The sequence below is a fragment of the Bombyx mandarina genome, chromosome 07, assembly GCF_030267445.1.
Source record: "Bombyx mandarina strain Sakado chromosome 07, ASM3026744v2".
Lineage (NCBI taxonomy): Eukaryota > Metazoa > Arthropoda > Insecta > Lepidoptera > Bombycidae > Bombyx > Bombyx mandarina.
In genome coordinates, this window is record NC_143214.1 from 7,474,729 (window position 1) to 7,599,281 (window position 124,553).

At 37.6% G+C, this 124,553-nt stretch overlaps 2 protein-coding genes across 4 annotated transcripts; both read left to right on the forward strand.

The window, feature by feature from the left end:
- Positions 1-1,357: 1,357 nt before the first annotated feature.
- On the forward strand, positions 1,358-16,969 carry LOC114249534 (uncharacterized). 2 transcript variants are annotated; one of them, XM_028183153.2, is made up of 3 exons: positions 1,358-1,765; positions 7,719-7,914; positions 14,061-16,969. In XM_028183153.2, the coding sequence occupies exons 1-3, from the start codon at positions 1,579-1,581 to the stop codon at positions 14,197-14,199; spliced, it is 522 nt and encodes a 173-aa protein (XP_028038954.2). In that variant the 5' UTR covers positions 1,358-1,578; the 3' UTR covers positions 14,200-16,969. The 2 variants fall into 2 exon arrangements, with proteins under 2 accessions (XP_028038954.2, XP_028038952.2); XM_028183151.2 differs by lacking the exon at positions 1,358-1,765 and adding an exon at positions 3,612-4,188.
- A 12,214-nt stretch (positions 16,970-29,183) lies between these two features.
- On the forward strand, positions 29,184-89,930 carry LOC114249514 (uncharacterized). Of its 2 annotated transcripts, none has more exons than XM_028183118.2 (6): positions 29,184-29,338; positions 78,614-78,729; positions 86,555-86,610; positions 87,659-87,845; positions 88,233-88,490; positions 88,740-89,930. In XM_028183118.2, exons 1-6 carry the CDS (start codon positions 29,317-29,319, stop codon positions 89,865-89,867), a joined length of 1,767 nt encoding a protein of 588 aa, XP_028038919.2. In that variant the 5' UTR covers positions 29,184-29,316; the 3' UTR covers positions 89,868-89,930. The 2 variants fall into 2 exon arrangements, with proteins under 2 accessions (XP_028038919.2, XP_028038920.2); XM_028183119.2 differs by having other exon boundaries at positions 87,662-87,845.
- Positions 89,931-124,553: the final 34,623 nt, after the last annotated feature.

The following is a 124,553-nucleotide window of genomic DNA, read 5'->3' on the forward strand; positions in this document are numbered from 1 at the left end:
CTGAAAATAAATCGTAGCTAGATCGATTTATCGCCCCCGAAATTCCATGTATACTGGAAATAGTTCTTAGTCTGGCTGGTTAGATAAACGTGCACAGTCAATGTACCTGTTCATCTATTGCCTAATGACAGAAGTCATTACCACAGACACGCCTGGAGGGGAACGGCAAGGATTGTTCGCGTACACAGTGTATTTGACAAGTGCAGAAGTCTAACTGACGTTGCTTATTTCGAAATCGTTTTGCGGTCGTGATTTTATTATATTGTGTACTTACTTCCAATACGTGTTTTTGACGTTAGTTTAAATAACCACGAGATGCTTTTCCTAGTGAAAACCTTTAACAGTGAATACTTTATACTTTAACGGCCGTCTGGTGTAGTGGTAAGTGACACGGTCACTACACAAGGGGGTCGCGGGTTCGAATCCCGCCAAGGGAAGACATTTCTATGATAAATATAAATGTCTTTTCCAGGGTTACGGATGTATATTAAATATGTGTATGAGTATAATAAAAATCTTACATTTATTTCCGTTATCTGGTACCTGTAACACAAGTTCTTTACGAACTTATCACGGGACCAGTTAACGTGGCGTGACTGTTAGTAAATACATATTTATTTATTTATTTATTTCGATTTTTATAGAACTTACATTCAAATCCCAACTTTCGTTCGTACGGATCTGAATAAAACTGAATTAAATATAATTGTGTGAACGTGAGAATACCGTTTTCACAACATAAAACTTGTTTGTGTTCGCAACTAAACTTTCATTCTCAAGAGTTATATTTTATTTATATTATTACTCACATAATAAGTTTTTATTCACTAAATGAACAGTCGTAAAAATGTATCAGTGTAGGTTTTTAATAAAACTCAACTAACCAATGGTTAAATTATTGTGATAAAACTTTTTGTTCGTGCCTATTAGTTGTTTCATTTTATTGTTTCTTTAATTATACTAAAAAAAGCGGTGAACAAACTATTACGTTTTCCATTATGTGGTAGGGAGTTTTTAATTGTCGAAAAATATTACTCGGAATTCTTTGGAACAAGTATACATGCAAACGACAAACACATTCCAAGTAATTATTCTGTAATAGTTTAAATCTATTCGAATATTCTAGCGAAGTAGTAAATATTAATTGGTATAATTAAATAAATAAATATTAAATATTTCTTTTTTTGTGTAACATGTTGGTATTTGTGTTACAAAATAAATCACAGACGATCAGGTGGGTGCTCTGTCATAATTGCACCAAATGAAGCGTCGCTTCTGAATTAGTAATGTAATCAATTGATTACTTTATAATTACATTACGAAACACAAAACGGTCGGTAGCCTCCATTCGGACACGGTCAGTTTTACTTGCATATCCACCTAAGGTCGTAGTGTTATACAATCCGTCGAAACTAATGCGTGAATGATTTTTAATTAATTTCATTTTGTCCTAGTATCGATTCGAACGTGTGCAAAATCGATTTGAAAAAAATAAAACACATACAGCTTATTTTTAGTAGTGCTGTAATCATTTTTTCCGGGAATTGAATTTAAATTTAGGAGTTAATGTTCTAAGCAATGGAGTTAGCTAAAGTGTGTTATGTCTGGTGTCTATTGTCATTTCTGCTGTTCCAATGTCTAATGGAAGGAACGGGTCAGCAGACATCGTTCGAACTACCAGTACAGTTGATAGGTTTCCCTTTCATCATCATGGCGGTGCGACTCACCAACTTTGTTAAGAAACTATCCTATGCTTTGAGTCCAGGTAATTATTGATTACTTTATTTTGTAAACGCATGTTTTTGAGTGTAATAATTATTAATAATAGTGATGTCGTTAGAGGTCGATTATATAAATAGTAAATCGTATTTTGGTCCTCACGATACAGGCTATGCCTAGTGTGAGGATCATTGGTTAATATTATATTGTTGATGCCATCTGCGTAATCTCTCAATTTGTTAAATATGTAAATAGTATTCTAGGTCATGATTTAAGAGTTTATGTAGTAAATAAAATTATTATTACTAATACTTTATTTTTGCTTATTTATGAACGCTTTTCAGTAATCAAAAAGTACCGAATAATAATAAAAAAATAATGATTAAACTTTAAATATTACATTTGTTCTGTGTCTGACATTTAAGTAATTATATCAATTTAATATTCCTATGTTTTGTGTGTAATGTTTTATATTATATTTCATGTTTATTGGTGATTTTTGTAAATCGTTTTATTGTCACATCGGATTACCTGTTATTTTTTTTTGTGACTTTAGTAAAACTATTCTTTAGTGATGTTTCTTATTGTCATGTGCCAATTTCTCAATAGCAACACAGCTTACAAAAGCGACTAATGTACTACTTTTAAATAATAGTTTTGCGTGCCGCAAACGATTTTGCGACGTTGAAGGACGAGGCTTTAATTAAATCCGCACGCATTAACGTTGTTAAAGCGTTTTAGAGTTTTGTTGAAAATTACGATTTGCAAAGCATGCTGCAAGCGTTGCTTATTTATTTTAAGCAGAGATAATTTTAAATTGCTGTTTACTAATCAGGGCTTGGTCATGACATGTGTCACAGTCAATGTTAATGAGCAACGGAACCTTCTTATGATAAATTATATTATCTTTGCCATTTAAAGTCATTCTTGAAGTCGTCGTGGCCTAAAAGATAAGACGTCCGGTGCATTCGTGTTGAAGCGATGCACCGGTTTTTGAATCCCGCAGGCGGGTACCAATTTTTTTAATGAAATACGTACTCAACAAATGTTCACGATTGACTTCCACGGTGAAGAAATAACATCGTGTAATAAAAATCAAACCCGCAAAATTATAATTTGCGTAAATACTGGTGGTAGGAACTCTTGTGAGTCCGCGCGGGTAGGTACCACCACCTTGCCTATTTCTGCCGTGAAGCAGTAATGCGTTTCGGTTTAAAGGGTAGGGCAGCCGTTGTAACTATACTGAGACCTTAGAACTTATATTTCAAGGTGGGTGGCGCATTTACGTTGTAGATGTCTATGGGCTCCAGTAACCACTTAACACCAGGTGGGCTGTGAGATCGTCCACCCATCTAAGCAAAAAAAAAGCTCCGTTTTATTTGGTATTAGCATCAACAATTCGATGTTTTTAATTGACCTTCAATTAAGTTTACTACATTGAAATAGCTGAAGAAGGTTTTTTGTTATTATATTCTTTCCAAATTAAAAACTCTAAATGGCTCTCCTGTTAAGCTCTAAAAATGCCGGTTAAACCAAATAGTTTTTCACCCCTCGAATTATAATTAGCCCACTGAGTTTCTCGCCGAATCTTCTCAGTGGGTCGCGTTTCCGATTTAGGTTCTGCGAAGCACTGCTCTTGCTAGGGCCAGTGTTAGCAATGCCTCCTGGTTTGAGCCCCGAGAGCTCACCTACACGCTAGTGTAACACTGATATAGCCTTGAGCTATCAGTATAGGTAGGGAAGAAAAGAAGAATTATATTCTTTATATTAATTTTCGTTTATTTAAATTCGCGTTCCTCGTCTGACCGTCAGTGCTAGTTAGATCACTATCTGTATTCCAACGCAATGAATGACACAAGAATGTCGATTGACCTACAAATGTAAAGTAAGGTACACCGATATTGCAGAACCACGGTGAATGCGTTTCTCGACAACGTTTTTGCAGTGCAATCTCGACCGTCCGACGGGCTAGTGCGGCGTTATACAGTCTTGTAACACTCTTGAGCCGTGACGTAACCAAGCCATAATACGCGGCAATTTTTGAATTTCGAACGAAACAGTTTCGGCTATTTTGTCGAAAATAGTAAACAGTTTAAAAAAAAGGAACTGAATTTTTGCTGTTTATATTTTGGTGCCATACGACAATAACTTATTCGAAAAAAAAAAAAAACAAAGGAAAAATACAATGTGAACATTTCGCAATGGTCTTAGAAGACGCGTACAATAGAATTTTAAGCAGATTCCGTAACTAATTCGATGTTGGAGTTTTGAAAAAAATCACATCTCATTTTTGCACGACAATGGACAGAAGAACGTCTTATATTTTGTTCGTGGCACTTTTTTGTTGTACTGTTGGCGGTCAAGAGACGCCATTCGAATTACCGGTACAATTAGTTGGATTCCCTTTTATCGTGACCAGTGTTAAGTTGACGAATTTCTTGAAGAAGCTGTCATATTCTTTAAGTCCAGGTTAGTAAGCTTTTGTCTTCATGTTGTCAGTGAAAAAACGTAACTCTATTAATCATTAGCTCTATTAGTTATTTGTTCAAAATACATTTCTAGCTTTGACAGTGCTACATTCATTTAACATCATTCAATATATTCATTGGATAACAAATTAATAAATTTAAGTCTCGTGCATGTGTGTATTTTTAACAATTATAATAATTGCTATAACCAATTTTATTAAAACTTCTTTGATGTATTTGAAATTTCAGTTTGCTTAAATCTTTTTCTTTTTCATTAGCAGTATTTGGTTAAGTCTTGCCGCGAAGACTTCTGAACTATTGTAATTTTTGAAAACAAAATGTGTATAAAACTACTCTTCGTTTCAATATTCCGGCTCTAATAACAGTACTGTTTGCCTTTAGTTTATTTGAGTACAGCTTCCAGAATAGATTCGAACATGACAGATTTGTTCTCTTGTCCAAGCGTAGGTACCTATTCTCTACCAGAACATGGTTGAAGGCCACGGTATATCGCTTGCATATAATTGTCATTAAAAATAACAATTAATATTACAAAATGTTTACCGTATATCTTATGTATGTGGCCAAATTATCAAACATAGCATCACCTGTCATACAGACACGAGTCGATTCCTAGATTGGTAACATTAACCACAGCAAAGATTTTACCCCTGAAGCCGGAAAATTTGAAATTTGTTCTAAAAAAAAAATACAAATTATTAACACAATAACAAATGTTGCATTTATCAATTGTTACGATAGATAAAAACCATAACCATTACATTTAAATTTGGAATCTGTCATTCTAATATGAATATTTAGTGTGTTTTGTGATTTACGGTGCCAATCCTTGTTAAATAGAAGTGAGTAATATGAAGAAGTGAAATAGCAGTGGGTTGATATGGATACAATATATTATTTAAAACTTTCTATCAGCTTATTATTAGTCAAAGGTTTGTGTACCAAAAATAACGAAACTCCTTTGTTTGTGATAGAAAAAGATCCACTAAGTCTTTAAATATAATACTTTAACTAGTAGTCGTAATAAAAATTAGATAAAAGCAAAAGAATCCAAAGAAATGTTGTCCGACATCTTAATCATTTATTTATTTGGGAAACAAACAGCACAATACAAACATGGAAATCAGTACAATACATATATGGAAATCAATATAACACGTACATAGAAACATGTCCCCTTATTTTAAAAGATAACATAGAAATTACAGGTTAATAAGCGATGAACTGGTCATTCGTTAACAAAGAATAACCGAAAAATGGTTACAGTTTGACCAAATTTCTTGGTTTTTCTTAAATGCCCATAATTGGAGTTTATTGGAGTTTACTCCTTTAGAATCGATTTACATATATAGGCCCGGGGTATGAAAATTATGGGGACCAAAATCGTACTAGCATGTCACACGAAATGCGTTATGCGCCTGATTGGCTCCTGATTGCGTGATGCGTGCGCGCGCCAATCAAAATCGTACTAGCATGTCACACGAAATGCGTTATGCGCCTGATTGGCTCCTGATTGCGTGATGCGTGCGCGCGCCAATCAAAATCGTACTAGCATGTCACACGAAATGCGTTATGCGCCTGATTGGCTCCTGATTGCGTGATGCGTGCGCGCGCCAATCAGGAGCCAACGCGCGGCCGCGTTATCGCAGGTGACGCCGGGCTGCTGCGCCGGCAGTCCGCCACAAAGCCTCGTACTGATCGCGCGTTTCTCTCATTATTGTATTTTCATATATTTGTTAGTCGTTTGTTTTGTGTCTCGTTAATTTGTTAATAATCTGTAGTGTATCGTGTTGTCGTAATATAGAACTATTTCTCGTATTGTTTCGTTTAATTTTTTATATCCAGTAAACTCCAGTCGTGCGTCGGAGCGGACACACACACTTTTTTTTCTAAACTGCATGGGATAGATTTTTTTTCTGATTTTTCTCATGATGTTACAATCAATCTTGTCAACCCGTTTCGGTTTGACGTTGATTTCTGGGACACCCTATATAGGGCTGGTTTCCTAACCGCCTACCGTCTTGCGTATGAAGATTCAGTCTCAAATTATAGTGTAACGGCTATTCCACTTCAAACCGGGAAACATGACTGCTTCGCTATCGAAATTTTAATGAAAAAATACCATATTATTGGTCCAAGTGTATTTAATCAAGATAATATTCTTGAGAAAATGGTTAAAACTCTTTTCAACACAATGTTCTATAGCCAAGTATCCTCTTAGATCCTCTTAGCAAGGCTAAGCACTGGATTATAAAGCTAGATTAACACAACCGTCATTGGGTATGGACGTTTCTGATTACATTCGTACTGAAGACCTACCGAAGTCTGGTCGTGATCGTAATCCTCTTGTTTGTTACTTTATGGTCTTATTAACAGTCCAATTTATAATGCTCTAAAGATCTTGATTATCTGAGGTCCCTGAAGCATTCCATATGTTAAGGGCATTGCGTAGTGCCAAATATTGGTGAGAGTGTGTATGCTTCAGTCGATAACCTGAATAAGTCTGAATAGATTGTATTAAGAACATTACTGGCCTTATTTAGTAAGATTGCATAATAATATGACGTAGTCTGGAATGCAACACCAATGACGAGCAATTCTATTAGTCTTATGACTAATTAATTGAACACTTAAATACTGTAATTAGTTTACACTGCCAATGTAGGTTTGGGGGGTGAACTGTTATGGTACGATGAAGCATTCCATATGATTAGGGCATTCATCATCATCATCATCTTAGGTCTTGCAGGTGGGCCTTAGCCTGGTCCAGTATGTCTCTCCAGACTGCTCTGTTCAGGGCTTTCTCCTTCCAGTTCCTGACACCGATAACTTTGAGGTCGCGCTCCATGCCATCCAACCATCGGAGTTTGGGTCTGCCACGACTTCTGCGGCCCTCTGGTTTGCCATAGAGCAGTTGTCTTGGCATTCTGGTATTATAAGATTAGGGCATTGGGTAGTGCCAAATTTTGGTCAGAGCGTGTTTTTTTCAGTCCATAACCTGAATAAGTCTGAAAAGATTGTATTACGAACATTTTAAATTAGATTCAAAATTTTAAAATGCTATTTGCCAAGCTTGGATTTTATTCTTCCTTGTGGATGCCTGAAATATACATATCAGTTAAGAACAAGTAGACATCCAATACCAAATTTCGTAACAAGCTCGTACAGTATTCAGTATTTACTGGTAGTAGGACCTCTTATGAGTCCGCGCGGGTAGGTACCACCACCCTGCTTATTTCTGCCGTGAAGCAGTAATGCGTTTCGGTTTGAAGGGTGGGGCAGCCGTTGTAACTATACTGAGATCTTAGAACTTATATCTCAAGGTGAGTGGCGCATTGACGTTGTAGATGTCTATGGGCTCCCGTAACCACTTAACACCAGGTGGGCTGTGAGCTCGTCCACCCATCTAACCAATAAAAAAAAGTCAGAGCAGCGAAGTGATTTTTATATGTAGTTTTCGTTTGTTTTACCTTATTTATCTTCTTTAAGAGGGTATTTATCTTCTTTCAGCAACATACCGGTCTCGGAGTCGCCGTGAGTTGTTGCTAACGGACCCAGCCGAGCCCTTCGATGTCGTAGAAGTGGAAAAATACATAGTGGGCGAGTTCGGTGCCAAAGCTTGCGTGTTCGAACGTGTATGCGCGCACTATGCGACCAGGGCGCGAACGCAACCACGGCCTCAACTTGACTGGCCAGATGTTTTCAGGTAAATATTAAATTTACAACTGTATTTTCGCGTTTCCGATCGAGTGGTAGGGGTTTGTGGAGAGTATGAAGCGGTAGGCAGCCGCTTGGCTCTGCCCCTGGCATTGCTGAAGTCCATGGGCGATGGTAACCACTCACCATCAGGTGGGCCGTACGCTCGTCTGCCTACAAGGGCAATAAAAAAAATATATAGATTTTGCGAAGCACTGCTCTTGAACTAGGGCCAGTCTTAGCAGTTAGCAACACGTCGGGCTTTACCTCTAAGAGCTCACCTACACGCAAAGGTAAAGCTGAAATAGCTTCTTAAGGCTATCATATCAGCACATGTAGGAAACCAAAAAAAAAAAAAAACGGTTTCGTCAATCAAGATCTTCAATCTGGTGTTAATTTTTGTTCAATGTAATAGCGACTATGATATTTTTTTATGATAAATGTCAACAAGCGTTAATGTTTAAAGGGTAGGAAGCGGAATTCACATTATGATGTCAGTCTGCTATGGAGGCGACTTCACAGCAGATAGGATCATCTACTCATAGTAATGGTAATAAAAAAATGTATCATAGTGACTTACTGTGCTCGTGAACTACATCCACGATTTGGGAATAGAATTACGTAATCAAAAGTCTATTATTTTAACGTAATCCTTATTGTATGCCATATTTTAAGCCTGCTATGTTGGGGATGTTTGTCAACGTAATAAATTCTTTTGAAGACTGAATACGACTTCGATGAGCTCAAAGATATTATTATGATGAAGATATGAGATAAAAACACAAAGAATAAATATATGGACATTAGGCCCAAAAAAAATGACTAGGATTTTTGCATGAAATACTTTTCTGTCACAACATTTCAAATCGGATTGTTACATTCACTCAACATGTGGTAGGTTTTGGGCTCTATTTATTGTATTATTTTAAACAAATCATACATAAAACATTAATATCGTTACAATCAGAGGATTACAGCATGGTTTATTTCTAAAACCAATTTCCCTTTCACCAAAATTCGATTTGATATTTTGCCTTTATTTACTACGTGACCGGCGAACTAAAAGGAGGAATTTCCAAACAATGGTAACCTTGACACCGTAGTACATCTTATGCTTTCTATCAATTTCGCAACGGTTCCAAACTCGCGGTTTCAATGCCACGTCCAGTATTCCGCTGTATTCGTGTCAGCGGTCACACTGTAGTGTCGCGAAACTGGGACATCGATGTAATACTCACGCAACTGTAGTGTCCGTCCGTCCAGTCGGATTGGATAATCGTACGAGCTTAATATGTATGATTACGTGTTAAATTATACATAATATTAATGATTTTTTAAGTATATAAATAAATCTTGCGCCAGTTTATCTTTTTCGAGTTGTGCCTTTTTTTTAATTGGAACGATATTTTCGAGATATGACTCCTGTCAAATAGAAAGGAATTATAATCTATCATCGCTTCCGTAGAAGCAGCACTGTTGCCTATATGCTTACATATGTATAAACATGATATCTCTGAAATTATTCATCTGATAGATTTTATCTGACTGATCCTTTTTGAAGCAGTAATTCGGTTTGAAATGTGAGGCAGCAGTTGTATTGTAAACGGTGACTTCATGAGCCCATGAGCTTATGAGCTCCGGTAACCACTTAACACCAGGAGGGCCGTTAGCTCGTCCATACATTTAAGCAATAAAAAGCTTTAGATATGGCAAAGATACTCATTTTGCTTAGTATTTAGGTATTCACTAAAGTTTTACGTACTGAAAGTTGTCAAGACTGAATTTTTCATCTACTATCGTAATAGCAACGCATACGCATATAAAAAGACGCCGTGTTGCCATAGAACCAGTTGTTTATGGATCAGATCAACACAAGCAATTCTTTATCCAAGTTATTGCAAACAATTTTATTATTTCTGAATTTACACCTTTAATGCGATTGAAACTCCGAATGTAGTTACAATGAGCAGGTGCTGGTAGTATCTTTCACAACCATTCTGTCGTAAGCCATTGTTCGGTCCATTATAAAGCACATAATATAACTGTTGAAATGCAACATGAACTATCTATTGCCTTGTCTATACTAATATTATAAAGAGGAAAGATTTGTTTGTTTGTTTGTATTGAATATGCTCCGAAATTACTGAACCGATTTGAAAAAATCTTTCACCGTTTGGAAGCTACATTATTCCCGAGTGACATAATATCTTTTTTGAAAAAATTAGGAATCTTTACTAAAACTCCAATAATGTAATCCAAGGTGTAAAAAAATTACCTACAATATTCTTTACATCGCGTGCGCTGCGAAAACTATTCATGACGGAATAAAAGAATGTACTACGACTTTGTGGAACACATTATTATTTACAAAAAGTATCGCGACAGCATATTATTATGTCTAACTATTATAGTTATGCCGCAAATCGTTGAAATTTTTGTTAAAGACCCGAGCGGAGCCGGAGCGGGCCGCTATAGTTTATAAAGTGAGTGTTTGTTCTTCTTGGTCTATACTCATGTGCAAGCTTTGTACAATATAGGTTGTATAACATAGGTTTAGTTGATTCTTCATGGGAGGCTTTTGTCATAAAGCACGTGTACTAAGTAAATTAATGAGTGTTTTTCATACATTTAATTACAGTCACAACTGAGAGTAGCCGCGTTTTACTAATTACTGAATATAGAAATAAAACTGCTTTGAAAATAGATGAGTAACTCGTTTCGCAACTGGGACACGAATGCGATGTACATTGCGGCGTCGTGTGTACATTACTGGCCTTATTTAGTAAGATTGTATAATAATATGACGTTGACTGGAATGTAATACCAATGACGAGCAATCCTATTAGTCTTATGACTAATTAGTCGACCGAAGAAGACATGGATGGAGTGTGTGAATGACGATATGAGAGAGAGAGAAGATTGAGTATTGAGATGACGGCTGATAGAAGAGAATGGAAGAGAAAAATTAGCTGTGCCGACCCCACCTAATGGGATAAGGAGGAGAAAAAAAAATTTTTTTTTGAGAACGTAATTACTGTAATTAGTTTACAATGCCAATGTAGTTTTGGAGGTGAATTATTATGATACGATGAGACATTGTAGTAGCTTGTCATTATCCTTAATAAAAATACATAATTCATAGTCGAGTTTTTAAAATAAAAATACAGACTGAAGTTTCAAAATACACAATCAGATGGTTTTGAAATAGAATTTTATCACATTCTCATATTTATAGAGGATACATTTTTTTACTGGTGGTAGGATCTCTTGGGAGTCCGCACGGGTAGGTACCACCACCCCGCCTATTTCCGCCGTGAAGCAGTAATGCGTTTCGGTTCGAAGGGTGGGTTAGCCGTTGTAACTATTCTGAGACCTTAGACCTTATATCTCGAGATGGGTGGCGCATTTACGCTGTAGATGTCTATGGGCTCCAGTAACCACTTAACACCAGGTGGGCTGTGAGCTCGTCCATCCATCTAAGCAATAAAAAATAAATAAATAAAACGAATTAATATTTGAAACTAGAATTGAAGCAACATGAATTATTTGCGAACCAACAATTAATGTTGGCATACCGCGTTCTAGGTTACATACTAGTCTCGTACTCAAAGTAATAAATAACCCAACATTTGAACAAATGTTGGCGAATTGCAGCAATTTGGTGTTAAGTTTGTAAATAGAGTTTGCTCGAATAATAAAAATGCATCTTAATTAAATTCTTACGGATGGTAGACTAGACGCACGTTCATCGTACGAGGTGGCTGCGTTATGCAATTCGTGTAACACTTTCACTTCTCTAATGTCATTCAGGAATGCCATCCAACAAGAAGTCTTAAGTCCGAAGCGCAAAGCTTAAAGTCGCTACAACTTAACAATATCCACAAGTCTCAAAACAATTTTTATTGTATGTGTGTGTGTGTGTGTGTGTAAATGAACAAAGTTTGTTCTCTATTGTTGAAGGTGTGAAGTAAATTCGCGTGTATACGAGCTTTTGTCTGCGTCTTTCATATTTTATGACATATTATTACTGTTTACTTTTTGTTGGGAGTTGCCGAAACAAATCGAAATCGTTTCCCGTAACAAAACGTGATGACTTCTGTTATGCGACAGATTGACAATCAAAAGGAAAGATTACGTAAAGATACAAATGTGATGTCTCTCTCTGGCGTAAAATAATAAAACAAAATTACTTTTGGATAATACCCTCTAATTAAGTTTTGAAGTTATACTTCTTTAGGCGTGTTATGAAAAATTGATGAGAGTGAAATTTTACGATGCGCGCACACCGTGACGACACAAAATTAACAGAATGAAGTTGCCCACTAAATCGCTCATTACAATACGACCGACGTAACTTGGCGAGTCTGAATATAGCCGCAGGTGAACTTTCCGAATCTTACCGAGAATTACCGAATTTATACGATGTCAAGAAAAGGGATGTCCAATATGCGTGTTAGAGGATGTTGTTTATTCGATTTTTTTTCAAAATGATTAAAATTGAAAAAAAAAAAAGTATTACATTTTAACCCGCGTACACGCACCCTTTTTTGTATAGTATTTACTTTGATGACTAAACTAATAACGATGTGCGCATTTGAAAAATGTTAATGACTTAGAAGATATCTTTTTCTATTTTATTTTTTATTGCTCAGATTGGTGGATGAGCTCACGGTACACCTGGTGTTAAGTGGTTACTACCGGAGCCCATAGACATTTACAACGTAAATACCGCCACCCACCTTGAGACATGAGTTCAGCTTCACGACAGAAATAGGCAGGGTGATGGTATCTAACGTTCTACCACCGGTAATAACACAAATTATAATTTTTGGGGTTCGTTTTATATTACACAATGTTATTCCTTCATCGTGGAAATAAATCGTGAAAATGTATAAAGTACGTATTTCATTAAATTCGTACCTGTCTGCGGGATTCGAACACCGTTGCATCGCTCGATACGAATACACCGGGCGTCTTATCCTTTAGGCCACGACGACTTCAAACGGATTCACATCGACTAACAAATAACGTAAATAAATTGATCTCATACTAGCTGACCCGGCAGACTTCGTAGTGCCTCAATCGATAAATAAAAGACACATCAAGGGGACACATCAAGAGAAAAACAAAATTGTTTGTTTTTATAGTAGAATTCCGAGCTTTTTTATATTTTCTCACCTTTTAAACCTTCCCTGGACTTCCACGAATAATTCAAGACCAAAATTAGCCAAATCGGTCCAGCCGTTCTCGAGTTTTAACGAGACAAACGAACAGCAATTCATTTTTATATATAGAGATGATAAGATGACGATGCTTATGTTATAAAATCTACGGACTTTAGTATTATTATATTTTTAAAGAAATAATAGGTGCGAGCCAAGTTGCAAAAAAATATCACACATTGCTTCATGACACGTAAAAATATTTCCTTAAAGGCGATTTTTGAATTGTCATTTAAACGATCAAAATTCAATTGCCCGTAGCCAGGATTTTCTCCAATGCTAAACTACTTACTCAAATAACTCTACTACTCACACTACACTCAAATAAAATTATCTATCAACTGACTTCGACTGTGACCTCATGTAAAACGTAAGTGTGTTAAGCCCTAAACCAACCACCGATAAATGATAATAATCTTAAAAGTTTCGTGAAAATTAAAACACTAGCACTATTTATGTACATATCATGTGTAACTTCGAAATCAGCAGGATAGGAAGCGGCTTAGCTCTGCCCGTGGCATTGCTAAAGGCCATTAGCGACGGTAACCACTCACCATCAGGTGTGTCTTGTGCTCGTCTGCCTACAAGGGCAATAAAAAAAACCTACCCCGAAGTTTTGTTCTGTCATCTCAAGGTTTTTATTATAAGAACAAAATGAGAACAATTTACAGGTGGTAGGACCTCTTGTGAGTCCGCACGGGTAGGTACCATCACCCTGCCTATTTCTGCCGTGAAGCAGTAATGCGTTTCGCTTTGAAGGGTAGGCCGTTGTAACTATACTGAGATCTTAGAACTTATATTTCAAGGTGGGTGGCGCATTTACGTTGTAGATGTCTATGGGTTCCGGTATCCACTTAACACCAGGTGAGCTGTGAGCTCGTCCACCCATCTCACCAATAACAAAAAAAAGTTACTGGACATTATTTTTTTACAGTCAATACAAGCGCTCTCCGGATCAAGCCAAAGAATATTATTTGCTGAGCGTGTTCCTAGGAGACATCGTGGGCTCACCTACATTATGCCATCAGCTTGGTAAGCGAATGAACTGCGACACCCAACAGTTCGGATTATAAGCGTGCTCATGGTGTTTAGCATTAAGATAACGTTTCGATGTTAAGATATAAATAATTGTGTTCGCAAGATTCCATCCGCATTTTTCAATGGAGACTTCATAGAAATTGTTATTCGTCTTGTATTTACTTGAAGTGGTTTGAAAGAATTAGATTTGATGAGTTTATTTCGGTTAAAATATGATCAAAAGCATATAAAGTATCCATAGATACCGGTTAGGTTTCATTAAATAGTGTTTGCGTGATGCTAAACCGAAAAACGTTGTTATTATTTTAATCTGGAGCATAAAAATAGCTACATAGAAAGAACAAATATTGTTTTATTAATGTTTCGTGAATCTGCAATGTAACACTAAGACGACCGCCCCCGCGTCCTCACAAGACCATGTGATCCGTGCGTCAGCTGATTTCCATTAGTAATACATTGCGTACAGTGACAAAAGCGTAAATAAATACCGAATAAGTATTCGAACGTGTTCTTAAGTTTTATAGCATCAGAAATCGTCAACTTTATGATCGGTATTTAAGAATTATTTAATTGCATCACTCCAAAATTAAAAGCCTCTAACCTTTAATGAATTTTTGCGTGATTGAATAACAAACATAAAAAATATTGACATTTATTTTAGTAAGAATAATAAAAAATATCAAAATCAGTAACCCTTTTTTTCGTTAAAACATGGTATTAATAATTTCTGAATATTTTTAAAACTATTTTTATTATAGGATTTAAGAAAAAAAAAACGCAACCACATCAAATATAAGTGATTTCTTTATTTTAATAACGTTCGTATTGAACGCACTTGTTAGGGTTGCAACACTTTAATTTTAAGTTAATGTTTTGTCGAAGAAATACAAGCCTGAGATGTTGCGAATTGTTTTTTTTCATATGTAGCTTTAATTTTAATTAGTAATATTGTGTAATAAAGATCGCGCGCATTAAGTTACCTAATTTGTGATTTAGTTTCAACTTAGTAGTATATATACAGTTTGTTTAAGTAAATTTATGGGAATCTGATTGCGCTTTGAATTAATTAATTCTAAGATTCCTTAGATACCTATATATTCGGTAACGTTTTGTGGCAAAAAAAAACATTTATTTATATTAAGCAAACTCCAAGAAGCTCTCCTCTTGCGTAGATCTAATGAAAATCGTGAATTCTTCCATTTAAATGCCACAATACTAATCTGCAAAAAAATAACTAATAATAAATAAGTTTTAATTTACAACTAATTTTAAGAACCATCATTTTACTGTATAATAACCGGCAAACTTCTTGAGCATTTGTTGACGTAGTGGGGGTAAGTTTGCGCATGGTACGCTCACGTGCAAAAACATTACTTACTCTGCGTCATAATGCTATTAAATTATTAAAATCAACATATGTATTTATTTATATATTTATTAGAACATCAACAAAACATATAGGTTAATAATTGTAATAATTTAATCTTGGGGTAAAATAGATATTCCTTCTATTAAGTCAAAACTAGAGCTGTTGCCAGGTCTTGGTTCAGTTGAAGCGAAGCTGGTATTTGTAATTTTTTTTTCGTTATCATAATCTTGACCATCATCATCATCACTGTTTTCATCACCCGAGTCGCTATCATCGTGATGAGTCGACATAGGGCTCATCGGCGTAGTTTACAACTCGGTCGATTCGGTCTTCTTTTTTGTCTATAATTAATTATTTTTTGAAGATATTCGATTCGTAGTAATCGAATGTTACTTTTTTCATTTACCAGCTTCCGATTATTTTCTGTTATTTTTTTCCATCTGAAGCCTAGCTCTTTCATAATCCGTCGTAAGCTTCATTCCGAGCCATTAAAATTTATATCTTCTTTAAATTTTTCGAAGCCTTTCTACGGTACGGAGTTTCGCTGCTTGTTATGTAGTTATTATGATTACATCTTTTTATTACAGATTGAACGAAACTATCCATTCCGGTAACTTTCTTCTTCCCTGATCTTTTCTTACCCGGAGTCCGAAACACGGCGAGCAAGCCAGAGCCTTTAGCTTCGTTAATAATGCACCTAACAGTACTCACTGATGTTTTTGTTGCTTCCGAAGTCTGTTTTAATTTTTCCATATCATTCTTCCCCTGTTTTATAAAGAAGCAATATACGTCGTACACAAATTTTCTACCCTTTCTTTTAAGTACTACACCAGTTTGTCACGGCATAGTGTATGTTTTATAAAAAATCAACAAACACTCAACAAATAGCAATGGCAACAAAGTCCACAAGCAATTATAACAAATAACTTAACGATTAATAACGATAGACTTTCCACTGTACGCAAGCGTACTTTTGGGAGCAAGCGGAATGAGGGCGCAGTGCGGGACGCAGGGTTCGACTGATCTACCAATAACGCGCTCGATACGATTTCCCCTGCCGTCGCGCCTCACCCTCACCACCAAAGTGATCTAAAATTCGGTTCTGCGCAGTCAAGGTCATTTGCTCACGAAGTTTGCCGATTACTATACCATCTGTGTTGTACTTGTATAGAAATTCATCTGGATAAATTTTGATTCTTAACATAATTAAGAGCTAATGTTTCAACTATCTGATAAAAGTTACTAAATAGATGAAGCGTAGTAAAATGAAAAATGTTATTATTTGTTTGTATAAAAAAAATCTCGATGCAATTTTTAAGAGTTCAGTTTTCGTTTAGCTGATTAATAACTTTGGTCTGATTGTTGGAAGATAAAATAAGATTTGTATTTTTATATTGGGATGTAGCTAGTCGAAAATAAAATTTTTAGGGAAGAAAGTTTGTTTTATTAAATACATTGCTTTTGGAGGAGCTCAGGATCTCTCTGATATTTCACCGGAGCCCGTAAATATCAAAAATCGTCTCACCCATCTTGCGTGATGAGCTCTAAATCTCAATTTAACAGTAACATCTGTTCCATCCATCAAATCGAAACGCATTACTGCTGCCCAGCCAAAATACCCGTGCGGGTAGGTACCACCACCCTGCTTATTACCAGGTAAGCGCCACTGCTTACCGTAATCATGTAAGATCACAGTCTCAATTGTATTAATATTTTGGGCGGTTTAACGATAAAGCGAAGATCTTCTGTCGTGCTGGTGATATTGCTCGATAGACCGACGGTTTGCCAGTATGGAGGCTTATCTTGAAAATGTCGTAAGTGAGATTCAGGTATCTGGGAAATATCTTGTGTTAAATGGTAAATTTCGCCTCAATATACATGATTTTTAAGTCTTCGAAGCGAAAATGACATATACGTCAGACAATTCGCAGAGTTAAAACAGTAGTTCTAAAAAACAAGACTTAGAAGGAACCTCATTGATTCGCTCGTAGTCATTTGTATTAATGTAAACTAGAGGTCCCACAGCAGTCGAAATTCGACTATAATTAATTGGAATTGTAAGTTTATGATTGTATTTTATATTTCTATAATCACAAATTTCGCCAATAAAAAATATTAACAAAGACAAACAATATTTAATCTATTCTCAATTTGACAACAGACGTCAAGAACAAAAGTTTGACAATAACTGGTATGCATGCGTGTGTGCGTAAAATACATGGTATGTAGTGTGTGTAATATTTTCTTTATTGATTTAATGTATCTTTTATGCATTATTTAAAAAAAATATTAGCATTGTGCACTTCTTCTCTATATTCTCTATAAGTGTGGAAATTTCATACTCCTCCGTCCGCGCAATTTTCGTAAAAAGGGATACAAAGTTTTTGCTTCATGTATTAATATATAGATAAATCTTGTGTTTTTGTGTGTATCTGGATGGAATTAGGAGTTTCATTACAAAATATCCGTACTTGGCCTATTACAACGAAACCGCTGTCGTTGAAGGGCTCGTAAATGTCACGAACCGCATTACTGGATAGACTGCTTGACAAATGTCGCAGAAACATTCCCAACACAGAATTGTTCAAGGGAATGTTCACTGTGAAAATCGAATGAAGAAAACTTGTAGTAACTTGTTATTAGATAGGGGAATAAATCCTGTGTGAACGAATATATGGGAAACTATTATATAAATTTAATGGTGGTAGGACCTCTTGTACGCACGGGTATGTACCACCACCCCGCCTATTTCTGCCGTGAAGCAGTAATGCGTTTCAGTTTGAAGGGTGGGATAGCCGTTTTAACTATACTTGAGACCTTAGAACTTATATCTCAAGGTGGGTGGCGCATTTACGTTGTAGATGTCTATAGGTTCCAGTAACCACTAAGCAGCAGGTGGGCTGTGAGCTCGTCCAACCAACTAGGCAATAAATAAAAAAAAATTGCAAAAGAATATATCTAAGCGGTAGGCTTAGATTGGACGTGTTTTGATGTTACTAATGTTCATATGTGACAGTGACCCCTTTAATAGTTTTCTGTGCGTTGCGCGTATTGTAGCAATAAAGAATTAGTCTGCTGAAGGCTACAAGTGCAAGTGACGCATATGGCGAGCCACCAGCCTTCGTTCCAGGTTACATCTTCATGTACTTTCTTAAACTTGTATTACCTATTCTCTTTCAAACTTCTAGAACGCTTATAAGCATTTTTATTGAATTCTAAATTAATCAAATACAAATTTTTAACAAAAAAATAAAAATAACTTTAAGAAAATAAAATAGGGATCATCCATGTAGTCGGAAGTTACCTAAATACGCATTATTACAATTAAAACCAATTCTTGATAAGAAAATAATCATCAAAGTTTTTTCGCCTAGAAAAAGTTCCGAGTTTCTTTTTTTAAAGTCGGCTTAAACACAATTTTATTTTAATTAACAAATATCCATAAAAACAATCAAAGTAAAACAATCATGTAATTATAAACATCGTTCTCAAAAGATGGCATTCTTATTCAAAGATCCACCTAAAAAGAAAAAAAAAAACAAGGCAAAAGTAAGCCTATATATACATACATATACATAAGCCTCAGAACATCTTTCAATTACTCCGATAAGAGTCTATCACAAAGACCCAGGTATGTTTGTAAAGGAAAACATGAAACCCAATTAAACGAAGGGCCCACAGGCTATCGACAGGAAATCCGGCTTGCGTGTAAAATTCGCAAATGTACCGGAAAGATCCGTCTTCCCCTGATGGGCTTAAAGTGCTGGCACATCCGTTAAAACATGGCGGCTTTATTTGGCTGCATGGACTTTGGTAAAATTGTGGTAAAAAATTTGGTAAAAAATATACAAATCGTTTGTAAAAAAATATTTTAAATTTACAACAAGTATGTTTTGTTTTTGTTAAACAACTTGCGTTCGATCAGTTAGATTATATTATTATAGGTACATCACACAGGTATGTGTGTTTTAATAATATTTGAGTTGGAATAAATGACTACAAAATTACGTGTTATGTTATAGTAAGTTATAAGGAACTTAATTAAGTGAAGAGTGTATAAAGAATAGTGTAAAAATATTTAACTCATGTGTAGGTAGGTACCATGTAGTACATCAATTAACCCACTGAGTTTCTCGCCGGATCTTCTCAGTGGGTCGCGTTTCCGATCCGGTGGTAGATTCTGCGAAGCACGGCTATTGCTAGGGTTCGTGCTAGCAACATCGTCAGGTTGAGCCCCGTGAGCTCACCTACTAAAGTTAGGGTTACGCTGACATAGCCTCTCAAGGCTATCAGGTTAGGTAGGAAAAAAAAAAAAAAAACATCAATTATTCACTAACGACAGCTATATTCGACTATCAAAAACCAACTTTTATTCCGAGCGCCATCTCTGAGGCACAACCTTTAAAAGGAAAGAAAGTGCGGTATTGAAGCTAGTTTTCACCATATTTCTTGCAATCAGTACTAGATGTCGCTGAAATATAAATCCTCTTGACTGAATTTATTACTTGTATTATTTCAAAATAAAATAAACTCTAACAATGTCTGTAATTCGTTCGGGTTCAGTTTGGCAATACCGTCATAGCGTTTTTATAGATTACATTTAATAATGATTTTTCAAATAGCACCCATCTATTTTGTTATGACGTTTAAACCTAGGTATCTATTTGTTGTGTGCGACATCTGCTAATGACTTATCCTAACTTAATCTATCCTAAGAAGGAAGGAACCTGGAGATCAGTTTTGAACCTAGTACAGACTTCAGCTCTTTCAAAGGTTAAGAAAATAAATTATAAGGTTAATCTCTATTTGTCCAGTACAAGTACCCATAGATAAATAAATAAATAATAATTATTATTATATTATTACTAGCTGAACCCGTCCGCTTCGCTGGGCAATTAAAATGAACATTATTATTTATTTTCTCACCCCCACAAAGATTCTCACCATTAACGCCCCCGCAACTGGTGTAGGGAGTCCAACACTCATATAAATATTAGCCTCTCCATTAAGTACATGTATTTTCTACATGGATACCAAGTTTCAAGCCAATCGGATGCATGGTTCAGTAGTTATAACAGAACATCCGTAAAAACCACTGTAGATTTATATATTAGTATAGATTTAATTTTAGGTAAAGTGAGCAATCACACTCTTCGACTGACTATCGACTACTTTAGGCCACAAATATTATTTCTCCATAGTGGAAGTCTTTTTCTTTTCCTACCAATGCTGGTAGTCTTGAGAGTCTATTTCAGCTTCGCCCTAACATGTAGGTAAACTCACGAGGCTCAAACTGGAGTGTTACTAAGCTGGCCCTAGCAAGAGCAGTGCTTCGCAGAATTTACGTGTTTTGGGCGAGGTAGGCAGCGGCTTGGCTCTGCCCTTGGCGTTGCTGAAGTCTATGGGCGACGGTAACCACTCACCATCAGGCGTGTCGTGTGTTCGTGTGCTTACAAGGCCAATAAAAAAATCTACCCCCAAAGTTTTGTTCTGTTATCTCAAGATTTTTATTATAAGAACAATATGAGAAAAATTTACTGGTAGTAGGAGGACCTCTTGTGAGTCCGCACGGGTAGGTACCACCACCCGGCCTATTTCTGCCGTGAATCAGTAATGCGTTTCGGTTTGAAGGTTGGGGCAGCCGTTGTAACTACACTCAGACCTTAGAACTTATATCTCAAGGCAGGTGGCGAATTTACGTTGTAGATGTCTACGGGCTCCGGTAACCACTTAACACCGGATGGGCTGTGGGCTCGCCCACCAATTTAAGCAATAACAAAAAAAAAATTGTGGAAGTCGTTGTTGAACACATGCTAGCGTGTTTTCTTAGAAAATAGGTACCTGCCTGCGGGATTACACACCGACCTAATTGGATTCGCTCGATACGTGTGCACCGGGCGTATTATTTTTAAAGCCACGACGGCTTTTGTCTGCTAGCTCACATGCGCGTAACATAGCGTTTTATTTATTACTAGCGACCCGCCCTCGCTTCGCTTCGGAAACTATAACTTATTATTGATTTCTCCACTATTTAATGGATGTTATTATACATATAAACCGTCCTCTTCAATCACTCTATCAATTAAAAAAACCGCATCAAAATCCGTTGCGTAGTTTTAAAGATTTAAGCATACATAGGGACAGACAGATATAGGGACAGAGAAAGCGACTTTGTTTTATACTATACAACATAGTGTAGCTTAGCGAATGAATATATTTTCCAAGCTACCATTAGGTGCTCTTCTCCTTTTCGCGTCGTTTCCTCACTGCTGAAGGTCCTGACCATAATATGTCAACAGGATTTTACTCCTTGTAATGTTCCTCGGGCGTCCGATCATTGACCGCATGAAGGGCTCCAACAGATGCTCAAGGCTATAGAATCCTTCTTCAAACGAGGCTTCGTTTCTAAATGACTCTTGTCCATCTGACCGCGTATTGCAATTAGTGAAGGTATAATTTCTTTTATCCTTGTTTCATTTTAATTTTGGTGAGTACAATGAAAAAATATATACCTAGTCTTGCCATAAATACTGAGACAAAGGAAAAAAAAAATATTGCAAATAACATTTATTACTTTTACAGTGTGTTAGTTTAATACATAAATATAAAACAATTTAAAGTATAAAAAGCTTATTCGAAGTGGTCTCCATTGGCTGCAATACAGTCCTTTAAACGTTGAGGTCAGTTATCAATAGAAGCACGCACTCTTTCCATGGGAAAATTTTTCACAGCCAATCGTACGGATTGTTTTAGGGACTCCAAATTATCATGGCGTTTAGAGCAAGCCGTACTCTCTAAAACTGACCATAAATCATAATCCAGTGGATTAAGATCGGGACTAGACGACGGCCAGTCTTCAGCTCTGATGAAGTCCGAAACGTTCGTTTCCAACCAAGACTGCGTAGACCGAGCTTTATGACCTGGCGCCGAATCTTGCTGGAAGGACCATTCTTGATTATTGAACATGGCGTTGTTAAGGGGCTTCACTACCTTCTCAAGAATGGTTCTTGATACACTTGTGCCGATGTTTTGATACCTTTTTCACAAAAGTATGGCTCAGTCACTTTCTTCAAAGTCAAGTCAAGTTCTTCATAGCGAATACCCCACCAAACCATCACTGAAGTCGGATAGTGCCCATGTTGCACTCTGTCGACTAATTGGGAAGCTTCCTTAGAGCTTTGAGCATAAATATGGTCATTTTGTTTGTTAAAATATTCCTCAATTGTAAAAAATTTCTCATCCTTAAACATAATTTTTCTATGACCTCACCTTGCGTACCGCTTTAGTAGTTGTTTCGATTTTACCACCCTATTCTCTTTTAAAGTATCAGTTAAGAAATGACCAGTACGTCTCTTATAGGCTGCAAGTCCTAAGTCATCTTTTAAAATACGCGACATTGTTCTAGGTGCTATCTTCATCTCCCGAGATAAAATCTTTTGCTTTCGGACAGGATTTCTTCGAATTTCTTTCCCTTACTGCTTTGACCACCTTTTTCTTACGAATATTACGTGGACGGCCAGATCTTTTTCTGTCACAAACAGAGGAGGTCTCACTGCACCTATTAATAGCCCGGTACACAAACATTTTACTAATACCAAGCGTATGAAGAGTTTTAAAAATTGCATTCGGCTCCATACCTACTTTGTGTAATGCAATCACAGCGATTCGGTTCTCTTTATCACCCCACTCCATTTTAATATCGCAAAATATTGTACAATTTATTGGCGCCAAAATGAGAAAACTCTATGAGCAATCATATAAAAATGACAGATTCCAAATTCAAATGTAATATTTTGTTTATTTTTAATTGTAACAGTATTTATGGCCAGACTAAGTAATACGATTAAAATTAGTTTCTCAATCATATTTTTGATATAACTCATTTGTTGCTTAGATGGATGGATAAGGAGCTCGCGGCCCCTTTTTTGTGTTAAGTGATTTTCGGGCACATAGACATCAGCAATATAAATATCGCCACCTATCTTAAGACGTGAGTTCTAAGTCTCCTTTTTATAATATACACTGCCCCATCCTCAAACCGAAACTCATTAGCTACTGCTTCGCCGTGGAGATAGACAGAGTGTTGGTATTCGTATAGGCTCAAAGACATACAACCAACCACCAGTAATTATGAAAATTAATATTTTTGCGTGTTTGAATTTTACTACATGATATCGTTATTTCTTTATCGTGGATATTATTCTTGAACATTTATTAAGTGCGTACAAGCAAGAGGGGTCGTCGTACCCCCTGACAGGGGTACGGAACGGGCCTCGGGGCAAACCCCATTGCCCGGGCAGACGCTCCCTGCCACACAGGGCAGGGGTGATATGGGTGCAGGGAGAATTTGGGGGAGGTACGCTCTTCGCAGCGTGTACGGCTGCACTGCATCGACAAAATATATATACATAAATATAATAACGATGGACGGAGCGATGCCCGCGGCGGAGGCACCCCGTCGCCGGCTGCTGTCCTCTGTATCCTATTCTATATCTATAATTTTTTTTCCCTTAAGATTAACTAAAACTAACTACAACTAAACTAAAACTAACTAAACTACTATTTACAAACAGGGACAACAGTCAGCAATCGTGGGGCCCGCCACCGGCCCCATGCCGCTGCCCCACCTCTACAAACCAGAGGGGGAGCCGCGGCACTAGTAAGGCGCTCACCCGCTCCGGGCTCCCCAGAAGGGGAAGTCCGTCACGGGGAGGGGCCGACTTAAAACACTCCCCAAACGGGGGAGTGGTCCACCCTCGGGGGTGGAAAATGGGTCCCCATAGGGGGGCACCCCAACAATGTGGGGGAAGTGACGAGTGTGGACAGCCTCCAGTCCCATGGGGGCACTCATTATGAGCACTCCCATATCACTCCGGTTAAGCCGACTATCTTACCATAGAAGGGGGTTCCAGTAGCTCCCTTGGTAGTGCCCGACCATCAGGTGGTCTGGCGTGCAAGGGAGCTAAATTGTGGAGATGCTCCACCGTCAGCCCGCTCGTAAAGATTACGAGCTAGCCTTCGGATGTACTCCTCGAGCGACTCCACATCCAGATCCCGGGCGATTACGGCATTTCTGACGTAACGCCCCGCTCCTACTATCGTGCGAAGAGCCAGATTTTGCTGGACCTGTAACCTCTCCTGCATACCCTGCGGGATGAGGTGATACCAGGTCGCAGCTGCGTACGTGATATGGGAACGGACATACCTGGAGGCCAACACCGGCCGGAGGAGGAATCTCGCATAGCGAGCGGCCGCCAACGCCGACATGGCGTGGGCGGTCATCCTCAAACTCCGGTCGATATCGACCCCCAAGTACCGGAATTTAGTGCGTATTTCATACAAAAATTGTTAGCTGCCTGTAGGATTCGCACAGAGGCGCACTGGCATCGTTTGATAGAATGAATGCACCAATGCATGAATGCATGCGTATTATACTTCACTCTATTTTTTTTTCACAATTTCTGTAATACTACAGACGGTAAGAAGACGCAAGACGAAATCTACCTTTTGAAGTCTCTACTTTTTGAAGTCGACGTGGCCGAAATGATAAGACTCCGGTCCATTCGTGTTGAGCGATGCACCGGTGTTCGAATCCCAGGCGAGTACCAATTTTTCTAATGAAATACATACTCGACAAAATATGTTCACGATTGACTTCCACGGTGAAGGAATAAATAACATCGTGTAATAAAAATCAAACCAGCAAATTTATAATTTGCGTAATTACTGGTGGTAGGACCTCCTGTGAGTCCACGCGGGTAGGTACCACCATCCTGCCTATTTCTGCCGTAAAGCAGTGGTGCGTTTCGGTTTGAAGGGCGGGGCAGCCGTGGTAACTATACTTGAGACCTTAGAATTTATATCTCAAGGTGGGTGGCGCATTTACGTTGTAGATGTCTATGGGCTCCAGTAGCCGTTTAACACCAGGTGGGCTGTGAGTTCTACCCATTTAAACAATAAATAAATAAAAACTTAAGTATTGAAACTTCTAGAGATGTCTTTCAGCATACCTAATGAACTAGTAATATAGTGATCAAGCTAGACATCGATTGAGAAAGATAGGCAACCCACTGCATCGAAAAGGTATTTATGGAGGGAGAACGAAATGATTTTGGTTCACTATTTATGGATAACCGTATTAAGAGAGTACTAGAGGTCCTGCAGTAGTCGAAATTCGACTATAATTAATTGGAATTGTAGGTTTGTACACTATTATGATTGTATTTCGCCAAGGTTACACTATAAAAAAATATTAATAAAGACAAACAATATTCAATCTATTTTCAATTTGACCACAGACGTCAAGAACAAAAGTTTGACAATAAATAGTATGCATGCGTGTGTGCGTCAAATACATGGTATGTAGTGTGTGAAATGTTTTCTTTATTGATTTAATGTATCTTTTATGCATTATTTAAAAAAAAATATTAGCATTGTGCACTTCTTCTCTATATTCTCTATAAGTGTGGAAAATTTCATACTCCTCCGTTCGCGCAATTTTCGTAAAAAGGGATACAAAGTTTTTGCTTCACTTATTAATATATAGATTACAGTTTTGATTTTCACCGTAACTTTTGTCTTTACAAGCATTCGTTAATAACATTTATTATTAACTTAATATACTTTTTGCGTGTAATATTATAAGAAAAGTAATAAGTTGTGTTAAGTTTACATTTCTCAGCGTTTAGAGGCAATTTCACGTCCGCCCACACCATTAGTTTTTCTCTTTCAAAGTGACAGATTTCTTTGATGTCGCGGGACTATGGTGTGATTATTCGAAACAATTTATTTGGTATATTATTTAAATAAATGTGTAAAGAATCGTTTTATGTATAAAGTTTTTTTTTTTGCTTAGATGGGTGGATGAGCTCACAGCCCACCTGGTGTTAAGTGGTTACTGGAGCCCATAGACATACACAACATAAATGCGCCACCCATCTTGAGATATAAGTTCTAAGGTCTCAAGTATAGTTACAACGGCTACCCCACCCTTCAAACCGAAACGCATTACTGCTTCACGGCAGAAATAGGCAGGGTGGTGGTACCCACACGCGCGTACTCACAACAGGTCCTACCACCAGTAATTACGCAAATTATAATTTTGCGGGTTTAATTTTTATTACACGATGTTATCCCTTCACCGTGGAAGTCAATCGTGAACATTTGTTGAGTACGTATTTCATTAGAAAAATTGGTACCCGTCTGAGATTTGAACACTGGTGCATCGCTCAACACGAATGCACCGGACGTCTTATCCGTTATTAACGTCGTGTAAAGATCTCAATCACTTATTAAGTTTTCCTTTCAGTGGGTCGCGATTCCGATTCGGTAATAGATTCAGCGAAGTTCTGCTCTTACTAAGCAGATGCTAACAAAAAAAAACAACAAAAATGCCTCTAGCTAGGTTTTTTTTTTTTATTTTTTTTTTTTATTGCCTTTGTAGGCAGACGAGCATACGGCTCACCTGATGGTGAGTGGTTACCGTCGCCCATGGACTACAGCAATGCCAAGGGCAGAGCCAAGCCGCTGCCTACCGCTAATAGGAATAATCATTATAGATCATAGAGTTTAGGGGCCGCCAAAAAATTCTCCTTCGACCCTTGGGAGCATTTCTTTTAAGGAATAGCCGTACGCTTATAGTGTTATGGTATTTAATTTTATCCTCCTCGAAACATAAGGTTGAAGTTAAATTAGATGAAAGTCAGAGCTACTCAGACTTTATCATGCTTGTTTCTCCTGCGAAAGAGATATGGGTTCCTATTTGATTGGAGAGTACATTCAAAGGCGGATCCAGGGGGAGGGTCATGGGGGTCATGACCCCCCCCCTGAGCTGCTTCCAAGACTTAGGTGAACCACTAATTGAACATAATGATTTTATTTATATATTTTGTCACCATACAGATTTTATGTAACTGCATACCTTCAATATTTAATTAATTTAATATAATATAATAACTTTGTATGATGGCGGAATGAACGCATCGAAAATTTGACTATGTGACCCCCTCCTGGCGCCAAAACTGGATCCGCCCTTGAGTACATTTGAGATTTCCACTTATCGATACTTCAAATCGGTATGTCTAATTATTTTCCGCGCCACGATGAATTAGTAATAATATAAAAGTGTGCTTCTATTTATTACATCTATGTAGACGCCGTTGTTGACATTATTGCAACAGCGTCTAAGCAAACATAGGCAATGGTAGAATTTCGGAATTATTTGAGAAATAATGTTGCATTAACGTGGGATCAACTCGACGTAATGGATTCAGTAGAAGTGACTTGCGTTGTTTAGTTATTTATGTCAAATTGGCGGCCTCACAGGGCTGTCCAACATTTGCGAGCTCAGCTTTGGTATGTTAATCAGATTTGAGGATCTAATCGTCACCGATTACGCAGAGCATTTCCAAGAATATATGTAAAGATATACATCCTTTAATATGTTTATATTTATTAAAATATTACTATTAATACTAATTAATATCATTAATATTATCTAATGTCACACATACCTACATAATTATTTTTTTATCAATAAACAAGCACATGTCCAATCAGGTGCTTAGATCAGAATCAGTGTGCTCAGTGCGAGTTTTTTAACGTTCTAATTTTGACAAATTTATTCACCGACCCGGCGTCGAATCTGCTCCTCGGGGTACAGTAGTCTCGGTCGCTAAGCTCTAGGTCAGCGCTGCGCTTAATTTACAAGTGTTGATTATGCGAGAGCATTAATATAGAAACTAGTGTTAAGTGATAATATGAGTCAGTCCGATTCACCATAAATCACTGCGCTCATTTCACTGGGTTTCTCGAAAAACAGGAATTCGAAGTTCACTTTCGACTGTGACGGTAATCTGTGGTATGAGCAAAAACTTTTGATAGCGTATACTAAACATTAAGTGAGTGAGATGTGTCGTCAGCATTTCAATGCTGAGTTTTTTAATGTTCTAAAATCTTTTTTTTTTGTTATTGCCTAGATGTGTGGACGAGCTCACAGCCCACCTGGTGTTAAGTGGTTACTGGAACCCATAGACATCTACAACGTAAATGCGCCACCCACCATGAGACATAAGTTCTAAGGTCACAAGTATAGTTACAACGGCTACCCCACCCTTCATACCGAAACGCATTACTGCTTCACGGCAGAAATGGGCACGATGGTGGTACCTACCCGTGCGGACTCACAAGAGGTCCTGCCACCAGTAATTACGCAAATTATAATTTTGTGGGTTTGATTTTTATCACACGATGTTATTCCTTCACCGTGGAAGTCAATCGTGAACATTTGTTGAGTACGTATTTCATTAGAAAAATCGGTACCCGCCTGGGATTCGAACACCGGTGCATCGCTCAACACGAATGCACCGGACGTCTTATCCTTTAGACCACGAAGACTTCAATTCAATTTATCTCGTACGATTACCGTTTCACAAAATCAGTGTAGTGAGAGATTTAAATGCACACTTAAAAAAAATGTGACCAAGGAATCTAACGACGCGGAACACATTAATCGGACATTCGATTAATAATTATATCGAATAATTATTCGTAGCGGTACGTAACACAGTAGTGTCAAGAAACCCTTGGCTTCCCCACGGCACCCCACCACGTAGAAAGTGAACGTGAATAGTGCGGGTTGATGGCGTCGTGTACGCAAGCGCCACACGCGGACCGGCGGCGAAGCGCAACGAACGCCGCCAAAATTCAAATTTCGAACGATTCTTAAAAAAAAAAAACCTGAATTCTTCTATTCTTGTGCCAGTGTTTTTAGTAAGAAGCAACGATGAAGGTCCTTATTATTCTAGGTAAGTATTCCTTTTTATTGTATTGGCTCTTAAATTGGAAACTTGCTTTAGAAAAATATCACTAATATTTTCTATACAACATAGTAAAATGTAAAAACTGAAACAAAGTTTCGAAGGCAAAGAAAAGTAAGGGTGGGTTGCCTAACTTAGGGAACAATAGTTATCTTCTGGAAGGGATCGCGAAGTCCTTGAAAATTTAGGAACTACTTACTTGTTACCTGCTTCAAAGCTGAACGCTCCGTTGAAGCATAACTTTGATGATAATAATTCCGATAGTATTATCGAAATTTATGTGCTCTCTTCTTAGTTAATATTTATATACTGAAAAATTGTAAATATACATTGTCTTGAAAAATTCAGGCAAATAAATTTGAGCTCAGTGAATGATTTGAGATGTGTTATTATTATTTTATTTTATAAAATTTCCTTTTTATTTTTATTATTCAAGTTACAATATTATAAAGTGTACGCATCACATAGGTATATCAAATACAATATAATGGAATGCTATCGTTTCCAAATACATGTTATTAAAAAATATTTGATTTTTAAAGTAATACATATATCGTTTGAAAGTGAATCAAACAAATTAATAAACGAAAATCAATTGAATATGTAAAATTTTTAATTAACAACAATTAACAAACGATAGTATGACGTTTTTTTCGTACCTTTTTATGGCGAAGAGTGTAAATTTTCAGGCCGGTGGAACCGACTGAATTGTTTAATTATTATCAAGGGGCGCGTTCTGAAAGCTAATTCGCGATTACAAACAGCTCACTTCTGTCTGCCGATTTAAATAAGACAAATCCCCCGGCTTCGTTTGTTCACAAATTGGTTCAGCTATTGTCCAGATTAGCGTGGACAAGCCCACCGAGCTACATCCGGATCTCAGTTTGTTGATTGTATTGTATTATTTGTCAAAAAAGCTACGTTTATTTTGAAACTTTCATTATTAAAAACGAACTTAACAGCTAAATACATTAAGTTAACAACGGAACCGCATCGGAGGCTTAAATATCCTTTCAAATTTCATATAACAGGACCATTTGTGAAATTTGTGAATACCCAAAAATATATACAGTTGAATATTGTACTATTGTACTTTTTCGTATATATAATGTACTATATTTATTTTGGTGTACAATAAGGCATATTTTTCTTTCTTTTTCTCTTTCTCTTTCTCACTAGTACTAATTTTTAAGATTTAAAATTAAACTATATGATTTTAGAACGCCCCGTATTGAGAATTATTGAAAAAAAAATATTTAAAATTATTAGTAGTTAAGATTAAATTATAAAATCTACTCTATATAATCTCGCATCCACTATTTTTGGCATTTAAATTACGACATTTGAATATTTTTCGAGGCGATGAATAATTTATATATTTATATGTTATAATAACTTAGTCTTCCGTGACCACGAAAACTGTAAAGCAGTGATTCTCAACCACTGTTCCGCGGCACTTTTGTGTGCCGTCAAATTTTGCGAATATATAATAATGTTAATATTATTAAATTATATCATTTTAAATGAAAAATATTTTAAGCATGAATATATATTTAAATCCACAAAAAAAAATTATAGTATATTTTAGTTTATTTCGTATGTTAAAATAAACTATTTATGCAGTGTGTTGTAGTAAGTAAATATTTTTTATCTTTTTTTTTGTGTGCCGCCAAATTTTGAAATCGTTCAATATGTGCCGCAACAAAAAAAGGTTGAGAATCACTGCTGTAAAGTATTCGACACGTGGGAAATAGTTAAATAACAATTAAAAACGAAAAATTAACTAAACCGTAAAAGTAGTTTTAATGTTTTCATTTTATGTCTGGGACTCACGAAAACTGAAGAAAATGTCATAATTGGTGCTTTACTGCTTTTGCGTAGTTAAGCTACGGGCCCACCTTACTAGTGATAGGGTATCATGTGAGCACGCCCAGGTAAGTATTGCCATCCTACCTAATACTGCCACGAAAGAGTAGTATATTCCATTTTGAACCGTGGTGCAGCCGTTATACCATAGAACTGAGACTCACAACTCATGTCTCAAGGTGAGTTGCGTAGGACGTTTTTGATGCCTATGGACTCCACTAACTAATTTACATAAGGCTGGCTGAGACCTAGTTAATCCGTCAAAGCATAAAAAACCTTATTGAAGGGTCATCATCACCCATGAACATCAGCTGTCAAACCACAGCTAACAAAATATATTTTGTTTAGAGCTGGCAATTAAGTACACTGAATTGTGAAGTCCTTGGTTTTGATTGCTTTGATGGGTGAACCAGGTCACTGCCCGCCTAGTGTTAAGTGGTTATCGGTGCCCATGGACATCTACAAAGTAAATGCCGTCACATAACTCGAGACATGAGTTCTAAGGTTCAGTCTATTAGCTAACTCACCCTTCAAACCGTTACGCATTCCTGATTCACTGCAGAAATAGGCAGAGCGGTGGTAAAACAAAAATCTACCCGTGCAGACTCACAAAACGACCACCGGTAAATAATTGTGAAAGTTCATTAGTTATCTAAAAATTTAACATATTTATGAATAAATATGTTACAATAATGAACATATTTATATATATATATATATATATAATGAACATATATATAATAATCATGAACATATTTATGAATAAATATGTTACAATAATAGTAGTATACGACACGACCTAATTTATAATACAATAATATATTGGGTCGTGTATCATATGATATGACGATGGAATTATAGGTTTGCCCAAACATATGAAGTTTCATCTAAGTCCTAGGATTACCATAAATCTCTTCGATATTAGAGTTCTCAGTTTCCTTGGTAAATAACCGTCATTACAATATTGTTCACCCATACTAAGCTACAAAAGCAATTAAAGCCTACCACCTAATATACTGACTCATTTTGAAAAATAAGAAAATAGGTTATTCATCGTACACTTCTTTAGACGTGAAGATGAATTGGAAAAATATTAACGATTGTGTGATATTAACATCAATATAAATAAATAAAAAACTTTTATATTACTTGCAATACCAACAATAGCAATTCTTATAATACATATGTGGATAACATATGCGTATACTTTTTTTTTCCTTTAACTTATTTGCAAGAACCTCTCTTCAAGTGAAGGCCTCCAACGAAAACCAATGTTCCCTATTCTGGGGCCACCTGTGTCCAGTTTGGGCCCGCTGTCCTTGTGATGTCATCTTGCTATCTTGTGTGATGTCTACCTCTGTAATGTGTAGTTCTTTTGGTCTATCTTTCATCTTTAAAATTCGCTACGTGGCCCACCCATTTGCATGTATAGTTATTATTAAAAGAAATTGGGGGTTCCATTATTAATTTATACATCTCAATGAAAGAAATCTGATTTGAGCCATAGAAAGCGTCTTTAAGTTTACTAAACAATACCAATATTTGAAAAAAAAAAAAGTAATATTTAAATAACAAAAGGTACGCATATTACAGAAGGTTCGAAATTTCGAAACAACAACGTCCTACTGACGATATTGAGAAATATTTGTATCGAAAACATCTCTTAATATCGAAAAATATTGCATTGTAACAGCCGAATCTCAAGAGAATGTAACACAAAAGAATTTCTGCGATGATACCGTAATTATCTTAAAAATATTTCGACATTGCGACATTTCGACAGACGTAATACGCTTTCGGATACATAATCCGAAACGGCTATCCCATTAAAAAAAAACACGAACAAAACACTCAAAGAACACTGTGTTTATTATTGCCGTATTACTAGTTTCACAGATCGTTGCAACTTTATAATGAGTACTTACTTACATTAATGAGAGGTCACTTGACGAAATGTCAATTGGTGTTCCAATATGATGACATTCCTTTAGTGAATTTGTAGTGAACCTCGAATGGTACTTGGTCATACAAAACAGTCTCTTCAACTCTACGATTTAGTGCATGGTTGACGCCAGTATCGAAAAAAATGTTGAGTTGTGACAATTACTTGACATGCAACAGAATATAATGTGTGATTCTCGTTCAACAAAAATAAAACTAAATCTAAAATAAATAAAAATAAAAAATGTAATCGACGAATGGAATGAGATGGGCAGAGGAGCTGATAAAAATAGCTGGTACCCGCTGGCCGCAGATAGCTTAAGATAAAGATACATAATATTCTTTAGAGGAGGCCTTCACCTTCATTTGAGGAGGGTTCATGTAAACAAACTTTTATATTTACACACTATAAACTTTTTTTTTAAAAGCAGTAACTACATTTATAATTTTTTAAAAGAGGGGAGGGAGGGAAGAGGGATGGGGGAGGAAGGAGATAGGGGTAAATAAGTGTTAACAGCATCACTATTATTTTTTCTTCTTCCCTTTTTTCTTTTCTTCTTTATAATTTCTTCTTCATACTTGAAACGTGTAAGTAACCTATTATTTGCATGATATAAAAGGCTAATTATTATTATTATTATTATTATTAATCGACGAATAGTCGTAAGCGAACAAAGTAAAGCGAAATCAACAAACAACTCGATTAATTTCGCATCGGATGTATTTTTATTGATTTTAGTTCGAATCGATTTTTTACGCACGATTCGTAATCGATAGTTTCGAATCGCGATTTCGCGTTCCATCCAACACGATGTTGGTCAGTGATCAGCGTTGCTCTCGCATGGCTGAATACAAACAAGCCACGGTAATAAATCCATTATGATCATTAACACGCGCCGTTTCCCCGAATCCCCGTGACCAAGGAAACGAGACACGCAAATATACGTATAATAATTAATTCTATTAAATACTTTCCTCGCTAACTGGATCTTAAAAAAAAACTTGTGTCGTGATTGCATTTTCTGTTTGTCGGAATGCACTAGTTAATTGGATAAGCATCTTAAGAGATTTACATCGCGCAGACCTTGCTCTGATTAATCGACGTTCGCGGCATTTCGAAATAGCGGCTTTGAATGTGGGATCTTTTTTTCTTTTGAGCTGCGAACGAATTGTTTGTTGAAAACGAAAACATTAGACGCGAACAAAGAACAAATAAAGTTTTACAGGTGATTAAAATAAAGGTCAGATAGCGTTACGATGTTATCACGCCAAATATGCGTCTAATGTTAATTTATGATTTAGAAATAATTATTTTATAGTATAATAGCTGACCCGGCAGATTTCGTAGTGCCTCAATCGATAAATAAAAGACACATCAAGGGGACACATCAAAGGAAAAACAAAATTGTTTGTTTTTATATAATTCCGAGCCTTTTCATATTTATCAACCTTTTAAACCTTCTCTGGACTTCCACAAATAATTCAAGACCAAAATTGGCTAAACCGGTTCAGCCGTTCTCGAGTTTTAGCGAGACTAACGAACAGCAATTCATTTTTATATGTAGAGATTATTGGTTAGCAGAGCTTAACATTAAAAAAAGAATGCAGAGCATTTGTGATAATTGCTCTACAGATGTATACAGAATCGAACCATTCGTGTACTTTTTGTCTTCATACAGACATATTTCCCAGAACAGACGGAACAATAGATCGAGTAAATTATTTTTCATTACTGTTGTCAATACTCGGCACCTATTATTTTTACTGACTATTTTCTAATATGTTTATAATGATAATAATACTGTAATTACTTTTGTAAGTATCTCTACGATGAATTTCCATGAGCTCAGTAATATTCTCGTCATTTAAATAGAAAATAATAGTATAATTTTAGCTTTCTGTTTTGCGTGTTCAATTTTTATTTTTAATTTATTTCGAGTGCAACCTAATTATATTTTCTTCCATATTCCGTGTCCGAGTCAACTGAATTGAAATATTAAAATTTGCAGCATAAGAAATGTAATGTTGAACGATTTTGAATATTATAATATTGACGTCATTATTGGAAGATACATTACATTACGAGTATAACCGATCAATTAAAGTGGTCGAGTTCTCAGTTAAATCTTATGTGTGGAATAAGGGATGTACCTATGTTATTATTACACAATATTAGATGTGCCCCGGTATCATTCGAATCGAATTAGTAATTGAGTAAGAATGTTATATTTTTCCGGGTTATAGAGTTATCTCCGTTATTCTCTAGTAAATAAGCTACCAGACGATTTGTGGTTCCGTTGGTATGTTAAATCAGCGAACGTATTCGTATTTATTACAGCTGATATACTCGACGTTGCCCGGGTCATTCCATTTACAATGATACAATCTATCCTGTATGTTAATCCAGGTTATAAAATATTTTTGGCGATTTTTTTTGTTCCAAATCAGTACAGGCACTTTTGCACGATCCAATGAGCAAGGGTCCAAACATACGAACTTTCAAATTTATAATATTTATTAGATTATTTTAATTAGAAAAAAAAACATATTTCGTACTGCGAAATCTCGGTTTGGTATTTTATCAAGAAAGCAAAGCTCATTTATCACTAAATCTAATTTACTATCTACTAATTTATTCAATACAGCTCACTGAAATAAATAAAGGTTGAAATAAATATAGGTTTCATTTTCGAACAATTCAGTAAGATTCAGAAGACATTAAATTACCGAAGTGTAAGTCTACCCTGCTACTAGTAAATTCCTTTTGGCTATTGCAGTACGTTATATAAATGCGTTACGGTAATGCGTTTCGGTTTGAAGGGTGAAGCAGCCGTTATAACTATAGTGAAACCTTAGAACTTATATCTCAAGGTGGGTGGCGCATTTACGTTGTAGATGTCTATGGGCTCCAGGAACCACTTAACACCAGCTGGGCTGTGAACTTGTCCAACCATCTAAGCAATAAATAACAAAAAAAAACCATTTTGGGCCTTGAATGAGATTTATTTGAAAAAGTCTAGGTATTACGCATTGTATGCTGAACAACTATTAATGTCCATTGACCTCAACAGTGCTAAAGTCCAAAAGCCCAACTGAGCACCTAATGACTCTGAACGTATTGCATCTTGCATCATCTCCAAACTTGAACTCACACTGCGAAAGAATCGTTGCGAAAATAATTCTTAGAATAAAACTATATAATGGCGAATAAAAAAATTCGCACACGGTAATTACATTGGTGTTTTTATGATTTTATATAAACTAAAACAATAGACACTTATAGTTCGTGACATTGAACTGTTGCGTCAATCGTCGAACTTGGCTTTAGTGTTGTTAGCATTTATGTTTGTATTAATAGAGTTTCTGGCGTGCAAGGCACTTTGATTCGATTATGTGAATCGATATATGATGACTTTTATGGTTGTTGTATTGTAAGCCTATATTTTTTTTGTTTAGATGGATGGATGAACTCAATCCCACCTGGTGTTAAGTGGTTACTGGAGCCCATAGACATCTACAACGTAAATGCGCCACCCACCTTGAGATATAAGTTATCTCAATATAGTTACAACGGCTGGCTCACCCTTCAAACCGAAACGCATTACTGCTTCACTGCAGAAATAGGCGGGGTGGTGGTACATACCCGCGCGGACTCACAAGAGGACCGACCACCAGTAAAAAGTGGACGAAAGTGGAAGTAAAAAGTAAAGTAGATGGACTTTTCTCAATCATTGTAGAGAGGTCTATAAAATTTGTTCGTAATGGTCAACGATTGCAATTGCAATGTTTGTTTGTTGTTATTTTTTTTTGTTACTACATCCTTATTAACATATTTTTAAGAAATCACTGCTACTAACATTAATATGGATTACTCGTAATGTTATCTGAAATAAATGAATTTAATAATAATAGTCGTACTTGTTCACAATTTATTTCAATTTAATTCGATAACACTGGTATTGAATTAAACACTAAAATATCCTACAGTTCAGGTCAAAGTGTCATAGGAGTCCATAAACCTAATGAAATTACACGAAAAATCAATACGGATCATTTATTTTTATGTCGCAGTAACGAGAATTGTTATTATCTTCGATAAAGCCGTTCGCTTTGGCATTAAGCCCTGCAGAGCTTAGAGGTTACTTGCAGGCTTTACGAGTATTTTACATTTTGCAACGGTACCTGATAGCGATTGTCTTGTGACAAGTTAGAACCTAACATTCGCCGCGTTCGCGAATTCTCATACATTATTTTTGATGCTAGTGTTTTATGTGACAAATAATGTGTTTGAGCAGATATTTCGAGATTTTTTTCTGTCATTAACCATCGAACTTCTGTCAGCTTTGATATTACGAGTATATTTTACTGTTGTGTCGTAATATTCAATGTGGATTTTATTATTTGGCGGATCTTTTTAAATATTGCTGGTCATATACTTTGATGAGTTCACCATAAGTTTGCCAACTGCCACCAAGAGAGATTTAAAACAGCCACCGATGAACAAAGACAACTACCAACATGTGTGTATGTCACAACTAACTTTCACCTATATATATAGGCAGGACTATGGCAGAAATCCGTGGAGGCTCACAACACAAAAGCAGTGACTTCAGTCATTATAACAACAAGCCTGTCCGATTATATTAGGTTCACCAGTATTGTGCACTTTCAAATATCTTTGTTTCGTTGTACATAAACAAAAGCATTTTAGGTCTACTAATATTTAAAACATAGATGCAATGGAGTATTATCGCAAAAAGAGGCTACAATAATAAAAAGGAGCCTGGAGATCAGTAATACAGGTCTTTGAATCTAGTACAGACTTCAGTTCTTTAAAAGGTTAGCAAAATAAATTATAAGATTAATCTCTATTTGTATTTGTACTATAGGTACCTTTAAGAGAGAAATCTGGTGCAGTGGTAAGTGACATGGTCACTACACAAGGGGGTCGCGAGTGCGAATCCCACAAAAGGATGTAGAAGATATTTGTATGATAAATATAAAAATGTCTTTTCCAGGGCTATGCATGTATATTAAATATATGTATGTGTATAATAAAAATCTTACATTTATTTCCGTTATCTGGTACCTGTAACACAAGTTCTTTACGAACTTAGCACGGGATCAGTTAACGTGGCGTGATTGTTAGTAAATATTTATTATTATTATTAGAAATAAAATAATTTATTAAAAAAAAAGAGATTAAATTATTATTATAATGTTTCCAGTTTTAATTGAATGAAAGTTTAATCTCGGTAATATTAGACAATGTATTGGTACTAGTCAATCCACCGAAGGTGAAACTGTGAGACAACTCAAAGGTCAGCCGCGGGTCAAATAGGGCACGTTTACTCTATAAATATAAAATCATAGAATTTTCACACTTCCAGCTAAGAAAATAAGATCGGTAATGTTATGGAGATGTAAACGCGATTCGGCGAACCAAATTTATGGTTTGCTACGACAACTGTGATAGTGCATCAGGGCTGACAAGTTTACGTTATTAATGTAATTTTAGAAACGGGTTTTTAGTTGTTCTAAGTAAAACGTTTGATGATTTAAAGTTTAATACGAGTGACTTTTCATTGATATCAATCGATTAATGAATTATAAGTAACCATTTTATTTTTAGCAACAACATACTAACAAACGTTGTGTTATAAATCGAGAGTGAGATTTGGATTAAATGGCTTTATTATTATTAGATAACGACTCTCGCAGTTTTACTTTTTATTTTAAGTTATTTAATTTAGCGTTTATTCAACATACCAAAGGGTACCTCAATCTGCTTTAAGAGTTTAGTATCATCTATACTAATATTATAAAGAGGAAAGATTTGTTTGTTTGTTTGTATTGAATAGGCTCCGAAACTACTGAGCCGATTTGAAAAATTCTTTCGCTGTTTGGAAGCTACACTATTCCCGAGTGACATAGGCTATAATTTTTTTTAAAAAAATAAGGGATCCTTACTAAAACTGCAATAATATAACCCAAGGTGTAAAAAAATTACCTAAAATATTCTTTAAATCGCGTGCCCTGCGAAAATTATTGATGATAGAATAAAATAATATACTAAGACTTTGTAGAACACATTATTATTTACAAAAAGTGTCGCGAAAGCATGTGTCTACCTATTATAGTTATGCCGCAATAACTTTTCTTTTATTTAAAAAAATAAAACAACGTCAAAATATATCGTTGAAGTTTTTGTTAAAGACCCGAGCGGAGCCGGAGCGGGCCGCTATGTTTAATATTTTTACTTTATAACTTCAACTGCGTTTCTTAATGTCCAATGACCCATAAAATGGAAACAAGTATTTAAGGTACGTTCACATTACGTAATGTTTAATCAGAAAATTATCATAATATACACTCGCGTCTGACTACCCGAATATAGCCTCTTGTATAATTCTAGACCTAAAGCTGGTTCATTAAGACGCAATATCCTGCCGGCTGTGGCTGGTTAAGTGTCAGGATGTTCCCAGTAGAACGGTAAATTGCAAGTCACAGTGTTCGAGATTGTTTCTCATCGGAGGGTGAGTGTTTTCAAACATTTTAGCCTCGAACTTGATAGTGGGTCACTCGTCGATAGTCCTTAGTGTACGAAAGCAGTAAATTTAAATTTCAATTCATTTATTATCGGAAAACAATAATCCATTAATCCCTCGCACATTTAAATCGAGAAAAAAAAGTTGTAAGTAGCCAGGTGGGCTGTGAGTTCGTCCACCTATCTAAGCAATAAAAAATAAATAAATAAAGTATATTTGGAATTTTGAAAATCAAAAAAACTTTTATAAACAATGCTTTAATGCGTTATTGCTTTAAGCAGAAGACTAGTGTTATAGGTGTTATTAGCGTATATAATCGGATGCGCCCATTTTGTTTTAAAGTCAACAATGAAATATTTGGTTGAAAATCTCAATCCTACTAGAATAACTATAGAAATACGCATAATTGCTTCACTGCAGATATAAATAGGACATCCAACTATTTCGAGAATGTCAATTCTGCCACATACAATGTCCAATGTCGAAGATTTACTCACATGAATTTACAATTTCCATTCAAGAATTTCTAGAGACGCAAAACAAAGTACAACATTGAAATACAGTTTAGACTTTTAATTAGACAAATACAACGTGTATGTAATGTATGTTTAAATAGCTTAGTACACATCATTGGAGATTCGGATTTTCAACAGAACCATGCATTTATTTTACTTTAGAATATTTGTCTAGACAATTCTACACGCAAGTTTTATCAGGCAAAATAAGATTCAGTACATGTTTGAAATTAATTAATTAATTATATGCTGCTTTGTATTTTTTTTTATTGCTTTGATGGGCGGACGAGCTCACAGCCCACTTGGTGTTAAGTGGTTACTGGAGCCCATAGACATCTACAACGTAAATGCGCCACCCACCTTGTTGATATAAGTTCTAAGATCTCAGTATAGTTACAACGGCCGCCCTACCCTTCAAACCGAAACGCATTATTGCTTCACGGCAGAAATAGGCAGGGTGGTGGTACCTACCCGCGCGGACTCACAAGAGGTCCTACCCCCAGTAAAAAGTATTTTATTTGTTTCCATTAATTTCAGTATTATTTTTCGAGAATACATTATATTTCATATTTATATTGCTTATTATGTGTGTGTATCATTAAAATATGCATGTATTATACACGTATAAGAAGTTTCATGTACATATGTACACGTAATCTGTAGTGGGAATATTCTCGAATAAGTATTTTTGTTTAGTCTATATATATAAAAATGAATTGCTGTTCGTTAGCCTCGCTAAAACTCGAGAACGGCTGGACCGATTTGGCTAATTTTGGTCTTGAATTATTCGTGGAAGTCCAGAGAAGGTTTAAAAGGAATAAATATGAAAATGATCGGAATTAAATAAAAAATAACAATTTTGTTTTTCCTTTGATGTATCCCTCGTCGGACGAATTCCTTTTGTTTGTTTTAAGTTTATTTTATATAAAAGTTTTTATTTATCGATTGAGGCACTACGAAGTCTGCCGGGTCAGCTTAGTAACTTATATTTATTTAGATTGAAATTACAAATTGTATACAATTACACACTCAATTTATATTTATATAGCGACCCGCCCTCGCTTCGCTTCGGAAACATTAAAACACACATGAAACAAAAAAAAAAAAAAAAAAAAAAAAAAAAAAAGTAGCCTATGTTCATCAGGGACAATGTCGGCTTCTAATGGAAAAAGAATTTTTCAAATCGGTCCAGTAGTTTCGGAGCCTATTCGAAACAAACAAACAAACAAATCTTTCCTCTTTATAATTATATATAATATATAATAAATAATGTATAATATAATAATATTAGTACAGATTTTCTCTATCTAACGGTTGTCTAGAAGAAATCGCTTAACAGCCGTAAGATTGTTCATTATACTTTTATTTGTTACTAGAGGTCCCGCAGTAGTCGAAATTCGACTATAATTAATTGGAATTGTAAGCTTGTACACTATTATGATTGTATTTTATACTTCCATTATCACAAATTTCGCCAAGGCTACACTATAAAAAAATATTAATAAAGACAAACAATATTTAATCTATTCTCAATTTGACAACAGACGTCAAGAACAAAAGTTTGACAATAAATAGTATGCATGCGTGTGTGCGTCAAATACATGGTATGTAGTGTGTGTAATGTTTTCTTTATTGATTTAATGTACCTTTTATGCATTATTTTAAAAAAATATTAGCATTGTGCACTTCTTCTCTGTATTCTCTATAAGTGTGGAAAATTTCATACTCCTCCGTCTGCGCATTTTGCGTAAAAAGGGATACAAAGTTTTTGCTTCACGTATTAATATATAGATTGCATAAATTGTTTTATGAATCATTATGGTGTACAACAAAGCAAACTCTATCTATTTCTATATATATTAACTGTTGAGTTACACAATTGTGTATTACTATATGCATGGGAGTGTACAGATATGGATAAATATTTAATTGGAATTTACTGTGCAATAATAATATTACAACCGGATAATTTAGCCGCTAGCCTTGTATTTATACCGCTAATTAATTAGGCAAAGTTAATTTAGGCAAAGTTATTCATAAATTGATAATCGTCTGTGATTTCCATCAAAATTGGTCGGATTAGTACCCGCTTCTAGATTTTTATTATTAGGGCAAAGGATTTCCTTGACTAGAATACCCTCTTTGGTAGTATCAGCCTCTAACTGCTTATACTATCAAATACTAGATGCTTAAAAATCCTAATGAAAAAGGTTTTAATCTATACTTATGAATATTGTAAAGCTGAAGAGTTTGTTTGTTTGAACGCGTTAATCTCAGGAACTACTGGTCCGATTTGAAAAATTCTTTCAGTGTTAGATAACCCATTTATCGAGGAAGGCTATAGGCTATATAACATCACTAAGACCAATACAAGCGGAGCACCAATAAATAATGTTTCAAATTCGGGTTTTTCAATTTTGAGAGCTTCCGCTGCGTGCGCTGCAGAAACGGTTAAAGGTTCGTTAAAGTAATGTATGACAGAATTGTTCCCCTTTAAAAGATCTAAAAAAAGTCCGTGATAGCATATGTTAAGGTTGGCTCACTATAACGTTTTTTATGCTAACCAAATTTGTTCTAAAATAAAGCTTTATTGGTGAACTATTCCACGCGGACGAAGTCGGCGGCAAAAGCTAGTATCCAATAAGCAGCTGGAGCGTTCTATCAAATGCTACTAAAATTTTGGGCAAAGGCAAACAGCAAACGGAATAATATATTACGATGAACAATAGCTATACAATTATATTTAATAAACCTAATTACATCGTGACTGTAAATCTATACTAATATTATAAAGAGGAAAGATTTGTTTGTTTGTTTGTTTCGAATAGGCTCCGAAACTACTGGACCGATTTGAAAAATTCTTTTTCCATTAGAAGCCGACATTGTCCCTGATGAACACAGGCTACTTTTTTAAAAAAAAAAAATATTTTATTTTTTTGGTTTCATGTGTGTTTTAATGTTTCCGAAGCGAAGCGAGGGCGGGTCGCTAGTTTACTAATACATCTGTAGAGTATCCTAAATACATTTATCACTGTCTTAAAACGGTTATCGATTTGAAACCGAGAATCGATAAATCATGATTGCGTTACAAAACCAACAATTCTAAACGCCTCTTACAAATAAACATCGATAAAAGATCGATTATAGAACTTCGATAGAAATAGTCTGAATGTCAATACAGATGTTGTAACTCGATTCGTAACGAACTACTGCTACTGGTATCGATTTTAATAAATCGAAATATAATGCTCGAACAAAGAAGCCATTTAAAAACCAATTGAAATTTATCATACTATTATAAGCGGTTGTTATCTTCAGTATCGATTCCATTAATCGATACAATTGAATCTAAGCTTAAACTATCAGCTCGTCGTTTATCGATCAGAAACATTCGTAGTAGAATTATCAGTGAAACAAATAAATGTCAGTCATGTCTGTTCGGACCTTGGTGTCCTAGTAGCAGTTGCATTTAAAGTCATTCATTCCCACGGCCTTGGTTCAACTGCTAACGAGTGTGAGATAGTTAAATTCGTATTGTTTTGAACTTGCGGCCTCAATGTTTACATTGTTGTTGGAAGCGGCGGTTGAGATTCGATTTTTTTAATTCGCAACTGTCACACAGTCAATAATGCATTCTTTTTGATTATACGAAGATGAAACATATTAAAATGTATTAACGCTGTTTGAATATTTTTTAGACATAACTTTTGGTCGTTTATTAATGTAATTTGTGCCTTTTTATTGCTTAGATGGGTGGACGAGCTCACAGGCCATCTGGTGTTAAGTGGTTACTAGAGCCCATAGACATCTACGACGTAAATGCACCACTCACCTTGAGATATCAGTTCTAAGGTCACAGTATAGTCACAATGGCTGCTCCACCCTTCAAACCGAAAGGCATTACTGCTTGACGGCAGAAATAGGCAGGGTGGTGGTACCTACCCGCCCGGACTCACAAGAGGTCCTAACACCAGTAATTACGCAAATTATAATTTTGCGGGTTTGATTTTTATTACACGATGTTATTCCTTCACCGTGGAAGTCAATCGTGAACATTTGTTGAGGACGTATTTCATTAGAAAAATTGGTACCCGCCTGGGATTCGAACACCCGTGCATCGCTCAACACGAATGCACCAGACGTCTTATCCGTTAGGCCACGACGACTCTAAATGGAAATGGATTTATTTGGAACATCGGTATCCTTGCGTCGATAATCCTCAATGCTGAGGGTTGTGGCCTCCTTTATTAAATTTCTTCTGGATTATCCTGCGCCAGCCTTGCCTATCCTCGGCTGTGTGGATAGCATCGTGAACTGAAGTGTTGAGAGTAGAGCGTATCTAGTCCGACCAGCGCATTGGACTTCTGCCTTTGGGCCTTTTTTCGCTATATTCTGGAACATATCCAAAAAATAATTCTTCATCGTAATCTCTAATGGTTAGTACTTATCTTGAGACCCATTTGTCATATTTTAAGTGACTTTTTCTTAATATTATAAAATTTTGTCGATAAATTTGTGGAAAATGTTATAGTAACAAAAGAAGAGTTTGATGTTTTAATAATTCCTGATATCGCAGATGCAAAGCAGGCATTTCAAACAGTTGTGCCAACTGAGAGACAAAGAAATAATGATTGACATTGAATTTCATCGTCTAACTGTAACTAATAAATTAATTTAAGTCTACGGTGAATATACTGTATATTAAATACATCGCCACACATAGCAGGGAACTATATGAATTTTAAGAAATATATATATATATATATATATATATATATATAGTTTATTTCATTAGTTGATTATAACAAAAACATTTTAGTTTCAAGCAAAGGACCTTTACAAAATTCGCCGTCAAAATAGTCTTTTTGGCAATGAAAATGCATTAACGCTCATTGTAAATTGGCACATTATTCGTCGTCCCCTACCACGAGAATGTATTCGTAACCTAAGAATTATAATGGCAATAAAAAATAGCCGAGATTAAAAATAGTATTAAGCATGTAACCATCTTCATAATAAAGTTTATCATGCTGCTATACATTTCCAAACATAGATAATTAACAAACAAAAGTGAACGTAGGTATATAGAACGAATGAAGATCTTTGTTGTATAACATCGGTACGCTTGTAAGCGTCCGAAGCGATGACAATTAGCAGATATTACATTCTGTACTTTTAATCGAGTGATTCAAGTTTTATGATCTTGAACCTTACGTACATGCTCGTTCGGTCTATTTGTCTTCCCGGTAATTTAGGTCATCAGAGTAATTTGAATAAGCGTTGTTGCAATCGTAAAGATGGAAGAGTTTTGTAAAAAATATATCTTGCGAGAATCTGTTATGCGTTGTTGCTTTTGAGAAATGAACATTGAAAGTTTAATTTACACGAGAGATTAGCGATTAATAGTAATAGTATTTATTTTTTATTATCGTTTTCAAATGCGAAGATTAAGATATTTTGACAACAAAAGTACAATGTCGAGCTCAAAACTTGTGAGGTCTCTACTAACAAACCATATGTCGAGTGTCGCAAATAAAAATAGGAAAGAAATATTGTACATTGGTATGTAATTGATAAAGGAATTTAATATTATATGTACCTATATTGTACCTATGTTGTATACTTTTCAATCAAGAGTATCCCATATTTCCTTGTAGAGGATACGCCTATCCTTTTAAATGATCTCCGGTAGCAAACAACTCCGTGAACTGGCGTAATATATCGTAGCATTAAACAAGCGGTGTGTGCTATATAATTAATAAATATATTAATTTATTGTGTACATATCGATAACAATGTTTCGAAGTGTAATTTTATAGTTTTTTTTGACGTGACAACGTCTTATAATTCGATGGAGCCGGCTGCACGCACGAAAAAACATGACTCATTGAGGCGTTCCATTTAAGGCTTGAAGTGCAGGCGAGAGCGCGCAACGAGCGACAAAGAGGCACAATCGGCCTCCGCATTATATGCTGCTGCTATACAATAATACATTTACATGTTTTCGTCAAGTCTGAAGTTCAGTGAAAAGTGAATGTGGTGTCAATTGTCCATACAAAATATCTATCAAACAAAAAAAATTAAAATTTTCTTTTGAAAAATGTAACCATTCCATCAGTATTTTTTTATGACGTCACGTTCAACTATCGTCAGTAAACCGAATTTACAGACAATCGATTTTTTTAAATTTATTACTGAAATACCTAAACGTTTTTGTTTTGTATTCTAAATTTTTAATTATGGAATACCATTAAGAATAGTAAATAAGGATAGTTCTCTATAGACAATAATGTTTTATTTTTTTTGTTTTTTTAAATAATTCTTTTATTTGAGGGATTTACTTTTTCTAAAAGCGAAGTCAATCACGTATCTCCTAATCACGAAATACCCATTTGTTTCGTACGTTCATTCAATGGCGACTAATCAATTAGAGGTGCCCTTATTAGGAGGATTCGGGGCTCGGGCAAATTTGAATAAATCTGTTGGCCCAGTTGTCGGAATGGTTTTACGAAAAATAATTACGGTTTGTTCTCCTCTATTGTTAATCGAAAGTAAAACACCTTACGTTCTGATCTTATGTGAATTTGTTATTACAGACCGCTTTATATAAAAGGCTTCAATTTTTTTAAATATCTTCAAAATTATAATATGTAAACAAATGCCCCATTTCCAACACAAAATTTTAGAACGAATGTTTTATATTCCTTAAAATAAAAATTTGCTTCGTCATAGCGATATTTTCACAATATAATAATGTGCTAATAAACGAGTCTAAATTTAGGAAGTGCGCTTTTTCCGTTAGTATGGCGTCATTAGTATGACATTTTGTAAGCCCATACCATCATCCTGTCAGATTCAGGTCAGGCTCAGGGCGGGGCAGACGTTACATAACGTAACTCAGACCTCATGCCTCAAGGTAGCAGCATTCTTGTTGCGATGTGATCCGGTAACCACTTACCACTATTGAATGATATCGAATATCAGCAATAAATACTGACTACAATCGAATGAAAATCGATTCAAAAATAAGTTTGTTCTGGCAGTGATCGAGATTGAATTAAGTAAAAAAGAAAAATCTGAACGGTTGTCATAACAATATACTTCAACAGCTATGAATAAAGAACTTCTTAAATTAATACCAGTAAATCTAAGTTCATAAAAACACAAATTGAGAATTGTGATTCTATAAAACTATTTAGTCTACAGTCGCTTCCAACCACAAAGTTTCCTTCGAAGTAAATCTTCATAGTCTGTTGTTTATCCACGCGTACTTTATCTTTTCTAAGGCGCAGCACGTGTAAATTGAAGTGGCGATAAATAATGAGCTTTCACCGAGAAATGTTTTGTGGTAAGATAAACGTGTGCGGCGGAATTTTACGTACAATTCAAAATGCCGGTTAGCGTTGACTAAGCCGCTGCGGTGAGATTCAAGCAGTTGATTTTCTTATTATAATTTTTTATTTGATACTAGCTGACCCGGCAGACTTCGTAGTGCCTCAATCGAGAAATAAAAGACAAAAGGAATCCATCCTACGGGGGTCACATCAAAGGAAAAACAAAATTGTTTGTTTTTATAATATAATTCCGAGCATTTTCATATTTTTTCACCTTTTAAACCTTCTCTGAACTTTCACGAATAATTCAAGACCAAAATTAGCCAAATCGGTCCAGCCGTTCTCGAATTTTAGCGAGACTAACGAACAGCAATTCATTTTTATATATATAGATATAGATTTAATTTTATGTGTGGCCAGTGTTTTTGATTGTGCTTTACGACACCTTTAGCGACGGTTAAACAGGAGCATGGCTGTTGCTCTGACATTACTGAAGTCCGTGAGCAACAGCAACCATTGACCATCGAATGAGCCGTAAACTTGTCTGCCTCCAACCCCCATAAATAAATGAAACAATAAGATCACCATTTTTTTATTCGAAAATTTTGAAACTATTCCTTTCGTAGAACAAATAAACGGATGATAAGTTGAATCCCGTTAATGACATTTTCAAGAAAATCTTACTCAAACACGAGTTTTAAACAACAACACTTAGACCGGCAGTCAACCAAACGACATTATCCGCTAACTAGACGATCTTCTTTTGTTTATTTCTTATATTCTTATTAATTATAAAAAAATGCCTTCCAATTTAGGTACCGGTGCCAATTTGCCGATCAAAGTTTTTTTTTTTTTTATCGAAGCTATTGGAGTCTATAGACACAAAATACATTAAATATTGTACAAGATTATCCTAAGTGGTTTTTTATTGTTATTATTGCCAGGAAAGCATAGGGGCTACAAAATTTTCAGTTATTATTACTTAGCCGGTGGATATCGAAATCCTTTAGAAACCTCCCTTGGAGAACGCGAATTAAAAAATCCCTACCAGCAGTAGTACAAGGCTTCGATTATATTTCAGCGACGTTTTTCACTCTGCTTAGTAACCGCTGAAGGCAACAGAAGCCGCGTAGATATTTTCGCACGGTTGCAACGCGATTGCGTCTGTGTATAATTGGCTATACGAGATACGTACGTACTTTGTTGCAGAGTCAGGAAATTGTGTTTTTTTCTTCATTGTGTTTCTTCGATAGTCAAAGAGTGTGGTTCTGAAGAAGAAAACATTTTTCTTTAAGAGGCATAATTTTTTCATTAGGCGTTATGTTTTTTTTTCTTTTCTTAGATGGATGGACGAGCTCACAACCCACCTGATTTTAAGTGGTTACTGGAGCCCATAGACATCCACAACGTAAATGCGCCCCCCACCCTGAGATATAAGTGCTAAGGTCTCAAGTATAGTTACAACGGCTGCCCCGCCCTTCAAACCGAAACGCATTACTGCTTCACGGCAGAAATAGGCAGGGTGGTGGTACCCACCCGCGCGGACTCACAAGAGGCCCTACCACCAGTACCACCAGTATGATATGAAATTATTTAGTTTAATTACCATTGAAGGTTTGAGATACAGGATGTATATAAAATAAGTGTGTTCCGATAACATTAGGCTACGTCAGTCTAATTAACGGTTAATTGTGTTTCTGTTCTGTATATTATTTATGTGTGTGTGATAGTGGGATAGGTTTATAACAATCATTCTAAGGATTAAATAAAAACTTTCAACAGAAATTGTTCACCCTGTTTTTTCCAACTCCTAAAACCGTCACTAGAGAGCGCTGTAATACGCAAATCCGTTGTCATGATACCCTTGTCATAAGTGACACGGTATCCGAAGATTATTGATTTTATTGAATATACGAGTTTTCTAATCCAAGTTTATTTTCATAATCATCCCTCGGAAAGCCGAACATGGTCCAATAATTATAAGTGTAAAAGAACGTTACAAACCGTAATTAACACAAAACTATTTCGTTGCTAAGTACTAGTGAATGTGAAGAATGGGCCCGGAAAGTTATATTAAATTACAAACCGATGTTCAAAATAAGATATTTAAGGCACAGGTTAATTTCAAAAAGTCACCTGCGTCTAGAATAACAAGGGAATATATCGAAACGAGATTGCAATTATTGGAACAACACTGGTTAAAGTTTGAAGAAAATCACCAGAATGTTATATTGGGATGCGAAAATAACGATTATAGCTACTTTAAAGACGATGTTTACACCATGGTTGAGGATAAATACATTGAGCATAAGATAGAATTGAAACAAGCATTATCGCAATTTTTCCCGGTCGCTCAGTTAAATGCGAACACCTCAATGAATAACGGAAATAATAACGGATTATCTGAATCCATGAGTGTTAAACTTCCGAAAATTGTACTACCATTATTTTCGGGTAAATATATGGAGTGGCCAACATTTCACGACTTATTTGAATCGCTCATCCACAATAATAGTGCGCTCGCTAATGTGCAGAAATTATACTATCTGAAAAGTCATTTACAAGGAGAGGCTGAGCAGCTATTGCGGCATATTGCTATTACAGATTCAAACTACGAACAATGTTGGCTACAATTAAACAAAAGGTACAATAACAAACGTTATATCGCGAACTGCATTCTGGCCAGGCTGGTGGGCCAAAGGGCTTTACCTTCAGAGTCATCCAACGGTGTCAAACAAATACTCGATACGACAAATGATTCCTTGCACGCTTTATCTAATCTTGGTATACCTGTATCGACATGGGACATCCTGATTATATATCTCATCACAATAAAATTGGATAATGAATCCCGGAAACAATGGGAACAAAAACTAAGCGAACAGGCTGATCGATTACCTACACTAAGCGAGTTCCAATCATTCCTGGAATCAAGATATCGAGCACTCGAGTTTTTAGAACCAAACCAAAGAATAGAGTCTAGAGGCAAAGATGTAGTGTATAAACCCAAGGTGTTCAGCGTGACGACGTCTGTATTCTGCCCATTCTGTTCGGAAGATCACTTGCTTTATCAATGCGAGAAATTTGTACAAGAAGCCATCGAGAATCGCCGGGAGTTCATCCAGAAGAGAAAACTGTGTTTCAATTGCTTCGGAGCTAACCATTCGGTAACACAGTGCAAACGACGCATGGCTTGTCGGTGCTGTGGCCGACGTCATCACTCGCTGCTGCACCAGGAAGGCGACACTTACAATCCGGCCTTAGCGGGCCCTAGTCAGCCCACTAATCAACAGCGGGAACCAGCACAAGAACCGCAGGCGGCGGATCACGTGGAGCGTGTTGTCAGCCATTTTTCTAACAGTGAAATGAGATCAAGTAGTCAAGTAATGTTAGCTACCGCATTAGTTAATGTATCAAGCAAGGGTATGTATCAAACACTTAGGGCATTGTTGGATCAGGGCTCTCAAGCCTCGTTTATTACTGAACACGCAGTTCAACTTTTGCAGCTTCGAAGGTTGCCAGTTCGAAGTACCGTATCTGGTTTAGGAGGAGACAAATCTAGTATTCAAGTAAAACATATGGTTCAATTTAAAGTACAGTCCACATATAACTCTTTTAGCTATCCCGTTCAAGCCTATGTTTTAAACTGCCTAACATCCACTCTTCCTTCACAGCAAATTCAATTTCAGGATTGGCCGGAATTGTTGCAATTGCAGATGGCTGATCCAGGATATGGTACACCAAGCAATATAGATCTTCTACTGGGCGCTGATGTGTATGGTCAGGTTTTGTCAGAAGGTATATTGAGAAATCCACCTGGAACCTTGACAGCTCAAAATACACAGCTGGGATGGATCCTGTCGGGACGAGTTCAGGTTAGTGGGGATACTCCTTGCATTATTAGCGCACATACCCATGATAACTCAATCAATGATTTGCTGCGTCAGTTCTGGGAGATTGAAACTGACCAGCCTCATCCACTTTTATCCAAGGAAGAAGAATCCTGTGAAAGATACTTTGAATCCACTACAACTAGGGACAGTTCGGGTCGTTATGTTGTAGGTCTTCCTTTTCGTGACAACAATCCAACTTGTCAATATGGTGGCTCGCGAACAATTGCATTGAAACGATTCCATTTGCTCGAGAAGAAACTTGAAAAGAATCCAGTCTTGAAGCAAGAATACTCCAAGGTAATAAATGAATACCTGGCTATGAATCATATGGAAGTAATTAATGACAAACAAGAAGCTGCTAAGCCAGGATGCGTTTATCTACCTCATCATGCAGTTGTTCGCGAGGACAAAAGTACAACGAAGGTCCGCGTTGTTTTCGACGCTTCGTGTAAGGGTACCAGCGGCAAGTCACTGAACGATGATTTGTTGGTAGGTCCAAGGCTTCAACCAGAGTTACGACACATAATTATGAAATGGCGTAATTATCCTATATGTTTCGCAGCGGACATAGTTAAGATGTACCGAATGGTCAAGGTCGTACCAGAGCATACTGACTTCCAGCGACTACTGTGGAGAGAGAATCCTAGTGAAGAAGTCAAGGACTGTAGGCTGTTAAGAGTTACTTTTGGTGTTTCGTCGGCCCCATATCTAGCAGTTAAGAGTTTGCAACAAGTGGCAAAGGACGAACGCAGCACCGGTGAGTATCCATTGGCTGTAGACAGGGTGATGAACTCTTTCTATGTTGATGATTTTTTGTCAGGGTGTGAAACAGAAGACGAAGCAGTTGCCATATACCACCAAATGGTTAGTCTACTAGGTAAAGGAGGGTTCCAGCTGCAGAAATGGGCGAGCAACAGTCTGAAGTTATTGGAAGAGATAAAGCCGCAGGGTCCTGACGCTCAGAAAGATATTAAAATTGATGATACTGTTAAGATTTTAGGACTCAACTGGAATATTCAATCTGATTCTTTCAAATATACTGTGAACTTACCTCCCCAGAAGCTGCCAATCACCAAACGGGTAATTTTGTCCGATATATCACGCTTATTTGATCCTTTAGGGTGGATTGCACCTGTTATAATACAGGCAAAAATATACATGCAGAAACTATGGCTGTCAGGTCTTTCTTGGGATCAGGAAGTTACGTCGAACCTGCTGGATGAGTGGATTTCGTTTCGCGACAACTTACCTGCTCTCAACCAAGTCACGGTGCCCAGGTGGGTCAATAAGAGTAAGGATACAAGTTACCTTGAGCTGCACGGGTTTTCCGACGCATCCAATGACGCATACTCAGCGGTAGTCTACCTTCGGGCGACTGATCATTATGGCAACGTTAGGGTAAGTCTAATTGCGGCTCGTACTAAGGTATCTCCTATCAAGCAAATATCCATTCCTCGCCTGGAGCTTTGCGGAGCAGTGTTGGTTGCAAGGCTCTTGTCTGAGGTCTCGGGCATTCTGCCTATTCCTGCATCGCAGATACACGCTTGGACTGACTCCACCATCGTTCTGGCTTGGCTGAAGGGACAGCCAAATCGATGGAAGACCTTCGTCGCAAATCGAGTGACTGAAATCCTGACAGTTTTAAACAACGACCAATGGTCGCATGTGGAGTCATGCCAGAATCCAGCCGACTGTGCATCCCGAGGGCTGGCTCCACAAGAATTTATCCACTGTGAACTCTGGTTCCATGGCCCTGCGTTTTTAAGAGAATCCACGTATGTATCGCCAACGGTAAACATATCGACTGATTTAGAAGCCAAGCCGTTGAAGTCTCATCACCTAACCATTTCCGAAGTAGCTGGGTCAGATCTTCAAACATGGACGAAGTATTCATCTTTATCAAAAACGGTTAGAGTGGTCGCGTTTTGCATTCGATTTATTAATAAATTAAGGTCAAAGCGATATCCTTCTTACTTGACGGCTTCCGAATTAGATCATGCATTAAAGATAGGAATTAAGGTTTGTCAGACTCAGGCCTTTTCTAAAGATATTGAGCAAATAAATAAAACTAATTCAGTCAAACGCAAGAGCAATTTATGCTCTTTAAGCCCATTCCTGGATAAAGATGGAATTTTAAGAGTTCGGGGTCGCATCCAACAAAGCCAAGCTAACTATAATGTTAAACATCCAATTATTTTACCGCGAGATCATCATTTATCCAAATTGGTAGTTCAGGATGCCCACGAAAAAACTTTACATGGTGGTCATCAGTTAGTTCTAACGTACCTAAAATCGAAGTATTTTATCATAAATGCTAAGAGCCTAGTAAGACAACATATTAATAAATGCGTTAGATGTTTGCGTTATAAGACCGAAAATTCACATCCCTTCATGGGAGAGCTGCCAAGCTCCAGAGTTACTATTGCTCGACCATTCTATCGAAGCGGTGTCGACTACGCCGGTCCTATTAACATCAGGTTGTCTAAGGGCAGAGGTTGTCGTTCCTACAAAGGTTATATCGCGTTATTTGTTTGTATGGTCACGCGTTGCATTCACCTCGAAGCTGTGAGCTCTCTTAGTACAGACGCATTTTTGGCAGCGTTTCGTCGGTTCACTTCACGTCGTGGCCACTGTAGTGAAGTGTGGAGCGACAACGGCACAAATTTTGTTGGGGCCTCTAAAGAGTTGCGCGTTCTATTCCAGGAACAGAAATCAGGAATCATGAGTGAAATAGCAGAAACACTTGCTCTCACTAACACCGAGTGGCACTTCATACCCCCCCACGCCCCAAACTTCGGCGGGCTGTGGGAGGCGGGGGTAAAATCGACCAAATACCATCTAAAACGGGTTTTAGACGGCACAATGTTAACATTCGAGGAGCTAACAACGGTTTTAACACAGGTCGAAGCATGTTTAAATTCCAGGCCTTTATATAGGTTGCCATCATGCCATGAGGACGCGGCTCCTCTCACGCCTGGCCATTTCCTTATAGGTGAAGCGTTGGTGACAGCCCCTGATCAGCATTACGAAGATGCCAAGGTAAGTCCATTGCATCGGTGGCAGTTAATACAAAAAATGACTCAACAGTTCTGGCGTAAGTGGTCTGCCGAGTATCTCACGACTCTAAATCAGAGATATAAGTGGACTAAAACTACACCAGAACCCCAAATAGGTGACGTTGTTCTTGTTAAGGAAGATGGTCTCCCTCCTTCAAAATGGTTATTCGGTTTGATAGAGGAGAAGCACACTGGTCCAGACAATGTCACAAGGGTGGTTACTATCAAATGTAAGAAATCTAAAATTGTAAGACCAGTCTCCAAACTTTGCATTTTGCCTATCGCTTCTTAACATTACTTACCTGAATAACTGTGGATATTTCATGCAATGTATGTAACTTAAATCCAATCCAAATCCAAAGATAGGATGCATCAGCTATTAAGTATTTTGTTATTGTTTAGTTGTAAGTACGAACTGTTTAAAAGCAACCCTTGACTGAACTTTGTCGTTATTATGGTTTCTTTAATGTGATAGTTTATATTTAGTTCATGTTGAGCAGTTCTTTATTGATTACTATTAGGTTAAGATGTTACGGTTTCATGGAAATGTTAATTGTACATGTAAAATTTGATGGCCTCATTGTTGGCTATGAACTTTTGTAGTTCATGGTGGGCGGAATGTTCACCCTGTTTTTTCCAACTCCTAAAACCGTCACTAGAGAGCGCTGTAATACGCAAATCCGTTGTCATGATACCCTTGTCATAAGTGACACGGTATCCGAAGATTATTGATTTTATTGAATATACGAGTTTTCTAATCCAAGTTTATTTTCATAATCATCCCTCGGAAAGCCGATCAAAGTAATAATAATCAACTTTTAGATTACGTTAGAAACGTTTAAAAAAATCGCGAAAATTTAAAGTATTTTTGGAAACTAGTTTTGTTCGCGATTTTTTATGAACATCACATTCGCGGTGAAATTTCGTGCAAACGTTACGTAAAGGCAAATGCCAATGGTGTAATGCAAACCATAATGGATTAAAAGACACTTTCGCTGGTCGTAAAAAAAAAATTTGCCTTTCTATATTTTTAAATCGCCATCTAAGAAGAAGGAGGTTATAACTCCGAACTTTTTTCCAGATGAGCCGATTGTGATGATTCTTTTCTTCCTTTGAAAGCTAGTACTTTTCATGTGATCCCTATATGAACTACATTGTGGATACCTCGTCCTGTTTTTTTTTGAAATCATTTAAAAAAATCTTTATATCCAAGTTTGTATTCTCTTTCATCTTTTATCCGTTTTTTTCGGCTCTAGATCCGCAAGTGAGGCCATGCTTCACCTGGTTGTTATGTAGTTGGTACCAGGGTCCGCAGAAAAACTTCTGATAGTTTTGATGTGACCATGATAAAAAGGTAACCGTTTGATGCCTTAGAGCTTTAGAGCTTAGAGCATTATTTTTCCCAATTTCCATTGCATTCTTCTTCAACTCAGTCGTTCGCATTCTTGGCAGAGTGGTCGTGGCCGCCAGTCCAGATAGTGGTGTGCTTCACAAGATATTGCCATTCCGCAGCCCTTCTTGAGCAATCATTCCATCACATTAGCTATGAAAAGTAGTTTGAAAAGGGTCTTAGGTCTGTAGAAGGGGCCGATTGTGTTCAAAATGTGACATTGACCATTTACCCACATTTATGTATATCACACGAATGTTTATATTTCATTCATACAGTAAGATACTCTGCCATCGAAAAAAATCCACCTAGTCTTCACAACTCACTCCATTAATTTAATTTTGAAGTCGTCGTGGTCTAAAGGGTAAGACGTCCGGTGCATTTGTATCGAGCGATGCACCGGTGTTCGAATCCCGCAGGCGGGTACCAATTTTTCTAATGAAATACGTACTTAACAAATGTTCACGATAATAACGAAATTCACGAGTAATTAAAATCAAACCCGCAAAATTATAATTTGCATAATTACTGGTGGTAGGACCTCTTGTGAGTCCGCACGGGTACTCACAAGGAAAATCACGGGAAATGCATTACTGCTTCACGGCAGAAATAGGCGCGGTGATGGTACCTACCCGTGCGGACTCACAAGAGGACCTACGAAACGTAAAAAAATTCCATAACAGTTACAAATATTGTATTCCGAATTGTTACAGCAACGTTGCTTGTCCGCGCAAAAGTATTCTGTTTAAATAAAAAACTGCCTGCGTGCGTGCGTGTTGACGCTCTTTTAGTAATTTTGTTTCCTAGAAGGAAAAGGTGATTTGATTTTAAGGAAATAAAATAGCACTAAGTATTCTATCCACTAGTTTTATATTGTCCACGGAATCTTTTGTTTGCATCCTATTTTACAGTGAGTAAGTTTTATTATGTTGTGCAATGTGAAAATTAAATCATTATAATTTATGAGACTCCAACGATATTATCAGCAATCATAATATCTATTTGTAATAAATTTTCCTGTCTGCTGAATATTATTATGATGGCAATGTAAATAATTCGATAAAACATTTTTATGCTCCAATTACAGTCAACATAAATGTTTATTTATTCGCAATTTTTTTTTTGGAGCCGAGTACCAAACCTCATGTGAGGGTCCCGCGCTTAGGGGACGTGCACGGTATGTGAGTCTTTACGGTCTGCAGATATTGAGAATTGACCGCGGGCTCACGGATGTTTTTAGATACCTACCCAGCAAATGATTCCTATTGCACATTCTCACCCGACGTTCAGTCTCTCCCGGGGTCAGAACCCGGATAGAATAGGGTGGTACCCGCGGTTAACAATACAACCAGACGCGCGGCGCTACCCTACCCTCGATCGACGGATCATCGAGGTCGATGGTCGATGGTCGACGTCCAACGACGCCGGTCACTGCCGCTGGTGTTCCGGGCTACTCCGTTGAGTCAAAACGAGCCAGCCGAGTCAGGACGCAGTATACCGCCGGCCGGAATGCTTTTCCAAACACGTCCGACGACGACGGCAACGCGGACCTAGTGGCAGCGCGCTAGTGTGACGTTAGCGTACGGCGCAGCCTCAACCTCCTCAGGTTTCCTCGAGGTTGCCCCGTGACCATCACTGATGAGCCCTCCCTTTCTCCACCTCCGCCTCCTCCTTTTGCGAGATGACAGATAATAGACCCTGATGTCTATAAAAATAATTGATGTCTATAAACTCCAGTATCAACTTGAGGTAACCCATGATCTCATTGAAACATATAAAGCAATAGAAAACTAGCCGTTTCACACAATAAACTACGAATCCATGATGAATTTTATTGAACTAATATGAAATATAATCGACGAACACGCAACAAAATTCCTTCATATCTTTTCAATAATAATTAATCATCGTAATTATCGGTAAACGATTCATCAGATGGCCGATATGATCCGATGCGAAAACTAGTTCAGGAATTGAATGTATGAATTGGATATATTCTTCTTTCTTTCGGGGTCGTCGTACTCCCTTACGGGGGCACGGAGCGGGCCTCGGGGTAAACCCCACGCTCCCTGCCACATAGGGCAGGGGTGAAATGGATGCAAGACTGGATTGGGGGGGGGCTGTTCGCAGCGTGCTTCGGCACACTACCTCGACAAAAATACATACATATATATAATACGACGGGCTTGATGATGCAGGAGGAGTGATGCCCGTGGACGACGCTCCCCGGCGCCGGCTGCTGTCCTCTGCTTCCTAATGCAATTTTTTTTTTTTTTTTTTTTTTTTTTTTTTTTTTTTTTTTTTTTTTTTTTTTTTTTTTCCTTACTATCTAACTACAACTAACTACAACTAAACTAAAGCTAACTAAACTACTATATAACTATATAACTAATAACAGGGACAACAGTCAGCAACCGTGGGGCCCGCCACCGGCCCCATGCCGCGGCCCCACCTCTACAAACCAGAGGAGGAGCCGCGGCACTAGTTTGGCGCTCACCCGTTCTGGGTTCTGGGCAAGGAGAAGACCATCGCGGGGAGGGACCGATATGAAACACTCCCCAGACGGGGGAGTGGTCCACCCAACGGGGGTGGAAAATGGGTCCCCATAGGGGGGCACCCCAACGATGTGGGGGGAAGTGAAGAGTGTGGACAGCTCAGTCCCATGGGGGCACTCATTATGAGCACTCCCATATCACTCCGGTTAAGCCGACTATCTTACCATAGCCGGGGGTTCCAGTAGCTCCCTTGGTAGCGCCCGACCATCAGGTGGTCTGGCGTGCAAGGGAGCTATATTGTGGAGGTGCTCGTGGGGTCCACCGTCAGCCCGCTCGTAAAGATTACGAGCTAGCCTCCGGATGAACTCCTCGAGCGACTCCACATCCAGATCCCGGACGATTACGTCATTTCTGACGTAACGCCCTGCTCCGACTATCGTGCGAAGAGCCAGATTTTGCTGGACCTGTAACCTCGCCCGCATACCCTGCGGGATGAGGTGATACCAGGCCTCAGCTGCGTACGTGATACGGGAACGGACATACGTCTTATAAATGCCGAGCTTAGTCCTGACCGGCAACCTGGAGGCCAACACCGGCCGGAGGAGGAATCTCGCACAGCGAGCGGCCGCCAACGCCTTATTGGCGTGGGCGGTCATCCTCAAACTCCGGTCGATATCGACCCCCAAGTACCGGACGCTGGACCTAAACTCGACATTAGCGCCACGGAGACTGAGCTGTCCCGGGACGACTGTTGTGCGGACCGGACCGAAGAGGATAGCCGCAGTCTTCCCCACGTTGACCGCGACCCTCCATCGATCCAGCCACTGGGGCAGTAAGTCCAAGAGCCTCTGCATCCTCAAAATGGCCGCAGAGGGGACGTTGGATGACGAGAAGTAGGCGCTGTCGTCGGCAAACAGCGCCAACTTCACGTCTACTTCCCACGCTTGGAGGTTACCCTCGAGCGTGGGAATGTCGTTTGTGTAGAGAGCGTAGAGGAGTGGAGCCAGGACGCTTCCCTGCGGAACTCCGGCCGTGACTGGGCGCACCGACGACTTGGCGCCCTCGACCGCGACAAAGAAGGATCTTCCCTCCAGGTACGACCCCAGCAGTCGCACGTAGGCGTGCTGGAGGTCCGTGTTCTGCACCAGCTTGTGGATCAGTCCCGCATGCCAGACACGGTCGAAGGCCTTCTCGATATCGAGAAAGACTGCGGCCGTGTACTGGCGCGCGTTGGACCGATCCGCCAAGTGATGCATGACGCGGACCAATTGCAGCGTTGTCGAGTGACCGCTGCGAAACCCGAACTGCTCGGGTCTGGGAAGGATGTGCGGCGACACCCTTCTCAGCAGCAGCCTCTCGAACAACTTGCCCACATGCGACAGCAAGGTGATCGGACGGTAACTGGAGGGATTTCTCCTATCCTTGCCGGGTTTGGGCAAGGCGATAACCTTGCCCAATTTCCAAATTCCCGGGAAGTGTCCTGTGGACAGAATGGAATTGAACAGCCGTGTCATGTATGACACGACTGTTTCAGGGAAGTGGAAGAATGCGAGGGAGGGAATACCGTCCTCTCCCGGCGCCTTGCGCCTCTTCATCCGCTTGATGGAGAGGCGCAATTCACTGGGAGTGATGAAAACATCATCTCCCAACGGTGGCACCGGGGAGGAGAGTAGGTTCGCTACGCTCTCTTCCACCGATTGGTGGAATGCGGCCTCTGAGGGTGCAGAGTCATTCGGAACGAACTGCCGCTCCAGCATTGCGGCCAGGACATCGGCGCGGGCCTGAGTCGAGAAGCATCGGTTGCCCCTCTCGTCCACGAGTGGACAAGTCGGGGCAGGCCGATTTGAGAGCTGGCGGCAAAGTCGGTGGAGAGACACGGAAGAGGGGTCCTCACGGGCCTCCTCAATCCGTTCCTCCCACGCATAGCCCCGAAAGGAGCTAATCTTCACCGCCAACTCCGCTTCCAACTCATTAAGCTCGCGCTTGATCCTGGGATTGGATATATTTTTTTTATTGCTTAGATGTGTAGATGAGCTCACAGCCCCACCTGGTGCTTAAGTGGTTACTGGAGCCCATAGATATCTAGAACGTAAATGCGCCACACAACTTGAAATATACTTTTAAGTTCTCAGTATAGTCACAACGGCTGCCGCACGTGTTTGAAGGGTGGGGTGGCCGTTTTTACTATACTAAGACCTTAGTACTGATATCTCAAGGTGGGTGGCGCATTTACGTTTTAGATGTCTATGGACTCCAGTAACCACTTAACACCAGGTGGGCTGTGAGCTCGTCTACCCATCTAAGCAATAAAAAAAAGGAATAAACAAATTGAAACAAAACTAACTATATTTTCTTCGTTTTTCGCGAGTTATTGACATAATTAAAAGTACTTTCACTGTTTAATATCTAGTCGCGTGACCAAGAAAACTAAAGTATTCGGAACAACAGTTATAATATAATAACGATAAAAAACACGAGATTAAATCTTAAAAGCGGTTTTAATAATAAACAATACTTTAAAACTTAATTTATAATCATATAAATGTATAATATTATTGTTGACCTCTACACAGAAATAACAATAGTAAAATCATAATATTTAAATTTTTAAGGCAGGTTGGTATTTTAGTTCCGCTAGCTATCAAAGTTTTGCTTATTTTTAGGGGCAAAGCACTCATTCGTTATTATTTGACGAGTAGGAAACCCGTTATAAAAAATAATTGAGACTAGAACGTAGTAGGTACATCGGTAGGTCGCGGCGTTCTCGTTGGGATATCTATGTGCTTCGGTAATTACTTAACATCAGGTGGGCGGTGAGCTCGTCAAACCAAGTACTTTAATAATAAACCTAAATTACATAATGTGGAGAGATTTGTGATTTTGGTTTTCCTTTTGACTTTTGGGTTTATGAGATACTATTTTTTTCCTATTTGTTTTTTATATAAATCAGCCCAATATTAATAAAGATTACTGCCTTATTTATTCCAAACAATCAAATCAGATTATCAGGCTATACGTTTAATTACGATTCATGCTTTATCATCTTACTATCTTGTATAAATTTAGAGATATTTTTCATTAAATTGTTTTACTGTTATTAACAAAAAGTATCATTAAAATAAATAACCTCGTATTCTATTATTGGTTTTCTATTCAGAGCAATTTTCTCAGTAATAGCTAAAATGATATATGGGAACAAAGTAATTACTGATGCTTTCAACTTTCGACTTCACTTGTATATGACAGGAGATAGATTATTAGTTAAAGACTTAAACGCCACTGACTATTACTTATTTAGCCTAACTTTAAATTGAAATTGTCTTTTAATATCTATAGTTACAATAGTGCACGCAGGTAATCCTAGGTTCGCATATTGTAAAAATGTAATTAGAATGGGCTATGAGAAATGAAACTTCAACAACTTCTTGATTTTTTTTTATTGCTTAGATGGGTGGACTAGCTCACAGCCCACCTGGTGTTAAGTGGTTACTGAAGCCCATTGACATCTACAACGTAAATGCGCCACCCACCTTGAGATACAAGTTCTAAGATCTCAGTATAGTTACAACGGCTGCCCTAGCCTTCAAACCGAAACGCATTACTGCTTCACGGCAGAAAATAGGCAGGGTGGTGGTACCTACCCGCGCGGACTTACAGACGTCCTACCACCAGTAAATATTAGTAGGACTCATGTTACGATGTCTACGGGAAACTATTTAGTTTCATTGTCTCTTAGTATTATTAATGCAATTAAATTGAATCTATTTTACCATGTTAAAATCAACATTGTCCAGGTCAAAGGTGAACGACCGCTCTCAATCCTCCGATCTAGCTATCGTCACTGCTAGGACAGTGATTTATGGGATGAGGTTATGTTCCACATAATGTGCGAAGTTCAATTGAGCTCGTTTCGATCCGGAGATTAGTCCAAGCTAAAACGAATCGGATTAGATAAATGGTGAAATAAAAACAAGTTCTACTAATATGTAAGTTATAGTAGTATTTATTTGTCGAAATAGAAATTATTATTTTTTATTATTCTTGTTACCTGTAGCTAGTAGCTGGCATATGTTGTTTTAGCCGACGTTCATAATAAGCTAAGTATTGCATCAGAAATGCTAAGAAGAACTAACTAACTATCCTAAGCTAAGCTCAATCGATATATGATCTGCAAATACAGAAATCATGATTTAACGAAAATACATACGTTAGTAATAAAAAGCCCGTTTTTGCCGAGCTATCGTTGAAGTTGTTCATATTTAAAAGGATGTCTTTGGATTCAGAGTTTTTTTTCTAGCAAATACCTCTAATAATTTCTGTAGCCAGAAGGGCTACAGGAGAGAATACCAGTTAGATCCTTAATATTAATTGACCTACCTATCTTTTACTCTCTTGTGTCCATCTTGTTTCGGCATTTCTAAAATATCGGCCAAGATCTTGGTCCAACTTCTCTGAGCATTTAACAACATGTAAAAATCATTCAATCAACAAATAATCCATCTCCATTTCAGCTAACCCCGAAGAGTTTATATATTCCCACAGTGTTGACTCTTGTATATGTATTGGCTTAGTTTTCATGATGCTTTTTGATTCCTATAATGGTTCTTTCTATGGCTATTTCCCTATGATATTTATTGAATGAATATGCTCCGTAAAGGAATGAGCCGGCAGTTTATTTTACTCTGCAAAATCATTACTACAGGCACAGATTAAAATAAACTCAAATGAGGAAGATTGCTTAGTTAGAATCTAGATTAGTATTGTTGAAGTTTGTAAACCGAATCATAACGACGATTAAATTATATTTTATTCGTTAGATATTTCTTTATAAATAATTAAATTTAACAAATTATATTGCATTAAAATTTTTCTTAAATGCTCCGTATTGATAAGTTACACATTCACACTTAATTTCCATACTTCATATTACAAATGCGAAATCGAGTTTGTTTGTTTGTTACGCTTTCACGTATTAACTACTCAACCGATATCATCATGAAAATTTGCATACACATTGTCAGTACAGACACGAAAGTTTCATAAAGAAAAAAAAAACAATTAAGTCAAGATCGTTTTATTTCTTTCTGTATTTACACAAGTAAATAAATGCTAATTGATATTAAAAGTAAAAATTGGTAAATAAAGTGTAAAGTAACAATTCGCGAAACCGAAACTTCAATTATTACTTTAAATAAGAGCCGATCCGTCTCACACGAGATCGTTGACCCCGCGCTTCAGTTGATTGAAATTATGTTAGGTACATTGCGCGTGCAAAACCATTGCTGGCATACAAGATGAACATATTATGGCGTAATAGATAAGATTCCCAGTGTATTCGTATAGCCGCGTTGAAATCCTGCTGACAAGTACAAATTTACCTAAGCAAATACGTGCCGAATGCCGTGCGTGTTCGTCACATATCATTATGTCGCGAACAACGCCTACAGTGAAAGATTAGATTTGGGTATTAAATGAAAACTGATGGTAGGGCGTTGTGTGAGCTCCTATCTATCGTAAAGAAATCGTGTGTCTGCTTCAAAGTGGAACAGCCGTTATACAATACGATTGAGACTTAGATTAGTGATGTAGGCTCCGTTAGCCTCTGAACTCTAGCGAAGTCGTAAATTTAATACATTTCCTGATAGCCACAAAAACGAATAGTGTTATATTTTGAAATTATCTTCAAGACTTAGGTGATATAATATTAGCCAATGACTAAAAGAAAACATTACTACGACAGCGTTTATGCTCATAATCGTATGAAGAAAGTACCTACATGAACTCTTTTTCAAAACACAGATAGCTTGATTGTTTTGTAGTATGTTGTGGTTTATATAATTTATTTTATTTGATATTTATTTCTTATCTATGTATCTTTGTATGTATGTATCTATGTATTTGCTTTGGCAATGTAATTTATAACCTAGTGTTCATTTTACTCATGTCTACTGTCATTCTTTAAATTATCGCCATGTATTAACTTCATCGCAGCTATGCACTTCTTGAATCTTTCACTTCATCAACGAGGGTTAACTGGAAGAGAATGCCTGCATTGCGTTAAGTTGGCCTTTGTACACTATTTTGTGCAATAAAGAATTTTCATTCATTCATTCATTCATATGTTAACATAAAGAAATTCTCTTATGACTCGCGCGTCGTAGATAAAAGCTGCTTTGAACTCGTTTCGGTCCGCGCGGTGAAATTAAACAAAAACCTGACCTTCCGAAACACTGACACAGTGCTTCGTTTATATCGCCTTATGAATCGCGTGACCGGAATATTATCCACTAACTAGTTCATTTTTGCGGCTCTACTTTCCTTTATGAATACTTTTTTCAAATTCTCCTAACAATAGGAAATATTTTTGGCATGACAAAGATAAATAAATGTAGTTCAGTTTATATAATGCAGATGTATATGTTGGTGATGAAGGCTTTAGTAAGAAAAACCAGCCCACTGAGCTTCTCGCCGGATCTTCTCAGTGGGTCGCGTTTCCGATCCGGTGGTTGATTCTGCGAAGCACTGCTCTTGCTAAGGCCAGTGTTAGCAACGTCGTCAGGTTTGAGTCCCGTGAGCTCACCCACTGGTTAGGTTACGCTCAAGGCTATCTATCAGCTTAGGTAGGAAAAAAACCACAACTATAACAACAAAAAGAAAAACCAAATTGGCAGATTAAAGGAGAAACTGTAGGCAATTAGAGCAGAACTATATACAAGAGTCTTAGATGAAACTACTACATGCCTGCAAAATGAACTTTATAATTGCCTAGAGTTGCGAGAAAACTTTAGGGTTGCTTTAGGGACGGCCACTTTCAGTTGATTAAGATTAAAATCTACGACAGGTCAGTAAGTCTAAAAAGTCTGTATAGTATAGTAGTCAGTAACCCTATTATTATTATTGTACGAAAAACGCCTCGCTATATTGTACTATACTGATAATGAAATACCAGCTTCATTTTAAGATTACGTAGCCACTTTTGGTTGAAGGCTTCGTATAGACAATATATGTTCCATTGTATCCCTTATCATAGCTTCATAAATGTCACGTTACTATGTCCTTACTAACATATTTTTAAGAAATCACTGTTATTTATATTAATATTTTAACTGAAATAAATGAATTTAATAATAATCTATACTAATATATAAATCTACTGTGGTTTTTACGGATGTTCCGTTATAACTACTAAGCCATGCATCCGATTGACTTGAAACTTGGTATCCATGTAGAAAATACATGTACTTAATGGATATAATATTTATATGAGTGTTGGACTCCCTAATAATAATGACAATAAATAATAATGTTAATTTTAATTGCCCAGCGAAGCGGGCGAGTACGACTTGTGAATAATAAAAAACTGAAAATACGCTAAAGATAATCGCATATAGGTACATGCGTATTTGAATTACATTCTTTGCTGTCTAAACACAGTTCATAAATCTTCTATTTATACTCTTTTGCCCGTGCAGAGGGGTTCGTCCCTAGGCCGGTCCCGTACCTTCATCAGGAGGTACGACCATCGAATGATTTATTCGCATTGACGTAAAATTAAAATTGAGAACAAGAAATTATTCATAGTGCGTTTTCAGGTGGCTTTTCTGTCGCCATTTGTGTTTGGAATGAAATTTCTTAAAACGAGGTTCGCGGAGAGTACTCAACAGGAGGCAGTGGCCAGGATTTGGCCGTGGCATTGATGACGTCACAGATGACGTCCACGAGGGACACCATGCGCGTCTGCATACAGGAACAATAAAAAAATACGTCAAACTATTCGCTGATTTACAAACGGACAATTTATCGTTTCTAACATGTACTATGAGACTGATTTATTGACTCGGAGGTACATTAATTAGCGGCCTTGACTGTTCGAGCAAGCGTTCTTCTGATGAACAACTTTTTTTGCTCTTTATCTGGATGTTAACTATCTATATATTTAAACGTATACAAGTATGTATGTCAGGCATTCATAAAACAGGGAATCCTAATTTGGGGCGGGACGACCGTGCTTGATTTGTTCCCAGTTATTATTTACTAGCTTTTGCCCGCAACTTCGTCCGCGTGGGATAGTTCACAAATAATGCTTTATTTTAGAAAAAAATTGGTCAGCTTAAAAAACGTTATAGTGAGCCAACCTTAACATATAGACATATGCTGTCACGGACTTTTTTTTAGATCTTTTAAAGGGGAACAATTCTGTCGTACATTATTTTAGCGAAACTTTAATCGTTTCTGTAGCGCACGCTGCGGAAGCTCTCAAAAGGGAAAAAAACTCCGATTTTGAAACATTCTTTATCGGTGCTCCGCTTGTGTTGGTCTTAGCGTTATGTTATATAGTCTATAGCCTTCCTCGATAAATGGGCTATCTAACACTGAAATAATTTTTCAAATCGGACCAGTTGTTCCTGAGATTAACGCGTTCAAACAAACAAACTCTTCAGCTTTATAATATTAGTATAGATTGTTAGTTATTACTATCGCGTATATCACACTACAATACGATAGTATTATTAAGGATTGTTTAGGAAGTTTACTTTTACTGGTTGGCGGTTTCGTTCCGAGTGTTTGCACGCACGCGATCACTTTCGACTTTCAGGTTCGCGTTTCGACCGCCGTGCGTTTCATTTAACTAATGCATTGTTTTTATATACGCTTTTATTAGTTTCAGACGTATGTATGTTTGTAACGGAATGTTTGAACATAATTTTGACCCCCCTTCAAAACGTCGGATTAACTCGAAATTTGGTATATTTATTAAAGACCGATGACAATTCAATATTTAAAAATAAAAAATAAATAAAAATATATTGAAAAAATTGAAATTCATCTAAGAAATGAAAAATAAAAAATATTTTAAAAAAACTAACAAAATACGCTTTTATAGAAATTCCAACTATAAAATAGAAAATAAATTTAAATAAATTTGAATTAAAAATAGTGTAAGAAAAAATGATTTTATTGTAAAAAAAGCGTGGAGTGCATCGTATCAGTAGTTATAAATATTTTATGAACATATTATATGAGTAGAAGAGTTATTTGGATAATGTCCTGAAAAGCACCCAACGCTTTTATACAATAAAATCATTATTTCTTACACTATTTTTAATTCAAATTCATTTAAATTTATTTTCTATTTTTTAGTTAGATTTTCTATAAAAGCGTATTTTGTTAGTTTTTTTAAACTATTATTTATTATTCTAAAAATTAGCATCTCGGATGTATGCCCTTATGTATTTTCTTAGAATTAATTACCTAGTTACCTAGATAAGATTTTGGTTTTCGGCTAACCATTAGACATTGTAATTACGAAAGTTTAAAAATTTTTGCATAATTTTTTCTGTATTGAAAATTAAAATTTGATAATTGAATTTTATTTATTATATTTAAAATGAAACGAAATGCCATACTATTTACAATACTATAACATTCCATAAGACGACGGTAGGAATTTTTATTTATTTTTTAATTCTGTATAAATGTACCCATCATTTCATATTAAATGATGTTCGAAACAGATAGAAATTACAATCTAAAAGATGCCATCCATCATCATTAGTCTTCATCTTAGAAGTAAATTACTGATAATGTAAGACTAAACAAAACAATGTTAATGTTTGTTATTGTTATAATTCATTTGCATATTATTTTCAGAAATACCACATAACTAAAAGATTCACCAAAAATTTAACTTGTTATATTTGTTTGCTTACAATGCGCATTAATCAAGCAATTTGCTTCAGGAAAGTATTTCAACTATGCAGAAAGAAAAAGCGAGGTTAATCGCACTAGTATAATTTTATTTTAGGAAAATAAAACAAAATACACACACAAACTTTTTTCTCTAGATTTTTCTATGCGATCATCGTCCGTCGCGGGGAAATGCATGAACCGTTTAAAATAAGTCAGCTAAAATTAAAAAAAAGTTTTCAAATACATAACACCATAATAAAACTGCAATTTATTCAAAGTTGCAATGTTACTTCATGCGAGCTCTGTTGGGCATTTAACAAGTAACAATCCTTTATAATATCCAGTAAAACAGATCCACAAATACCATATTTAAATAATAAAAACAGTAATATAGATATACAAGCTAATCTTTTGTTTAACGATCACACAATCAACAATGTGTAACAATCAATGTAATCCTCTTTTAAAAGTACACAAAAAAAGTAAATTGTACACTTAATCCCACTTTAAAAGTACACCTAAGCCCACTTTTAAACGTACTAATAGTTTGGTGAAACAAGTTTGACATAGTCCATTTTAAATTAGTTTTTCATTAAACTTATTACCTTAACAGAACTGCACAAGTTCGTTGAAATTCTGTTATTTCCGCACCTAAGTCGACGATATATAATAATATAAATTTTTTAATTGCTAAGATGAGTAGATGAGCTCACGGCTCATGACGTGTTTAACTATAACTAGAGCCCATATACATCAACAACGAATATGCGACCACCCACCTTGAATTTATTCTGTACTAGCTGACCCGGCAGACTTTGTAGTACCTCAATCGATAAATAAAAGACGTAAAGTTTTGTATAAAATAAACTTAAAGCAAACAAAAGGATTCCGTCCGATGGGGGACACATCAAAGGAAAAACAAAATTGTTATTTTTATTTAATTCCGAGCATTTTCATATTTACCTACCTTTTAAACCTTCTCTGGACTTCCACAAATAATTCAAGACCAAAATTACCCAAATGGGTCTAGCCGTTGTCGAGTTTTAGCGAGACTAACGAACAGCAATTCGTTTTTATATATATAGATAGATATTCTACTCATGAACTCTATTACTTATTAGTATTAATAATAATAATCTTTAAGTTTCTGTTATGACAATACTGGTTAATAATGACTGTAATTCCACTTCTCGAATTTTGATTTGTTTATTCACGTAACGCTCTACAAAACACAACATCTGTGTAATGTTTGTGCGAGAGTAATAATGATTTAAGTATTTTCCTCTGAACACTTTTGTTTTTGCCGGCATGTTTTAGAAGCGAAGCGCTCTTTAAACTCGTCAAATTCCCACTTGTCCTTGTTGAATTTAAAATTATACCTCTGCGTGTAACTCGAAATAGGAGATTCAATTCAATTTATAATAAGTGTGCTTAAACCGAATGGTATTCAATTAATTTAAATTATTATATGTATTTATTTAGTGTACATTATAACCATACCCGAGAAATAATGGTTTGTTAGTCGTAAGATAAGATAAGGTAAGATAGCAGCATAAGATTTGCGGTAGGCAGCGGCTCTGCCCCTGGCATTGCTGAAGTCCATGAGTGACGGTAACCACTCCCCATCAGGTGGGCCGTATGCTCGTTGGGGGGCAATAACAAATAATATATACCTAATAATTCGAAAAATCGTATTTGCCTTAAAATCAGTCGCGGTTTTAAGGAAACGCAAAGTGCGTCTCGGAGCTGCCATTTCATCGAAATTATAAGTCATGGCAGCTTCCAGACGCAATAATACAAAAAAAACAAAATGGCCGTGAGCTCGTCTAAGCAATGCAAAGCAATCTAAGCAATAAATAAATAAAGTATTCACAATTTATCAGGTATTTTAAATTGTTTTTTTTTTTTATTATTTAGTATAGGTTGAAATAGTCTAAGGCAAAACTCCTTTTAGTCCCATCCCTTTTGTAACGTCACAAACGTTCTCACATCGTGAAACATCGATACACTGAGGTGTCGGCAAACAAACAACGTAACGGGACTGTGATGGAGCACCGTCATTCCGTCGACTGGTATAGTCGTGTAGTGCCGTACTCAATTGAATCAGATAATGCAAATAGGGCTGTCCCGTCGGAGAGTTTGTCGTCGCTACTCTTGATATTTTACTTAAACAGCAAAGGCAGGGATTCTGTAGATTATGCCACATAATTTTAAATATTAAGTTTAGTTATTATTAGATTTAATTTTATAGATTAATATTACCGGTAGCGGCAGAATAACAGCGATAGTTTCAGCTATCATAAAGCTGACCGCTGCCTTTTTATCTCCACTGTGTTAGTATAATTATATTGTAATATTGTTTAGAATTAGAATTTTCATGTCATATTAATTAATTTTTTTTTGTATTTGTATTGTGGAGTAAATAAATGCAATTATTATTATTATTATATGAAAATAGCTCCGGCCGGGCAACTACATACATACGGGCCATTATTCTATCTCGCGTACTCAATTTTTCAAAGCGCAAGTACACAGCGTTTCTATACTTGTCGAGGATACCAGGGTATTCGATATACCAATTTGTTGGTAGGCATACCGATTTTCAGTTCTTGTCCACGTACCTAGTACAAAATATGTTGGTATGCAATTATACTAACTTTCAATATCGATTATGTGATAAAATGTTATAGTATTTTATCAATTCTAAAAAGCTTGTTAGAAAGTCAACCAAAACTGGTATCCTGCTGTCGAATAACAAAACGGCGGGCCATTGATCACACCACCCCTCTAGAGAGACGGCGCGTCATCTGGTCAGGCCCTCTGACGTTGGGCAGAAACCAGCTTAACGCGCCGGCCACCCCCGACAAACGAGGGACCAGGTTTGAAAGTGAGCACGGAAGGTCCAACGACTGTTCAGAATGAGGCGGAGGTACTTCAACTGCACCCCGACTTCAATACGGAGTTCTCCAACCACGATATGGGCATCGACAGGTGGCATTCTCCAGGGTCTGAAGCCTCATGGCCTCGGATTTACTGCTTAAATTGGAATCAAACGAATTCGACTAACATATTAACTTTCTTAAATAATTAATTTTTAATAAATTTTATGATACAGTTTTTCTATTCCATGCATTACCGACTTTCGTAACGCTGTTTGTATAAATTCCTGCTCTGATTACGATCTTTTAAAGTAGACATTAATTACAGTTTCACGAGAGGCAAATTCATTGAAGAAACATGCAATTATATGCCTTGTTTAATGTTTTTACAAATTTTCCTCATCTAATTAATTTTACGTAACATCTTATTCCGCTGTTTATTTGTGGCACAGAAAATAAATTTACAAGATCATCTGAGAGATTGTTTTCTTATTACAAATTATATATTTGGGGTTTTTGTACTGTACATCAAACATATTTTAGCAGGTAGCTGTAATTTGGTTTTAAATATTTAATTTCAGGGTTGACTTTTTTTAATCGCCCTATTTTTGTTAAGCGCTATTAGACATAAAATATAAAAAAGAAAAGAAGTCTTCTCATCTCCTTTTTACTACATCACAATCACTGTGCTTGAAGTGGTTGTTTTGGACATGTACTATTTAGCCCCCAAATGAGCTACCCACCCACGGGTTCCAATTCCATGACAGATACTTCTCCAAGGCTTAAGAATCTTGGTTTTCCCCTGACATTCCTTATTGATCATGAGCAACGTTAACCACTTAGTACTAAGTAGGCTAAATCATCGGACATTAATTTAAAAGCATATCACGCGTTTAGATATACCTGATAACTTTAAACTATATTAGCTAACAAATAGTCATGCTAGGGTTTCCTTACCCATATTTTAGGCCCACGATTCGATGATACCATATGCTTCTATTGTACAATTACAATGTATGGTTTTGTGTGTGTATGCAATATACACACACAAAACCAAGTTCAAGCCTTATATAGTGAAACAGAGTTTCTGAGCTCCTGCCCAAAGGTAGTCGACAATTTTTTAACATGATATCATGAAAACCGATTGAATTTTTAATTACGATATAAGCCAATTAAAATTGCATTCAGGATACAGTTGCATCATTATTTGCTTCAATTCCAAGTTGCAATCAGCCAATTTTACGTGAAAGTGTTTACGATCAGTCGTGGTATCAATCAGAAGAAACGATCTTACTTTCTTAATAGGTTCCGCGTCAGTTCGCATTAACGACTTTTTCATGTGCTAGACAAACTATTCTTGACAGTAGGTGCAAAAAAAAATGGCAAATCAACAATGGCCTTTTGTTTGTCCTTAGATTCGTACTTGATCCTAGTTTGGTACCAAATGATCGTGTGTGATTTGTTTCTGATTATAAAAAAATTTTTGTATGTACTCGTTTTATGGAGACTTAGCTTTAGTTTCCGAGATACTCTTAGAAATTTTACGTCACTACCACGTTGCAAATAGACAACAAGAAATAACAAATTATTACTTTTTACAAATAGGTCAAACGTGCTCTGAGTTTCAGTGTTGAGTCACATGACAAATTACGATCATCGTTCCACGAGTGCACAAGATGTTGCGAAACCTTCTGAAGGGTTAAAATATTTTCTTTAGTTGTTGTATGTAACGGAACTTTGAACATGTATTTTTTTTATTGCTTAGATGAGTGGACGAACTCACAGCCCACCTGGTGTTAAGTGGTTACTGGAGCCCATAGACATTTACAACGCAAATGCGCCACCCACCTTGAGATATCAGTTCTAAGGTCTCAGTATAGTTACAACGGCTGCCCCACCCTTCAAGCCGAAACGCATTACTTCTTCACGGCAGAAATAGGGAGGTTCGTAGTACCTTCCCGTGCGAACTCCTCATGTGAGTTGTCCTACCACCAGTATTACGCAAATTAAAATTTTGCGGGTTTGATTTTTATTACACGATGTTATTCCTTCACCGTGGAAGCCAATCGTGAACATTTGTTAAGTACATATTTCATTAGAAAAATTGGTAACCGCCTGCGGGATTCGAACACCGGTGCGTTGCTAGATACGAATACGGACGTCTTATCATTTAGGCCATGACGACTTCAAAACGACATACAACCTTTAGGTCAACTCTTATTTTTCATAGCACATTCATAGACGTCATATTACGCCTATGAGCACATTCCATTAAATTGTTTTAATTGTATTCTTTATGCTTTTGTAGATGTGCTTGTAAGTAAGTTCTTCTTGTAAGGACCGATGACAATTCAATAATTTATACAGTTTGATCCGTTATCCTTACTAGGATAATGAGGATTAGCGATTTTTTGTTTTCCTAAGACCCGGAGTGTCTGCGTTTTTTACAATAAAATCTTTTTTAATTCAAACTAAAAATACTATTTTTAATTCAAATTTATTAAAATTTATTTCCTATTTATTGGTTGGATTTTCTATAAAAGCGTTTTTTTTTTTTTTTAACTAAATTATTTATTTTTCCTTTTTTAGTTGAATTTTAATTTTTTTTATATTGTTTTGTTTTCGTAACAATAGAACAAGTAACATTAAGATTGTGTATACAAGATTCAAAATTAGAACCGAAGTGTCAGATTGTTTAAATCCCAATTTTAGGTTGAGTTTTTTTAATATCAGTTTAAATATTCTTTCGTATAGCTGTTCACTGTTAAACATGTCTTTGTTTATTTACTTTACGACGTCACGAATATTATATGATGTTTTATTGTCGACGAAGAGTGTAATATTAAAAAACATATTTTTTTATGTATGTTTTTATGTTTGATTTGTTTTTATGTTTTTATGTTTATGTTTGATAATTTATCGCACACCAAAACGTAATTAGCATTGAAAATTATTCAAGACACCAAGTATAATTTGTAGTATAGACGATCATTATTGTCAGTGATCCCTATAGATACAGCTCACTGAGTTTCTCGCCGCATCTTCTCAGTGGTTTGCGTCTCCAATCGGGTGGTACATTCTGCGAAGCAATGCTCTTGCTAGGGCCAGTGTTAGCAACACTTCCGGTTTGAGCCCCGAGAGCTCACCTACATGCTAGAGTGAAGCCGAAATATTCTCTCAAGGCTATCAGCTTAAGTAGGAAAAAAATACAGCGATCTCTTCCACGCTACCATCTTCATCTGAAGAAGTTTTGAAAAACACACGGCGTGGACGTTGAGGTTTAGGTACTCGTTAAAATAAATTGTGACGTAATGCAAAACGTTAAGGTTGAAATTAAAAAAGTAAACAATAAACACGCTTGATAAACGGTGCCCGTTAAGAAAAAATAATGATCACGAATGCGATAATTTTATTATCAGCTATTCAAAGATATCATTCAAAAGTAAAATAATAATGTAAATCAAATTGGAGGTTATGTAACTACATGAGCGTACTAAGCTCACCAGAAACCATGAGAAGTGGCTATTGCTAGTAAAGCGCATAACAATTGCCCACAGGAATGATACTGACTAATAACCACGACCGCTCTGACAAGAGTGATGCGACCATGGAGTTAATAAGTACCTATAGTAACTCTATGGATGCGACAAAGTAATTCAAGGATGTCATTACCCATCTTCTGGGTTCAGATTCGAACGATTATACTTATTTATACTATTGTCACCCAGGCTAAAAGTATTTAAAGATGTACAAATCACTATTTTGTCTACATAGTTTTATAGTTATACTAGCGGCCCGCTCCGGCTCCGCTCGGGTCTTTAACAAAAATTTCAACGATATTTTACGTTGTTTTAATTTTTTTAAATAAAACAACACTTATTGCTGCATTTTTGTAAATAATAATGTGTTCAACAAAGTCGTAGTACATTATTTTATTCTATCATCAATAGTCTTCGCAGGGCACGCGATGTAAAGAATATTTTAGGTAATTTTTTTACACCTTGCGTTACGTTATTGGAGTTTTAGTAAAGATCCCTAATTTTTTTCAAAAAAGATTATAGCCTATGTCACTCGGGAATAGTGTAGCTTCCAAACAGTGAAATAATTTTTCAAATCGGTTCAGTAGTTTCGGAGCCTATTCAATACAAACAAACAAACAAATCTTACCTCTTTATAATACTACTAGTATAGACTAGTACAGATAAATCTAATAAAACTAGAGGTCCCGCAGTAGTCGAAATTCGACTATAATTAATTGGAATTGTAAGTTTGTACACTATTATGATTGTATTTTATACTTCTATAATCTAAAATTTCGCCAAGACTACACTATAAAAAATATTAACAAAGACAAACAATATTTAATCTATTCTCAATTTGACAACAAACGTCAAGAGCAAAAGTTTGATTATAAATAGTATGCATGCGTGTGTGCGTCAAATACATGGTATGTAGTGTGTGTAATCTTTTCTTTATTAATTTTATGTATCTTTTATGCATTATTTTAAAAAGATATTAGAATTGTGCGCTTCTTCTCTATATTCTCTATAAGTGTGGAAAATTTCATACTCCTCCGTTCGCACAATTTTCGTAAAAAGGGATACAAAGTTTTTGCTTCACGTATTAATATACAGAAGATGGTAATAGAAACAGTTTTCGAAGTCTGGCAAGCGTTCAATTCAGCTGATCATTGACATTTTGGTAATTCAAAATGTCAATGAACTTTTAAAGTGGACACACTTGAGCACACTTCAATGAAACCAAATCCAAGCACATTATCAGATAGGAATATCGAAAGCAGCAAAACATTGGAACTAAAGAACCAACCACGTTTACAAAGATAGCGTCACTTAAACTGAATTTCAATGCGAATAGTCAGCACATTTTCATTTCCAATACAAAAATACAAATGTATTTCTATTGCATCTTAATATGTGAATTTCGTCACGACATCGTTAAGAGTTGGTCACAGTATCTATATATTAATACGTGAAGCAAAAACTTTGTATCCCTTTTTACAAAAATTGCGCGGACGGAGGAGTATGAAATTTTCCACACTTATAGAGAATATAGAGAAGAAGTGCACAATGCTAATATTTTTTTATAATAATGCATAAAAGATACATAAAATCAATAAAGAAAACATTACACACACTACATACCATGTATTTGACGCACACAAGCATGCATCCTATTTATTGTCAAACTTTTGTTCTTGGCGTCTGTTCTCAAATTGAGAATAGATTAAATATTGTTTGTCTTTATTAATATTTTTTTATAGTGTAGCCTTGGTGAAATTTGTGATTATAGAAGTATAAAACACAAGCATAATAGTGTACAAACTTACAATTGCAATTAATTATAGTCGAATTTCGACTACTTCCCGCAGTAGTCGAGTATAGTTAAATCTTAGAAAACGCATTCGCATCTATGCGTAGTATAATTATTTATTATATTTTTTTAATGTTTGCTGTTTCGATCTTTTAAATACTAAGTAAAATAACATACAAAACAAAGTTAAAGAAAAGTTACGCAATATCAACGCAGTGGGCTGCAAATAAGTGAAGGGATATCTTGCAATTTCCGTCTGAGGACATCCTGTATAAGCGAAAGGTTCGAGAATTAACTTTGCAAACAGTCCATAAATACATCACAGATATAATTTGTTACTATCATGGAATAATAGCTTTATGGTCATAAGCTATAGAGCACAAATTTGTTTGATATACAATTTTTCTTTACACGGGCGATGAACCGCTTCGGTTAATTCAATGTAACAAACGGAGTTACTCGTTATTTCCGCAAATCAAAGAGAAGCGAAGAGGAATGTGATCCACTCGAGTAGATAATGGCCGGAAAATTGGGAGACACTTCCCGAAATTAGAATGGTTAAATTGCCTTTATCACTTTTACATTTTGTAGGCATAACTGGCATTGAATTTTCATACTATTTTCATGTTAATCTTAAGTGGAAGTTGTAGAAATACATAATATACTATAATCTTCTATATATATAAAAATGAATTGCTGTTCGTTAGTCTCGCTATAACTCGAGAACGGCTTTTCCGATTTGGCTAATTTTGGTCTTGAATTATTTGTGGAAGTCCATAGAAGGTTTAAAAGGTAATTATATAAAGATAAATACGAAAAGGCTGGGAATTAAATAAAAATAACAATTTTGTTTTTCCTTTGATGTGTCCTCCGTCGGACGGATTCCTTTTGTTTGTTTTAAGATTATTTTATACAAAAGTTTAAGTCTTTTATTTATCGATTGAGGCACTACGAAGTCTGTCGGGTCAGCTAGTATGTACTAAAACCAATATCATAATAAAGTCACGAAAGCTTAATCACGAAAAAAATTGCTGAACTGATTTGGTTGCAATTTCGTACAGACAGTTTATGACCTTGGTATAATACATGTGATATTTTTATCATAGTAAATAACACGAACGGGGTGTGTCGGTCATAATGAATACGACCGTCTGGTTCGTGATTTTATATATCAATGGATCAACGAATGAACTGGTAGCTTATGGACCAGAGTGTGCAATACATGCAACTAATTATTCCGAAAAAATATAACAAGTTTTATTCTTTCTGAATTACTGGTGGTAGGACCTCTTGTGACTGGTGGTAGGACCCCTTGTGAGTCCGCGCGGGTAGGTACCACCACTCTGCCTATTTCTGCCGTGAAGCGTGAATGCGTTTCGGTTTGAAGGGTAGGGCAGCCGTTGTAACTATACTTGAGACCTTAGAGTTTATATCTCAAGGTGGGTGGCGCATTTACGTTGTAGATGTCTATGTGCTCCAATAACCATGTAACACTAAGTGTGCTATGAGCTTGTCCATCCATATAAGCAATAAATAAAGAAAAAATGCTAATTTAATGCGGTTGATAGGGCAAGGCACGTTCGGTACTCAACAATCGTGAAAAACTTTTTTTCCCTACCTACTAAGTGGTAGCCTAGGGGTTATTTATTCCAGTTCTACAAGGACGTGTGTGAAAAATGTCAATTGAACATGCTATCAAAAAATAAGCGTAGGTTTTTAATATATATATGTATATTTTTAAGAAAGTAGTACGTCTATTGAGCAATTAAATTATGTATGAATTCGGTGGTGCTCGACGGAAATTCATTATACGTTAAATAGCTTGAAGTTGTAACGTCCGCTCTAAGTAAATTCATACATGCTTGAAGTTGCACGTTTACCTAGTTTTACCATTTTTGATAGCTAGCGATGTAACTCGTTTTTCTTTCCGTTGCCAATTCGCTGTTTATTCAATGTTCAACCGTAAAACATTTATCCACATACTGCGTTGTTGGAACTCTAACAAAAACAATTTTCTTCAAAAACAAGATTTATGTTACGATTTCTCGAGAAGTTTCATAAAACCGAAATCCAAAAAAGCAATTTTGTAAAATAGCGCCTTATAAGTTTAATTTGCTTTTCGAGTTTTAATAATAAACGCTTTAATAATAAGCATTAACATGCTATAAGCATAAGCATGCTATAAGTATAAGCTTGCTATAAGCATAAATTTGCTATAAGCATAAGCAGGCATAAGTTAATTTGTATTGTAATATTAATAACACTGAAGTCGTAAGAGTGATAATATTAATCAGTGGTTACTAATGAAATTTCGTTTTGTTACAGCTATCGCTCTATGCGCCGTTAACGCTGCTGATATGGAAGATAAAGACAAAGAAAAGAGGCAGACTAATGATGAACGCGTACCTACACATTTCATTTATAGGAATCCCAGAAAACAGGTAAATTGCTTTATATAGTTTAAAAACGAAAAACAAACTACGCTCTTTAACAGCCACCTGAACTAACAATTGTTATCATCTTTCCTGGGTGATTTTAGGTACCACAAGCACCGGTCACCGTCCTCGTCAAACTCGTCGCTTGCGACGAAGGGCTCGACGAGCGAATTAACCCATAGACACAGCCCGCTCAGTTTCTCGCCGGATCTTCTCAGTGGGTCGCGTTTCCGATCCGGTGGTAGATTCTACGAAGCACTGTTCTTGCTAGGGCCAGTGTTAGCAACACTCCGATTTGAGTGAGCTCACCTACACTTTAGGGCGACGCTGAAATAGCCTCTCAAGGCTATCAGCATAGGTAGGAAAAAAAAACTTTCCTCTGATGATATTAAAGCGAAGCTATGCAAATTTTTTAATAATTCAGACGTCTCGAAATCGATGCAAATGACGCTAAAAGGTTCATTCATTACATGCAAACAAGCATCTTTAAATCTCGAACTTATGAAAGCGTGTTCAAATAGCACACAAGGGAAAATTAACCACAGTGCCGGAACTCATATAACATGTTATATTTCCAAAGATCATTTCCTTCTTGATAGTTCCTTTGCGAAATCTAATTATAAGTAGAAAAGAATAAGCCTAAACGCATATTATAAGCATGCGGCGTTTAAGACCGCACCTTTTTATGATGCGTAAGCCGGGACGCACTAGAGGTGGGAAAAAGAAGGCATCTTTTTACGGGCGAAAATTTAAAACGGACAAAAAAATATAATGTATATAATTATTAACTAATATAATAACTTAGAATTGTTTATGCCGTTACACAATGAAACTCCTATTGTTTCAACTGTGATGTTAATTACATAAAGCACGATTTTACGGTGAAATAAAGAAGGGACTCTATATAGATTCCCTCAAGCATATACGGATGGGTCCACAGTCCACAGGTCCCGCTTATTTTGCCGCTATACATTATGAATTGAAGTATGGGACCACTATTATACAAAGTAGCTAAGACTTCGATCTCAGGTCTGCGAGAGGCGTTCACGTTTTGACGACCCTAAACTTGAAATCCCGTGATTCACGTATTCTAAGTATAATAAAAGCAATATATGTAAATAAATACATTTTATCAGAGACTTTGAAGATTTTCTTCCGCTTCACTGGCTTCGGGCTTCACTGGACTGATAGGCAAGTTATTTTTCCAATCTCAGAAACGCGGATATGACTTAAATATTTACAATCAATAGTTAAATAATATCAATAGTTTTATCGCTGTAGTAAAATGTTCAGAATAAAAATAATTATTTTTAATACGCTTTTATTAGTTTCAAACGTATGTATGTTAGTATGTAACGGAATCTTTGAACATGATTTTGACCCCCTTCAAAACATCGGATTTACTCGAAATTTGGCATACTTATTAAGGACCGATGACAATTAAATATTAAAAAAATATATTGAAAACATGGAAATTTTACTGAAAAATTAAAAATAAATAATAGTTTAAAAAAAGGAAAAAAAATACGCTTTTATAGAAAATCTAATTAAAAAATAGAAAATAAATTTTAATAAATTTGAATTAGAAATAGTGTAAGAAAAAATTATTTTATTGTAAAAAAAGTGTGGGGTGCTTGGTATCAGTAGTTATAAATATTTTATGAACAGATATGAGTAGAATGGTTATTTTGATAGTATCTTGAAAAGCACCCCATATTATTTTTTAGGTTGACTTGGAGCGTGCTTGGAACTAAGACGTGTTTTATTTTTTAAATTTGTTATCCTTTATTTATTATAGGATTAACTTGGGTCTCGAATAAATTAGAACCGTTATAGATTCTATTTATGCGGTGTGGTTTGGCACACATACCCGTTTAGAGCGCTGGCATGCCAAGTTCCCTTAGCTCAACTAGCCGAATTCCCGGAAATGTTTTAAATTGATGAAATGGTTGCACAAATTGATTGGTTTCGCGTGTTTTTATTGAAGAGACAAGCGGCCCGCTCCGGCTCCGCTCGGCTCTTTAACAAAAATTTCAACGATATTTGACGTTGTTTTATTTTTTTAAATAAAAGAACACTTATTGCGGCATAACTATAATAGTTAGACATATGTTGTCTGTTATCACGTGTTGTTACGCGATGTAAAGAATATTTTAGGTAATTTTGTTACACCTTGGGTTACATTATTGCAGTTTTAGTAAGGATCCCTAATTTTTATAGCCTATGTCACTCGGGAATAGTGTAGCTTCAAAACAGTGAAAGAATTTTTCAAATCGGTTCAGTAGTTTCGGAGCCTATTCAATACAAACAAACAAATCTTTCCTTTTTATAATATTAGTATAGATATCGATTTCGTGCTACCGCGTCGGTAGTTACGGTTCCATGTTTAAATAAATGTAAAACATTGTTGTTGTGTTTAATCGTGTATAATAACTATGAATTACAATTTGTCTATTCATTCACATTTAAAATCACGAATGAATGGTAAACTTGAATGAATGCGGGTATAAAACTTAGAAAATTAATGCATTTGTTTAAAAGTGACTTCAATGACAACAAAAAATGATTAAATACAGTAAATTGAGCAAAACTGTTTCTAAATATAGTCACACTCTAGGAACTTTACCGTAAAAATACTAAATCAAACCTAAATGTCTGGAATGTAACCTAATGAAATTGTCCTAAGCCCTAGATCACCCTTTCACTTGTATGCGGTAGATTTTGTAATAATTTGTCCGGTTCTGAGCGATCACCATTCTAAACTGCCTGTTCTGAATTAAAATGGAATGAATATTTTGAAATTCAAAGGCCGTTTTACTTGTTGAATATTATACATAAGTTCGATAATCGGTATATGATAGGTTGTAATTCGCCAATATGACGTCAGTGGCTTGTTACATATCAATTACTATGTCATAATTTCCCAAAAATAAATCACGTATTTTATTTTGAAACTAAGACTGCTAATTAAAATGGATTTCTTACAACATTGTCACGGTATTTTACTCGTAAATGCGTATATAATAGCTATGTTATTTCTTAACTGCTGAGTCCAAACAAGCGGTTCGGAAATTGCCCACAAAGGCATTACAGTGCAACTGTAATAACATGGTATACAGCTATGAATTCTTGTGTATTGTGAAACAGTGAATATGTCATAGTTACAATAAGTAACTCGAAGAGGCTTCGCAAAAGTTTGGAAATTATAATTAGATTTCGAATCTAAGTTATTTGAGAAATAAAGCATATTCATTTATTTTGTCGACAGTTTCTATAAGTAGTATGGTGAAAATGTTTCCGTAACATCTTAAATTCGACTGATAATACTAAAATAAGTAAGCTATAATTTTTTTTTAAATTCAATTTTTTTTTATTACTGGCAAACAATGATGACATTTTTTCTGATATGTTTGAGTCTTGAGACATTTCAAGCTTAGACCTCATGTCTTAAGGTCGGTTATGGCATTCAAGATGTCTATGAGGTCCGGTTACTATATTACAGCAGCTGGGCCGGGAACTGTTTCACTCGTCTTGCAATAAAAATACCGAATTGATTTTATGATACCCAATATTTTGTTTGTTGATAATTTAAGATAATAGTTACCTTTTTACAAACAAAACGAATTTTTTCTTCATAGTGTTTTTTTCTCTTTTTATTGCCCGTGTAGGCAGACGAGCATACGGCCCACCTGATGGTAAGTGGTTACCGTCGCCCATGGACGTCAGCAATGCCAGGGGCAGAGCCAAACCGCGACCTACCGCTGCCGCTGTTTCCAATATACGAACTGAACTTTTGCAATATAAATTTGATTGGAATTAATAGATCCATTAAGGTTTGGCTGTACCTCTACATTGCTAACGTTATTACAAGTCGTCATTACGTAATTACATCCATGGTTTTCATTTCACGTAATCCATCGGATAAAACGTAGGAAACCAACTCAGAATGCTGTTTGTATAAGTAATTGAAGCAATCTTTTTAGTAACAAAATAACAAACTATGTTAGTAAGGATATGCATTTTTAAATCAAAATCTTGGCATCTTTAAATTGTGAGATGAAGGAAGCAATCTGATTATGAAGGTAACATATTTTTTCCCTGCCTATTCACAGGTAGCCTAGGGTACTATTTCATATATTGAAGGTGACATATTTATCTTATCTACCTATACTTAAAAATCTTTCTCAATTGAAAAGGCCTAAAACATTGTACCTACAATTATTGTTTTGTGAACTGCGACATACAATTCTAATAGAAACATTCAATTATAATTACCAGAAGCCAGTGAAATAGTCAACATTCTAGAGATAATTTTATTCGTTGAATGGACTCTTGTGTGACGTACAAAATATTTGCAGTAAAATTGTACAAAACTTGAACTTAATCTTTTTATTTTTAATTGCTTAGATGGGTGGACGAGCTCACCACCCTCCTGGTATTAAGTGGTTACTGGAGCCCATAGACATCTACAACGTAGACGCGCCACCCATCTTGAGATACAAGTTCTAAAGTCTCAGTATAGTTACAACGGTTGCCCCACCCTTCAAACCGAAACGCATTACTGCTTCACGACAGAAATAGGCAGGGCGGTGGTACCTAACCGCGCGGACTCACAAGAGATCCTACCACCAGTAATCACGCAAATTATAATTTTGCGGGTTTGATTTTTATTACACGATGTTATTCCTTCACCGTGGAATCGAATTTACGACGCGCGAAAGCTTAGCACACGAACAATAATAAATGTTCATTCATTTTCTTAAAGATCAAGATGCTGCAAATCATTTCACAGTCCCAATTCGATCGACAATACATTGCAACATACATAATTGGTCTTTTGTAAATTTATAGAATGAGATGGATTTAAAATGAAAAAGTAATGGATGTGCTTTCACTTACATTATATTCGTAAATAACTTATCTTAGCGCGTTATCTATCTATAAAATGTTTGTATATATGTTTGTTCTCAATGCGTTCCTTAACAATTCATCTCATTGTGATAAAACTTAGCACTGTTGTTTCTGACTTTTGACTCTGCAGGAATACTTATACTTATATGTTACTATTAATGTGGCATGGATGACTGATTTAATTCAATTAACGAAATAGTACCTTATCTGGTTCTCGCGAATCATATAAATAACTAAAACTATTGTCACGGCTTAGTTACGGTTTACTGGTGGTAGGACCTCTTGTGGGTCCGCGCGGGTAGGTACTACCACCCTGCCTTTTTCTGCCATGAAGCAGTAATGCGTTTCGGTTTGAAGGGCGGGGCAGCCGTTGTAACTATACTTGAGACCTTAGAACTTATATCTCAAGATGGGTGGCGCATTTACGTTGTGGATGTCTATGGGCCCCAGTAACCACTTAACACCAGGTGGGCTGTGAGCTCGTCCACCCATTTAAGCAATAAAAAAAAATAAAAAAAATCGCGTTTTTTATTACAATAATAGTAAGTATTTCTGAAGTTTCTGAAGTTTCGAATCATTCACAATTTCGTGGTCACGACCAAATGACTAAGGTGGTATCCATTGAAATCTGAATATTCTCCTTAAATATGTACATAGGATATAATTTTACAGTAACAAATGCAAGATTAAACAGTAAAAGCGGTTTCAAGTTGCGACAGTCATTGCGGGGCAGGTTTAATATAATTGGTACTGGTCAAGTTTAGCTTATGCTCAGAGAGTTGAAACAGTTCGGTATGAAGGAATGTAGAGACATTCCTTCATACCGAACTGTTTCAACTCTACCTACGAACCTACGTTCGCCTGATCACGAGGCGTGCTAAGCCACGAGTTTTGAGCAATTTACGAGTTACTAGAGTGTGAAACCGGTTCATCTGCTGTAATTTGCAATTTGAAAAACTTCGGTAATCGTGAAAATTATTATTCGTTCGAAATACAATCTTCCATCATTAATCTAGTGTTTGGTGACCCTGAGTACGGATTCTAGGTTAGATTCCCCGTCGGAATTCGTATCTTTGTTTTTTTCGAGTCGTATACATAATTAATATTATTTTTATTAGAAACTAGCTGACCCAGCAGACTTCGTAGTGCCTCAATCGATAAATAAAAGACCTAAATTTTTGTATAAAATAAATATAAAACAAACAAAAGGAATCTGTGCGACGGGGGACACATCAAAGGAAAAATAAAATTTTCATCTTTATCTACCTTTTAAACCTTCTCTGGACTTCCACAAATAATTCAAGACCAAAATTAGCCAAATCGGTTCAGCCGTTCTCCAGTTTTAGTAAGACTAACGAACAGCGATTCATTTTTATTTATATATATTTATTTTTACTAGATGAATATCTACCTAAATAACCTACGACTGGAACATTATGAACAATAAGGCCAATCTTACGTGTTGAAAACCTAATTGTTCGCCATTGTTTTTATAATTATAGCTCATGTAATCAAAAATAATTTTGATTTTTTTCCATCGACCGATTGTTAATGTGTGTGTGTTAATGTGTACTTTTGTATGTAGTTTCCTTATAATCTGCATATAAATATGTGCGTTTCGATTTTTTTTTATAATAACACCACTTTCACAACAATCTACCTCTAATTATATTACAATTAGTCTTCAATCATATTACGAAATGTTCTCCAACTACTAGTTTAAAACGGTAAGGTTTGTTTTGCGAAAGTGTTATAGTGAAATTATAGGCTATTCTGTTGTATTTGTATTACTTTTCATTGTTAGTTTGGTTTTTTTTTTTGTATTTTGTTCAAATACAAATTCAAATTCAAATTAAAAATCATTTATTTCAACTTAGATGTCAGTATGACACACTTTTTGAATGTCAAAATATAAATAACAATGTTAACTCTACCACCGGTTCCAAAAAAAGCCACAGTCCTGAGAAGAACCGGCGAAACAAACTCAGCGTGCTTTTTTTGTTTGTTTTTTCTCAATTTTTTTTTTAAAATAAATAAAATTATTTACAATAAAAAAAAACTAATAATAATAATGAAAATGAAAAGGCTAGGAGCGAACGCCTCATTTCCACGTGGTACCATCTATTCATTTTGAAATGTACCTATAGCCACTTCAGCTTATTAAGTTTTGAGACAAAGTGCTTAAGTTACAAAAAGGCAATTCTATTCCATGTCAGCGAATATTAAGATCAGTCGATATTTTGAGGTATAAAGTATTTGATTCACTTCTTTGATTAGTAATTAATTCGATGATATAATGCTTTTAATCTTGTATCTTACGGCTACTGTATAAATTAGCTAATTAATGTATTTACCCATAATATGTAACACTGCACAATCATAGCTGTGTTAGATTAGATGTAGGATTTTCCAAGGTCTGGAAAATAAAATTTAACAAAACATACTCGCTCATGATCTATTTATTTATTTTTTACTACATTACATTACAAATATTTGATGCATATTTACTGGTGGTAGGACCTCTTGTGAGTCCGCACGGGTACGTACCACCACCCCGCCTGTTTCTGTCGTGAAGCAGTAATGCGTTTCGGGTTGAAGGATGGGGCAGCCGTTGTAACTATACTGAGACCTTAGAACTTATATCTCAAGGTGGGTGGCGCATTTACGTTGTAGATTTCTATGAGCTCAGTAACCACTCAACACCAGGTGGGCTGTGAGCTCGTCCATCCATCAAAGCACAAATAAAAAAATTAAAAATATATCGAGCAGTCGAAATTGCAATTATTTATTATTAAATTTATGTAAATTTCATGAGATTTTTTATGAAATAAATAAATTTACAGTTTTGGCAAAAAAAATCCACATAATTTATACAATATTTTTGTAAATACATTTTTCAAAAGCTTCGTGTTTTTTTCAGGAACAAGTCGCCCCAGTTGAAGAGCCCCAACAAGACGAAGACAAAGCGCCCATTAGGTAATTAAAAATCCACAAAGTACTCATTACTTAGTGGGACTTATACAGCTAGTAACACAATTCAATTCAATGAAGTTAAGATAATTAAATGACAGGCGCGTGTAGTGTAGGACGCCCTCCTGCTAGATGGAGCGACGACCTGCGCAGGGCAGCTGGCAGTAACTGGATGCGTAGAACCGAAGATCGGGTTCAGTGGCGAGCTTTGTCCTATGTCCAGCAGTGGACTGCCGCAGGCTGATGATGATGATGATGCGTGCGTGACCCATCACATTTTCACTTGGCTTGACATCACTTTGCATAATATGACTATGTATATGATATATGATCGGAGTAACAATTTACTGGTGGTAGGACCTCTTGTGAGTTCGCATGGGTACCACTACCCTGCCTATTTCTGCCGTGAAGCAGTAATGCGTTTCGGTTTGAAGGGTGGAGCAGCCGTTGTAACTATACCGAGATCTTAGTACTCATATCTCAGGGTGGGTGCCAGTATTTACGTTGTAGATGTCTATGGGCTCCTGTAACCACTTAACATCGGGTGTTCTGTGAGCTCGTATGAAATTTTAATACCAATCGTTATCACTCTTCATTCTGTCCACTGTGGTGGTGATCACGTAAACGACACTATGTTTTTTCATTACGCGAGTAATTTTAAATCAAATTCGTACTTACTTAAAAAGATAACTTTATTCTAAGAATCCAGTCATTATGACCACACTTTTTTTTTAATTTTTTTTAGTCCTTAGATGAGTAGACGAAATTACAGTCCACCTGGTGTTAAGTGGTTACTGGAGCCCACAGACATCCACAACGTAAATGCGGCACCCATCTTGAGATATAAGTTTTAAGGTCTCAAGTATAGTTACAACGGCTGCCCCACCCTTCAAGCCGAAACGCATTACGGCTTCACGGCAGAAATAAGCAGGGGGGTGGTACCCACTCGTGCGGACTCACAAGAGGTCCTACCACCTGTAAAAAACACAATAGCGATACGTAGTGTTTTGCTTCATTTTTACCGCATCCATTCATTTCATTCATATTTATCCAGCAGAGCGGACGAGTATCGACCCGGGCAAGTGTTTTCACTTAACGCTCAGGAACTTCTAGACCTCCAGCCAGAAAGGAAAGCACCTCTTCCAAGTAATCAATTACTTCAGCAACTGTACTCGAATCCGCAACAAGATGACAAACAAAATTTGCAACAGCTCTATTACCTGGAACCTCAAGCGAGACAAGTTAGTATTTAGAATTGTAATTTTTGCCTTATTTCTATTTTGGATGCCTTATATACCTTAGTGCGTTTTTTTGTATTTACTTCAGAAAAAAATAATCTGAATATGTAGTTTTGAATTTACTTTTCAAATTCAAATGAGAGCATTTGAATTTGATGCAAAGTATGACCACAAAAAACTAAGCACTTACCAAACAAAGCCTTAAATAAGTCAATGGTTCTTGTGGAAGGTTATGTTTGTTAACATCAACATTGGTTTAACCGATTTCTATTTTATTTCATTTCCGTAATATATGTAAATCTTCCAAATCTCGGGCCAAAAATTTCATTTGCTTCACTTCTGGTTAATGTATTTAAGAAAGGTCGGAATTAAGAATTTAATCATTTTCAGGTTCCCCAACTCCAGCCGTCGCATGCAGTGATCGCGCGTCCAAGCTACTCTTCGAATGGTGGTGAGGCCTCAGTAGGAGCCGCACTTGCAGTCAGTGATAACGGTGCTAACTCAGCGAATACGTTTAACCATGAACTACTAGCCTTATTGGGCCAAGCGCCCATCAGACCCGAAGAATCACATCAGCAAACTTATTCCCAACAAGTCCAATCGCAACAATCATCCACTCTCGAAAGTATCGCACCTCAATATCAACAGGTCAGTATTTAATGTAAATAGATTGTAAATCGAGTCCTCTTACATCCAGAATCAGGAAGAAAGAGGTATTTTTAATGCACATTGAACACAATACTAAAAACCATAAAAGCCAACATAGAAACTAAAATCTAAGTTATCTTCGTCAGTAATGGAACATTTTTATTTAAATAAAGATAAATAAAACAGAAAATTCTATATCCGTTTTATAAAAGTATTTTATTAAATTTTGTTTTTTTTTCTTAAACTTAGGTCGACAGATATATCCTTAAATCAAACAAAAAATCAACGAAACCCCGTTCGAAAGTTGCAATCGCGCCTCCTCAAGCGTCTGCTGCTCCTCAACAATATTTGATCGAAACTACTAACGTTCAACAGCAGCAACAACAGCATCAGCACCTCCAACAACAACAACCTCAGTACCGTCCTGCACTTCCCCAGCAACGGATAGCACAAGTCTTACGTTATGTGTCTACGCCACAGCCACCCACACAATTAGTTCATCAAGGACAACCACAATCATTCCAACAGACCCTGTACGAACGGCCTGAGTCTCAGGGTCTCAAGGTGGTCGCTCCACCTAAGCTGCAGTCCCTACAGCAATCAAGACCCCAGTATAACTACAGAATTATTCCACAGTATCAACAAGAAGCTACGCCCAAACAATACAGAATTGTCGAAGCGCCAAGAACACAGCAATTAAGACCAGAACAAAGACTGCAATCTCTAAGCATCGAAAGACCCGTTTCTTATTTGAAACGCTACCCTGAACCCGAAAAGTTTCGTTCTGTCAAGATTTACGACCCAGTCGGTGAAGGTTTGCCCCAGCCCACCCAAGTCTATAGTGAACAATATTTGCTTCGCCCGGTGTATACACAAAATGAACAGCGTCCCAGGTATGAACAGCCGTCTCAAATATCCCCTAAATCGGAACAAGCACGTGTAGCTGAACAATCAAAACCACTTTCCACTATTTTTGTAAGTAAAAATTTGGCGCCGCGAAAATTAGCCAGACCACAACCAATGCATAGTGAACAAAACGTTCAAATTGAATCGGAACAGCCATTGAGACTTGAGCAGTTTGCAAGCAATGAGCGTATTAACATTGAACAGCACGGGCGAGGCTTGGACGAACGGCGGTCTCAGCTGCCTCCCCCTAAAAACAACAAGGCGTACACTCCTGAAGAATTTGCTGCGTTAGTTGCCGCTGGATATGCAGTAACTCCGATTCCGGTAAGCTCTTTCAATCTTGACGTGGCTCAGTCGAGGTCGCTGGTGGAAGCTATAACGCCACAGCCAACGATAGCGATGCAACAGAAACGACGGCCTGCCAGCAGACGTCACCAATACCTGCCTTTAAGAGGAGACGATGCGCCTTGAATGATCAACTGCCCTGTAGTTAGATTAAGACTTTAGTTCAATAAATTACCAGTGATACTTAAAGCGTTCTTTCTTTTAATAACCAAAATATATCGAAAGCTATAAAATGAAATTGCTAACTCTGATTCCTCTTTTTTATTCTACCTAAGCTGATGGTCTAGAGAGACCATATCAGTGTAACCTTAACTGGTAGGTGAACTTATGGGGCTCAAACCTGACGACGTTGCTAACACCAACCCTAGCAAGAGCCGTGCTTCGCAGAATTTACCACCGGATCGGAAACGCGACCCACTGAGAAGATCCGGCTAGAAACTCAGTGGACTGTGTCTGTGGGTTAATTTACTCGCCGAGCCTTTCATCGCAAGCGACGGGTTCGACGAGACCGATGACCGGGGATTCCTCATTAATTCCCCTCCTCTATACGACGCAACTTCACATTTTTAAACACACGTCTATACAGAATACAAACACACGACTGATATTCATTTAATATATCTTAAAATATCAATTCGAAATAACACAAAAGGTTCATAGAATGTGATCATCTTAAACGCTTTGATAATTTTTAATCCGGGGTCCCTCGGGGCGTTCATTCAAAAGCGTCGTCATAATGGATCTTTTTATGTCCTCGTTTCGTGTATTGGTTCTCTCTTATATATTTTTCTTTGGCATTTTTTTTTCAATAGAGCTATTCGTTTAGGCGATGAATCTCATTTTTACTTGGCAGTCTTTGTTGGTTTCAATCACATTTTTTGTTAATTTTCTTCTAAAAACTTTCGTAATAATATTGTATAAATAAAACAAATAAATTCAGATGGCGTTAATGCAATGCTGTGTTTAAAACGCAAATAAATACACACGTTAAAATCCACCCACACATTTTTTCAATTAAGCTAAGAACAAAATAGAAATAAAACCGAAGACATGAAACGAATTGAAACGGGTACCAGTTCGAGAATCCATTCCCTTGATGAAAAATGTGTCTTTCGATGTGCCTTTCACATACATACATGATTATGTCGGTTTAATAATATCATTTCAATTTCACAGTACGTGAGTATCTTATTTGGCTTCGGGAGAATTAAACACGATAACGTTATTTGATGTGGAATAGAAATGTCAACTCAAATTTGGCTGTAATATTATCTCAATATTTTTTCATGCTTAAACAGGTAAACGTATATTTAATCCACCTTTACATTACGTAAAGGATTTACTAATGATCACGGACTATGTAAACATGTAAGTATATTGTTTAGCTTCATTTGAACAAAAACACGTGCTTCAGTTTCTTCAGCAAACAAAATGCCTCTGAACGAATATTAAGCTGGAAGTAAATGAAAGTTGTTGTGATATTTTTTCGATCGACATCAAGCAACGCGTTGTTGTTCTTTATTACAAAATCAAACATTTCACATTCACAGAAACATCAAACAGAACATTTATTCTATCAACAGATTATTTTTATGGGCTAGTTAAGTTATTGCATAGCTTTTATCGCGGGCTTTGAGCGCGGCGACCGAATCAAGAAATTCCGTAACGAAAATAAAACCTATCACCCCCCACCTTGCCTACCATGTAGTTCGCGTTCAACACATTCACACGTTGTGCTTGTGTAGTGTTTGTGAATAAGGGCGCAGCGTGACGTCGCACTGGATGCGCATCATGAAAAGTTTGCCCATCTCGCTCTCGCGCGGTCTAGCTTATGTGTGTGAAGGGGACAATCAATGTTTTGCTTGTGTTAATGTTTATAAATATAGCGTGGTCTTATTTTATTATTGTTTTAATATTAAATTATTGTTGTCTAATTATAATTGCATAAGTTGATAAAAAATGCTATGCAATAGCTTTACCGCGGCAGTCTCCGAGTGCCATTTGTGTTTTTTTTACTGTTATTCTTTCATTCTTTAACTTGATGATAAGTTAAGTTAAATTAAATAACGTTACTGTTTAGTTTTGATTACTACTTACATATCTAATGTATTTTTTACTTCACTATACGGGTCAACCGGCTCACGGTCTAGGCGATTTTAAAAGTTCGCCCTTAGACGAAGGAGAATATCGCTGCCTTCAGAAATGAGGCCGAAGTTTGATTTAACTTGTATTTCAGCTGCGCAACATTTCAAAAATAAACGCAAGACTGGTTCGCTACAGAAACACACAGGATCGCGATATATGACTATTTATTATTCTATCTAAAGGAAACAAGTACCGACAATGAGACTATTTGAAACTAATTACATAATAGTAATTTGATTTCGATTGAGAGTTCAATCACTAGCTTTTTTAAAATACTTAAGAAATCATGTGCTCTGAACCCAATATAATAACAGTTTTTTTTTTTTGCAACAGTTTGCTTAATTATATACATAATCTAAAAATGTGCTTTGATTAAATTGGACGATCATGTTTTCTCTTCTCAATGATACTGTAAACTAGTAAGTACAGTAAGAGATGAGCTTCCATTTCAGTAAGCGGTCTAAGACTTACAATTCTATTTCCATTAAAGTGTATCAATTTTGGCTATTACAATGACTTCATCTGCTGAGCCTAATAACTTCTCCCTGTCAACCGTCTTTCGCTCTGTCGCTATTTTTTGTTTCACGGATTTTTTCTTCTCTGGTTCATATAATGAACGTTTTTGATATTTAAATTTTTATTTCTGTTCTGTCTGTTTTATCGATCGGTCTTAAACCTTTTAAAAAATGTGTCTTAATAAAATTACCATACGTCTTATGAAGCTACAAGCATATTTTCATGAAGATTAGCAATTAAAGAGTACTTCGCTTTGTTATTCATTTAATGTTTGTAATTTAACAATAAATGAAAAGGCATTTTTATGTGCACCATGTGACTTATATTTCCAAAAGTTAAAATTGAAAATAAAGTGTTTTGCGGCGTTCACGTTGTTTTGTCTATTGGCTCCGTTAACCATTTAATATCAAGTGGGCCGTAAGCAAGTTCACTCATCTGCACAGTAAATAGATAAAAATATGTTTCCACAAGATCTTTCTCGATGAGAATTTTGACGAATGATCTTCTAAAAACTAAAATAAACATAATATTCTACGTAACTGTGTGTACGAGCACTTTCGCAAATAAAATGAGTTCGATAATATTATAATTAAAGCTATGAGGTGTTAGTCAAATTAAACCACCCGCACAGTTTTTAAAAACACTTTCAGTTTATTGTCTTATATTATATTAAAGCACATAGAAGGGGAAGAGGAAACAAATAAACAAACTTCAACTATAAGCTAAACTTAAAGTTAAGCAAGACTATGCGCAAGCACTGCGAAGCGGGTTAGCGGGTAAAATCATGCGAGTATCCGACGGCAAGACAGTTTACGGACTGCTGATGAAGTGCGCGCGCGCGCGGTAATTGGTAATCAGAATGTGCTTATAATATTCAGACGACGCAACCGCTCGAACTCTGACGAATATGTCTATTTTATGACACCCGTAGGATGAGTAGGGTACTTATTATTCTAGCATAGCATAACATAACATACATACACGGCCATTTCGAGAAAAATCCTTGTAAATTTAATCAAATTAGAGAGAGAGAGAGAGGGAGTATTCTTTATTGTACACCAACAAAAGAAACAATGCGAAATTAGAATAGCATTTGATAAATAATTAGGTATATTAAAATACAAAAATAGAGGCATGGAACAGGGGTGTTGTGATTTTGTTTTTCAAAAAAGGCGACAAAACCTGATTGAAGAACTACAGGCCCATAACACTGCTGAGCCATGTCTATAAGCTGTTCTCGAGAATCATCACGAACCGTCTCGAACGCAGGCTTGATGACTTTCAGCCTACCGAACAAGCCGGTTTCCGAAAAGGCTTTAGCACCATAGACGACATACATACGCTGCGGCAGATTATACAAAAGACCGAAGAGTATAATCGGCCACTATGCTTGGCGTTTGTGGACTATGAAAAGGCCTTTGATTCCATCGAAACTTGAGTGGTCCTTAGATCTCTACAGCGGTGCCATATTGACTATCGGTATGTCGAGGTGTTGAAGTACTTGTTTAACAACGCCACCATGTCAGTCCTAGTACAGGAGCATTGCACGAAGGAAATCACGTTAAAGAGAGAAGTAAGACAGGGAGATGTTATATCTCCTAAACTGTTTACCGCTGCCTTAGAGGATTCCTTCAAGCTCCTGGAACGGCAAGGACTTGGCATCAATATAAACGGCGAATACATCACACACCTTCGATTTGCTGACAATATAGTTGTCATGGCTGAGTCGCTGGAAGATTTGGGTCAGATACTCGGTGACCTCAATAGAGTTTCCCAACGAGTGGGCTTTAAAATGAATATGGATAAAACAAAAATCATGTTCAATGTCCATGTTAAGCCCACCCCAGTAACTGTTGGGAACTCTACTCTTGAAGTTGTAGACGAATATATATACCTGGGACAGGCAGTCCGATTAGGTAAGTCCAACTTCGAGAGAGAGGTCAGTAGGCGGATCCAACTCAGCTGGGCAGCGTTCGGTAATTAAAAAGAGTGTTCTCGTCCAAAATCCCTCAGTGCCTTAAGACAAAGGTATACAACCAATGTGTGCTACCAGTGATGACTTACGGTTCCGAGACGTGGTGCTTCACAAGGGATCTTTTTAGGAAGCTCAGTGTCGCGCAGCGAGCTATGGAGAGGGCTATGGTTGGTATTTCTCTACGGGACCGAATCAGAAATGAGGAGATCCGTAGAAGAACGAAAGTTACTGACATAGCCCGTAGGATTAGCACGCTGAAGTGGCAGTGGGCAGGCCACATAGCGCGAAGATCGGACGGCCGATAGGGCGGAAAGATCCTCGAGTGGTGACCACGTACTGGCAAGCGCAGTGTGGGACGGCCACCTACGAGATGGACCGACGACCTGGTAAGAACCGCTGGGTCACGTTGGATGCAGGTGGCAACGGACCGGCCGCACGGGAGATCACTTGGAGAGGCCTATGTTCAGCAGTGGACAATGAACAGGCTGAGATGATGATGATGATGATGAAAATACTCACAAAACAATCTAATTTACCTAATACGTGAAACACAAAAAAATACCGAACGCACGATTTAGCGTGAAAGTTTCTGGATTATTTATCTTGGCTTATTGATTATATTGCGAAAGTCTACGATTCTCAAGAGTAAGCAGAGTTCGCGTGACCGTTTAAAATAAATTACGTATATTTCTGGATTTTTTTTTCAATAGAAGGGATCCGCAATTCACAATGGTCATAAGCTTGTCTCGATCTTTCGGAGTCTTGAGGTCGGCATTATTTGAATCATGAATATTGTATTACGAGTATATATGTTTATATTTTATTGATACAATGAATTAAAAATATAGAAAGGCAGTAACTAAAGAAGTGTTACATACCTAGTCAGGTCATAAATTCTGTCACATGTTTAATGTAAAATAATTGAAACAAGTTTATTCATTATGTAACCATTCATATATCAAAATGAATTTAACAAAACATAGATTCTTATGACACTAAAGTTTATTCAAAATGACCTCCGCGATTTTGAATACAGGCCTTCAATCTGCGCGGCCAGTCGTCTATCGCAGCACGAACGAGGTCCATGTCAATATCGGCGGCTGCCTTAATCAAGGATGTCTTGAGTGACTCCAAATTGGGATGAGGCTTTCTTTGAGCACGCCTTTTCCTCCAAGTGTTGCCATATCTTGTAATCTCACGGGTTCAAATCTGGACTGGAGGAGGGCCAGTCTTCGTGCCGGATGACGTCGATTTCACGCGCCGCCAGCCAGTCTTGTGTGCTCTTCGCTCTATGAGCTGGCGCCGAATCTTGTTGGAATACCCAGTGCCTGTTATTGAACATGGTATGAGAAACAGGTTCCACAAGGTTCGTCAGGACTGTATTTTGATACACAACTGCATTCGTTTTTACACCTTTATCACAAAAATGTACCTCTGTTAAGCCCCAATAAGAAACTCCCAACCATACCATGAGCGAGGATGGAAAATGACCTCGTTGGACACGCGGAATACGGTTGCTCGCTTCTTCACTACTGTGTGCGTACACCTTATCATTTTGTTTGTTGTAGCTCTCTTCTACGGTAAAAATTTTTTCATCCGAAAAAAGAATTTCCCGATATTTTTTTCCCGCGTACCGCTTCAACAAAGCGCGCCATCTCTTCAGTCTCAGGTCCATTAGACGAGCATTCAAACGATGTCCTGTTTTTCTCCGATATGCCCGAAGCCCTAAGTCTTCATTTAACACTCTTTTCACCGTGGTTCTGCCTAACCCCATCTGAAGGGCCAACAGTTTCTGCTTACGTTTGGGATTTCTTTGAATTCGCGCCTTCACAGCTTTTATCACTGCTGGAGTCCTAACAGACCGAGGGCGACCACTTCTTGACCTGTCATCTACACTAGAGTCTTCATTGTATCGTTTGATGGTACGATAAACGAATCTTTTGGTTATATTCAAATTTTTCAGTATGTTAAAAATTTGAATTGGCGCGTAACCGCAACGATGCAACGCAATAACTGCAACACGGTCTTCTTTAAGCGTCCACTCCATATTTAAAAATGAGTAAAATTCTAAAAGTATACATTTTTATTTTCATGAACAGTTCGAAATTCGAATTCAATAAACTTTTTTGTGGCCAGCATTCTAAAAGAAAAGTTTTTACTGTGTGACAATACTTATGACCTGACTAGTTATATCGACGATTGTTAGAATGATTTTCTGTATTGCGGTTTTTTGCCGTTACTAAAGACTTTTCTTGAAATTTTCACAGTAGACAGAGATGAATTTAGAGTTAAATATAGCCTGTATTTCATTATGATTGGAGGCTGCAAAGAAGTTATCGCCATTTAAATATTTTTTAAATTCACTTTTGTCCTGTCTTAAACCAGAAATTACGTAGCAAATAAAGTAGCAAATAACTGGTGGTAGGACCTCTTGTGAGTCCACCAGGTAGGTACCACCACCCTGTCTATTTCCGCCATGAGGCAGTAATGCGTTTCGGTTTGAAGGGTGGGACAGCCATTGTAACTATACCGAGACCTTAGTATTCATATCTCAAGGTGGGTGGCAGCATTTACCTTGTAGATGTCTATGGGCTCCTCTAACCACTTAACACCAGGTGGGCTGTAAGCTTTCCCACCTATCCAAGCAATAAAAAAAATATCGGCCTATTCTGCGACATATATAAGATCCTCTGATCACATTCGATAGTGATTCGATAGTAATATAAACTTCTTCTTTGGACTACCATCTACGACTTCTTTAGGTTTCTTTTAATATTTTTACCAAAGCAATTCGGAGAAGCGGTCTTATACAATTTTCATCAAATAATAATCTTTAACAAAATACGTTCGAGGCTGAACGAAATTAAGCACGAAGGCCTTTTTATTTCAATTATTTCTTTACATTAACGAAGCCACACGTTTTCAATGGTCTATTTAACGAGAAAAGTTAAGAAAACTCCCCAGATGAAAAGTTTACAAACTCCGCCCCCTAAAGGCACTCCGTATAATTCTTATTAATATTCTTTCAAAGATAAAAAAGAAGCTCCGTTTTTGCTAAAGTATATGATATTACTATTCAATGCGACTAGCTTGACACATAAATTCGAATTTTAATTTGTAATCACTACATAGTATAAAACAAAGTCGCTTTCTCTGTCCCTATATCCTATGTATCCTATATGTATGCTTAAATCTTTAAAACTACGCAACAGATTTTGATGCGGTTTTTTTTAATAGATAGAGTGATTGAAGAGGAAGGTTTATATGTATAATAAAATCCATTAAATAGTGGAGAAATCAATAATAAATTACAGTTTCCGAAGCGAAGCGAGGGCGGGTCGCTAGTTTTAGATATATGTATGATGTTGTCGCAAGCGGTAGTTGTTCGCGAAAACCAGAGTCGCTATGCACAAAATAAAACATGTGTGCAAACGGGAACATGTGTAGAACGGGAAATAAAGTAAAACATAACTATGTATATGATGATTTTACCAAACGATATTTTCATTCAAATAACTCTAAATTGGACCAATTGATGATATTTAATAGTAAATGTGAAGTTTAGTACGTTTGATACTTGAGTACCAAACATCCATAATTGTGTTTTTCCAAACATAAACTTACTCGTATGAAGAGATATTAATATGCCGGCGATCAAATCCCGCAGGCATATGTAAATTTTTGTAATGTAACGTACTTAACAGATGTTCACGAATCACTTCGACGGTGAAGAAATAGCATCGTGTAATAAAAATCGAAGCATGAGAGCTTTATGTTCATTAATTAAAAACATAATGCATAATTTGAGCTGGGCGATGACCATTCTGTCATGTTTATCGATATCAACATATTATTATCGTCTTCTCGCATTAAAACTGTATAATCTCAAAACTAACTAATTTTACAGGAGAACGTTTTTAAGGTCAAACCTTGTGATGTGATATTTTTAATATTAATCATCTTTGAAACATTATTTTTTTATTTTTTACCAGTTGCATTATCAGTCTTTTAAAGTCAAATAAAATTATGTATTAATTTTGTTAATAGTAGTCAAAACATAGGTAAACTAAAAAAAAAAAACTAAGCTACGCTCAGTATTTATAAAAAAAAAAACTGGTGATACCAAGTGATTCCGCATATTAACTCAATTTCTAATATTTCTAGAAATTGTACACTTTTAATGCGAAAAGACGATAAGTTCACTCAATCTAGCCTGTAGCCCCGACTAAGGTTCATTTACTAACTAATGCATCCATTAGTACTGATACTTATGATAATTAGATCCTCCTGAAAAGGTCAAGTCGATCTAACTTTGCTACCGATCCAAGTTTGCTTACCGTCTGCATGTACTTAGTACTCTTAACTTCTATGAAAGTTTCAAGCTGTTAAGTTTTAAGTACGATCTTCGGATGTATTCTCTAGGGTCTTTTATAGGTATTATAGGTTTATACTCTTTAAGATATTGATAGAATTGTTTAATTTTCGGAGTTCATTTGGGCGCTTTAATTTTGCTATAAGGCGTGTCATAAGGCGCTAAATACCTACCATAATTGTACATTTTATTTATTTAGAAAAAGGGGTCAAAAGGGTAGGTTTTTTGACTAAGAGTAGTCTAGAAAGACTCCATTGACTCAATTGAAACTTGGTGGTGCAAGGGAAAGTCGAGGGCAAAAGATCTCGCGGACGATCTCCAACACGATGGACCGACCTCATAAAATCTGTGACTCACTCCAACATAAATGATTGCTCTCACTCTGCGAAACACCGTGCCACATGGCGTCGCATCGCGAGAGCATCGGTATCGCAGGATCCGACTGATGCATGACCACGACCACTCTGTCAAGAGTGTATGAATAGGAAAGGAAGTCAAGAAAGACCATTGGTCTACTTCCAATTAATAATTTATTATTAAGTAATATTAAATATACTTAATGTTCTGAATTCATAATTGTCTAAAGAATTAGACGCCCAGCTTAATCGTATCATGCGATGCGTCTGTGCCAGGGTTCGAAAACCGCAGGAATATCAATTATCCTAATGAAATACGTACTTAATTCATGTCACGAATTGTCATTGAATGTCACCATGAAGGAATAACATCATGTTATAAAAACCAAACTCGCAAGAAAATTTAAATTTGCGTAATTACTATACATTTGAAACATAGATCACAATTCTGGTGGTGGGAAGCGGCATTCACATGATATAGTCTATGGGCTTCTCATATATATTGTTCTCACAAAAATTAAAATGAAACAAGGATAAAAGATATTATACCTTCACTAATTGCAATACGCGGTCTTAATGTCAGCCTTGAGCTTGTCTGCTCATAGATTACAAGAAAGGACTCTTGTTTAATGAATTACATGTTTCTTATTAAGGCTCCAATAGATATTAGGATGTTATTTTTCTTTGATTCGCAGAAATCAGACTTGTAATTGAAGAGTTGAAGGAGCCAGTAATCGTGTAATTTATGACCAAACAAAATTACTCCTTGGAACAGAACAGTGAAGTACGGTCAGAGGATTTTTTCCCTAATTAGAAAAGACGCCTTCGCGGCAGCCATAAATTACAAGTGTGCTGTTCTGATGGGATCAGATTTGAAATATACGAATCTTTACAGAGGGCGTTTGGGGTGCGTAGCGGTGGGTATTTTCATTCATTATTTTTTTATTGCCTTTGTAGTCAGAAATCAAGAATCAAAAATAGAAAATACTCAATCCACAACGTGCCTACAAAAAATATTGCGGTATTTTGGTCATGTTGCACTCAGGGATGCCAGCAATTTGGAACGCCTTGTGGTGACCGATGAAATTGAGTTAAAAAGGCCTAGAGGTAGAGATCCCAAACGATGGTCGTCCAAATAGCGGAGGAACTGAAAATACCGTCAGTGTCAGCGACGCACTCCACCAAGCTACAGAACGGGATCGACGGAGACAGCTAGTTGACGGAATCGGACGGAGTCACGATCCTCAGCAATGAGGACCGATTGAAGAGAGAGTAGTCAGACGAGTATACAGCCCAACTAATGGTGAGTGGCTACCGTCGCCCATGGAAGTCAGCAATGACAGGGGCAGAGCTAAACCGCTGCCTACCGTTAACTACTCTTCACAAGCCTTGTTTGAAGAAGGACATGTATACCTGTCGCAAATATATGGTGCTTTCCACTTTAAAGACAGAAATACAATTGAAGCTTCACGATGACTATATTCGACTATATTCGGGTAGCCCATTCATATTAGGTAAGTGGGTCGTAATTACATCTTCAAATCTGCATGTAATAAGTAAAAGTTACTTAACCTAAGCTTTGATCTTTAGAAGTCTGTCAGTTTGTTTTCAATAGTACGGTTCATGTTTAAACGGAAAATAATCGGTTGTGTTATTTTTATAATATAGTTATGTTTTAAGTATATAATGTATGTATGTATTTATTTTATTCACATCAAAATAAAGCTTAGCCCAGTAAAACTATAGCACAAACTGAGCTGTTCTATAAAGAGAAACAACATTTAAAGCTATTGCTTTACCAGTTTTATGTTTTTTATATTTCAATACTCAAAAATTTTTTAGTGTTTCTAATGTTTCTTCTTCTAATATTTCAATATTCAAAATACCATTTATGTCACCTTCACCTGTATATCATGTTGTAACCTCTTTTAAGATTAATGTCATAAATCGTATAGAGGTCACATGTATAGTTGTAGTAACGTTATATTTAAAAGAAATCCTTTGTCACGATTTGAATTATCAAAAAAATGTATATGTATCTAAAAATGTCTGACACGCGGGAATCGGGAAACTAGAAATATACAGTAACGCTTAGTTAGAGAACAGTTTTTGCGCGGTCATTTCGCAAAATTGGTCACGATTTCTTACGAAATGGGAAAAAATATGAATAGTTACTTGTCTTTGTCTCTTATTTAGCCTTGACCTTCAAACGAAAATGGGGTAAGCGGAGATGAAAGGAAAAAATATTCATATATTGTATTTTTGTTTGATATTTTATATTGCTAAAGGGTTTGAGTTTGTATTGTTTCATGGAATTCAGAATACAACCATCAGTAATTGTCTGTGGGTGATTACAGTAAGCTCGTCTAATATAACCACCAATATAACCAGAGACTCACTTTTTCCTGCAAATCTTTTGTGTTAAGTGGACATTGATGATACCTCAGGGAAGAGATGGGCTAGAACTATGATGAATAGAACGATGAAACATATTTGAGAGAGCACGATAAATATACAAAAGATACAAACTTTTCCGAAAAATTACGAAGGAAAATCTTTTCCCACTATATCTGTAATAATGATAGACATGCATAGACGTCACAAAATCATTTAGTCAAAGAGTTTTTTACTAGTGGTCCGCACGGGTAGGTACCACCACCCTGCCTATTTCTACCGTGAAGCAGTAATGCGTTTCGGTGTGAAGGGTGGGGCAGCCGTTGTAACCATACTAAGACCTTACCTTAGAACTTATATCTCAAGATGGGTGGCGCATTTACGTTGTAGATGTCTATGGGCTCCAGTAACCACTTAACACCAGGTGGACTGTGAGCATTTATAAAAACGTTATTATATTGAATTATTATACAACACTGTGTAATACTGCCATAACGGTGGCGAATGTAACAACATCTGACATGTTCAAACCCGCTAAAAGGCTTAGGCGCCAAATAATTTGACAGAGATAGGTAAGCTCCAAAAACATACATCCCTTTTTGGCAGTCGGCTAACAAGATGGCCGCCACCCTAAAGCTCTACGTTCTAAAAAATAAGTATAAGTAAAAAATAATAATCTCGTCCACGCATTTAGGCAATAAAAAAAAACTTGAATTTTTAAACAATAACATAGAAATTTTGTATTGTACATTTACCTAAACATTTGTTATTTCACGTTTTTCAAACTTAAATTTAGAAGGTGGATGTTTCAGAGTGACATCAAATTGCGCATAATTCAAATCAACAAAGTCAAATCTTTAATATATGATCACATTAAAAAAAACCACTAAAGTGCGTATGTACATATTAAAAATAACTACATCAAACACAGACTAAGTCTTGGAACTTCGTAAAGGTCAAGAAGTTCTTTCATTTGCTCCGACGGTACAAGGGTCCACTCTTGACTTTTATAATCTATATATATAAAAATGAATTGCTGTTCGTTAGTCTCGCTAAAACTCGAGAGCGGCTGGACCGATTTGACTAATTTTGGTCTTGAATTATTTGTGGAAGTGTAGAGAAGGCCTAAAAGGTAGATAAATTTGAAAATGCTTGAAATTAAATAAAAATAACAATTTTCCGGACGGATACCTTTTGTTTGTTTTAAGTTTATTTTATACAAAAGCTTAGGTCTTACATTTATCGATTGAGGCACTACGAAGTCTGTCGGGTCAGCTAGTATTCTATATAATACGCACACACACCTATATAAAATTAAGTGAAGATGGAGATGTGAGATATGGTTCAAACTACGGACCTCCTCGCGTCGTTTTCCTCATTACGTGACTCCCTCGCTGCTTCAGTTTCTCCCGTACGATTTCCCTCCATCTGCGATCCCTAGCTTCATGAAAGGCATTGTGGAAGCTGATATTTAAAGAAGATCGTATTTGGTCCGACCATCTCGTGGGACTGCGTCCTCTGGGACGTTTGCCATCTACCTTTCCTGTCACCATCAGCTGTTCTAGATTGTGACCCTTTTTACCAGCAATATGTCCGAAGAATTCCAGCACCCTACGAAGGCATATAGCTTATAAACTACGGTGAATAGCAATAAATACCAGATTATCCTTTTTAGACGAACTCGCGACTAACCTAGCGCTAAGTGATTACAGGAGTCTATAGATGTAAAGGAAAATAGCCACATAAAATGAAGCCTCAATTATGTTACGTAGATACCGGAGCGTATAGACATCTATAAAGCAAATTCCACCACCCACCTTCAGACATGGGGACTAAAGTCTCAGTTTTATAGTAAAACGGTTGCCCTGTCATTCAAATCGAAACGCATTTCTGTTTCACGGCAGAAACAGGCAGGATAATGGTGTCAGAAGATGTCGTAATTACGCAAATTATAATTTTTGTGGGTTTGTGTTTTATTGTACAATGATATTTCCTTTATCGTGTATATTATAACAATGTATTATGATTACTTCATCCCTTAAACTGGAAAGCAGGATTCACGGTAAAAATACATAGTAAGTGTAGATTGAAATTAAAAAATAATCTTTGACAACAAAACGAACTAACAATTAATTTCATATTTTTTATCCTGTTGATAGGTTGATACCGTCAGATTGTAAGAGCGAAGCAATACATACAATTTTTGTATTGTCATCGGCAAATTCAAAGATTCAGTTATTTTTATACAGAAAGGACTGGTGGCTCGGAGGCCTTTCCAGTTTCACCAGGACAGGTAGGCGAGCATGGGCTCAGCTAGGCAGCTAGGAGGGATGGGATTTGTAAAGATTCCGTTACACACAGATAAATAAAATATAGCCGTAAGCTTTACAGTACCCAAAACAATTCTACGAAAGCTACACGCTAATAAAGAACAAATTAAGTCATAAAACTACACTAAAAGTCAATGGCCATTTTATCCATCCACTTTATTTTCGTCCTCAGTGAAGACAGGATGGATTTCAAAATGTCTACTCGATCAATTTTGTCACGACACAATCTGCGCGAATGTCTGCAATATTTTATGATAAAATAAATCCTGCGTTCACTTTATATCTTGTTGCATCGTTTGACATAGTTGCATGCGGGAACAGCTAAGATTATCTCCTACACACAATCAAAGGAAAGTATACTTTAACTCCAAACAATAAGGGCGAATCGGCGTGAGCTGAACAGTAGTTGGTATTGTAAAGCATATACATAAATATTCCCGGAGCTTTGCTAAGGCTAGATAAACAACGTTGTTCTAAGTTGCATTCATGTGTGTATATGCGAAAAGAAAATTTATTCGGTATTTAAGTTAAACATTTAAAATTTAATTTTAGATTTAGATATTAGAAAATGTAGGTCAAAGAATCGATGTTTGAAGTTCAAATCAAGAAATATCAAAAGATATAATAGAAAAAATATGAAAATATTATATATTACATAATGTAATGGGAGATACGCGATTCGGACTGTTGAAAAAATGTTTTGTTTGTGATGGATGAAATTATATTTTATTCAATTTCATCTGCAAGTTTACCTAAAAAATGGTAAAGCGTATAAAACATTTATTTTATACAAAAAAATACACACTTTCTTGTTTTCTTCAACAACACGTTTAAAACAATTATTATTATAGTACACATACACATGTCAAAGCGTTTCCAGTCTACTGGCTACTGTCAAGTGAAAATGTTATGAATAATGTAAATGTTTACCCGGTATAAACGCGTGGTAACACGTGTGTTTGGTATTGTTCAGCAAGTCGACAAAATTCACACAAGTCAACAAAATTCACTATCATTATTGAAAATTACAGAGTGTGTATGAAATCCGTCAAGTTTTTATAAAGTTTTGGTAAGTTACAGCGTTATTCTGGCATACCAGGGGTGGCGCTTGGGCGCTTTGAAGGACCGCGCGTATCATTTTCTTTTTTTATTGCCCTTGTAAGCAGACGAGAACACGGACCACCTGATGGTGAGTGGTTACCGTCGCCCATGGACTTCAGCAATGCCAGGGATAGAGCCAAGCCGCTGCCTACCGTGTCCCACTATTCAGATATTATCAAAAATATGCGATGCCTAGTTTGTTTATACTGTTTTTTTAAAACTACGTGCAAATACTTCAGGTCAATTTAAATGCATAGAATGTACCAAATTCGATCGAAACCAGCATAAAATTCTGCAAGCTGTAAAAATACGAATATATTTGCACTTTCAACGACTGTAATATCTATTTTTATAAAATGGTGATAAAACTGCCGCCATAATTTCAATATCGATTCGACCATTGAATTTTCCTTTAATTTTAGAAAAAAAAACCCTTTTTCTATTGAGAATTATGTTATGCGCACGGTACGGCAAGGCGTTGAGAGAGAACAATAGTTCTCCCTTTCTCATTCCACCACCTCCTTCCGCGAGTGGTGAACTCGCAGAAGTAGGTCATCGCCTTCCAGTATTCATCGCTACCGAGTTACGACGGTTGGCAGCGACAGGTCCGGTCCTACCTTCGTTTTTTTTTTTATTGCCTTTGTAGGCAGACGATCGTACGGCCCACCTGATGGTAAGTGGTTACCATCCCCCATGGACTTCAGCAATGCCAGGAGCAGAGCCAAGCCGCTGCCTACTGCTTAATACTCTCCACAAGCCTCGTTTGAAGAAGGACTTAAAAGCAGGGCAGTACGCGAGCCTGTGCAGCACCGTATCCTCGTCGTAGTAACTACAGTGGTGGCACTCCTTAATCGGCTCCCTTTGGGCGACGAGGTGCAGGTAACGGTCGACACAGCCGTATCCCGTGAGCACTTATGTAGCTTGGAGGGTGAGACATCCTCGGTCGCGATTCGCTCAGTCCGGGAGGACCGGACGGATCGCTTCGATGTTCCTTTTCCCAAAAGCGAGATGCACCAAGCAGCCAGACTACACCTCGACCACAGCCCCCCGAGATCAAAGCCTTCGCGCTGAATTTTCGCCGCGCCGGGACGCGGTTGGTGGTGGTGGTGGTCGCGTCGCCAATCGTAATCCGCGACAAGCGTCGATGACACAACAAATTAATAAATTTAAAAAATTCAAGCAATGTAAGACAAATAAAATCCTCATCTTCTATTTATGCCATGTTTTAATTTTACCACCACATTGTATTTGTTTGATTATTTTCTATCCGGTATAATCCGTATAAATAAAGCAAATTTCTAAGACCCAGACCCAGAATAACTTGTCTATCGATTAGACTTTTTGTCAAAATGAGCAACTAAAATGGCCACCGAACCCCTAAGATACCCACATTTGTGTACCTCACAGCTTAATTTCCACTATAAACTATTCAGCAACCAACATATCCATCCATAAGTCATCATAATAGATGGTAATTAACGCTAACTTTAAGTGGGTGTTTGGTTGTGGCCCTTACGTTGCTGACGTCACTCGACGGCTACCACTCACGATCAAATTTATATGAAGTAGGAACGCTTGCCTACGTTTGCCGCCAGGGGCGCTGTTTCAACTGTATACTTGAGTTAACTTTAACGCTATCGAGAACGTTAAAAAACTCGCACTGAGCATACAGTACGAGTTGTATGCAACTCTAACTTCGACGAGAATAAAATATCCGATTTTTGTTAACGTATGTGTTACGTTAAATAAATTTTCGATAAAGTAAACGGCGACGCAGATCGGTGATTTAATCTCAGCGAAAAACCTCGAATTTTCTTCACGTAAATCTCATCGAACATTCATTTATCCGGAAATCTGAAGGCTCTCAGCATTTTTCAATATGGTGTATTCGCACGTGTACATTTCAATATTTATATAACCATTACATAAAAGTTGTACGGAAATTGCATTATGTGAAAATTATATTATTTAAATTTTAACTTTATAATCTCTCGTGTATAGTTGACATTTGATATTATTACTACACATCAGACGCTATTCTTTTAATTCTTAAACTTTTTAAGTGATCGTCGTATAAATGATATGACGCCTGGTGCATACAATATATCAACCAATGCAACTGCGCTGGTGTTCAACCGCAGGCAGGTTATACCAATTTTCCTAAGGAAATGCGTAATTCTATTAAAAAAAATCACGATTGACTTCCACGGTGAAGGAATAACGTCGTATAATACAAATCAAACCCGCAGTAATTATAATCTGCGTAATTACTGTGGGTAAGACCTCTTGTGAAGCCATTGTACTGTAAAACTGGGAACTTAGAACTCACATCTCAAGATTGGTGGCGGCATTTATGTTGTTAATGTCTATGGGTTCGGTGTGCTTACTACGAGTTTTTTAACGTTCTCGATAGCGTAAAAGTTAGCTCATATTTGTATGGAGTGGAATCGTTTGCGTACGTTTGCCGCTAGGGGCGCTGTTCCAACTGCACACAAAATTGGGTTAACTTTTACGCTAACGAGAACGTTAAGAAACTCGCGCTGAGCACGGGTAACCACTTAAAACCAGGTAGACAGTGAGTTCGTAAACCTATCTAAGCAAGAAATACATATTGATTGACTAGGACGGATATTTTTTAATACTATTACGATTAAATTGCGCCTAGAAGCTAATCATTACTATGACGGTAAGTTGCGCAATTGAGAATAGAGGATTTGAATACGAAGTATCGAATGATTAATGCAATAGCTACACAGCTTTAGGAGATACTTCTCCGCAGTGTTCTCTGTCAGCCAAGTGACAGAAACATAGCTAATGAACCAAATCAGTTTTTCAATTTTAGCAATGCAAGAATGGTTCGTATAAATGGAAATCCCAAAGGTCTTACTACCGCTTAGCTCGTACTCTCAAATCGGATACGGTAGTAACTATGCCCCCCCTCGTAGGCCCCTCAGGCCGACTCGCGGCCTTTGATGATGACGAAAAAGCAGAGCTGCTGGCCGATACATTGCAAACCCAGTGCACGTCCAGCACTCAATCCGTGGACCCTGTTCATGTAGAATTAGTAGACAGTGAGGTAGAACGCAGAGCCTCCTTGCCACCCTCGGATGCGTTACCACCCGTCACCCCGATGGAAGTTAAAGACTTGATCAAAGACCTACGTCCTCGCAAGGCTCCCGGTTCCGACGGTATATCTAACCGCGTTATTAAACTTCTACCCGTCCAACTCATCGTGATGTTGGCATCTATTTTCAATGCCGCTATGGCGAACTGTATCTTTCCCGCGGTGTGGAAAGAAGCGGACGTTATCGGCATACATAAACCCGGTAAACCAAAAAATCATCCGACGAGCTACCGCCCGATTAGCCTCCTCATGTCTCTAGGCAAGCTGTATGAGCGTCTGCTCTACAAGCGCCTCAGAGATTTCGTCTCATCCAAGGGCATTCTCATCGATGAACAATTCGGATTCCGTACAAATCACTCATGCATTCAACAGGTGCACCGCCTCACGGAGCACATTCTTGTGGGGCTTAATCGACCAAAACCGTTATACACGGGAGCTCTCTTCTTCGACGTCGCAAAAGCGTTCGACAAAGTCTGGCACAATGGTTTGATTTTCAAACTATTCAACATGGGCGTGCCGGATAGTCTCGTGCTCATCATACGGGACTTCTTGTCGAATCGCTCTTTTCGATATCGAGTCGAGGGAACCCGCTCCTCCCCACGACCTCTCACAGCTGGAGTCCCGCAAGGCTCTGTCCTCTCACCCCTCCTATTTAGCTTATTCGTCAACGATATTCCCCGGTCGCCGCCGACCCATTTAGCTTTATTCGCCGACGACACGACTGTTTACTATTCTAGTAGAAATAAGTCCCTAATCGCGAAGAAGCTTCAGAGCGCAGCCCTAGCCCTAGGACAGTGGTTCCGAAAATGGCGCATAGACATCAACCCAGCGAATACTGCGGTGCTATTTCAGAGGGGAAGCTCCACACGGATTTCCTCCCGGATTAGGAGGAGGAATCTCACACCCCCGATTACTCTCTTTAGACAACCCATACCCTGGGCCAGGAAGGTCAAGTACCTGGGCGTTACCCTGGATGCATCGATGACATTCCGCCCGCATATAAAATCAGTCCGTGACCGTGCCGGTTTATTCTCGGTAGACTCTACCCCATGATCTGTAAGCGGAGTAAAATGTCCCTTCGGAACAAGGTGACACTTTACAAAACTTTCATAAGGCCCGTCATGACTTACGCGAGTGTGGTGTTCGCTCACGCGGCCCGCACACACATAGACACCCTCCAATCCCTACAATCCCGCTTTTGCAGGTTAGCTGTCGGGGCTCCGTGGTTCGTGAGGAACGTTGACCTACACGACGACCTGGGCCTCGAATCAATTCGGAAATACATGAAGTCAGCGTCGGAACGATACTTCGATAAGGCTATGCGTCATGATAATCGCCTTATCGTTGCCGCCGCTGACTACTCCCCGAATCCTGATCATGCAGGAGCCAGTCACCGTCGACGCCCTAGACACGTCTTTACGGATCCATCAGATCCAATAACCTTTGCATTAGATGCCTTCAGCTCTAATACTAGGGGCAGGCTTAGGGACCCCGGTAACCGTACTCGTCGAACTCGACAAAGAGGTCGACGTGCAACCTAACCCATGCATCAGCCCGCTGAGTTTCTCGCCGGATCTTCTCAGCGGGTCGCGATTCCGATCCGGTAGTAGATTCATTCGCGAAACAATTGTTCTTGAGTTGTTAGGTCTCCTTCGGAGGCGCTCGGGCAGTTGTTAGCAAATCCCACCCCTCTTGGCTGAACCTTTGCTCGCCCACCTGTCCTGGTGAAACTGGAAAGGCCTTCGGGCCACCAGTAAACATTCAATCATAAAAAAAAAAAAAAAAAAAAAAATTTATGGAAATGACGTTCTACTTGCAATTATTATTTTTATTCAATACGTCACAAATAAATGATCTACAATGATACTCGTAATACTTATTTGATTTGTGTTACAGAAACATTACCAATATTATCATCATCGTTACATATTCAGAGATCTAGTGCGTAATGTCACTTAGAGGCGAAGCTTCTCGGGTCAAACCACCCGACCGGTGCCGAGGGGGAATTGAAAATTATTTTGATGGGTATTTTATGCTTTTTAATTATTACGATGAACAAAAATAATTGTTTTCCTTTATGTTTTCCGGCTGGCACTGATTCGTGTTTGTTTAATCTCATTTAAGAAATAAAGATCAAAAGTTCACAAATTCAGAAATTCAAAGTTACTGTTGGCAGGACCTCTTGTTATTCAGCACGGGTAGGTACCACCACCCTGCCTATTTCTGCCGTGAAGCAGTAATGTGTTTCGGTTTGAAGGGTGGGGCAGCCGTTGTAACTATACTGAGACCTTAAAACTTATCTCAAGGTGGGTGGCGCATTTACGTTGTAGATGTATATGGGCTCCAGTAACCACTTTAGACCAGGTGGGTTGTGAGCAATTATAAAAACGTTATTATATTGAATTATTATACAACACTGTGTAATAATGCCATAACGGTGGCGAATGTAACAACATCTGACATGTTCAAACCCGCTAAAAGGCTTAGGCGCCAAATAATTTGACAGAGATAGGTAAGTCGGCTAACAAGATGGCCGCCACCCTAAAGCTCTACGTTCTAAAAAATAAGTACTTGTCAAGAGGTCATCACCCTAATAATCTTCTATATGACAACTTCGGGATTGACGCTGTTTTATGACATCTCTTCCAAGATGATCCTAAAAAAAGGTTATATGTTCATCGAAATAAAGGTAAAAAAGCTATCGGCAGAATGAAATAAAAATAAGTTTTAGTTTGATTGGTAATTTATAATTGGGTATTGATTTTTTTCAAATGGAATGCATTGAATTCTTGTATTGTTTTATTGGACACTATGGGCAGATAAGTTCAGAAACCACTCCATTACACCGACTACCGGATTTAATGGGCACCACAGCTTGAAACGAAATCAGTGAAACCGGACAAATTAGAAAATATGGTGCGAGGATACATCCGAAAGTGTGTAAGAAGAACCACGTTCAACAATCCACAAAATGAACTGCGCTACGATAATTAAAAAGTTATTCTAAATTTTCTAAGTAAGACCTAAATTCTATTTATTATCTTTGATGGCAAGCATACGGCTTATCTACCTACTGTCCACACAGTAATATCAGAGGTACAGCTTTACTACTGCCTACCGTTGAAAACTGTGTGATGAAACCGCGCTTGAAAAAGGTCAAAACGTAGCGCTGACCGTGGAGGAAATCATACGCAAATATTATCTCTAATAAAGCACTATTTACATGTAGTGGTTCTAAGTAATACCTAACAGTTTACTAAAAATAATAATCAAAAGAATATTTATTTATATATTAATCCTCCTTGCGTCGGTTTCCTCATTACTGAGGGTCGTGGTCATGGCCTTGAAACAGTTTAAATGTTTCTCTGTCCATGACTCTCTTGGGATGTAATTGTGGTGGGTTCCCACGTCCTTCCACATCAGTATTTCGAAGGGATTTAGTCCTTCACGGCAAACTGGTCCCGCTCCGGGTCTCTGGTTGTATCCGGGGGCTGGGTTATTTCCCATATATATTATATATATTAATACGTGAAGCAAAAACGTTGTATCCCTTTTTACGAAAATTGCGCGGACGGAGGAGTATGAATTTTTTTACACTTATAGAGAATATAGAGAAGAAGTGCACAATGCTAATATTTTTTTTAAATAATGCATAAAAGATACATTAAATCAATAAAGAAAACATTACACACACTACATACCATGTATTTGACGCACCCACGCATGCATACTATTTATTATTAAACTTTTGTTCTTGACGTCTGTGGTCGAATTGAGAATAGATTAAATATTGTTTGTCTTTATTAATATTTTTTTATAGTGTAGCCTTGGCGAAATTTGTGATTATAGAAGTATAAAATACAATCATAATAGTGTAAAAACTTACAATTCTAATTAATTATAGTCGAATTTCGACTACTGCGGGACCTCTAGTAAACTATAATTCTATAAATTTATGTATCTATAAATCACTGCATTACCCATATAGTGTACCGTAATCACATTTTCAAGAATCAAACTCTTATAAAAACATTCAATATAACTTCAAAATAAATTGGTAAAAGCTATTCGACCAAATTTAATTGGTAAACGAATTAAAATAATAAATTCATTTTGTTAGGCAATCCCTATCTATCGCTGGTGACGTTGTTCTATCTGTCAACAACAATGTTTACTTTATCTTACAATAATACGCGGAGTTAACGGGGCGAGTCATAACGCTCTATCTATAGTTCGGAAAGATGTCATATTTATGTCATATTGACATCTTCTGCTCGATAACAATCTCACATTCTAATCTTCTGTAATATTATGGAAATATGTAACAGGAATTAATTAAACCTTAAGTGCTATTTTTGGGTCTTTAAAAGCAGACAAGCCTAGTCTCCAGACGATCAGTGTTAGTGTCACTTGTGGACGTCAAGATACCGGGGTCACAGAATGATGTTCCTGCTATTTTATCTTTTGAAAAACTAAATATAGGTCTATAAATTTGGCACATTTCTTGTGTATATATTCGATTTTACTGGGCTAGAGGGTGAGTTTACTGTACCCACAAAATTTCATTAAAAAGGCTAGTATTTAATTAAAAGTTAGATAGAGATGGATTATATTTTAATCAATTTTAAAACTTGAGATTATGTACTAGTCCATTATGTTGATTGAAGAATATTTACGAGTCCACTAAAAAACCTACAAAAAGATGGGTAGTAAAGTACTGCAATATTGGGTTTTTGGGGTCTGGACTTGTAGGACTTCTTCTTAACTCATGTGTTCTTCGGCATACGTAACTAGAAAATCCAATTTAGAGATACCTCTATATCCAACGCTTAATAAAAAACACTGGCTATCACACACTAAACCTTATGGAAACAGAAAAGTATTAAAAGCTTTTTTGGGTTTTCGTTGATAATACCCAAGTAATTAAATAAAATTGCTTTAGCGTCTAGAATTAACTTAAAATACATCTGATCTTTTTTTTTTATTGCTAGATGGATGGACGAGCTCACAGCCCACCTGGTGTTAAGTGGTTACTGGAGCCCATAGACATCTACGACGTAAATGCGCCACCCACCTTGAGATATAAGTTCTAAGGTCTGAAGTATAGTTACAACGGCTACCCCACCCTTCAAACCGAAACGCATTACTGCTTCACGGCAGAAATAGGCAGGGCGGTGGTACCTACCCGCGCGGACTCACAAGAGGTCCTACCACCAGTAAAACTGATCTAACTGAAACCATAGATAATACACATAAATTAGTACTGAAACTTCCATAAATACGTAGCACAGAATGACACACTACTAATAATTGCCTAAACTTGCAAAATTAATGATTTGAAGCTTAGAAGAAATATATTTGAAGTGTATATACTTATCATTCACTTAAAAATATTTAATATCGCAATAATATCTGCGAAAGAAAAGATAAACGTTTAAAATTTTTGAATTTCTAACAAAGTTGAAATCATATTAAGGCGTATTCTCTCTATTTCTAAATTGTTTGAACACTGCAATTACTTGGCGCCTACAATTGCGTTAGCATTCAACCCATTAGCATTAATAATATATGTTCCACATAATATTATATTAGGCTGGTGTGTGTTAGTAATTAATAAATTAGTAAAGCTGAAATTTAATTGTAAATGTGGGTGACTCACATGTATTTATTTATTTTATAATATTTTATTATAATTACACTACGCAACAACACATACATGCTTTATTTTATATCAACACATTTATTTATCACACAATCATACAAAACATTATTTACACTAAACAAAATTAAATTCACTAGTAAAGTCGGGCGATAACTGCAGTATAGCGGCCGCGATAATATTTCGCGAGTACATCGGTGCACAGACGAACCGGTCGTCGCATTTTTACCGATCCACCGCCACCAGTCGAAATCTGACTTGCGAGCGCGCATTTTGTACTACGCCTTTTAATTATTGCTTTTTGTTTCGTGTACCTGCTTGTGTTGCTTGGACTATCTATTTCTTGTGTACTTTCTCCTTCTTTCTATATATTGTGTTCGTCTTAAATAAAAACTTTCTTTGTCTCCATTTGTGTTTGGAAAGACATTATAATACAACAAATAAATAAAATAAATCTAGGTCAACATCAAAACCACAATTTGTTTAAAAATATTACGATCTATTTATTACGGGCATTGTAGAGGATACCACGTCGAGATATGAGATGTTTTATCGACATTGTTGTTTGGTCATAAACCGGATTATTACGGCAATTCACGACAATAAAGAAATAATGTGCCCCTGTAACAAAACTAATTGGATTCTTTTACTTTATGACTGAAATTTATGCTTTCGAACAATGTGTACCGCATATCCTATATCTTTAGTGACGATTTTTTTATTATGCAAGCGTTAATCGTTCACAATAGAATGAAACGGTATGATTTTCTTGAATTCATATTTCTACAACACTTAATGAAAGTACTGAATACGGCTCAATTGTTTATGAATATACTAGCTGACCCGGCAGACTTCGTAGTGCCTCAATCGATAAATAAAAGACCTAAGCTTTTGTATAAAATAAACTTAAAACAAACAAAAGGAATCCGTCCGACACATCAAGGGAAAAACAAAATTGTTATTTTTACCCGGAGGACCCATATGACCTGGCTTTCGATATGCTCCACACGGGACGGGTAGCATCGCGTCGTCGTCCAACAAATCAGCACTGACTTGTCGATGCTGAGGGATAAATATTTCAAATCCTGACCCATTAAGTGTTTCGGGCTTGCTGAGAACCGATGAGGCTATTAAAAAAACAACTTGTGGCTGGTCTATAGAGGTCTTGTAAAAGACCCGTTGGTTTTAGGATAGCCCACCCACCAGTTTACCATCAGGTTTAAGGATATTGCGGAGACATGTGCTACATACGAAGCTCTTCAATATGCACCCAGACCACTTCGGGTGAGTTCTATCTTATCCGAGACAGTAATGAGGGTAGTTGAGCGACACGTGGCTTTAGTGGGTTCAACTTTAACATGTTCCGCTGTCGTAGACAGAAATATGACAAATTATTCCTAAAAAATTACGTTAAAATATATTTGTAATGTTTTATCTTATTTACACGAAATTACCATTTCACCGCTTACCTTTGTTCTTGTAAATAAATACTGTTGTTACCTTATTTATTCTTGGAGCTTCGGTTCGCAATATGCTCCGTTTTCTGAGCTGAGCTCATTACTTCGGGAAAAAGCGACACGCTACATTCGTTATCCTCTCCGTAGAATCCTCTTGCAATTAGTGGATGAGATAAGAAATTGGAGTTGGGAGAAACGTTATCTTATTATTTCGGATTACAGAAGACGTCGACACAAAAAGGTATAATTCATGTTGCTCAATCGACTATTTTACATACTTATATATTTAATATTAATACGTGAAGCAAAAACTTTGTATCCCTTTTTACGAAAATTGCGCGGACGGAGGAGTATGAAAATTTCCACACTTTTAGAGAATATAGAGAAGAAGTGCACAATGCTAATATTTTTTTTAAATAATGCTTAAAAGATAGTACATTAAATCAATAAAGAAAACATTACACACACTACATACCATGTATTTGACGCACACACGCATGCATATTATTTATTGTCATACTTTTGTTCTTGACGTCTGTTGTCAAATTGAGAATAGATTAAATATTGTTTGCCTTTGTTAATATTTTTTATAGGTAGTCTTGGCGAAATTTGTGATTATAGAAGTTTTTTTTTTTTTTTTTTTTTTTTTTTTTTTTTTTTTTTTTTTTTTTTTTTTTTTTTTTTTTTTTTTTTATGATTGAAAATTTACTGGTGGCCCGAAGGCCTTTCCAGTTTCACCAGGACAGGTGGGCGAGCAAAGGCTCAGCCAAGAGGGGCGGGATTTGCTAACAACCGCCCGAGCGCCTCCGAAGGAGACCTAACAACTCAAGAGCAATTGTTTCGCGAATGAATCTACTACCGGATCGGAATCGCGACCCGCTGAGAAGATCCGGCGAGAAACTCAGCGGGCTGATGCATGGGTTAGGTTGCACGTCGACCTCTGTCGAGTTCGACGAGTACGGTTACCGGGGTCCCTAAGCCTGCCCCTAGTATTAGAGCTGAAGGCATCTAATGCAACGGTTATTGGATCTGATGGATCCGTAAGGACGTGTCTAGGGCGTCGACGGTGACTGGCTCCTGCATGATCAGGATTCGGGGAGTAGTCAGCGGCGGCAACGATAAGGCGATTATCATGACGCATAGCCTTATCGAAGTATCGTTCCGACGCTGACTTCATGTATTTCCGAATTGATTCGAGGCCCAGGTCGTCGTGTAGGTCAACGTTCCTCACGAACCACGGAGCCCCAACAGCTAACCTACAAAAGCGGGATTGTAGGGATTGAAGGGTGTCTATGTGTGTGCGGGCCGCGTGAGCGAACACCACACTCGCGTAAGTCATGACGGGCCTTATGCAAGTTTTGTAAAGTGTCACCTTGTTCCGAAGGGACATTTTACTCCGCTTACAGATCATGGGGTAGAGTCTACCGAGAATAAACGCGGCACGGTCACGGACTGATTTTATATGCGGGCGGAATGTCATCGATGCATCCAGGGTAACGCCCAGGTACTTGACCTTCCTAGCCCAGGGTATGGGTTGTCTAAAGAGAGTAATCGGGGGTGTGAGATTCCTCCTCCTAATCCGGGAGGAAATCCGTGTGGAGCTTCCCCTCTGAAATAGCACCGCAGTACTTTTCGATGGGTTGATGTCTATGCGCCATTTTCGGAACCACTGTCCTAGGGCTAGGGCTGCGCTCTGAAGCTTCTTCGCGATTAGGGACTTATTTCTACTAGAATAGTAAACAGTCGTGTCGTCGGCGAATAAAGCTAAATGGGTCGGCGGCGACCGGGGAATATCGTTGACGAATAAGCTAAATAGGAGGGGTGAGAGGACAGAGCCTTGCGGGACTCCAGCTGTGAGGGGTCGTGGGGAGGAGCGGGTTCCCTCGACTCGATATCGAAAAGAGCGGTTCGACAAGAAGTCCCGTATGATGAGCACGAGACTATCCGGCACGCCCATGTTGAATAGTTTGAAAATCAAACCATTGTGCCAGACTTTGTCGAACGCTTTTGCGACGTCGAAGAAGAGAGCTCCCGTGTATAACGGTTTTGGTCGATTAAGCCCCACAAGAATGTGCTCCGTGAGGCGGTGCACCTGTTGAACGCATGAGTGATTTGTACGGAATCCGAATTGTTCATCGATGAGAATGCCCTTGGATGAGACGAAGTCTCTGAGGCGTTTGTAGAGCAGACGCTCATACAGTTTGCCTAGAGACATGAGGAGGCTAATCGGGCGGTAGCTCGTCGGATGATTTTTTGGTTTACCGGGTTTATGTATGCCGATAACGTCCGCTTCTTTCCACACCGCGGGAAAGATACAGTTCGCCATAGCGGCATTGAAAATAGATGCCAACATCACGATGAGTTGGACGGGTAGAAGTTTAATAACGCGGTTAGATATACCGTCGGAACCGGGAGCCTTGCGAGGACGTAGGTCTTTGATCAAGTCTTTAACTTCCATCGGGGTGACGGGTGGTAACGCATCCGAGGGTGGCAAGGAGGCTCTGCGTTCTACCTCACTGTCTACTAATTCTACATGAACAGGGTCCATGGATTGAGTGCTGGGCGTGCACTGGGTTTGCAGTGTATCGGCCAGCAGCTCTGCTTTTTCATCATCATCGAACGCCGCGAGTTGGCCTGAGGGGCCTACGAGGGGGGGCATAGTTACTACCGTATCCGATTTGAGAGTACGAGCTAAGCGGTAGTAAGACCTTTGGGAGGGCGCGAGTCTTTCTAAGAAATCAGACCATCTGGCATCTCGGACTTCGGCGATGCGAGACTTTAGGTCGCGTTGTAGGGCACGCATTCGAGTACGATTATCCACGGTAGGATACCTATCGTAGGCGCGGATCGAGGCGTTCTTAGCTCTAAGGAGTTCCCTAATATCGTCCGGCAATTTGAAGCGGTGAAGGAAGTCCTCCGCTACAACTTGCTTCGATGACCTATTTAATGTCGAGGTGATGTGTGACGTTAAGATGTCTATGGCTTCAGCGGTATCCTGAGGAGACGGGGTAGAGTCCGGGCTAAACGGGAGCGATGGTGGATCAGATTCAGCCAGGCTGATGCCCAGCGTGTGCCAATCCACCACAGTCCTCGTGACGGGAACGGAATCGGGAGCGCGACCGAGCTTCATAACGACGGGACGATGGTCTGAATCTAACTCTGAAACTACTTCGATCGAGTGTAAGCGCAGAGTTACGTTTTTTAATAACGCTATGTCGAGTATATCCGGGCGATGCGCGATATTTAGCGGGTAGTGAGTCGGGGTTAGCGGAGCGACGATATCGAAGGCGAGATCATCGACTAACGCGTCAAGCCGCCTGCCATTCGGGGTTGTGGTGTGCGAGTTCCACCTGACGTGTTTACAATTAAGGTCGCCCGCCAGAATGACAGAGCTTCCCATGCCGAGCAGCGCCTCGATATCGCTGCTTAGAACGATCTTATCCGGTGGAAGATAAACGGACGCGATAACGATCGGCGCGTGTCCAGTCAGTGAGATTCGGCATACTGATGCTTCGATGTTAGAAAGCGCGGGGGGGTCGAGTGGGACGCAGTGCAGGGCTCGTCTATAGTAAATGACGGTACCACCACCACGAGCAGTGAGCCTGTCGTTCCTAACCATGTTATAGTTCGCGATTTTAGGGTCGCGGCGCGCGGGCTTAAGCAGGGTCTCCTGCACCAAAAAGATGTCAATTTGATGGTCACGCAAAAAATCACAAACCTGATCACGTTGATTTGCGAGGCCGTAAGCGTTAAAAAATCCTATCGTTACGGATAGGGGCTTTATTCTACTCATGTACGCCATTGATTACCGGCGGAGCGAGGGGAGGACGTACGTATTTAACGACGCGTATACGTCAGCGTATTCTTGCACAACGGCGATGAAGTTTTGTGCAGTGGAGGCAGCGCGAATGGCGTCACCTAAAGCGTTAACGCGCTCAAAGTTAATCGATTGAAAGAAGTCGATCGCTAGAGCAAGATTGTCGGACGCTGTCGGAGGGAAATTCGCGGGGGAGGGGCGTATCGCGGGGGTGGGACGAGTCGCGGGGGCGGGACGAATCGCGGAGGAGGGAGTTGTAGCCGTGTTCGTGTACGGCAGCGGTCTCGCCCAGGCCGAGCCACTGGGCACCGGCGCCGGAACGAACGCTGGCTTAGCCTGCGACACAGAGGGTGCCGAGGCTTTGATGTCTGGATGGGAAGCTCGGAGGCGGTTTTGGCGAGCGACGCGGCGATTTATTTTCGGGGCTCGGGGGCATCCGCGGTAATTTGCGGGGTGACCCTGTGTTCGACACAGGACGCAGCTAGGCGGTTCCGTCGCGGTTTTTTGATCGCGAGTAGCGTGATCGCCTAAACACTTGACGCATCGGGGGCGCGCGTGACAGTTACGGGAAGAATGCCCGTACAGTTGACAGTTATGGCACTGGCTAGGAGTGCCTTTTTTATGGGGGGCTTCGACGGCGATACCGGAGAGCCTACAGACGGTCCGTATGTTAAAAATTTGCTTACCCTTGGGGGTAGGCTGGAGGGCGACTAGAACCATATTATATGGTTCCCTACCGCGGCCGGTGTGCATGCGGTGCACTGAATTTACTGGTAGGCCTTGTTCCAGAAGGTCGGCCTTGACGAGTTCGGCATCCAACTCTTTAGGGATGCCACGTATGACGGCACGGAGTTCGCGTTCCTCCTGGAGCGTATACGTATGGAAACTTATACGCTCCTTACGGAGGTAAGAAGAGAGGGCCCTATGGTCGTCGGGTGTTTGAACCTTAATTTGAATGCCGTTCGCGAGGTTACGGGCATTCGTGAAATTTATATTTTTGGCCTTAAGGGCCAGGCAAACTCGATCCCAAGCTGCCTTCTCCTGAAGGATAACCGGGGGAGGGGTCTGGGTTTTATTTTGAGCCACCGGACGCGGCGACGGAGTGGCACGGGCTGGGGGCGCAACGGGAGTCTGAGGGCGGGGGCGCGACGCGTTCACGGCTTTGCTAATTTTAGCGGCCGCGGGAGCTCGAGACTCCGCGGCACGCTTCTTACCCTTCTGTACCAGGGTGAATCCATCCGTCGATGAGGCGGGGGCGAGGTCGACCTCCATGTCCGAGTCAGAGTCGGAGCACGAGGAGGCGGGTGCAGGCGACCTACGAGCAAGTGTAGGTGCTTTAGAGGGCGCGACGGAGGCCGCGGATGATCGCTCAGCTGAAACGATGGTCACGGCGGACGACGCAGCAGCTTTTCTCGCCAGTATAGGCGACACGGGAGCGGCAGGCACGACAGAGGCTGCGGTGCTCAATGCAGAAGCTCTGCACGCAGGTACAGGCGACGCAGGAGCAGCGAGCGCGGCGGAGTCCTCGAGAGGGCTCGCAGTGTGATTGGCCTTGAAGGCCAGAAACTCTGAGGCGAGCTGTGGGTGGCGAAGTCGGAGGAATTCCGCGAATACAGCGTCCATGATCGCTGAGTACCCAGGTGGGGCGGCCCCGGGTCTTGAAAACACTCGCCTTGCGGCGAGGCCCCAACTTCTCGGACCTGAGCGGTTCTATTGAACACAGGTGGCAATGCGGCGCGATTACTACAGGACAAAGAAAAAGCACAACAAAACAGAAATTACAAAAAGAAACAAAACAAATAAATACTTGCAGGAAAACACTTTGTCGGCAAATGTTCCACGAACACAAAAATAACTAAAACGAAACAAATAAAAGCTTCCAGGAAACACACTTGGTCGGCAGATGTATCACGAACACAGGCCGCGCGAACAATGGCCGGGCTAACAAAAGCCGGGCGAACAAAGACAGGGCGATCGAGTGGACGATGAGCACGTCCGCACGTGACGGGTGCCTCTATCGGAATGATTATAGAAGTATAAAATACAATCATAATAGTGTACAAACTTACAATTCCAATTAATTATAGTCGAATTTCGACTACTGCGGGACCTCTAGTATATTTAACAGCTTCAAGTAAAACACAAATTAAAAAAATCCAGTAATTATTTCATATTATTAAAGCTCAAACAGATAGGTCTCTAGTCTATTTCTGCAAAGAAGCAATATAACTCGATATTCACATGCCACGATGGAGGAGAAGGATACTTAACACGTAATGTGTAGCGTAACAAAACTGAACTTTAAAAATTGCAATATCTTCTTCAGCATTATGTTATCTACGCGACAATTTTAAGAATAGATCTCTTAATGTAAGAAAACCTTGAGTTATAGTATAGTTTAGAACACGAGCAAAAAAAAACTGCAAAACCTATGTTTAGATTGGTGTCAGTTAATATAAAAAGCTAACGATTTTTTAATTATCATTTAATCGTTATTATATCATCACGTTTTTACAAATACCGAACATAATTCAGACCGTTGGTTTAACAAGCGATTGCACACGCTCGGTGGAAGATTTTCTCTCTGTCATTAGCTCTCAAATAATAACAAAAGAGTTTTTTCTTTACATTATCTCTATGATCGTTTTTATTAGCTAACTAGCGGCACGCGCCGGCTCCGCTCGGGTCTTTAACAAAAATTTCAACGATAATTATCGATGTTTTATTTAAAAAAATAAAAGAACACTTATTGTGGTATAACTATAATAGTTAGACATATGCTGTCGTTACACTTTTTTTAAATAATAATATTTTCTATATAGTCGTAATAGATTACTTTATTCTATCATCAAGTTTTCGCAGGGACGTGATGTAAAGAATATTTTAAGTAATTTTTTACACCTTGGGTTACATTATTGGAGTTTTAGTAAGGATCCATAATTTTTCAAAAAAGATTATAGCCTATGTCACTCGGGAATAGTGTAGCTTCGAAACAGTGAAAGAATTTTTCAAATCGGCTCAATAAATTCGGAGCCTATTCAATACAAACAAACAAACAAATCTTTCCTCTTTATAATATTAGTATAGTTGAAGGTTGATAAAATGAGCAAACGATGCTCGTAGTCCATCTGATGCCCAACGGTTACCTGAATTTATTAAAAAGTCATTGCTTGGATAATTTAAAACAAAAACAAAACACTAATCAATAACGTAGAAAGCCTCACAGAACCTGTCATGAAAATAAGTATTAACAGAGTTTGAATCCAAATCTGTAAGGCCCCCGAGAGATGAGAGATTGACATTTTTCCAATAACGGAGAAAAGCCAAATATAATCGCAACAAAATGAATGTAATACCCAACTTTACTTTGTAACATAAAGTTAAATTACAAATTTATATCAACAATGTAATTTTTTTTTGGTAAACCGACGTTTTTATTGGTGTTAAAAAATTTTTTTTTTCCAAGTAGTCAGTATATTGACTGTGTCTCTAACGTTGCTAATGTCCATGACTTACTGGTGGAAAGACCACTTGTGAGTCCATGCGGGTAAGTACTACCACCTTGCCTATTTCTGTCGTGAAGCAGTAATGCGTTTCAGTTTGAAGGGTAGGGCAGCCGTTGTAACTATACTTGAGACCTTAGAACTTATATCTCAAGGTGGGTTGCGCATTTCCTTGTAGATGTCTATGGGCTCCAGTAACCACTTAGCACCAGGTGGGCCGTGAGCCCGTCCACCCATCTAAGCAATAAGAAAAGGTACGTAGTCCATTCACCATCAAGTGGAGCCAGTGCTCTACTTTCTTTATCTGCCCCATCCTGTCGTAATAGCATTGATATACCCGTCTGTACCCAGAAAAGGACATGAACAATAAAACTAAGAAACAAATTAGTAAACAAGGCTAAAAACAACACGACCGCAACCCCATCCATCAGCAATGACAAGAAAATGTTATTAAACACACAAAAGAATCACTTTTCCACACACCTATATTTCACGTCATCATAATAGGCGCGAAGTAGGTATATTTTGTTTCGTGCTTTGTTAAATCAAAACAAAGGGCTGAGACCGAGCTGTGACCGAAAATCGTGTAAAAAATTAAATGAACCTTAATGTTACCTTAATATACCTTAATAAGCTTAATGTTAAAAACCAGCAACAGTAAAGCTGTGTCTTTTTTAGATCTTAATAACGAGACGCAGATGAGAAGCACGAACTGTTAATAAGCGAGTGAGTCCAAATCTGAGTTAAGGTTAAAATATGGTACAAGCCCTGATGGGTAACTTATGATCATTCAAATAAAACTCTCTTTACTCGTTTAGCCGTCTATGGTTCACGGCCCACCAGTCGGTCCATTAAGTTATGACCAGATCAAGTCGGCAGTTGGGGGTTGTTTGCATGAATGTACCAGGCTCATCACAAATCGGGAGGAGTGGCGATTGCTCGTGAGGCGCATAGCGTCTGTCCACAGCAATGATGCTGAATGATGACCACGACCGCTCTGACAAGAGCGATACGACAAAGGAAAGGAAAAATATCAAGTAGCTTCCCGCAACTATGACTCAGGCATAGCAATTTACCGCTGTGCACTTAAAGGCATAAGGTCTTTAAACCAGGACGCAATACTGCTTTAAAGCAATAAAAGGCGATGGTAACTACTCGTACGGAAGTACAATTCGCCGTAGATTTTGCAACGATGACATTGGGACTTCAGTGCCGAGTCTCCATGTAGGCACCGAAATTCAAATTGTGATACCTATAGGGTCTGTAAGGTCGTCTGTGCAACTTAAGTACAAAGAAAAGGGGTCTGTCAGGTCAGGGGTCAGTCTAAATATCAGCGGCAGCGCCTGGCGGCTTACCGCCTCGGCCGAGGTAGCCAATGTAGAGTCGAGTAGAGCCGAGTAGAGTCGTCGATTCTTTTTGACATATCCGTCGATCGAGATTCCTTGGAGTTGAGCAGCGTGTCTGGCTGTAGAGTTGAATGTAGTAATAACTCCTACCTCTTCCGAGTTTTGATTCGAGCAAGGATCAGAATTTTTGATTGAGAACGCAGGGTTTGTTTAGTGGCCGCCCACTGAGCTTCTCGCCGGATTTTCTGTGGGTTGCGATTATTGCTTTTGCTAAGGCCAGTACTAGGAAACTCTCAGGTTGAGCTCGTTAGCTCACCTACCAGCCATAGCATAGCTACCTTAGGCTACCAACGAATAGGTAGGGGAAAAAGAGGGCGGCCCCTTCCATCTTGGCAGTTCCATATATAGCGTGCGCCTCTTATTAAAATAATTAGCCTTACGGATTTTAATATCAATTTCGGAGTTCAAAGAAACAGTCCGATCCTCATTAAAATATTAATCATTTGAATGTCAAATTTATATAATACATAAAATGTAGGTACATTTTTACTGTATCTGAAAGCCTTTCAGAGACAGTAAAGTAAGTCAAAAATATGTTCACACACATGAAAAAACTCCTCTGATAGATTTCCATCTTCAAATTACTGAAGAATACTTCTAGTAAAATTGCATTCTAATTTTAACAGAATTAATATTAAAAAGCTGGAAACACTCAAG

Excerpts from the sequence above, each read along its gene's own strand:
- LOC114249534 (XM_028183153.2), top strand. The coding sequence starts at position 1,579 with ATGGAGTTAGCTAAAGTGTGTTATGTCTGGTGTCTATTGTCATTTCTG. Across the intron at positions 1,766-7,718 it reads ATCCTATGCTTTGAGTCCAG|CAACATACCGGTCTCGGAGT; the intron begins GTAATTATTGAT and ends ATCTTCTTTCAG. Across the intron at positions 7,915-14,060 it reads GACTGGCCAGATGTTTTCAG|TCAATACAAGCGCTCTCCGG; the intron begins GTAAATATTAAA and ends ATTTTTTTACAG.
- LOC114249514 (XM_028183118.2), top strand. The coding sequence starts at position 29,317 with ATGAAGGTCCTTATTATTCTAG. Across the intron at positions 29,339-78,613 it reads GAAGGTCCTTATTATTCTAG|CTATCGCTCTATGCGCCGTT; the intron begins GTAAGTATTCCT and ends GTTTTGTTACAG. Across the intron at positions 78,730-86,554 it reads ATAGGAATCCCAGAAAACAG|GAACAAGTCGCCCCAGTTGA; the intron begins GTAAATTGCTTT and ends TGTTTTTTTCAG.